Below are 138398 nucleotides of genomic sequence, written 5' to 3'. Positions count from 1 at the left end.
CTGTTTTAAAATATCAAAATGTTGGATGAGTCCTCCCCTCTGAGCTCATCCTGCTGTCTTTGGATGGTCTCCAGGTGGCGTGATGACTTGGAGGTGGGTTTCTTCTCAGGTTGCGCCTGTGACTGGATCCCCACAACACAGGGAGATAGGCACATGGGGGACTGTGTGTCTCCCATGTTTCAAGGAGGTGCTAGAATCCAAGAAATGGACCAGGTTCTTCATCACCATGAGATCCCCCTCCTGGGGCCACGTGGAATTAACATGTATCTTGTCCTCCCTCTTGTGGCCACAGGAAGAAATTCCCTTTGAAGTCAAAGGGAAATTTTTTTCATCTGAGAAATTAATTTTTTTCATTCAATAAGTATTTGCTGATCCTCTACTGTGTGCCGGACAATATTCAAGATTCTTGAGATCCACCAGACCAGCAGGCAAAGATCCCTGCCCTCGGGGAGCTTGTATTTTCGCAGAGGGAGACACACCATGCCCCACGGACAGCAGTAAATTCGTGGTCTGCCAGAAGGTGAGGAGTGATTTGGGAAATGAGAAAGTGGAGGGGAGGTCCAAGGGATCTAGAATGCCTGGGGGAGCAGGGGCAGGCTTTGATGTTATTAAGGAGGCCAGGGAAGGCGTGGGGACATGGTATGGGGGCAACTGTTGGGGCGAGAAGTGAAGCTGGTCAGCTGAGAGAACACAGCTCCAAATGAGCAGAGGGGGTGGCTGGATCGAAGCCTGCAGTGGACACGTGTGGAGCTCGTTCAGAGATGGCCAGAGGAGCAGTGCGGCTCAAGTCAAGGGAGGGGTGGGGAGAGGAAAGCCCAAGGGTTAACTCAGAGAGGAAACAGTGGGTCACTGCAATCCCCCTAAGGGAGGTGGGAGTGACCCTGAAGGCACCAAATGGAGCACACTTGGATCAGCAATTCCTTCCTGCATCTCTATTAGGAAGCTGAGCCCTTCTCCCAGCAGGGAGGTGCCATTCTTCCAGCCTGGAAAGTCTTCAGCAATTTTCTCCCCTCTCTTGCTAGGAGCCAGGTCTCCTCCCTCCCTCCTGCTCTGGACCTGTATCTGGCTGACACCTGAATTCCTGTCTCAGAAGTCTCCCTGCATTCAAAGTTTCCAGGGGGGTGTGTTGAAAATAGAGTTTGTGGGATGGTGACTCCAGAGTTGTGCAGTGCACAGACTACCCAGCTGTACAGGAAGCCTTTATGTCTTCCCTCCACAGTTACACCAAGTTCTGTGCCCCCTATGTCATTTCTCTGGGTGAATCAGTGTCTTAATCTCTCTCCTCCCAATGGCCTGTAAGCTCTTTGAGGACATGATAAAATCAGAATTCCATCTATGTTCCTGGTACCAGAAAAGGGACTGAAATATTGGAGGTCTCAATAGCACTCTATGTAACAAATAAAATGAGCAAATTGGGCAATTACGATTGGATTTCTGCAAAAGGCCAGATATTACGGCAGCTAGGAATTGTCCATAATTATGCAAAGTCACCGAAGGAGACTTTGGAATGAGCGCTGGAATGAGCTAGGAAACCATGGCATAGTCTTAGGAACCAGCTGGGTAATTGCACAAGGAGCTGCCAGAGCCAGCTGGGTAATTGCAGTGGTGTCCCTGGAATCCACTGGATAATTAGCATAGAGTCATGGAATCAGCAGTGATAATAGTTGAGTCCCAGCTACAGACCTCAGGGAAAGTCTGGGGACGTCTTTGATAGTCACAGCTGAGGAGAGAGGCATCTCCTGGCATCTAGCAGGGGGAGGGCAGAGATGCTGCTAATACGGGAAGCATCTGAGATGCTCAGGGCGGCCCCCAGAGCAGAACATCACCCAGTCCGGTCTTGGTTTGGGCTGCTGTCACAAGAAGACCACTAATGAGGTAACTTAAAACCCACATTTACTTCTCACATTTCTAAGGGCTGGGAAGCCTGAGATCAGGGAGCCACGGGGCTGGGCTCTAGGGAGAGGTCTTCACCTGGCTCTTCAGGTGGCTCTTCACCTGGCGCAGAGAGAACAGCCCCTCACCAGACACCTGATTGCTGGCGACTTCGTCTGGGACTTCCAGCCTGTGGAACAGAGGAATACATGTCTGCGGGTCTTTTGTTCTAGCAGCTGCACAGGCTACAGCAGTGGCCGGATTCACAAGGTGAATGAAAATCCTGGGCCCTTGCTCCAGGTTGGTTGGTAAGAGCACCGGCAATGGTAAGTTACTACTCCTATTCCGACTGTACCCACTCCAAGTCCTGGTTTACAAGCAGCAGAAAATGACAGGCTAGTTTCAGCAGAGAAGAAATATATTGCCACAATGTTGGGGGTATTTTATGGAATCTCAGGAAGAACAAGAGAATCGAGCCCCCCAGAATGGGCGGGAAACACAGGGGCAAAACATCCAGGTCTTGGGGCACCTGGGTGGCTCAGTCATTAAACGTCTGCCTTAGGCTCAGGTTGTGATCCCAGGATCCTGGGATAGAGCCCTGCATCGGGCTCCCTGATCAGCGGGAAGCCTGGCTCTCTCCCTCTCTCACTCCCCTTGCTTGTGATCCCTCTCTCGCTGTGTCTCTCTCTCTCAAATAATAAATAAAATCTTAACCAAAAAAAAAAAGCCATCTTGGTCTGAATTCCCCCCAGAGGAATATATCACCGTGTTGAGACTACATGATGGGTTGAGCCCGGAACCGAGCCCACTATCTACCTGTGAGGCTGTGATCTATAATAAGAGATATGTGTTTGGTCTTCACCCCATTCCTGACACAGAGCTCCTAAAACCCTCCGAATTTCCTACAGGAGGCAAACAATAAAAATGTCTTTTGTTGTGTGAATAAGTGACTTTGGGAAAACACCTAATGATGGCTGGAGGTAGAATCAGTCAGGGGCCAATGAGTTCGTTGAGCAGGTCTACGTAATGAAGACTCCATTAAAAGACCCAAAAGGTGTTGGCCCAAAGCTGGAGGTGCAGGGAAAGAGAACCTAAGCCTCACGCCCTTTCCTGGTAACTGCCCCGGGAGCATCTCTCCCAGTTGGCTCTTCCCGAGTTGTATACTTGTATAATAAACCAGTGATCGGGTAAGCGAAACGTCATTCTGAGTTCTGTGAACTGCTCTTGCAAATTAATCAAATCCAAGGAGGGGGGTGTGGGACCCTCTGATCTATAGCAGATGGTCAGAAGCCTGGGTGACAATGAGGACTTGGATTGGCCTCTGGGGGGAGGGGCAGTCCTGCGGGACACTGTCGTTCCTCTTCTGCAGGATCCGGACCCTGCCTCCAGGTAGACGGCATCGGTGTCGGAATTGAGTTGAACTGCAGGATGTCAGCTGGGGTCAGCAAGTCGCTTTGTGGTGTAGAAAAGATGACCATTGGAATGAGCGTCAGAAGCAAGATCTCAGGGGATGGGGACAGCAAGCACCAGGGCTTCCCCCGAGGGAGGCAAAACACATGTCTCACAAGGATGCAGATTGATAGACACTTCCTTCCATGGAGAAAATGGTCCCTGTGCAGACTTACCCCGCAGTGAATTCAGTTTCCCCTTCCTCCACTAAACCAGCTCTGATGCCATCTCTGCTCTGTCCTATGAGTGAGGTTTCCTGCTGGCGCAGGATCCTGCTGCAGTCCCCAGCCCACAAAAGCAGCAAGTGCAAAGCAGGGAGAGCAAAAGAAAAGAAAAAGAGGAGACAGAGAGAACATCCTGGAAAGCTCCCCTTCCTGCGAGCACAGGTGAGGCATACCTGTCCAGTGTCGCTCGGAAAGGATTACAGGAGTTGTGGGTTATGCTGCCTTTTCCTGAACTGGTGGCCTATCCCTGCCCCTCCATGCCTGTCATGCTTTAAAGAAAACGGTTTCATTACAGCACACCTACTAGAGCTCAGCACATTCGCAGTGTCTGCGCCCACAAACCTTTCCTGTCGAACTCCAGTCACAGGCGACTCACTGCTGTATCCAGAGTTACTCAGAACCCCCAACCATGTCTGTCACCTGAAGCTCCAAGCTGCTCTAGACTGCAGACCCTAAAGGAGGCAGTCCTGGCCACACCCCCTGCCAGTGTCCTCTCTCTCTTGCTCACTCCAGCCTCCCCACCCCCACATACAAACTGTTTTTCCCAGTTCCTCCAGCCCTTTTCTCTGCCTCAGGGCCTTTGCACCTGCTGTTACTCTGGCTTGAAACTCCCCACAGCTTCTTGTATCACTTCCTCTAAAATACTTCCTCATTAGCCCCATAAAATGGGGCTCTGGTTATACCTCCTTGGCTGCCCACCTCTTCTCCCATGGCTCTGTTTTATATGTACTACAATTTATACACACGTAGTCATGTACCCTGGGGTCCGCGTCACCACCAGAAAATAACAAAGCATCAGGGAAAAACAGCCTGTGTAACGAGAAGGGCACATCACCTCTCTGGTTTTCTCCCCCACTCCCAAATCCACAATTTCAGTCCACTGGTGAAAATAAATCAGACAAAACCAAACTAAAGGGGAAAAAAGAAAAAGAAGGAAAAAAAAAAAAACTAAGGGAGGCTGGACACAATGTCTCCTCCTCAAAGCTGTCAAGGTCGTGAGAAACAGGGAGAGAACAAGGGTGGTCAAGGACCAGGAGGCACCACACGTCCTGCGGAATCCTGGACTGGAGAAGAGACCTTCGTGGGAGCCGGGACTTTCAAAGGCTCCCGTGCCAGTGTGGGACCCTCAGTTTACCATGACCACGAGCCCTCCTTACAGCAGACATTAACCTCGGGGAACATGGTATGAAGGGTGCCTTGGGAACTCCAACCTGCCTTTGCCACTCTTCTCTGCATCTAAACATTGCTTCACAATAGAAGGTAGAAAACACAAAGCAAACAAACCCAGTGGTTCCAGTCCTGGGCACATATGCAGAGGAATGGAAGGCGAAGTCTCAAGCAGAAGTCTTGCCTCCTGTTCACGCACACAGTAGCCCAGAGGCAGCAGGAGCAGCCGGGGTGGGGGTTGGGGGGGTGGGTGGTGGTTCCAGCAGGTGCGTGGGGAAGCCAGACGTGGTGGATCCACACGACTGAGTATTATTCAGTCTCGAGGAAGGAAATCGTGACATGGGCTGTGACAGAGGGACTTGAGGACATTACGTGGCATGAAATGAGCCAGTCACAAAGGACCGTGTAGGATCCCACTTACCTGAGGCAGCGGGAGTCACATTCACGGAGACAGAAGGTAGGACGGTGGGTGCCAGGGGCTGGGGGCGCGGGAATGGGGAGTCACTTTACGGGGAAAGAATTTCACTGTCGCCAGATGAAAAAGTTCTAGAAATTGGTTGTGTAACATTATGAATGTACTTAATGCCACTGACCTGCCCTCTTAAAAAAATGGTCAAGATGGTAAAGTTTAGGTCATGTGGATTTTACCACCATTAAACTGTTTTTTAATTAAAAAATGTAAAACTGCAAAAAGCAAAACAAAACAAGACCACCTAACCTATACGGAAAGTTCTGGAGAGCTGGGTGGTTGTTTTTCTGGCAGGACGCAAAACCCTTCCCAGAGGAGAGTGTTGGAAAGGGTGAGGCAGGAGGCAGGAGGACAAGGTAGGAGGACAATGGGAAGTCTGGCCATGAGTGTTACCTGGATTGTGGTGACGGTGTCAAGGTGACTGCACGTGTCCACAGTCAGCAAACTGTGTGGGAGACATTTGTGCAGTATCAGTTACACGTCAGTTAAGCTGGTTTTAAGAAAGAGGGAGGGGCTCCTGGGTGGCTCAGTGGGTTAAGCCTCTGCCTTCAGTTCAGGTCATGATCTCAGGGTCCTGGGATGGAGCCCTGCATTGGGCCCCCTGCTTGGCGGAGAGCCTGCTTCCTCCCCACAACTCCTCCACCCTGCTCATGCTATCTCAAATAAATAAATAAAATCCTAAAAAAGTGGGGGGGGGTTTCCCGCTGTCTGTGCTCTTGGGTTGAGGTCTTAATGATGTCCTCAGACTTCCCCAAGAGCCTGTCCCCAGCGCCAACAGTGGCACGTTGGCCTGGTCCCCCATTTTGAGATGAGGGCGGTATTCCTTGATGGGTAGTTTGCAGAGTAGGACGTGCATTCTTGTAGGGTGTGATGGACTGAAAGGTTGCCCCCACCTCCGACTCCCTGTGGAAGCCCTCCCCTGGATGTGGCCCCGTTAGGAAGGGAGGCCTTCTGGGATTGGTTAGCCGAGACCAGGGGGTGGGGTGCCTGGGATGGGATTAGTGCCCTTACAAGGAGAGGAAGGGATGCTAGAGGATGCTGACCCAGTCTCTGTCTCTGTCCCGGAAGGGTGTGGTGAGAAGTCCATTCCCTGGAGCTAGGAAGAGAGCCCCTCCTCTGGGAACTGGTGACTGTAACAAGCCATCTTCCTAGTGCCAGCAACCTGCTCCTGATCTGTGGGTTTTTCTGTATCTGAATAACAGAATGTAGACTGTAAGGCATTGTGCCTGCAGGGGACAGAGCTGGAGCCCGGTGTCCCCAAAACCATGGGGTTCAGGTGAGAAGCTGGCTGGACCGTCCTTGTAGGCACCCTGAGCACACAGCAGAAGCCTCATCTGCCACGGCGAGGAGCTACGGCGAGAAGGGCCCCCCAAAGGGGATCCCCCTGGCCTGTGTCCTTTGGGTGGGAATGGGAGGGTCAGGCAGGACCACAGGGAGGAGCAGGTAAGCCACTTCTCAGGTTTGGCACAAGGGCCAGCTGTCCACATTGTCATGCAGGCTGGGCCTCCCAGGGCCAGCCTGGACCCTGCTGCAGGCGGTGGGCAGGCAGGAGCTCTGGGCCAAGCCTGGCGCTCACACCCATCACCTCTGCCGGTATTCCGGGGCCCAGATCAGTCTGGGCCTGGGAGGGATATGAAGAGGGGAGAGTGGGGACTTGGCTGGCAGGGAATCCGGAGCTCTGGTCTTGTGCTGATGTGCAGCTCTCTGCTTTGCCAGGACGTCTCATGGAATAGCCCCCACTCCCTGACAACATCCAAACCTGGAGCAAAGCCCTCTGTCCCTTTGATGCTGCTGCTCCGGTGACTCCCCTGCATGGGAATCCCAGGAGAGCTCGTTTCCAGCACCCCCCTCCCCCGCCCCCTGTGTTAGTCTGCTGGGATTGCTGTGATGGAGATCCACAGACCAGGGGCTTGGACCACAGACGCGTGTTTTCTCCCGGTGCTGGAGGCTGGAAAGCCAAGATCAAAGCATTGCTCCAGCCGGCATCTCCTTCCCTTGAAGATGGCTGTGGTCATTCTGCAGTTTGTCACCAGGACTATGTATGTGGGCTCCACCCAAGGCCCCTGCTGTCTCCAGAGTGATGAGAGCCAGGAAGGTGTGGGGTTCCTGTAAAGAGGGGACCTCTGTGGACCCAGAGGAACAAACAGGGTTTTGGAGGGGAGGGGATGGGGGATGGGTGAGTCTGATGGGTACTAAGGAGGGCACGGATTGCATGGAGCACTGGGTGTGGTGCATAAACAGTGAATCTTGGAACATTGAAAAAATTAAAAAATTTTTAAAAGAAAGAGGTGACCTCTGGGTGGCTCCTCTGGGCAGAGGGGAGGGAGCTGGAGATGAGTTCCATCCTCAACAGACCCCCATGCACCTCTCCCATCTGGCTGTCCCTCAGGCACATCCTTTAATCATACACTGCTGTAATGTTCCTCTGAGTTGTGTGAGGCACTCCAGCAAATCAGTAGAACCATGGGGGTGGGGGGGTGTGAGGGGGTCAGGAACCCGAGTCTATATCCGGTGGGTAGATTGGAATCTGAGCTGGTCGGCGGGAGGTTAGTGGGGGGTCTGTGGGACCGATGGTGTGATGCTGTCTCCACGTAGATTAGTGTCAGAATTGGCTTGGCTTGGAAGATACCCAGCTGGTTGGTGGTGTGTGTGTGGGAAATACATCAGAATTGCCGTCAGGATCTGAGCCACCGCCTCCCTGTGTCCTCACACGGTCTTCCCTCTGTGCCCGCCTGTGTCTTAGTCTCTTCTTAGAAGGGCATCATCACATTGGATGAGGACCCACCATATGACCCCCGTTAATAGAATTACCTCTTTAAGAGAAGGTCTCCAAACACAGTCACTTCTGAGGCACTGGGAGGTTAGGACTGCAGCACAAAGATGTAGGGGGGACCCAGAGCAGCCTGGCGCTTGGTGTGGGTTCCCTCTCACCGCAGTGAGGAATAAACCCAGCGTGGGCGACTCCAGGTGCCTTCCTGGGGGTCAGTGGGCACCAGCAGTAATTTGGCTAATTTGAATAATGTGAATAATTTCCCCTGTGGAAGGGAAGCAGAAATTCTTAGTGGGTAGAAGGAGAGGGGAGGTGGCTTCCCTAGGACTCAAAGAGGAGATTGGACAAAGTGACGCCGCACCCCCCTCCCCACACTTGTCAGCTCAGACCTCCCCCAGGAGACAGAGAATGACTTTGGATGCCAGATGGTTTTGGTATTGAGTTCGGCTGGACTATTGACCCCCTGAAATTGGGACAGTTGGAAAACCCCAAAATGGCAAGAAAATCTGGAAGATCGGCTCCAGATATAGCCCTGGGGGAGGAAGAGGGGACTCAGACAGATGGTGTATGAAGGCTGGGTGAGAGAGAATAAAGCTGTTTCCTGTTCACACCAGTGAGCTGACTTTTTTTTTTTTTTTACTATCCTATCTTTTTTTTTTAATTTAGATTTTTTTAAGTGAAATTTTTATTTTAGATTAGTTTTAAGTTTATAGAAAATCACAAGGCCAGTACAGAGAGTTCCCATATACCCTTCACCTGGTTTCTCCTGTTGTTAATGTCTTGAATGGCTGTGGTATGTTTGTCACAGCTGATGAACCAATGTCAAGACATTATGATTAACGAACATCCACATTTTATTAGGATCTCCTTTGTTTTGTTTTGTTTTGTTTTTACCAAGTGTCCTTCTGAGCCCATATCCCATTATATTTGTCACCATGTCACTATATGCTCCTCTGGGCTCTAATAGTTTCTCAGACTTTTCTAGAACTTGACCATTTTGAGGAGTGCGGCTGGGTATATTTAGAATGTTCCTCAACTGGGGATTGACAGATGTTTTCCCCATAATTAGACGAGGGTCACAGGGAAGAAAACCACACAGGTAAGCACCACTTTCAACACACCATATGCAGGGCATAATGAACACGACTGAGCATGGCTAAGGTTGGTCTTTGAGGCTTCTTGACGACGTAGTCCCTGCCCCCAATTTTCATGCTGTTCCCTTTAGAAGGAAACCACCACACTCAGCCCAACCTCAATGCGCTCCATCGCCTTAAGGGTAGAATAGCAACACAAATCATTCGGAATTCTTCTCTGTGGCGGATTTATCTATTCTCTCTCATTCATCACATTGATTGCTTTCTCCGATCATTTATTTATGTCATTTGGGGTTTAAAGATATTTATTTCATGTTTGGGTTATAATCCGATGCTAGTTTATCTACTCTGGTGCTCTACTTATAGTCCTGCTCTTTTCTTCTCAATATTTTGTTATGGAAAATTTCAAACATAAAGAATTTGAAAAAGCATTCCAGTGGGAAAAACCCCAAAGAATCCAATTATAAGGTGGGCAAAGATGCTGAGTAGACATTTTTCTAGAGAAGACATACAGACGGCCAATGGGTTCGTGAAAAGGCGCACGACCTCACTCATCACGAGGGAAATGCAAATCAAAACCGCCGTGAGATATCACTGCACACCCTTCAGAATGGGTAGTATCAAAAATCCCCAAGAGACAGCAAATATTGTTTGTGGAGTTGAGGAGAACAGGGAACCCTCCTGCACTGTTCATGGGAATGCTAACTGGTGTAGCCACTGTGGAGAACAGTACGGAGACTCCTCAAAACATTAAACAGAAGTGCCTGTAATCCAGCAAACCCACCTTGGGTACTTATCGGAGGAAAACAAACCCACCAGCTCAGAGAAATCCTGCCATTTGTGACAACATGGGTGGACGTTGAGGGCATGATGCTAGATAAGTCAGAAAAAGGTAAATATTGTATGTTTTTACTCATACGTGGAATACAAACAAACAAACACATAGACACAGAGAACAGACTGGTGGTTGCCCAGCAGGGGAATGGGAGGGAAGGGGTGAAATTTGCTCTTATGAGATGTGTAAGTGCTGGGAATCTAATGGACAGCGTGTGACTATAATGAACTACCGTGATGTAGAGTTGAGAGTTGTTAAGAGAGATTTTGGAAAGTCTCGCCAAACACACACATACAAAATGTGACTGTGTGAGGCCATGGATATGTTAACTAATGCTACTGTAATCATCATTTTGTAATATACACGTATACCAAATTATTACATTGTATACTTTAAACGAATACAGTGTTCTCTATCAATCGTATCGCAGTACAGCTGGACAAAACAAGGACTGCCACAGTGAGAATCCAGATACCTGCTGCCTAGATTCTACCATTAATATTTTGCTTTGTTACATATCTGTCCCTCCCTCGATCCATCTTATTTTCTTTTTTAATCCATTTCAAAGGAAACTGAAGACCCAGTATACCTCCCTTTCCACAATACTTAAGCATGCATAGGGTTAGCTAGAGTTCTTATTTTCTTTGGAGGTAAAATTTGCAGTAAATGTACAAATCTTAGATATAGTACAAATGCAGATCTCCATGAAACCCAAATCCTTATTAAAATACAGAATGATGCTCCCAGTCCATCCCCTCCCAGTCTGTCCTGTCCCCACCTACCCAGAGGTAACCTTTGCTCTGATTACTGTTGGTACCATAGGTTCATTTTGTCTGTTCTAGAACACCGTCCTAATGGACTCATGCAATATATACCCAACCACCTGGTTAACCTGGTGAGTATCCCTGAGTTTGAGTCCTGGGGAATACATGCTGAACTCTTAAGCCAGGGCCTTCTCTGGTCTTCCACCAGGAGAGATAGGTCAGGAGGCCTTCCTGGAGGAGTGGCATTCCTGCCTCTCTCTGGCTTCCTTTCTGCATCTCTGGGCTGCTCCTCCGCAGCCTCTTCATGGGCCCCTTCCTCTGCTTGCTGGTGCTGCTGAGCAGCTGGCTAGACCAGAGCTTATAAATCAGCCAGATCCAACCCACAGACAGGTTTTATTTGGCCCACACAGTATTTTTTTTTGTATTTGAATTAGTTTTAACATTTAAGAGCTGAGGGATTTTGCTTTTAAAAAATATCCAGATTTCTGTCTTCTCCTGGAAATTTGAAACACCTGGCAATGCTGTGTCCCTCTTCCCATATGGCCATCATTGGCTGAAACTAGAGAGGAACCACCCCATTCTCTGAGCCCTCCTCCACTGGGGGGGTTCTCAGGCACCCCAGCCCTGAATTAACAGCTACAGAACTTGAGATGGTGTTGCAGTGGTATTCAGCCAAAAACCCTAGAAATGCTCAGGGCCCACCCTGGGAAAACCATTTATCTTTCCCAGGAGGAACAGACTCAGAGCAAGGGCAAGAAAAGGTCAAAGAGAACAAATTTCTATCAGACAGCATCTCAGCTCTCCCATTGACTGGGATGGATGCCTTTGGCTTAATCAGCAAAGGCCAGAAGCAATGCCCTACAGAATACAGACTTTGTGTGTGTGAGAGAGACAGAGATAGATAAAAGAGAAGGAGCCAGAGGAAGAAAGGGGAATTCAGTCAACAAACCTTTTCCTGAAGGGGAGTGAAAGGGAGTGGTGTGTGCCTGTGTGTGTTTGTCCCTGTCTGTCTGTCTGTTCATGTGTGCACACATGCTGTGAGGAGGAGTGTGGGAGTCAAACACTGAGCCTCCAACCCCACCCCACGAAGCCAATACAATCTACTTCTGCTTGGTAAGAGTTACTCCTCATCTAACACCAACCCAGATTGTTCTCTAAAATTCAAGGTTAGTGTTTCTCAGATTGCAGGTCAAGACCCACTAGCCAGTCATGAAAAATTCAGGTTGTGACCAGATTTTTATTTCTGAAATAGAATAAGCATAGAAGAGGTCTGAAATAATTGTGCTTAGTAGAGGTCAGTTTTGTTCATGAAACTTTTCACTTCGTATTTGTGTGTACACATGTGTGCATACCAGGTCATGTAAAATGTGTTTCTCAGGGTAGTTGAAGTCCCACAGGTTGGAAACCCACCACTTTCAAATATCCATATCAGGAAGGGTGGACATAAAGCCAGAGGTGGAAGACTTGAAAGCAGGACTAAGAGAGTTTGTTTGACCTGAACCCAAGGGCAATAGGGAGCCACTGAGTGTTCTTGAATCACTAATGGCCACCTCACCCCACCTGCAGATACATGAGTCCAGCTACACACATTATGGAATTTGGAATTGTTCTTCCCCTTAGCAAGTCCCACTGGTTCAGCAAACATTGGCTGCAGACACGATGTAGAAGATTATCCAACAAGGGCTTTTAGGACAGGCTAATCTCACCTTTCCCCCCTCATTTTACAGATAGGGAAGAAGACACTCCAAGGAATTCACTTGCCTGGGGTCACTTAACACAGCTCATGGATTCTCATCTCGGGAGCTTTGTCATCTCTAGGCCCCATGCAGCCCATCTAATTGGGGACAGTGGAGTACATGACTCCAGCCATGGAGTGGAGTTGGAATTGGAGGTGGGCTGGAGAAGACCAGGATAGAGATGATGAGAGAGAGAGTGTATGGGTATGTGTGTGGTGAGGGCAGTTATCCTCACTCTTCCCTGTCTCCATCACCACCATCACTACCCTCATTATCACTGTCACCACTATCACTGTCATCATCATCTCCCTCATCATCACCATCACCATCACCATCACCACCATCTCCATCACCATCATCTCCATTACCGTCATCATCACCACCATCATCATGACTATCACGACCATCATCACCATCCCCATCTTCCTCATCATCACCATCACCACCATCTCCATCACCGTCACCATCATCTCCATTACCATCAACATCACCACCATCATCATGATTATCACCACATCATCACCACCACCATCTTCCTCATCTCCATTACCACCATCACCACCATCATCATGACTACCACCTCCATCATCACCACCACCATCTTCCTCATCTCCATTATCACCATCACCACCATCATCATGACTACTACCTCCATCATCACCACCATCATCTTCTTCATCATCACCATCACCACCATCTCCATCACCATCATCACCATCACCACCATCTCCATCACAATCACCATCAGCTCCATTACCATCATCACTACCATCATCTTGTGACTATCACCACCATCATCACCATTACTATCATTATTTTTCTCCTAGCAATGGGATGGGCAACTGCTATCCCCAGCCCTTTCTTACCAGTCTGGGGCACAATATTGGGATGAGAATGGTGGAGTATTAACCTTCTAGGAGAGGCCAGGTGTGGGGATCCCAGGTGGCAAAGTCTAGCCTAGTTCCACAAGGGTGGGAAGGATCCCTGGGTCAGATTCCCAGGAACCTTAGTTTTAGCTTCAACAGTGACTGCCCAGGGGGTGATGTCAAATAGCTGGGTCCCCTCTAAGGGTCTCTACTTTCCCATGAATCAGTGTGGTTCAGTGGGCTCCTGTGAGACTCACTATAGACAGCAGCTGGGAAAAATACTCTGTGAACTGTAAAGTGAATGGCAAGAAGCAGGGAGATCCTTATGTACATTGAAGTAATCCTTAAAGAGTCTGGAGAGGTTCTTAAGCCCATGGCAGGCATTCTTATAAAGATATGAGGGGTCCCTATTCCTAGATAGATGAGCAGGGTTCTTCTTGGGGTGGAAGGGGTCCTTATGCAGGTGTGAGGGGTCCTTAACACCGTTATGCAGGCTTACAACCTGGAGTGGTCTGCACACATAGGAAAGTTTGTGTATAGAAGCTGTCTTCTTATGCAGATTTTAAAAGGTGGGGGTTTTACCCAAATGACAGCCTTTATAGATGAAAGGACGCTTACACACAGAAGTTTTTTTTTAATTGATGTAACTGACCGTTATTTGTAAAGTGCTATGCAAATATTTAGTGACCTTTGCACAGATGTAAAGGTTCTTCCTAGAGATAAGGGAACCTTATGCTGCTCTAGGGTGATTGCATGGTATGAGCGGCCCCATTTGGACAGTGATGTCGCTGGACAGCGTGGTACCTGCGCCGGCCGCAGGTGGGAGCCGTCACCGAGGGGCGGAGCGCTGGGGGCCCGCTGGCAGTCCCCCCGGCAGCCACCAGAGGCAGCACCGTCCCCGTCTGGCCCGCGCCTCCCCCCTCCTCCCCCAATCTCCGCCCCCCACCCTCTTCCTCCCCCTGCTCCTCTCCCCTGAGCCCCGCCAGACCCCGCTCCGCCCGCGCCCCGCTCCAGTGCCGAGGCTCCCGCAGCCCCGGCGTCGGCCCCGCTGCGCCCTCCCCGGGGGCTATGGGGGCGCCCCCAGGCTACCGACCCTCCGCTTGGGTGCATCTGCTTCACCAGCTGCCCCGCGCCGACTTCCAGCTCCGCCCGGTACCCAGCGGTTTCGCGCCCCAAGAGCAAGAATACCAGCAGGTGGGAGCGGGTGCGGGGTCCTGGGGGCGGGAGCAGAGGGGGGAGCCAGAGCTTATGGGTCCCAAGGGAGAAAGGGGCTGGGTGACAGATTCCTGTGTTCTCCGGAGGTGGGGGCCGAGCCCGGACTTTGGGGTACCTGAAAGGAAGAGGAGCATGGGGTTCCCATACCTGGAGGTTCCCCTGGGACAGGCGCTGGGAGTCCAGAGCCCTGACTCCTTAAATAAGGAAGGGCCATGGGTCTGGACCTCTAGTCACAGAGGAGGGATGGGACCGGGGAGCCTTGGAGTCCAGGGTCTCTGAGAGCTGCCTGGGAGGCTAGCCTCTAGGGTCATCAGGGCGATAGGTCCACTCTCCGTGTCCTGAAAGATGCCCCCTCCCCTCATAGGATCCGGGGTGTCCAGTTAAGGTGGGACTCAGCAGAGACAGGAACTGATAATGGTGGAGAGGAAGAGGCTGGGGTGCCCCAGTTCAGGATAGTGTTGAGACCTGAAATGGGGAAGGGGCCAGAGGATGTTAAGGCCAGGGCTGGGAGGACAAGGCAGAGGTGCTGGAAGAGGAAGCTGCAGCCGGTCCCCAGCCCCAGGACAGAAGGGGGGTGGCCAGGGTGCTCGGGTGGGGTCGGTGGAAACGAGGTTCCATCTGGGGACCAGAGGATGACAGAAATGGGTCCAGAGGGTGGGGCCAGGGTGGGAACCTTGCAGAAGCAGGGGTCCCTGGGGAAGGGGGGCCCAGCCTGGGTCAGCTCCAACAGGGGTGAAAGAACTGTCCCCTGACCCAGTTTAATTCAAGTCCTTGACTTTGAGATTAATGAGGAGCAAGGCTTAGCTGAGCCGGGGAAGGGTGGGGGAGTGTGTGCATGTGAGGGTGGGGGGTGCCTGGGAGCCCTGGTGGAGCCCTTGGATGGGTCCTGGGCCCTGCCTATAGGGTCCAGGCCCCTTGGATCTGGTCTAGGAAGCTCCTGGGATAAAGGGCTGGGGATAGGAGAGCTTAGGACGCGTGGGGGGTCCCAGTAAAGCAGAGAGGGGGATGTGTGCTGTATTCTGAGCTATTTGGGTCATGGCTGTACCAGTCGGCAGCAGCTCCTCCCTGCTTTCTCCACGCTGCCCTCTTCCCACCAAACAGGGACGGCCATCCCCTTGCTCAGGGCCTGTGGTGTACACAGTCACGACCTCTAGGGCTGGTCACCCACGCCAGCTCACAGCGGAGACCTGCCCACACAGCCACGCAGGTTGCTGGCCCCAGGCTCTGCCCCAGGAGCTCAGAGAGGCTCACTCGGCCCTCCTTACCGACAGGCAGGGTGACAGCACTGGGACAGGCACGGAGTCACATGTCCCAGAAGGGGACACTGCCCCCCAGGAAGATCACCGCTGGGAAAAGTCAGGCACTGGGTGACACGGGGCTGGAGGACAAACTCACACACTCACTTGTAGACACACACACAGCCACTTATCCATACACATGTTTACACACACACACACACACACACACACAATTCCTGCCCTTACACACACCCACACCCACACACCCCATGTTTACTTGTATACACAGTGACACACATTTACACATGCATACACACTCCTGTCCTCACTCACACACTCACACATACCCCGCATAGTCACATACACATGCCTCACACTTGTGTACAAACTGACACACGTACACATGCACACACATTCCTGTCCTCACACACACACCACACACTCACACATCATTACATATACATACCCTATACTCGCTTGTATACACACACAGTCACTTATCCATATACGCATTTACACATACGCACAATTCCTGCCCTCACTCACACGCATGTCCCATGTTTACTTGTATACACACTGACACATGTTTACATATGCACACTCCTTTCTCACACACTCCCACTCCCACATAGTCACATATACATAACCCACATTCACTTTTAGACACAAACACAGCCACATATCCATACACGTTTACACATTCACACACACAATTCCTGCCCTCACTCACACACTCACACAATCACACACGCCACATTCACTTGTATACACACTGACACACATTTACACATTCACACACAATTCTTGCCCTCACTCACACTTACACACACCCCACATAGTCATATACACACAGCCCACACTCACTTGTGTACACACAGACACATGTTTACACATGCACACACATTCCTGTCCCCCGCACACATAGTCACGTATACATACCCTACACTCACTTTTATACACACACAGTCACACACACACACTGAAATGCTTGCACATTCACACTCACACAATTCCTGCTCTTATTCACACCCCCCACACATACATACAACCCACATTCACTGTGTACACACGAACATTCACACACACACAGACACATGTTTACACATTCACACCCATTCCTGTCTTTACACACTCACACACACTCTCCACATTCACAGTCAGCTATAGTAAACACACACACAATTCCTGTTCTCATTCACTCACACATTCACACACCCCAAGCTCACTTGTATACACTCACACATTTACACATTCTCATCCTCACTCACACACACTCACACACACATACACACTCCTACACACTCACATACCACATTCACTTGTATACACACATACATTCTTATACACAAATTTGCATATACACATACATTCACTCATATATAACACCCACATGTTCACACACACACACACACACACACACACACCACTGAGGACCACTCAGACTCAAAGAATCATGCCCAGAAACACACAAATGCCAACAGATAACTCTCACACCTGTCGACATAGGTGTTTCCACAGGGACACTCATTCGCTCTCTCTCCCTCACACACACACAGGTGTAGTATCTCATGGCAGATAAACACAAAGATAAAACATCCAGTTTCATAGCCATAGGAAAAAATATACCACACAGTTGTGTCATTCGCACACACACACCACACTTGTGTCCTTCACATGTACACACACACACACACACACACACTCCAGCCACACTGCAAAGACAAAGGCAGAGACACACTGTGGTTTACAGGAAACAGCATTAGTGAGTCTGGGGGGGTAACTGTGTTCTGGATGTTGTCCCTGCCTGCTGTTTGGCTCAAGGTAAACCCAGTCCCATTCTGGGCACCTGTGAAGGGCACAGGACCTCACAGCCACTCCTGTAAAGTCTTGCCTTATGGAGAGCCCTGCTGTCCTGCAAGGCTTTTCCAACGACACATACCTGTCCCCCACCCCCCACCCCCACCTCTGCCCTCCCAGCTTTTGGTGTCTCTGTGTCTCCCTTCCCTGCATCTCTGCTTTTCCACTCCTCTCTGTTTCTCTCCCCGACCCCCACTCTGTGTCTCCCTGTCTCCAAGTCTCCATCCCTGAGTCTTGCACACACACTCTGTCATGGAGGCTCTCATGCCCCCCTCCCCGTGAGTCCCTGGGTGACAGACTCACACTGCAGTGGGTGTGCGGAGCTCAGCACAGGGGAGTGAGCGAGCAGTGAGTGGGGAGGACTGGCAAGGAGGAGGGAAGAGGAAGCCTGCCGCCCCTGACTTCACACCCATCTCCAGGAACAGGCACCCCTGTCCGCCCCCTGATCCCACCTATTTCCGGACGCAGGTCTCAGAAGGTTTCTGGGAGCTGCTCTGTTCCAGCTGCCTGGCTGGAACAGAGGACACAGGGGATGCCTGGGATGAAGAGGACACAGTCTCAGAGAGGGGAAGGCTCCTGCTGAAGTTCACACCCAGAGCAGAACTGGACTCCAAGCTTTGGGCCTCTCAGTAGGAAGCTCCCTCCAGTCACCCAGCCCCAAACTGCCGAGCTCCAGCAGCCTGGGAGGGGCTGGGGACCCCATCTTTCCCCACAGACCTGGAAACCAGAGGCTGGGCTTGGCCCCCCTTTCTAGCCAGAGCTGCCTTCCACCTCCGCTGAAGTCCCCGATTCAGGACCTCCCGCCATGCAGGGAGGGAGCAGCGAGCCCCTCTGAGGCCTCACGTCTCCCCCTTCCCTAGGCCCTGTTGCTGGTGGCAGCCTTGGCAGGCCTGGGCTTGGGCCTGAGCCTCATTTTCATTGCTGTCTACCTCATCCGCTTCTGCTGCTGCCGGCCCCCAGAGCCCCCCGGGGCCAAAAGCCCCCCACCTGGGGGAGGCTGTGTCACCTGGAGCTGCATCGCTGCCCTTCTCGTCGGCTGGTAATGGGGCCCCAGGGTGGGTGGGGAGTGGGGACGGGGCTCCCCACAGTCTTCCTGCGAGTGCCCTAGAATCCCACCTCAGCCTTGCCGTGGGAAGAGCTGCTCCCATTTCGTGGATGGACATACTGAATTTCAAGAAGAGGAGGGACTTCCCAAGGGCAATCAGGCTGGCAGGAGGGGGTAGGGGTTAAGAGCTAGGGTTTGGTGGCTTTGTCACTGAAGTGATGCGCAGCTAGGGGAGTGGTGGAGTCTGTTGCTCCAGGACTCAGTTTCCATGTCTCTGAAATGGACATTATAGTAATACCCACCTCCTCTTCTTAGTTACGGTGGGATTAAATGAGAGAAGGTACAGAGCCTGGACCACAGTCCTACTAGGGGAGCAGTAACGCTTGATATCATTCATTAACTCACTCGCTCATTCATTCATTCCACAACTATTTCTTGTGGATCTACTCTGTGCGGGAAGATACTGAACTGGCCAGGCGAGGTTCTTGCCCTCCTGGAGCTGATGTTCCAGTCGAGACAGACAGCAAAGTAGTGTTTGCGGTCCAGGAGCAGAGCTGGGAGTCCAGACCTGAGCTGGTCTAACTCCTTCCCACTAACCCTGGGCAAGTTTTGGGGAGAGGGACAAAGCAATTTTTCAAGGTCCCTTCGCCCAAGTGGCCAGTGGAGATTCAGACCCGCAAGCCCCTCTCAGAGCCCGGGAGGGGGCTGGGGGGTTCTGTGCAGCGGGTGGGCACTGGTGGTTAGAGAGGAGGGAGCACTTGAGGACAGGCCAGCTCACCATTTACCAAGAGCCGGCTCCAAACCCAGCCCTCCCTGTCAGGCCACCCCCAGCAGCGCAGGAGTCCTATTGCACAGATCTGGACGCTGGGATCTGAGAGAGACCCGCCCGGATCCGGGGGAGTGCCGGGCTGGGCTCTACCCCCACTGCCTCTCTGTGGGGAGCAGCACAGTGTGTTTGGGGGTGTCTGTGGTGGTTGGAGAGAGTAGGGCGTCCTAGATCCCAAATGCTTCCTCTTCTGACTCTCCTGACTGGGGCTGGGGGTGGGCGAGGGTGGTGGACAAAGGCCCTGTGGGGGAGAGACACCGCCGGCCCCCAGCGGCCTGGGAACAAGAGCAGCTTTGTCCCGCCGGGAACAATGGGCGGGGGCGCCAGGGCGGGCGTGGGAGCCCAGGGTTAAGTGTGTGTGTAGGGGGGCGGAGGCCGGCGCTGGGAACTGTGAGGGCGTCCGGCTCCCTCCGCCGGGTCGGGCCTGGCCCCTCCGTGGAGGGACACTCTTGCGGGTGGGGGGGATGGGCCCACATTCAGACCCCACAATGGAGCTCTGTGTGCCGGCCGCGGAGGGGCGGGGGCGCAGGCTCCTGGCCCATCGGCCCACATTCCCTTGCTTCGCTCTCAGCTGGCCAGACGCTTGGGTCCTGGGGGCGGGGGAAGGCGGGGAGCTCCAGACCCAGGGGAGCTCCAGACCCAGGGGCCCCCCGGAGATGATGACTGGGGACCAGCGGTCCTAGGAAGCCCCAGGAGGCGGGGAGGGGACAGCGGCATCCTCAAGGGACAGGTGCTGAAGACTTGGGAGGCTTGAGGAAGGGATGGAGGGCTGGGTGTGCGGCCGACAATCCTGGGGCAGGGCTTCTCCTGGGGCTGGGCGTGACAGGGGTTCCGCTCCAGTAAGGTGCGGGTTAAATCCGCACCCCCCCCCCGCCCCGCCCCGCCCCGCCCCTCCACCCACCATTAGCATCACAATGACGTCCCTAGGGCGGGGGAGGGGGGGCTTCCCGTTACCTTGGCAACCGGTGGGGGCCAGGCTGGAGACGTTCCTTTCCCACGACGGGCTGGACCAAGGGGGTGGGGGTGGGAGAGAGGATTGGGTGTGAGGAGGTTGGGGGGACCCGGCCCCAGGGTCCCAGGACGGGTTGTGATTTCCCGTCCCTCCCCCTCTCAGCGCCGGCATTGGCATCGGTTTCTATGGCAACAGCGAGACCAGTGATGGGGTGTCCCAGCTCAGCTCGGCACTGCTGCATGCCAACCATACGCTCAGCGCCATAGACCACCTGGTGAGGGGCCAGGCACCGGCGAGACCCCAGACCCACACCCAGACTCGTTCCACCTCCCAGAGAAATGGGACCCAAACTCAGAGCCGAGACCCCACACCTGAGACATAGGACCCCAGACTCTGACCTCAGACTATATGCCCCACCTCCAACCCTGCCCGCAGCCAGGACCTCACACTTGGCACCCTCAGACCCTCTACCTGGATCTGGAACATGCGGCTCAATTCTAGACCCCAATTCACACTTAGTCTCAGCCCTGGACCCCTGCCCTCAGGTCAGATCCAGGCCCACAGACCCGATCTATGCCCTAAACGAAAGCTCAGGGACCTCAGTGCTGAGACCCACGATTCTGACAAGAGGCCTTGCTCCCATCCCCAGGCCCAGGGTTCCAGATCCAGAGCTGAGAGACCCAGGCTGCCCTCAGACTTCAAATTTCATGTCCAGGGCAGACCCTGGACCATGGAATCCAGACTTACGACCTCAGACCCAGGCAGACAGATGCCAACTTTAGACTCAAATGCTCAGGCGTAATTACAGTTCTGGGGCCTTAGTCTTACCTGGGACCCAAGCCACTGACCCCCAGGGCTCCTGATGGGAGCCACAGAACATCTTCCACAGATGTCCTAGTCCCCAGATCTCAGACACCTGCCACAACTACTCCACCCCAACACCCCCCTCCCCAGGGCATGCCTGCCTCTGACCCCAGACTCCCCCCTGCACGCAGGTGTCAGAGACGGTGGAGAGGCTGGGTGAGGCCGTGAGGACAGAGTTGACCACCCTGGAGGAAGTGCTGGCTCAGCGTACGGAACTGGTGGCTGCCGCCCGCGGGGCTCGGCGGCAGGCAGAGGCAGTGGCCCAGCAGCTCCAGGAGCTGGCCTTCTGGAGGGGAGTGCCCTTGAGCCCCCTGCAAGTGGCTGAAGATGTGTCCTTTGTGGAGGAGTACAGGTGGGTGACTCTGCATCCAGGTGGCCATGGGGCAGTGTCTGGGGACACTTGTCTGGTCATCGCAGCTCGCGAGGGGGCGCTACTCACACCTGGTAGGTGGGGACCAGAGACGCATCCTGCCATGCACAGGATGGCCCCGCAGCAAAGGACGGCCTGTCCGGAGTGTCCCAGTGCCCGGGCTGAGCCACGCCCCGCTCACATCCTTGCATCTGCCCGCTCAGTCGCTCTCCCCTCAGTCATCCATCTGACGCGTGCATCCCCTCAACAGATGTTTATATAGCACCTTCTGGTGAGAGAGAGGGGTGCCCTGGGGTTAGGAACATGAGCTCTGAAGCCAGGTGGCCACTCCGGGGCTGTGGGACTGGTTACCTTTTCTGAGCCTTGATGTCCCGATCTGTAAAGTGGGAGTGATGGGTTGGATTGTTGAGGATCAGAGGAGTCCGTGCCTGTTAAGTGCTTAAAACAGTGACTGGAACGCACCGTACAGATGTGTGTAAGATGTACGTTTTTATAAGACAGGGCAGTGAACAAAACAGACACTAGTTCCAGCTCATCTTCCAGTAAGGGGCCCAGTAATAAATGAACGCCTGTGAGGAGTGGGTGGTAAGAGCTTTGGAGAAAAGTGAAGCAAGGGAGGGGAACGGGCTGGGGACAGAGGCTGGCAGTCTGCCTGTGGCCCTGGCGGGGGTGGGGGAGGGATGTGAGTATGGGGGGGATCTGGGGAGGCTGCGTTGAGAGGTGGTTTGTGAAGGAGGGACACATTATGTGGCTATCTGGGGTGGCTGCCCTTGCCAGCAGCCCATAGGATGAAGTCCTCATTGCTTTGGTTGCTGGGAATGAGGTCTCCTGTTTATCTGACTCTGTCTGGGGGCCCAGCCCAGGTGTGGGGACAGAGGCAAGAGATGGAGTCCTGGCTTCTGTGCTCCAGGGTGGAGGGCCCCCAGGAATGAAGCAGTCCGTGACGAGGACGCCCCCGTGGGGCATCAGACAAGCCTGGGTCCCAGGGAGTCCAGGTTCTGTGCTTTGGCTAGGCCATCCTTGGGCGAGGCCTCAGCCCACCTCCAGGGGCCCCAGGCAGCAGAGAGTTGAGGCAGACCCAAGCCCAACAGGAAAGGTCGCTGGAAGTTCCAGTGTGAGAGCCTGGCCCTGGGAGTCCTCCCTCAGGGAAGGTGGCCCGTTTTCTGCAAGGTTACTGGGGCTCCCAGAGGGAGAGCTTCCTGGCCGAGTTCTCAGAGACCGAGACCAGGCATGCACAGCGGCTTAGGGCAAAAGGGTGGGCTGCCCCTGATGGAAGAAGGGAGAGTGAAGCTGGGGTGCGCGGTGGGGACGCTGGGAGCAAAGGCCTGCAGGTCTCCCTGAGCCACGCGGCCCAGCTCAACCACAGGAAAGCAGGGTCCGCTAGCTGCTTGGGTGTCTCAGATGGGCACAGCTGTGGGGTACCCGGCCGGTGGAGGCCCAGCCGGGGCCCAGCTGGTGCACACCCAGGGGCACTCACCCAGCCTGAGCAGCGATTTCCAGAACGCCTCCGCCGTGCCAGCCCTTCGAACAGAGGGAATCAATCGTTAACACACACTAACTGCTGGAAGCTCCCTGAGTGAGGGTCCAGCTGGAGTTTCAGGCCGTCTGTGTACCCGGCACCCTTCTAAGTTCACGCTCCTTAGCCTCACAACTCCCTCTCAGAGTGGGCGCTACTGTTCTCCCCAACGTTACAGGTGGGGAAACCGAGGCACAGAGGTAAAGCCCCCGAAACAAGGTTGCCCCCAGGTAGGAAGTGGAGAGGCTGGCGCCCAGCCCCAGGGCATGCCACAGGACACTCAGCCCATGCCCAGGAACCGCTCACTTCACTCTGCAGGTGCCGTGGCAGGTGGCTCTGGGGGACACTAGTGGCTCGTGCCTGGTGACAGGGCCTGTGTGTGGTCCAGCTGGGGAGGTGCCTGGCCCCCAGCACCTGAGCTCTGAGGGGCCACAGTGGCTGGCCTCCCAGTGCACCTGCTTCACAAGGAGCCGGCTCTGGCCTGGGGACAAGAGCATGAGTGTGGGGGGCCGTCCCCCTCTGCCGGGCTCCAGTCGGGCAGCCTGGGTCCGGAGGGCCAGATCTGCTGCTCAGTGGCCCTTGTTCCTTCTCCAGGTGGCTGGCCTATGTTCTCCTGCTGCTCCTGGAGCTGCTGGTCTGTCTCTTCACCCTTCTGGGCCTGGCAAAGCAGAGCAAGTGGCTGGTGATCGTGTAAGTCCAGGTGCCCTCCGAGTGGCCTCCGCTTTCCCTCCCACAGAGCTCTGGCAGGAGGGACACTGCCCTCCTTCCCTCATCCCACAAACTTCCAGGGAGGTCCTGGGCTGGGCCAGCACCTGCCAAGACACCAGACCTAGAGAAGGCCGGGTCGGCAGAGCAGGGAGCACAGGCCCCGAGGCAAGCAAAGAGCTCCAAAATCCTACGGAAAACGATATAACGTTTGCGCTGAGGATAGGGCAGTTTCTAACTTCCCCCGATGGCCGTGCACACAGAGCTCCATGAGGGAGGGACCCCTCAGGCACCTGACTTGCAGAGGGGTACTGCAGGCAGAGGGCTTCCACCTCTGAGGCTGCATGGCCCTTACGGGGCTCAGGGAAACTCAAGACCACATCCTTACTTAACGGCTTGTTCCGTGTGACCAGCCCTGTTCTGGAATCCTCGCACTGACCCTTCACCCCATTAACACGGAGAGAGGGGCTCAGAGAGGTTGGGCCACTCGCCCTGGGCCACACAGCCAGGAAGAGCTAGAGCTGGTTTCCGACTCAGTCCGTCCCATGTAGAAGAACCCCTGAATCCTTGCTGCCTCTGGGGGTCCTGTTGGTGCTCCCCCGTCTCCACACTCCCCTGGGTGAGAAGTCCTGCTGTGCCCTGCAGGCTCCCCCTGAGGCTGAGAGGGGGTGAGCACCCTCCAGTGCTGACCCTCACCTCTGGACCTCTCCCCCGAGAAAAACCAGGTTGAAGTTCCAGCTCTGGTGGCAGCCAGGTCTTGGAGGAAAGGTGTGGCTGGCTCAGGAAGCCGACCAGGCCATTCGCAAGCTGGGAGACATGCTGGGACTGCTGGGCTGCTGCGGATGCAAAGCCAGGAAGCAGAGCCCAGAAGTGGGCAGCAGCTCTCCCAGAATCCCAGAGCAAGGCGGGGGCAGAGCTGGGCTGGGATCTGGGCTGCTGGCTTGCCAGTCCAGGGCCCTCTTCTCACTGTCCTCCCCCTCACTCCCGGGGAGAGACCAGATGTTCAGTTTGCTATGAATGATCACAGGTCTACTACCTGCACTCCCGTCCTCCCCCCCGCCCTCCAGTTTCTCTGCCCCTAATTTTGATCCTCGAGGCTCCAGAGGTTGGTAGGGAAGGAGGGGTGGGGCTGTGATGGGATTTGGGGTGGAGGAAGGGAAGAGATGAGGCAGGGAAATTAAGAACCCCAGAACCGCAAGCCTGTCCTTTACCCCTTTATAGGATGACAGTGATGAGTCTCCTGGTTCTTGTCCTGAGTTGGGGCTCCATGGGGCTGGAGGCAGCTACAGCTGTGGTGAGTGCTGGAGGCCAGGCCCCTGGGTCTCAGGGCAGGTCCTGAGGGGAAGGACTTGGAGCCAGGATCACATGTTCTGAGGTTTAGAAGCTGGAGACTTAGACACTTGGGTCCTAAGGGAAGAGGGGGCTGGGGGCCTGGACTCCTGGGTCTGAGGGAGGAGGAGCTGGAGGCCCAGATTCCTGGGTCTGAGGGAGGAGGGGCTGGAGGTCTGGACCCCTGGGTCTGAGATGGGGGGACTGGGGGCCTGGACTTTTGGCTCCCCAGGAATGGTGGGGGCTGGTGTGGTAAGCCAGACACCCCATTCTGTGGGAGTATGGAATTGGAGCAGTGTCTGGTCCGAGCCCCCCCTCTCCCTGCCTCCCTCAGGGCCTCAGTGACTTCTGCTCCAGTCCTGACACCTACATCCTGAACCTGACCCAGGAGGAAACTGGGCTCAGTTCAGGTGACCCCATCAACACCCGCAGACCCTGACTCCTCAGGCCCTCGGGCGGGGTGGGTGCCGGTCTCAGCAGCTCTCAGCACCTCTCCTGCTGGCCTGGGAAAGAGACAGGAATACAGATGCTGGACTTCGGGGAGAGCGGTCAGGAGACAAAGCTGGCTGGGAGGCCCTCCCCAGGAACAGGAGGATTTGGCCAGGAATGCGCACAATTTAGTCAAGGGCAGGACAGCAGAAGCAGGGGTTTGCAGGGAGTGTGGAGACCCTCCAGTTTTGGGCTGTGGTTGGAGCAGAAGTGATGGAACGGTGTAGGTAGCTTGTCCCTGAAGGCCAGGCGGCGGGCACCACAGGAGGCCCCTGGGCTGGGGAGAGGCACCCCGTCCTGAGGGTGGGAAGGCAGGGCCCTGCCCCTTCCCAGCTTCGCAGGGGGCGGGGGGCGGGCGGCTGCGGGTACCCAGGCTCATGGGGGTCTCCTCTTTTCCTCCCACTTCAGACATCCTGAGCTATTACTTCCTCTGCAACCAGGCGGTCTCCAACCCCTTTCAGCAGGTTAGGGGAGCGGGCAAGGGAGCGGGGTGGAGTAGAGTGGGCTGGGGGCGGCCACTACCTGGCCCTCCCCCTGTCTTCACGCAGAGGCTGACTCTGTCGCAGCGAGCTCTGGCCAACATCCACTCCCAGCTGCAGGGCCTCGAGCGGGAAGCTGTCCCCCAGTTCCCTTCTGCGCAGGTGGGCAGCCGGGCTCTCCCTCAACGCCGGACTCGGACCGGAAGTGGTGGGGAGGCTGTGGGCGGGGCCCGAGGCCTGTGGGCGGAGCCCTCTGAGGTGGGCGGAGCCCGGCCCTGCTTGGTCCGGAGGAGCAGGTGGGGTGACCCTCCCGTCCCGCGCAGAAGCCTCTGCTGTCCTTGGAGGAGACGCTGAATGTGACGGAAGGAAACTTCCACCAGCTGGTGGCGCTGCTGCACTGCCGCGGCCTGCACAAGGTGCGCCCCGTCCCCCAAATTCTTCCAGGGAGCCCGAGACATCCCTGCGCTTCTCTCACCTGCCATAGAGCTGATCTCTACCGCCCCGCCACCCCCGTCTGTCCGTCTGTCATCACCTTCGCTCGCTCCGCCAGCCCTCTCTCATATGCTCCTTCCCCGCCCCATCCTGCTGCCACCCACCTCCTTCCCCCTCCCCCCCTCCCCCAATCGTCTCTCTCCTGGAGCCCTGGCAGCTTCGTGAATTCTGGGGCCCGACAGCCTGGGCTCCTCACCTCCGGCTCAGGGGCCACAGTCTGTTAGAGTGACTCACTGAGCCCGGCTTTACTAGATGCGGCACAGGTGGGACACATCTGAGCCCTCGGTTTGTCATGCCCTCTGAAGGAAATGCTGTCATCACGGCACCGCATGCACCATGACGTGCCTGTGAGCCTCCACTGCCAGGCAGTCATCCAGGGTCATCCCTTGGCTTCCTCACCCCAACCCCATTCCCAGGGCCTGCTGCCCCCCAGGCCTAGTCTTCCCCCCAGGGGAGCACCCATGCCTCATCCCCCCTCTAGTCTGTCCTCCCAGTGGCTCTCCAACAGGACTGCCAGATTTAGCAAACAACAAATATCTCTTTCCTGTAGGTAGGTCCCACGCCATAGTGGGGACATGTTTGTACTAAATATTTTTTGTGGTTGGGCATCCTGCCTTTGATCTGGCGACTGCATCAGAGGGATCCATCTGTCCCACAGCACCGACCTGACCTGGCCCTTGCTGGGATCCGCACCCCTTCCACAGCTCCCACTGTCCCCAGAGCGTCTCAGATTGGCACTGCAGCACAGGGGCAGTGGCCGTGAGGGAGGGGCAAGGAATCAACACTCAGAATTGCTGAGTACCTGAGCTGCAGGACTCCAGAAGGCAACCCTGCTCTTTCGTTCAAGGGTAAACTGAGGCCCACAAATTTCTCTCCAGTCCAGGCTGACCCTGGTCTGGATCGCACTTCCCAAGGTTCACTGTGGACAGAGGGAAGGGAGGGAGGGTGGAGAGTGGGTCAGTCTCACCCTACTTGTGCACCGCGTGACTCGGGGCCCCTGTTTCCCCTCTCTGGGCTTCAGCGTTCCCACATAATACATCCAGGATTGAGGGACATCAGGGATAAAGTGGCGGGAAGGTGTCTCTGGAGCCTGACAGATTTGGCTCTAATCCAGCTCTACCCCTTCCAGGTTGTGTGACTCTGGGCAAGTGGCTTGCCCTCTCTGGGCTTCAACTTTCTGCCCACGAAAGGCAGCAATGTGAGGGGGCCCAGATCTCTGTCTTGCAGGGCTAGGAGGAGCATGAAAGGACATGGTCTAGGTGCCTGAAACAGTAAAAAGAGAATGCGTCATTGCTCTGACTTGGGTCCCATGCCCCTGGCTTGGGTTTCACTGGCATAGTACCAGACACAGCTTCCACCCCCCTTCCCCACCCAGGGGCTCAAGATGGAAACCTAGGATCATCCTTTTTGCCGTCTGTCCCCACCTCCCACACCCACTCCCCAGGCAAGCTCTGCCACCTGAAGCCCATCTGGACACGGAGCACGGCTCCCTCCGCCACTGCTGCTACCCTGGTCACCCTCCTCACCTCCTACCCAGGAGCCACAGAGCATTTTCCCTGTCCCCCTGCTTCCCTCCCCCCCCATCTGTCCTCCCCCACAGCCAGCAGCTGGGTGAGCCTCTCTCCCACAATCCGATCAAATTCTTTCTCCACTAAAACCCTCCAGTGACTCCCCTGCTCACGGATTAAAGTCTGGCTCCTGGCCGTCACCTGCAAGCCCCACCCCCAAGACCCTCCCGGGCTGGTCCCAGGCTCAGGCCCTTGCACCACCCTCTCTGCACGGCCCACAGCAGCCCTGAAACCGCTCCAGGGCCTAGAGCCCGTGGTTTCTTCCTGTCAAGGGTGGTCTCTGCTGTTGGGGTCCAGTCCTGCCTTCTGGTCCCCTCTCAGTTTACGGTCACCTGAAATGACCTTCTGGAGCATGGTTACTCAAGTGTCCCTGGGACTGGGAGCCACACCTGGCACGAGCAGCCCTTGGCTACTCTGTGGGGTGAATGATGGCTGGGCATTCAGGAAACAACTCAGCTCCATTCCAGACATGATGAAAGGGGCTGCCAGCATTTCCCGAGAGTGTGTTATGTGCAAGGTGCAATTCTAAGTTGGGGGCGGGGGTTCTTCCAAGCAGTGTTCTAAGCTGGAGATGTTGCTCCTGGGGGGCATATGGCAGTGGTGGTCACAGGCAGAGTAGGGGTGCTCCTGGCAGATAGGGAGCAGGGCCCAGGGAAGCTACTCAACATCCTACCCGTGCGGGACGCCCCACCACGGAGAATCGTGGGGCTCACGATGTCAGAAGCCCCACACTGGACCGAAGCTGAGTTGGCGTGGTGGCTGGCGGTAGGTGGAGAGGGGGCCAAGATTTGGGTTTACGTCTGCAGGTGTAGTAATGACAGTGGTTGGAGCACCGCCTGTGTTCTTGTATGGAGGCACAGCCAGGGGTGGGGGGGCGTACCCGCTGACACCCTCCCCCGCCCACCCCAGGATTACAGCGCTGCCCTGCGGGGCCTGTGTGAAGATGCCCTGGAAGGCCTGCTCTTCCTGCTGCTCTTCTCCCTGCTGTCTGCGGGGGCCCTGGCCACTGCCCTCTGCAGCCTGCCCCGCGCCTGGGCTCTCTTCCCGCCCAGGTCAGGAGGGGAGGGAGGGCATGGTCCTGGGGGAGGCCGTGCAGGGCGGACCCCTGGGCTCCTGCTTGGGGGGGAGCCTCCTGATGGATCCCCCATCCTGCTTCTCTGCCACTCCCCTCGTCCCCCAGTGACGACTATGATGACACAGATGATGACGACCCTTTCAACCCTCAGGTACTGGACTCACTGGCCTGAGGGCAGAGGCTGGGGGCCTGTGCTATGAAGCGAGGTCCCCTCCATGCCCCCTCCCATCTCCCCACAGGAATCCAAGCGCTTCGTGCAGTGGCAGTCATCTATCTGAGCCCCTCTTCCCTGCCAGACTGGAGACTGGGCCCCCACCCCGGTGAGCTCCCAGAGCTACGCCCTGGCTCCCCGCCAGCCAGCCCTGCTCACCTCGCCCTCCTTCTGGGCAGGGGGGTGGCCCTGCCCACCTGCATGTGGCACTATCTGATCTCTTTGCAGTTCCTTCCCTGGCTGCCGGAGGAGACCCCACTAACCCAGCCTGATGGTGCTCTCAGCTCTAACAGCACCTCTGGCCACGGACAGCCACACGGGACTGCCTCCCCGCCCTGCCCCTTCTCCCATACACCCTTGCCCCTGTGAGTCATCGAGGGGGCAGGGTGGGCCATGGGGCTAGCAGGGAGGGGCAGCTAGCCAGCCAGCCCCCCAGGCCTCATCCCTGGCCACCAGGCCCATCCTTGAACGGACGTGAGTGCCCCCGCCCCTGCCACGCCCGGAGGCTTAGGGCCATCATCCCAACTTGCAGCACTAACTTGGGAATGGGTTGATTTGAAATAAAAGGGAAAACTTTATTTTACAAGCAGCTGGGTCCTTATTTGTCTTCTCCCTGCTCTGGCCCCCTGGTTGGGGCCAGGGAGACCCCCTGACTACCCCCCCCCCCACTCCCCTGCAACCTCCAGGCTGCCAGGCATTTCCAAAGACGCTGGTCTTTTGTTTGTTCTGTTGTTAAAATTATAAGACTTTTTTGCCCGATTCTAAAAGCAGGACATATGTCCTGACCCAGGAAGAACTCTCAGTGTGTGTGTGTGTGTGTGTGTGAGAGAGAGAGAGAGAGAGAGAGAGAGACAGAAGACAGATGTCAAGTCAGTGAAAGGCTGTGCAGTTTCAAAGTTTGGCAGACACAGCTGGTCTCTGTCTGGAAGAAAACGTTCTATACACAAGGCAGGTGAAAATCCAGATGTAGACAAGGGAAGGGGTGGGCACATCGCACAGAGGAAGTAGGAGACTCTTGCTACATGCTGTACCTTGGCTAGAAAGGGGGTGTTTTCAGCAAGATACCCCAAAGCCGGCAAAGAAAAGGTAATTCATTTGACAAGTTGTGAAACTAAAAAGCCAGGAGGCAAATCGGTAGTCTTGGGAAAAGCTGATTTGTACGGCAGAAAAATGGGATTTTATTACTACATAAACTATGCAGCTTCTGTAAACCAAGAATAGGACAACTTAACTTGGAAATAAGCAACTGTGATGCCCGTTTGATGAAGTCAGCCCCCAAGGGCTGGTGTCCCAATCCTGACGAGGAAGAATTGCAGCGTGAACTGAGGAGGGACGCTTTTCTTCCACCGCTGCGTTGCGACACCAGAGCAGCGCTGGAACCACCCAGGCCAGCCTGGGCTGTGGCTCCAGATGCTGGGACAAGTCTGCTCACGTGTCACCCCCCCGGCCAGGCCATTCTACACTGGGGATTCATTTCACGGAAATGGAACCTCAGGATGTGTATCAAGGGGTGTGAACTCGGGGCCGAAGGCCACAGAGAGAGGCCGGGTCCCATCCGCGTGGCAGGGTTCTCCGGACCATGATGGCTCTCGGGTTCGGGATTTCCAGGGACAGCCTAGGACAGCCTAGGTGATCTGGGGGTAACAGACGGTGGCAGCACAGTGGACAAATGCAGAGCCATGACCAAGGGCCCTGACTGCCGCTCACCACCAGATGGCTATGGGCAGTGGAAGCTCAGCCTACCCCCACTGGTGGGGGAGGGAGGGGGGTGGCAACATAAGAGGCTCCCCAGGCCCTCCTCTGAGATTCTCCTAGACCACAAGTCTCCCTGAACTCGCTGGGCTGTGGAAACAGATTACGCCCCTGCCTGGTGTGGCGTCTCCCCTCGGGAAACACTGATGGGGTTACTTCGAAGAGTCATCAGCGTAGCATATGGTGTGGGACACAAACCACGCTGCTTCCCGGAACAGAAGCAAGCCAAAGCTCAAACCCGTACACCAGGGTTTCAGGTCAGAACTTGGTAGCCCAGAGTGCCAGACGTCAGGCCCTTGCGGGGCACTTGCCACAGGGCAGCTGGTCTCATTCTTCCTAATCGTCTCTGTCTTGCACACTGCAAGGAGTGCTCAACGAAGCTTTCCGTGTGGAGTAGCCTGAAGGTGGGAGGGAGAAATCGCTCGCAGGTGCCAGTGAGGGGCTCTGGGGGCCGTGTGCGGACTTTCTCCCCTGGACTGCTGCTGGCTGAGCTGCTAGACCCTGGGCTGGCCCACTGCCATTCTGGCCACACTGATCTCATACTCTGCCCTCTAGTGACCCTGAGTCCTTGTCCACAAGCTAAAGCAGATGCGTCGGGATATTCCAAGAGCACCCTAAGATTCAGGCCACCTGACTTCCTGCCAACAGGCCTGGCACTGATCTTTAACCAGGAAGCTTTAACCAAAAAAGAACATTTTGCATGACCTGTACAAAAGGGAAACCGACTTTTATTTAAAAATCATACATATAAGGACTTTTCAATTTCAACCAAGGTGGGAGGAACAGGGACTAGATTTGCTCTCCTTCCTGAAACCACCTAAAGTCCAGACAAAATAGATGAAACAATGGCACTCAAGACTCAGCATCAGGCCAGGGAGGAGAGTGAAACTTGACATGGAAGACCTCAAACTGAGCCCTGGATATGGCCACTGCCCGTGGTCCCAAGTCCGGCTTCAGGGCTGCCGAGTGGAATGGAGGCAGAACACCTCTCAAAGACCCCACCTAAAACTGCTCAAAAAATAAGACTTAAAAAAAAAAAAAAAGTCTCAATCCAGAAGGCAAGAAAGGGGAAAAGGGAAACCAAGATGGGACAGAGAGAAACCCAACAGCAAGAAAATAGATTTACATGTGATCATACCAAAAGTCACATTAAAAGTACAGTTATAAACAGCTCTTTCAAAAGGCAGAGGCTGTTAGCCTGGATGAAAACAAAGATCCCGCTACACGCTATTACACACTACGTACCAGAAACCCACCTTAAATATAATGGTGGAAAGTAAAGATACCAAATGCAGTGGGGTCCTTGGATTGGACTCTGGCACCGTAAAGGACACGTTAGTGGGAAAAGAAATTCAAACAAAGCTGCAGTTCAGTTATGAGTAACGTGCCAGTGTTGGTTTCTTGTTTTTACCAAATGTACCACAGGAATCTGAGATAACAGCATTAGGGAAAGCCAGCTGTAGGGTTTCTGAATTACCTCTGCAACTTCTTGTACACCCCAAATTATCCTGCAAGTTTTTTTTTTTTTAAGTGAAAGGACAGAAAAAGACCAACTGTGCTAGCAAAATGACAATCATCAATACGACAGTTTCTAACAGTACAAAGAGGAAGGAAGCCACTTCTGAAATACTGTTCTACCACCAACCATGTCTACACAGAGCAGTGCCTGAGCTGGACCGGATTTCGTCATCGGACGGAAGCCTGGATGCAAACACATCACAGTGCTACGGGCCAAGTCCACAGTCCCCAGTCTGGCCCCAGTAGGCTTCCAGGGGCTGCCACCTGTGCAGACCCATCTGCTCAGTCTGGGACCTCTGCCCAGACCTATCCGTTCAGCCCGGGACCTCCACCTGTACACAGCTATCCATCCACTCAGCCCGGTCCCTGCCTGCCCACCTGCACACGCCCACCTGTTCAGCCCCGGTCCTGCCAGCCTACCTGTACACACCTATCCGCTCAGCCCCCATCCCTGCCTGCACACACCTATCAGCTCAGCGCGCTCAGCCCGGGACCCCATCTGCCCACCTGCCCACACCTATCCGCTCAGCCCAGGTCCCCCCGCCTGCCCACCTGCACACACCTACCCGCTCAGCCCGGGTCCCCGCCTGCCCACCTGCACACACCTATCTGCTCAGCCCCCGTCCCCGCGTGCCCGCCTTACACACCTATCAGTTCAGCGCGCTCAGCCCGCGACCCCAACTGCCCGCCTGCACACACCTACCCGCTCAGCCTGGTCCCCGCCTGCCCACCTGCACACACCTATCTACTCAGATCCCGTCCCCGCGTGCCCTCCTGCACACACCTACCCGCTCAGCCTGGTCCCCGGCTGCTCACCTGCACACACCTATCGGCTCAGCCCCGCGACTCCACCGGCCCACCTGCACACACCTACCCGCTCAACCTTGTCCCCGCCTGCCCACCGCACACACCTATCCGCTCAGCCCCGGACTCCGCCTCAGCCATCTGCTCCCCAGATGGCCTCCCTGTGGTCCCCAGATCCCCAGGCTCTGCTCGCGGCCCGCCTCCGCGTGTTTGCACGCGCCGCGTCCTCTACGAGGGGCGCCTCTGCAATTTTATGTAGCCGGCTGAGGGCTGTTCTCAACCCCTTTGTCCGACTTCACCATTCTCCGCCCTGGGCTTCCACATCGCTGCGCGGAGGCAATCTTAGAATCCACCTCACGCTAGCTTGTATTTGGGAACAACAATGGCTACCGCTCACGGAGCCAAACTAGGAATGCTGGCGCGGGCACAGTGCCGGCCGACTAGGCCGCCGCGCATGTCCCCTCGGGGCCACCGTCGCCACCCCTGGCTTCCGGCTTGCCTTCAACGCCCACGCGCCCTTGCGTAAGCGGAGGGCGGGCTCAAGGGAAGCCCGCGGCGCCCATTGGTGGCGCAGGGCCGAGGGGGGGTGGGGCGAGGCCTCCGCGTGACGTCAGGACGCCGCGGTCAGAACGTCGAAGCCCAAGGAAGACAAGAACCAGCCGGGTCGCGAGCAGTTCCGTGACCGTGTCGCTGTCGCCTTGGGCTGCCGGTGACGAGTCCAGGGGGTGAACGGCTAAGGTGGGTGGGGGGAGCGGCGGGCGGGCGGGCGAGCGGGCGGGCACGGCGTCTCCTTCCGGCCCGACGCCCAGCGGGTCCCGAGGCCTGGCGGGCCGTCGCACCAACGGACGCCGCGCGCAAGCGACGACAGGGTGTGGCGGGCGCGGGCGGCCACTGCGCTTGCGCGCCCTCGCGCTTGCGCCATCGGCCAGGCTCCCCCAGGGCTCCGGGGGAATTGACAAGGGCAGAGGCCAAGAGGGCGTGCGCGGGAGAAGCGGACGGGGGCGGAGAGAGAAAGAGACAGAAATGGAGAGACCTAAGAGAAAAACACACAGAGAGACAGAGGTGGCGAGAGAGACACACGCAGGGAGATGTAGACACAGAGGGTGAGACAGGTCAGGGAGAGAAGTTGGGAGACCGAAAGGACATGTTAGAGATAGTTCCCGAGAGACAAACCCGAAGCAGGAAGCGAGAAGGACCGTCACATAAACAGAAAGTGGGCGGAGGGGGGAGGGACAAACACCTAGAAACAGAAATCCTTAGGAGCCACGCGGAGGGGAGACTAACAGGCCGGGTGGAGAATTCTGAGCGCCGCCTGCCTGGCCCGGTCTCACCCCTAAACAACCGGGATTCGGAGAACTTTGATCGCCATCGCCCTTCCCCGACTCGCGGGGGGACTCGCGGGCTGGGGGCCGGGGGGTCCCGGATACCCGCGAGGCAGGAAAGGAGCCTCTCTTGCTCACGCAGATAGTGAGCGGCCCTCGGATCGTTTGCTATGGGCTAAGCACTATTCTTTGAAAGTGCTTTACATACGTTAACTCTAGGACGTATTATGCCCATTTTACACACCCGGAAGCCCAGGCACAGAAAGGCCAAGTTACTGTGCTAGTGCCTGTTACTACGAGTTGGCCCTCTGAGAAAACTCAAGATTGCAAAGGGGGAAGTCTTATTGTGGTGGAGGGTTGCCTTGATGGAAAGTCGTTTGGAGGTGGAAGAAATGGGTCATGCCCCCAACTGATGGTGGCATGGGTGTCTTTTAAAGGGGTGAGCCTTGAGAGAACTCTTACCTTGCCGGGGTGGCCCCCCCCCCCACGTTGGCAAGTCTGTTATTGTCAAGGGGGTGCCCTGAGTGACACTCTGTTACAGGGACCTGGGAAGAAAGTTTACTTTTAAGGGGATCTTGGTGAGCTGGCTGCCCTGAGTGAAAACCCGGGGGTAGAAGTCATTGCCACGGAGTGCAGTTAGAAAGGTGGAAAGTTTGTTCTTTGCAAGCTGCGACCGCGGGCTCGTATTGAGGTGGGAAGAGTCCGCCAGGCACACCGAGTTGCCTCGTCGGACAGAACTCGGGGGAATCCCTGGCGCGGCGCTTTCTGGGGCTGAGGGGCCTTCCCGGCCAGTCCCGTGAGCTGGGCGGTTGCGGGCGGGTTTGGCACGGTTGCAGCCTCCCGCTCGCCCGTGACTCATTCGCAAGGGGCGGGGGAGAGGGGGCTTCCTGGAAGCCGTGACGAGGAGACTCGACCCGGACGCCCGGGTTCCTCTCCTGTAACCAGGGCTTGTGTCGCCTGTAAACAACAGCCTCGAGGACAACGAGGAAAAAAGGGAAAAGGGAGGTGCCTGGTACCCGCCTCCCGGCTGGGCTCCAAATCCTTGTGCCGCTAGTAGGTCTGAGGCGGCGGGAAAACCGGAGGTGGGGGGACACCCCGGGGTCTCCAGCGTCTGGCTCGGCTCCGGCTGCTATGCTGGGGGAGTTTCGATTCCCTAGAGACTGGGAGCATTTCCCATCCCTGAGTCAGGCTGACCCCCCACCCCCTGTCCTATCTGCTTAGTCATCGGCCCCAGAGCCAGGACGCTTGGGATTGGGCGACGTTCGAAGAGGTTGGAGAGGGAGCTTTTGCGCGGGGAAGGGCCGACCCTCCACCGAAACGCAGACGGGTGGGACCCCGGGCCCTGGCCCCTTCTTGCTCTCGTATCAACGGGTCCGGGGCTCCAAACCACCTCTCTGCTCAGGTTCAGGAGACCGAACCTCCAGTCCCTCCTACGTCAGACCCCCCAAGTCCGGGCGCCCAGCCCCTTTTCTCTCTAGTCCAAGTACGAGCCCCCAGCCTCTCCTCAGTCCCGTCTAGGAGCCTAGCTCCCATCCCCCTGCCCACCCCGTCCAGGCCCCAGACGCCCGGGAGGAAGTTCAGGGCAGGACTCCTCCCCACTCCCCACGTAGCCAGCGGGAAAATCCGTGGCCCCCGTGGCGGCCGGGAATCCCCTCTGGAATGACGGTGGGAAAGGGGATGGCCGGGGTCCCCGCGGGGTGCGGCGGGGTAGGGGCGGGTAGCTCCTGGGCGGGCCGAGCGAGGAAGAAAGGGGCGGAAACCCGAGCGGCTAAAAATACGGCGGGCACTTCCGGCCTAGGGGGAGGGGAACGGAGAGCAGAGTTTCCAGAAAAACAAGCGGGGACGGGAAACGCGGGGGTGTGAGACTCGGTGCGAGTGGGGGAGCGTGTACTCGCGGCACGTGTGCGCGCCTGGCGTGCCCGGCGTTGTGTGGCGGGTGTGTGTGTGTGGGGCGTGCCCGAGGGTTATGTGGCGCGCGCGCGCGCGTATGTGTGAGTGTGTATACTGTAGGTGCGAACGTGTGTGCCCTGGTGTGGCTGGGTGCAGTTAGGGCAAGTAGGTGCGGGACGCCAGAATGCGTGCCCCGTTTCCGGTGTGAGGACTGTGTCCTTACAGTCCTGCCCGCCATGGCTGTGTGAACACATGTGTGAAACCACCTGCGCCTGTGTGGTTGACTCTACTGTTTACTTTAGCCATCTCCGGGTGTGGGAGCGTGTACTCGACTGCAGCTGTCTTCCGGGTGGCGGTCGCTTGTGACTTACATATCTAGCTGCACATCTGTGGCACTCAGACCCACTATGGGATCTGGAGAGACTGAGAGTAGGGAACTCCTTGAGGAGCCCCCAGTATGGATCTGGCCGGCCGGGGCCTTCTGGCCTGAGGAGAGGCTGTGTGCGAGCATCTATGTGACTGTAGCAAGCTGTGGCTGCGTGCGTGGCCTCTGTGGCTGCGTGTGTAGCAAACAGTGTTTCCAAGTGTCTGTGTCCTTATTTGGGGTGAGGCTGAGAACACCAGAGGCCAGAATCTGGATGCAGTTCCTCGGAGGCCCAATCACAAGGCAGTGAAACTAGTGAACTTCGGTTCCTGACGTCTGCGATGCACATGATGGGGAGGGTGGTGGGTCACTGGTTGCCGCCTCCATAGGCACAGCTGAGGCACACACGCACACACTTGTACCTAAGAAACATTATCTGTCCCCAGCTAAGGCTTTCAGTAATGTTGAGCTGTGGGTTAGGGCTGAGTCAGCCTCTGATGGGCAAAGTCTGCGATGGGGTGAAAGATAGTGGGTTAAGTGGTGATTAGAGAGTTGTTTGTATATTCATGCGGTTGGATTGTTCCTTTTAGAGTCTGTGGGACTGTCTGTCACTGGGCCAGAGAACCTGGGGACACCATGATTGTAGGGTGGTGGGCTATGCTGTTCTCTGCTGAGGAAGGGGAGGCATGTTGCACCTATGTCCCTATGGTCTGTTATGCCCCTTGTGGCTGTGGTTCCCATGTACACCTTTTCCTGGAGCATGTGGTTTGTGCACTAGGCTGTATAATCCCCCTCTGGGTCTAATAGTTTGGTAAAAATCTTGCTAAGGACCTTCATGACATGCATCAATTCTTCTAACCCTGTCCCTGCGATGTGGTCCAGGCCTCCACATTGTCCCATAAACACATCAGCACTTTCCTGCTTCAGGGCCTTTGCACTTGCCATTCTTCTCCCTGGGATGCTCTTTCTCCAAATCCCCGCATGCCTAGTCCCTCTCTTTCTAGTCTACTCAGTACCACCTTCTCAGTGGGGCCTTTGTGACCTCTGTCAAGGACTTTTTTCCCCCCAAAATAAATCTTAACCACCTACTTAACAAGTAATTAGACCATGATAATAATGAATCCCCACAGACCACTACCCAACCTAAGCTCTCAGATTTTTTTTTAAACAAAGTAACATAATTCTCCAACTACATAGCCTGCATTTGTGTCAGATTTATTCGTTTGGACAGCATCTTCAGCTAGTGCCTGAGAGTGGTCTGTTGCCCTTCCTAGGGGCCTGCCCTACATGCCTGGCTCTTTAAGAAAGAAACTTCCTGGGATGTGTACACACACACACAAACACACACACACACAGGGGGCTGGCCATTTCCCAGGACTCCAGTGTGGAGACTTGAGCTCTGGGTGAATCAGAGGTCTCTGTAGTTCCAGGCTTTCCTTGCAGATGTGGGGTCCAGGACAGGATGCCTCTGGGTGGCAAGATGGCAACCAGGGCAGAGAAGGTGTTGGGTGGGGCAGTCCCGCAACCAGGCTGACTCACTAGAGTCTTTCACACCCCAACAGCTGGGTCTGAGCTGGTAGCTCCGCCTTGCACTTGCCCAGGCCTGAAAGCCATGGCTGAGCTCCCGAAGCTTGCTCTCAGAGAAGAGGGGAGACTGGTGGGTCACTACTTCCCTGAAGCCCCCTCCCCAAAGCCTGCTTCCCGGAGCTGGGGCCCAGGCACCTGGGTTCTTCCCCAGGACTGATGATTCACCCCTGCTAGGGCCTTTTCACTTCTCCTTTGGGGCTAAAAATACAGGGACCCAGGCATCCAGCTGGGCTAGGCTTTACCACGGATTGCACAATGCCCCTTGCTGACGCAGACTCTAGGTTCGGGTGGGGGAGTGAGTTGCTCTCAGACCAGGCATGCTGAGGTCAGGGCCTAGAACCCCTTCACTTCCCCTTTCCTGGGCTGAGGACCTGGGGGCTGGGCTGACATGGGAGGTGCTAGGGATCCGTAGACTTGACTGTGGGCCCTGGAAATGAAACTCCTTCCCCTGGCCGCAGGTAACCAAGGGGTCTGGCTCCCAGAATTCAGCTCCCTTCAGAACAGAGGCCCAGTCAGGAACCGGGGGCAGAAGGGAACAAAAGAGGACCAAAACAGAGATGGTCAGAGACAGGACCACAGAGGCAGAGACACAGAGACAAGAAGAGATCAAATGACAGATAACAACTGACCCATGCCTTAGAAACACACTAGATACAGCTAGAAAAAGCAGCAAACACGGAGACCCCACCCCCAACGGACAAAATCAGGAAAGACTGAAGGAGAGAGGCAGGTCTGGGCTCTCTGCCCAAGCCAGGTTGGGGAAGAGCCCTAGTAAGAGGTCATCCACAGACAGTCCAAAGTGCATCCTGGGCTAGGCAGGAGAGCAGGCTGCTTGGAGGTGGTGAGGCCCCGCCCTGCCCGCTCCCTGCTGGCCTCTGCTGCCCCCTGCTGGCTCCAGCCACAGGGCTTAGACGGGAAGAAAAGGCAGAGACTAAGGCTGCTTTCAGGTCACTCTTCATTCCCTCCCTGTCCCCTTTCCCCCCGCGGCCCTCCCCACTCCCAGCCCTGCCAGCTCACAGGGTGCCCCCGGGGCCAGTAGGTGGTGCAGGCGTCTTGCCTGTAACCTTGTTGGCGCAGTCCAGCAGAGCGGTGTGAATGTCCTTGGCACAGGCAATCTGGGCTTTGATGACTGCCAGGTACTGCGGGTAGGGCAGGCTGTCAGGCTGCACTGCATCCGGTTTGGTGGCCGTGGGCACCAGAGTGGGAGAGTGCTTGGCACTGTCGCAACTCTGGGACAGGCACTCGTGGGCCAGGCGCTGTGGACAGGCAGGCAAGGTGCGGCTTCAGTGTCACTCCTGATGCTGCCACCCCCACCCCAAGGGCCAGCCTGGGATAGCCTGCTTGGTCCTCTAGACTCCGGGGGGCTTGGAGTCAGAGCTTGGCCCTGTCGACCACATGCTCGGCGACCCTGAGGCACACGGCTGCTTCTCTCTGAGTCTGTTTCCTCCTTTGCAAAACAAAATGGGTTTAACAACTGCCTTTGCTACCTTGTCAGGTGAGAAAAGGGAGACCGGCGTGTGAGACAGCCACAGTCCCAGCACATCATGCAGCGAATGTCAGCTGTCATTACTGGGACTGTCCTGACTCCAGCCTGGACACTGGCAGTGGCTGCTCTGATGACGCCTGCCCCTGGTTTTCCTCCTCCTTCTCTGGCTGCGCTGTCTAGTTATGGCTTACTCAGCCCAAGCCTTAAGTGGGGCAGTTCCCAGGTCCCAGCTGCTCTAGTTCTCATGCCTCCCACGGCTGTCCCGCCCACATGCACTACTCAGTTGCCACCTCCGAGGTGACACTGCCACACCTGTGTCCCCAGCCTCCCCTGAAATTCCAGAGCTCTCCTACACTTCCCACCAAACTGTTCCTCTTCCTGGGTGCCTGTCTCAGGAAGGCCACCGCCATTCCAGCTTGAGCTCTGGGCCTCATCCTGGAGACAGCTCCTCCCACAGTCCGGGGCAGCCCTATAGCTGTACGCAGAGCCTTTAGAGTAGCTTTCCCATCTGCTCGTCCAGGCTACCTCAGGGTAGTGGTGTAGCCTAGCCCACCTGAGTCCTGTCATGGTTGCCTCCTTGGGCTCCCAGCCTCTACTCTTGGCTCCTCTAACCCATCCTTCACGTGGCAGCCACAGGTATATTCCTAAAAAAGCCAGCAGGGCCACGTTCTTCGTCCATGGCTCCCCAGCACCCTCAGTGCTATATTCAAAGTCCAACAAGCTCTGGGGCACCTGGGGGGCTCAGTCGCTTAAGCGTCTAACTTCTGCTCAGGGGATGATTTCATCAGGTGATGGGATAGAGCCCTACGTCAGACTTCATGCTTAGCAGGGAGCCTGCTTCTCTCTCTCTCCCCCTCTGCCCCTCCCCCCTGCTCCTGCATGCAGTCTCACTCTCAAATAAATAAGAAATCTTTTTTTAAAAAACATTTATTTATTTATTTGACACAGAGAGAGAGTGGAGAGAGAGTGAGCGCGGGCGCTAGAGAGGGAACACAAGCAGGAGGAGTGGGAGAGGGAGAAGCAGGCTCCCCACAGAGCAGAGTCTGATGCAGGACTCCATCCCAGGACCCTGGGATCATGACCTGAGCCAAAGGCAGATGCTTAATCAACTGATCCAACCAAGTGACCATAAGTAAGAAATCTTTAAAAAAAAATTCCAACAAGCCGTAATGCTTATTACACCTCAGCTAAACTGAGTCTGTGACATTCTTAAAGGGAAATTAAAGTAGAAGCTCTTCCTTCTGGTTGGAACCCTTTCTACTACTACCATGTTTCTCAAATTCTGACTTTGGCTTCAAGCACCAGTTTACAATGATGATGATGATGATGATACTACAGGGAATGTTTGCCATGTGCTTAGTACCCTGTTATGCTTTCTACATACATGATCTTGCCATCTTTCCCCAAAATCTATTTCTCAAAGGAAAAATCTGAATCTTGCAGGTAGAGACTGGTGGTCGATGCAGATTCCAGAGGTCTGTGCTCTTAGCCACCCGCCCTCCTCAAAACTCCTGCCCCTCTTCCATTTTTGTTCCAGCCTCAGCTCAGATGCACTCTCTACCAGTAAACTTCCCTGAGTCACCGTCCCCTCCCTGACCCATGCTAGGCAGAGTCAGGTGCCTTTTCTGAGCTTCAACAATCCCCAAGCTTCCCTCATTTTAATCCTGACCCCCCCCACCCCGCGCCTCCTCCATCACAGCCCTGACTTCTGTGGCCTGGGCTTTTCCTATCGCAGCCCTGACCACTCTGAGCTGTCACTATTTGGGGATGTATGTCACCCTCACTGAACCGGAAGCTTAGTGAAGGCAAGGACTGGTGCAACACTGGGTCCCCAACCTCACGTGTGAAGCGCAGGTGTGGCCCCTAGGAGGCGTGCCCAGTGTGTGTCGACTGACTGAATGAAGGTTCCTGAAGACCTGGGGGCAGAGGCAGGGCTGTGGTCACCCACTGTCTAGGAGGCCACTTACCAGGCAGAGCTCCAGCTGGTCACAGAGTGCGTAGAACTCTTCCAGACACTTGTCAAAGCGCTGTATGGGTCCATCACTGCTCTTTCTATAGCCCAGGGGAAGAAGGTGACTGGAGAATGGATTTCCAATCTCTGGAACTTCAGTGGCTACCCAACCAAGTATCCATCAGGAAACCAAGTTTAGGCCCAGAAGCCCCAAGGCAGGGCCTAAGGGACTGTTTTAGAAGAGGCAAAAGAGCAAGGCAGGTCACAAAGGAGTGGGGCTCCGAAATGAAAGGAAGGGGCATAAGTGGGTGGGGATCTGGGTATGAGGTTCTAAGACGAGGGAAAGGGGACTATACTCACTGTCCGTTGTCAATGTTAGTGTTCTGAATCAAGTTCTGCGCTGCAACCTTCATCAAGGTCTATTTTTAAAAAATGCAGGAAATAGAGAAACAGAAGGGGCACTTTTGGTAGATCTACACTCTTCCTTAAGATCTATTCAATTTCTGGACGCCTGGGTGGCTCTGTCAGTTGAGGGTCTGCCTTTGGTTTGGGTCATGATCCCGGGGTCCTGGGATCCCACCTGCGCTGCGCTCCCTGCTCCGTACGGAGTCTGCTTCTCTCTCTGACCCTCCCCCGCTCCCCCTCAAGCTTGCTCTCTCTGAAATAAATATTTTTTAAAAATCTACTCAATTTCAAGCCTCCTCTTCACTTGGCATCTCTCCTGTCAATCCAGATTAGCAGCCCTATTTCCCCAGAAGCCCGCTCTCACCTAGGGTTCTCCGGGTAATCTCTCCCGACAGATTTTACAGTCCTCCCTCACCCACCAATCACAGGCAGAATCTCTGTACAGGCCAGTCCTTTACTCAGGCTTTAACAACCAGGGCCTTGTTTTTCCTTTAAACTCTCTCCCACTCGAGTTGCGGCCATTCCCAGGCCCAACATTCGTGCCGATCCCGTTCACAGGGCAATCCGCAGACCTTCGCTTTGGCCTCATTAAGAGGACCAAATGCCATTCCACTTCCTGCCTAACGCTCTTCTGCTCGCTTCCAGACTGAAAAGCCCCTTTGCCTTCCCGCTTGGAACCAGAGAGCCAAATCCCGCTAGCTTCTCGCAGCTCTCGGCCAATCACCTGTAGACTCTCCTTCAACTGCGGGATGAGCATCTTATAACGCTGCACCGGGTCGAAGTCCTGTTGCTGTTGCTGCAAAAGCCCGCTCTGGGCAGGCCCCACCAGCTGTGCTGGTGGTTGAGGCTGCTGTTGCGGACCCGGGCCGCCAGACGAACCCGGACCGGATACGCCCGCAGTAGACGAAGCAGCTGCAGCCTGCTGCTGGGACGCAGCCATCTTTCTCAGTTTAGCGCACCGGAAGTGCGCCACAAGCGGTTTTCTCCCTGTTTCTTTTCAGCGTTTCGGTCTCCAGGCCTCGCTTGCTAGTTAGCCCCGCCTCCGAAACAACTCAGCCAATGGGAGGAAAGAATGACCGCCTCCCGCACTTGACTCTCAAATAAGACGTCCAGACTGAGACTCCCGATTCGCCAATCACAAGAGGCTCTTTCTCCCTCGCTCCGCCCTGTACCCAGCCTTTTGCCAATCCGGGTGTGGGTGTAATACGGACTCTATGTCCCAGAAGGCCTCGCGGCCTGAGGCGACCTGTCCGGTCCTTAGCGTCTTGGCGGCAGTTGGTGAAGCCGGAGCTGCGAGGCCGTCTTTGGCGCTGCCTGCGCGTTTAGCTGAGTCTCCACTGGAAATCTTCACCAGCCCACCTTATTCCGACCCTGCCCCGGCAGAGAGCGGCGCCAACCCGAGCCCTCCCTCGGATTAGGCGTCCGCCAACGTCGGTATACCCCTCCGCGTCTCCCCGCGGCTCAGCAAGGACCCCGTCTGGGCTTCCTTCGCCAGGTCTCCATGGCGCCCACCATCCAGACCCAGGCCCAGCGAGAGGATGGCCACAGGTAGGCGCCACGCCGCCTGGCTGTATCGTTTTCGTTTAGGTCTGTCCAGGTTTCGGCGAGGCGGGGGGTCGGGCGCGGGTGTCTTCCTACGACGTCATCAGCCCCCCATTGATGTCAGACCTTCGCTGCGAACGCCCTGGCGTCACGGAACGCTCACTTTTGACAGACAGGGGTGGGTTCCTTCAAGGATGGGGTGTTGCCCCCACCTTCCTGCCATGCAATTCAGGATTAAGCTCTTGGGAGACTATCTAGACGGACTGTGCGTTTATTACTCCAGTCAAGCATTTGGAGAATCCCTTTGCTGAAAGCAATTGAGCACGTAGTTCTATTAGAGTACTTGAAGACGTCCCCTCCAAAAGGGATTGAGCAGTTGATTTCATTCATGAAAGCGTTTGGAGACACTTTCTCTAAAAGGAGTTGAATCCAAGGGTTTTTCCGTTAAAGTACTTGGAGCACCCCTCCCACAGGGATTACCATTTTTGTCACTCCCTCCTTCCCTTTTTTAAAAGTTTGGAGAAACCCCCCTCAGTCTTCTTTCAATCGTGTTCTCCATCTTTCCTTCAATATCTCGCTCTCTCTTACCTACCAGGCCCAATTCTCACCGGACTCTGCCTGAGAGGTGAGCCCCATTGGGTTTTCCCAGAAGGGGTGGGCCAGTGGGGGCTGGGAGCAGAGGTGGGGCAGCAGGGGACCGGTTTTGAGGCACTGTATTCCCAGGTCTGGAGTGGTCTGCCGAGTCAAGTACTGCAATAGCCTCCCTGACATCCCCTTCGACCCCAAATTCATCACCTACCCCTTTGACCAGAACAGGTGAGACTGAGATGGAGGGCAAAACAACTCACTTAGATCATGAGTTCCGTAAGGGCAAGGATTGCTTCTCTTGTTGACTGCTCTCTTCTCAGAGCCTAGAACAGTACCTAGCAATATGGTAGTAGGTGCTCCATAAATACTTGTTGATGAATGAAACAAGCAGTGTCCGAGGCTTTTCCCACTGAAGAGCCAGCCTTCTCACTCCAACATGGGGGATACTCCCATTTTTAGTTCCTCCCTGGAAAAGCTTAGGCTCTGGGAAGCAGGAATATGAGGGTAAACCTAGAATCAGGAAACCATAATGGGTATGTTTCCCCACCCAGGTTTGTCCAGTACAAAGCAACTTCCTTGGAAAAACAGCACAAACACGACCTCCTCACTGAGCCAGACCTGGGGGTCACCATTGACCTCATCAACCCGGATACCTACCGCATCGACCCCAATGGTGTGTGGGAAGGCAGGGAGGGCTTGCTCTAGGCCAGCAAAGGCCAGGCCCTCCCTCACAGCCCTTCTGCCCCCTTGTTCTCCTCTAGTACTCCTAGATCCAGCTGACGAGAAGCTTTTGGAAGAGGAGATTCAGGCCCCTACAAGCTCCAAGAGGTGTGTGTGTGTGCTGAGTGAGGACTGGATATGTAGAGGGAATCTATGATGGGAGGAGGGTGGTGGGTCCTAGGTGCCTAACACTCTACCCCCAGATCCCAGCAGCACGCGAAAGTGGTACCATGGATGCGGAAAACTGAGTACATCTCCACTGAGTTCAATCGTTATGGCATCTCGAATGAGAAGCCCGAGGTCAAGTAAGTTGTGGCAGGTAGAGAGGGAAGGTGATTTCAGGTATGTCCAGTGACCCCTAAAGTCTTCTCTCTTTACTCCTAGGATTGGAGTTTCTGTGAAGCAGCAGTTCACAGAGGAAGAAATATACAAAGACAGGGATAGCCAGATCACAGCCATTGAGAAAACTTTTGAGGATGCCCAGAAATCAGTAATTGAGGGATGGGGATGGGGTGGGATAGGTTTGAAGGCGGACCAAGGTGCAGCTCCAGAGCTCCATATCCTCCTCACCCACCCTGTTTTTGCCCCCACCAGATCTCCCAGCATTACAGCAAGCCCCGAGTGACACCGGTGGAGGTCATGCCTGTCTTCCCAGACTTTAAGGTCAGATCCAGGGCAGGAGGCAGTGAGGCAGAGCCTGGCATCTCTGCTTGTCCCAGTCTAATCCCAGTGGTCTTGTCCCTAGATGTGGATCAACCCATGTGCTCAGGTAATTTTTGACTCAGACCCAGCCCCCAAGGACACGAGTGGTGCAGCTGCTTTGGAGATGATGTCTCAGGCCATGATCAGGTAAGTGGCCCCACTGCCCACCTTGGCCTGTTCCTCACTGCCCCTTTGTGCTTACTCTTCACTCCTCCCATCCAGAGGCATGATGGATGAGGAAGGGAACCAGTTTGTGGCCTATTTCCTGCCTGTGGAAGAGACACTGAAGAAGCGAAAGCGGGACCAGGAGGAGGAGATGGACTATGCACCAGATGACGTGTGCGTGGGTCAGAATAGGTTTTGGGAATGGAGGACCGGTCGCTCCCTTTTATCCCTCTTAAGAAAGAAGTGGGGCTGCTGATCTTGTTCCTCTCATCCTCATCAGGTACGACTACAAGATTGCTCGGGAGTACAACTGGAACGTGAAGAACAAAGCCAGCAAGGGCTATGAGGAGAACTACTTCTTCATCTTCCGGGAGGGCGACGGGGTTTACTACAACGAACTGGAGACCAGGTACTTGGTATACTCCTACCTCAGATTAGCCTGGGGCTTTGCTTCAGAATCCTGATCTGGGGTACATGGGAGCTAGCTTGGAGGCCATTTGTACGTATGGATTGGTTTCGTGTTTGAAACAAGTAGCAGAAGATTGCTTGACCATGTGAGCTGGACCTAGTTCTAACACATGAACCCAGAGAAAAAAGCTTGAGATTGAGGTTTTTTGTAGTGTAGATAGCCAGGTTCCCTCTGATGTAGTAAGAGACTTCATGTGAAAGTCAGCATAGGCAAAATACAGAGTAATAACATCAAATTAGCATCAGTATTTTAAATGAAGTCCTGGATACCCACAAACCTTCCCCTAAGAGCTACAAGTTTACTCCTGTGCTAGGGAACTTGGTGTAATGTAAGGGTTGGGAAAGAAGTGTGACCTTGAGTTTGTTTAAAGCAGAGATCACAACCTCTGATCCTATGTAAGAGGTAGCACAGTGCCCTTGTGGGCTCTGGGTGACCTGGAGCTCTTGGCAGCCTCCAAGGGGCACCATGACCTTGCCCAGCAAAGGGTTCCTCCAACCTTTTGTTGCTATGCTTTGGGAAGGTAAAGTCCCAGATTAACACTTTCTAAAAGCCAGTAATCAAGATTCTGTGCTTTTAAGTGTTGCTAATTTACCTTAAAATCTCTTACGTGTACACACACTTTATAAATACAGGGGACGCATGGAGCTATTATCCTTCCCTTTCCCTTATCCAACCTCTGAGTTTAGTCTCCTTCATTCACCCCGCATTTATTCTGGTCTCTTCTGGACTAAGCATTGGTGAGGAAGTAAGAACCAAGTCAGACTGGATCCCCCACTGGGGTCTTTAAATGCATCTTCCACACTCCTCCACCCCACCTACTTGCCCACTACAGGGTCCGCCTGAGTAAACGCCGAGCAAAGGCTGGGGTTCAGTCCGGTACCAATGCCCTGCTGGTGGTCAAACACCGGGACATGAATGAGAAGGAATTAGAAGCCCAGGTAACAAGCATCACTGGCCCAGGGCAGCCATGGAGAGGGTGGTGGTGGGTGAGGAGAGACAGAAGCCTGACAGGACAATCTCCTTCCCCTCAACCCTGCTACTTCTAGGAGGCACGGAAGGCCCAGCTGGAGAACCACGAACCCGAGGAAGAAGAGGAGGAAGAGATGGAGACAGAAGAGAAAGAGGCTGGGGGCTCAGGTAAAGCTGGACTGGCCAAACCCCAGGAGCCCTGGAAGGGTGAGAAACTGGGTCTCACTTCTCCCTGCTCCCTTACAGATGAGGAGCGAGAGAAAGGCAGCAGCAGTGAGAAGGAAGGCAGTGAGGACGAGCGTTCAGGCAGCGAGAGTGAACATGAAGAGGTTGACAGGGATGAGGCGAGTGACAAGAGTGGTAGCGGCGAGGAGGAGAGCAGTGAGGACGAGGCCCGGGCCGCTCGGGACAAAGAGGAGATCTTTGGCAGTGATGCGGACTCGGAAGACGATGCGGATTCTGATGATGAGGACAGAGGCCCGGCCCGTGGCAGTGACAATGATTCAGATAGCGGCAGTGATGGCGGTGGCCAGCGGAGCCGGAGCCGCAGTGCCAGTCCCTTCCCCAGTGGCAGTGAGCACTCTGCCCAGGAGGATGGCAGTGAAGCTGCAGCTTCTGATTCCAGTGAAGCCGACAGTGACAGTGACTGAGTCCCAGGTCCTTCAGGGTTGGTGCAGACATGATTATAATGCGATTATTATGCGCAGGAAGGCACTTTTTGAGTGGTCTGTTTGCAAGCCCTTCGCTTTGTTCGTTTCCCTCCTCTCCTCCAAGCCTTGCTGTTAATAAAGCCGACTTTTTTTCCCCTTTATGCCCCTTCCCAACCCTATGGTCTCATTCTGCTTATACTTCTCCTTCCCCCCCATCCCAGGAGCTCAGTGGCCTCAGCTTAAGGCCTCTAGATTTTCCATGAAGTATAGTATAGCATAACAAAGGTCAGAATCCTTTTTTCGTTTTTTGTTTCTTGTTTTTTTTTTTTTTTTTCCAAAATAAGCCCAGACCATTAAACAAGTGAAACTCCAACAAGTAAGTCTTCTCCAACAGCGAGAAAAACTGTACAGTTACTCAAAGCTGATTCTGCCAGTGGGGCTGGGGATAGGAGGGAGGGTGAAATCATGGTGGTGGGGGAGGGGGCTGAGGAGGGGCTGGGGTAGAAGAGGGTCAGGGTCCTGCCCATCAGAGTGGGGCCGCCTGCGTCCTGCACACTCTGCTGTCAGGTGGGGGGAGGGGGGCAGCTCTTGCCTCCCATTGTGTGTGTGTGTGGGGGGGGTGTCCCTCACCACCTCCCAATGCCAGGCAGAGCCAGCTCACACTGATGGGTAGTGAAGAAGACAGGACTGGCTAGGAGGTGGTGAGGGTCCTGTGAGAGGGACACCCTGCTGATTCCAAACGAGGTGGCCCCTGTCCATCCCACTTCCCGGGGCTAAATGGGAGAGGGGGACTGGAGAAGCCCTGGGAACTTGAGGGGAATGAGCAAAGGCACAGAAACATGGAGGGGCCGGGGTGGGGGACTTGCATAGGTTGATGAGTGTGCAAGAGGTACATAAATAAACCTGACACCCCACCCAGCCCGGCACTGGGAGAGGAGGTGGGGACCTTAGCAGATCCCCAGGGCCACCCCACCCCCTGGCTTCCTCCCCTTCCCTGGGCTCAGAGCTGAGGGAGGTCCAGACCAGGAGGGCAGAGGCAAGAAGTTCCGGGGAATGGGCTGAGAGTGCAGGGAGGGCGGTGGTTTTAAATTTTTTTTTTTTTTTTTTTTGGTTTTTTGTTTTTTCCCAACATTTTGTATCTTTAATAACATACACAATGGTTACCAGCCATATTCATAACAAAAGTTATTCATAAAATGTATCTAAAAATAACATTTTTTTTCCTTTTCGGTGTGAAAAGCTTGAGAATGTCCCAGTAGGGGGTGGGGTGGGTTGAGTGGGAAGAGGGGGTTGGAATAGGGGACCCTGGCTTCCCCACAGCCTGAACCCCCAAGTCCCCTCCCTCCACCTGGGCCCCAGCACAACCCCTCAGCAGGAACAGAGACCAGAGGGTCTGTATGACTCCACGGCTGGGACAAATCTCTGGGTTATGATATAGTGTTCCACTTAAGTGAGGTCATGACAGAATGGGGGGCGGGGAAGGATGAAAGAAAAGAGGGGTGGGGAAAGAAACCAAAAACCAAACAATCCCCTTTCCCTTATTCCTTACCCCAAGTCTTTCAGCTACCAGACCTGGGAGTGGACAAGGGTGTGTGTTGGTTGCGGGAAGGGGATGTTAAGGCAACAGACTTCCTGACCTCACTGGCTGCCCTGGCTCCTGGCCTTCAACCTCGGCATCTGGGGAGCCAGGACTGGAGGGAAGCAGGGGAAGGACTAGGGGGTCTGGAGGAAGGGGCTCTGCCCCCTCCCCTCATAAAACTCAGGCTCCCCCTGCCACTTTCTTGGCTCAGAGAGAGGCCTGGGGATTCTAAAAATGAGAGGGAATGATCAGAGAGAAAAACCGTTAAGAACTATATAAATATGCATCTTAAATAGGCCTAAGAAATTAATTGTAGAGAACCTCTGATAAACAGGGCAAAAGGAGGTGAGTGAAAGGAGGGTGGCTCCTGTCCTTGGGAATGATGGGAATGGGGAAGGAGAAGAAGGTGGCAAGGAGAGAGAGAGGATCCTCTCAACCACCAACTTCTCCTTAGCTCCTCTCAAATAACATCCAGGAGAGCAGGTTATCAACCCTGCTTCTTTCTCCCCAAATATCAGATGGTTCTGAGAAGGCCCCACAAGATAGGGGTAAGCTGCTCCCTTAGGAGGGGCAGGTGGCCGGCAGTCTGGAAGAGGCAGGGGTGGGACGGGGCCAGGTAGGAGATGAGGGAGGGAAGGAGGGGCAGTCAGGCTGGCCAGTCCCTGCCTCCTTTATCCTGGCTGCCCCCTACCTCCCTGAACCTCAGCAGAGATCCCTCGACGGGCCTGGGAGTGAGCAAGGCGCGTGCCAATGTTAAACAAAAGTTAAAAGGGTGAGAAAGTAGAAAAATACTAGAATGTATAGCTGAGCCAGCCCACCCTCTCGCTGTCGCAGAGAAGCCCGTTGGGGGTTGGCCCCCGCCCGCCGCCCAGGGAGCCTATGGGTGCGCTGGGCTGTGGGTCCCGTCAGATGGTGGAGGTTTTGTCTGTCCCATCTGTGGTGAGAAAGGGAGGAAGGGAGGAAGATCAGGAACTGGCGGGAGGCCCAAGAAAAGGTGCTCAGGTAGCCTGTCATCCCAGTCAGGCCCTCCCTGGAGGCTGGCCTCCCCTAGGGACCCCTCAGGATGCTCTGAGTTGCTCAGTTCAGAGGCGGAGACGCTGCTGGGTAGGTGGGAGCTGGGTCAGGGAAAGAGGAAATGCTCACCACCCAAGGCGTGTTCTGTCATGCTCAGACACAGAGACTCCAGAGTGGGATTGATCTCCAGGTCAGGCCCAGGGACCGGGCAGTCTGTGGGGAGAGAGAACAGAGGTGAGGGCTGAACTGACTGCAGAAGGCAAAACCTGGGAGACAAAGGACTGCAGGGGCTGGTATGAGGGAGGGGCGGAGAGGGATAAGAGGAAAAGGAGGGAGGGAGAGAGGGGCAAAAGACAGAAATCGTATGTAAGACGCGGCACACGCTCTGATGGGAAGTATGACCAGGCAGGGATGAAGGACACAGACAGGCCTGGGTGTATCACAGAGCAGGCAGAGGCTTAGCAATGAACAGAAAGGCTGAGCAGCAGGCTGAGGGAGTGACGGGAAGCTGAGGGAGTATCCCGGAGGCCACACACTGCATGTTGCCTTAGGCACAGTCTAGCCATCAGCCCCAGGCACTGGGCAGCCCTGTCCTCCCTGACTGATGACCTGCTCCTGTACTTGGGTGCAGAAGCTTAATTAGAACAATTCCCATCCCCACTTGGACTTGCTCCATTGGGCAGGATGTCATCTGGGTAGGGCGGACAGACGGGGCAAATCAGGACAGCAGCCATGGGGCTTGCCCTCAAACCATCTCTAAAGGGCCTCTTGTTGGAGTGTCTGGGAAACAGCCCACCTCCCTAAGCAGACCTGACCCCACCCCACATTGCTTAAAACCCCCTCCTCGGCTCCTCACTGCTATGGCGAGAAAGCCTGAGCTTTCTACCTGATTTCAGAAGACGCTGCTCCCACCTCCAGCCTCTCCGATCATCACATCCCCAATGAACCCAGAGCTAAGGCCTTGTTGGGACACCTGTCTCTTCTTAGCCAATAATTTTTTTCATTTTGGGCAAGTGACCTAAGTATCACATTCGTGACTGATATGATGGGAATAAACCAGCACCCTCATGTGTGCAGCCGGGAGGATCTGATTTGATGGCATGGAAAGCCGCTGGATCCATAGTCCAGCACGCAGCACGCAGGTTAAAAAGAACTACTCCAATGTTCTGCTCGTGCAGCTCATCCATCCAGTCACCTGCATCTGCAACTGATGTAACGCAGATGCCTACCGCGTTAGGATGAACACAACGGACAGGGTCCTCTGCCTCTCACAGGTTCACATCATCTCATAAATAAAGTAACCCACTGACTGGTATTTATATCACAAAGAGCTTAGAATCACCTGCAAATCTTTTTTTTTTTTTTTTTTTTTAAAGATTTTCTTCATTTATTTGACAGAGATCAGAAACAGGCAGAGAGGCAGGCAGAGACAGAGGGGGAAGCAGGCTCCCCGCCGAGCAGAGAGCCCGATGCGGGGCTTGATCCTAGGACCCTGAGATTATGACCTGAGCTGAAGGCAGAGGCTTTAACCCACTGAGCCACCCAGGTGCCCCTGCAAATCTTTTCAAAAAAAATTTTTTTAAAGTAAAACTCTACCTCCAACATGGGGGTTGAACTCATAAGCCTGAGACAGGAGCTGCATGCTCTACTGATGAGCCAGTCAGGCACCCCATTGCCCCCTTCCTCACCTCTTCCAGACTGGCCTTCTCTGCCTTTGTAGCCTGAGTGGCCAGCAGCAGGCCTAGCCCAGGGCAGGGGACTCCCCCACTCAATAACCAAGGCAGGGCTAGCATTTCTCTAACCTCCCTTTTGCCCCCTTCACCCTCATTCTGATCTCTCACCTCTAGACTGGTCTGTGAGCAGAGGGCAAACAGCCATCTCACCTCACAGACCCTTTAGTGTGGAACCTGATCTACAAACTGAAGTCTGCTGCTTCCTGCCTGAAGGAATCCCAGGGGACAGACAGGCAGGACTCCCCTCCATAGAAACCTCGATGCTCTGACAGTCTCATCCCCTCCACCCCTTCCAAACTGAGTACTTAATGATCCTCTAAGGAGATGGTGATGGAGACCAACAGGGACACTAAGACTGTGAACACAGAGAGGGAGAGGTGTGGAGAGGTAAGGCTGGCAGTAGGGAAGAGAGAAGACAGAGAAAGCAGGTAGGATCTGAGAAAGAAAACTGAAGTGGGGGAGGGGGCACAAGAAAACTCAGGATGCGGGAAGACAGGTGCAGAGTGGTGGGAGGTAGGAGGAGAGGATAGTAGGAATGGGACTGAAAGAAGGGCCACCTAAGGGTATTGCCGAGCCCCAAGGGTGGGGGCAGCTTACCTGGAGGGAACATGAGAATGGCCTGGGGTGATGAATGGACCGGGAGGGAGTGGGTGCGCTGCACAGAGCTACGGCTCTGGCTGGGCATGCTGTTGCTGCCTCCAGGGTTGGCAAACCACAGGTTCTGCACAGGGAATGGGAAAAACAAGTGGTGAGCTGAGTGGGAAGAGGCTGAGGCTGAGATCTAAGTGCAGGCTCGGTAGGGCTGGCAAAGAAGCCTCTTCCCTTTGAGAAAGGCCCAGGTGCAAACACATGGACACGCACAGCCCAGACACAACCACCCCAATCCCCGAAGTGCCAGGCCCTCCGCTTCCCACTGGCTCACCTGTCGGCCCTGGCCCCCAAGGCTGGGGCTAGTGAGAGCATGTCGTGGGGAGATGCCCCCGATGCCTGAAGGGCTCAGAAGGCCCATCCTACCGGGTGGGAGGGCCCGGGGAGGCATGGGGAACTGCCGCTGGGTCCGCCGGGCCACCCCCATCCCCACAGAGCCAGCTATGGGAAGTGAGTTGGAGCCGAATGCCCAGCTGTGAGAGAGCAGAAGGCATGGTGTCAGTTGAGGTGGTCCCCTCTGTCTGTCCCTTCCTCACCTCCCCCACCAGAATCCCCATGGAAAGGACAGAACACAGACCTGCTCTGAACAAGGATTCCCTGCCCAAGTCCTTGCATCACATACTGTTCTCCCACCCCAAGGCAACCCCAGGATGGAGATGGGAGTGGATAAAGGTTTCCTCATATCCACTTATAGCAGTTCTCCTAACTTGAATTCTCAAATGCGGTATTTAGTAGAATAGAGGAGAAACAGGGAGAACAGGGGAGAAAAGGGACATCACAGCACCCTGCACACAGGGGAGAACATGGAGTAGGTGTTGCTTCTGCCAGCTCAGCACCCTGTTCTAGTGCTGAGAACACCGACTTTTTTTCCTGGTAAAGTCTTCACTGGGTGACTTGTGGAAGGTCACCCAGTGACTGAATGAGGACAACAAATTCCCAGCCCAGAATGTAATCAGCCCACTGAGCACCACCTGTCCACCACCAAGGGACTCGGGAAGGAAGGCCCCCACACCCTGGCGGCCCCTCACCCTTTCTGCTGCCGGTAGCTCTGCATCTCTAGAGCGGCTTTGCGAGGGAAGGTCCGGAGGAGCTTCAGCACTTGCTGTTTCCAGGACAGCAGCCGTTTCTTCTGCGTCTCCGTGAACGCCTGGAATTGGAGCATGAAGTGGGGAGGGTGTGTGTTCAGATCTGCCTTCCATTCACCCACTCAAGTTATTTACTGCCTGCCTGCTCTGTGCTAGGGAGTACTGGGAGGCAGAGGTTCAGCGGGGGAGAAGACATGTACAGTACTGAGCTCACGGTTCAGTGGGTCAGAAGACATGCAGGCCATCTGACCCGTGACGAGCACTGCGAAGGAGAAGCCTCATCTACTAGGAGGGGCCAGTGAAGGTGTCCCTGAGGTGTACTCGTTTGAACTAAGTGCTGAGGGACCAGCAGAAGGGAGGGGAATCTCGCTCCCCAGAGAAAGAACATGTAGTAAGGTTCTGAGAAGGAGAGCTCACGGCAGCCACTAGAGCCAACACTGGTGAGATGAGGGCTGGAGATGTTGGGTGGGTGCCAGCCAGGCAGGGCACTGAGGGCCACATCAGGAACACAGATACTGAGAGCGATGGGGGAAGCCTTGCCCTTTTTGGGACCCTAGAGAAGGCCTCACCTCATGAGTCAGGCACTTTTCAATAAGCTGGAGGTAACTGGTGATGTTCTCCTCGTCCGGTCGGGACACCAGCAGCTGGGTGCACACTGAGGGACAACGGAAAGGGAGGGAAGTTAGCCCCAGCATGTCCTCTGCCATGCTCTAGCTCCCTCAGCCCTCCTGGCCAGCACAAGTATTGGAAGAGGACACTCAGGCTGGATGAGTTCTAGCTATGTGCGAAGCATGGTACCTGATTATCATGAACATATATAAACCCACCATAGTAGCTCAGAGAGGTGGAATCACTTGGCCTAGGTCACATAGCTAAAAGGCTATGGATCCAATTGTAAAGTTGGCTACGCCATGCTGCCTTAGGAAAGGCCAAGCCCACTGTGAGTTACACCATCCCCATCCTGTGGACTTTAATACCCCGTGAAAGAACCAATGGATTTGTCTCATACTACACACAATATCTACTGACACATCATTCTGCCTTTTGCTGAGGCTGGAGACACTGTGTGGGTAAGTAAGGGTTGTCTCCTACCACCTACCTAGACACACCCGAGAGTGGGGCCTTGCTACTCTCAGTCTCAGCCACTCTCTGATATAGTCACTAGGGTCCTTTAAAAAGCTCTGCTCCCATCATTTAACTTGGATCCCTGATGACTGGGTTCAATTGGCTCTCTGTCCCAGAGCTTCTTGCTGGGCCTTGTGTGGTCTCACCTTTGCCCATCACCCGTGTAAACTGGCTGGGGATGTCTCCGTCGGCAACGGGAGCCGGGGCTGGCTCACTGCCATCAGTGGGAGCCGGAGCTGGTGGAGGGGGGTAGCTCTCTGCAGCTGGAGGGTCCTTGGCCTCAGTGCCCTTGTCTGTGCCGGGGTGAACCAGGGAAGGCTCAGCACCTGGCAGTGGTGGCTCTCCCCGGCTCCCATCCTTGGCAGTAGGGGTGGCGGCAGCGGCAGCAGCCACAGTGGCCTGGAGGACGCTGTAGGCCTTGATGGGGGTGATGATTATCTGCTGTAGCTCCTGCAGAGCGTTGCGCAGATTCCCGCCTTCCAGCACATCCTGAGTAGGGAGGACACATCCGGGGTCACATGCTGACCCCCAAAGCTACACAGAATGACTACACAAGAGGGGTCAGACAGAGCTGGAGAGTGCTGGTGGAACCCTGAGTCCTAGCACTTAGAGAAAGGAGGTAAGGACAATACAAGCTCACATATATACACAGATATGTACACATTTGTATAATGTAATCCCTCTTCCCCACTTCAAAGTGGAGTTCCAAGGTGGTCTGATGCTGGGCCTCAGGGTCCCACCAAGGATGGAACCAGAAAGCAAGTGGCAGGAAAGGGGAAAAGGAATGCAAATCAAGGCAGATATGGAAGAGGAGTGAGTGAGACATAACCAAATGGAAAGAGATCATGCACACAGGGTGACATTCTGCTCCATCAGGACATTAGTTAGGAATGGAAAAGTGAAAGGAGCAGGGATTGAGTTAACAGAGACAAAGTCTGGAGACACAGACCAGGAAAGAACAAGAGGGGAGCCTCTCAGCCACAGGCCCATGAACCCTGTGATCTGACTTGCTCCTGGCCTCCCTAGGGCTGGGTTCTCTGGAGGTCAGACCTGAGGACTGGGGAAAGCCCCAGGGGAGGCCACCCTGAGCCACCACGCAGTTAGCTGGACTTGGAGATGGGGATACCAGATCCTCACCTTCTCCAGGGACTTGAGGACACTCTGCCTCTCGCGCAGCTTCTGGATGCTCAGTGCTATCTTATGGCGGGCACCTTTGGTCACATTCTGTGGTAGAGGCAGAAGGGGATAGGAAGCTGGAAGTGTGAGGCTAAGGTACCTGGGGTGCCCCCAGGGCCTGAAGAGACACCAGAGGCTTGGGCCGCAAGAGTAACGTCAAAATGGTGCTGCCCCATCACCTCCCCATGGTCTCACTGGCTTCACCTGAGACTCCAGATGCTGCTCAGTCAGTGTCATCATCTCCTCGTAGCTCATCTGTGAGAAGAGGGCCGCATACTTGTGCAAGCGGAGGCTTTTCAGCCATGAGGGCACATCTATGGAAAAGGAGACCAAAAGGTCAGGAATCTGGCCCTTATGACTGGCAGAGGAAGGGCTGTGGGGAGGGAGCAGTTTTCTGCAGTTTTTAATGTTCCAGCCTTCGTGGGACTCTGAGGCCCCAGCATCAACCACCTTCTCCAGAGCCCCATGGAACTCCACCCTGAAGGGGGGTAAGAGGGAATACGCGTACACAACCAGAGGTAACACCAGAAACTGCAGAAAACCAGGAGTAGGGGAAAGCCAAAGGTCCATAAGCCACTTTTTTTTTTTTTTAAGATTTAATTTATTTATTTGACAGAGAGAGAGCACAAGCAGGGGGAGAGGCAGGCAGAGAAGAGGGAGAAGCATGCTCTCTGCTCAGCAGGGAGCCCGGCGTGGGGCTCGATCCCGGGACCCTGGGATCATGACCTGAGCTTAACCAATGGAGCTTAACCAATGGAGCCACCCAGATGGCCCCATAAGCCACTTCCTCTCCTGCCCAGTCACACCGTTCTAGGTGGTCTTCCCTGATATCAGGACATCTGAGCCTTCTGCTCTGCCTGACTGGGTATGTACTAGGATGACCTCATTGGTGTCCCTGAAACATCAGCTAATGCCCTGTCCTGGCTTCCTTGTCAGGCTGGGGTGTCTGAAGGCAGGGGTTTCTGGGCTATCGGACCAGGGCCGAGAGGGATCTCTCTGCTCAATCTTGAGCCCTAAGGGCAGGGACTCACTCCTTCCCTCAGACCTGTCCCTGTCTAGGGTAGGGTAGAGGGTGATGGGACAGGATGTTGGAAGCTACCACGGCTCCCTTCTGTCCTCTAAATTATGCAGAAGCCTCTCTTCAGAGGGTCCTAGTGCTACCCTCCCCTGTCATACCTTTCATGCCACTGCCGTCCTCTTGGAAGGTGTTCCGGCTGGAGCCCTGCTCCTCCGTCTGCTCACTGCCAGAGGAGGCCACGCTGCTCTGGGGTGAGAGGGGTGCGTGGTCGGGCGTGGTGAAAGCAGCCCGGGCCCCAAGCTCCTCCGGACTCGGCCACTCACCAGGGGCCTGGGGGCTCGTGGGGATGAGCGACATGGAGCGCTTCAGCGGGCTGGGGTGAATTTGGCAGGGGAGACCTGGCCAGAGGGGGAGAGGCAAGAGGTCAGGTTTGGAGATCTGACCACAAGAGATCATGCCCCCTGGTTGGTGCCATGGACAACAGCTCAGCCCCAGAATCCAACAACAGGAAGGGACCCTGGGGTTTGAGGGGAACCGCCTATGAGATACTGCTCGTTACCTCATTCCCCATACCTTACCCATCAGCAAACTCTCACCCACATCTCTCAATCTTCCCACTTTCTCTTCCAGCACCCTGGTCTATAACTGATGTCCCTTGTTGGAATTACTGCTATAGCCTCTTCACTGGTTTTCTGCCTTCATTCTTGCCTCCTACAGCACATTAACCTCACAGAAGCCATGGTGATTCTTCTAAAAATGCAAATCTGACCAAGTTAGTCCCTACTTTAAATCTCACCTATGACTTTCCTTCACACGGAGGATAAAATTCAAACTTTTCCACATACCTACAAGGCCCTGTGGGACCTGGGCCCTGCTCACCTCTGACTCTCACCTCCACCAGCTCACTCTTCAGTTCAAGCCTTTTTAGCTTTGGCTTCCCCACCAACCCTCACTTGTTCCTGGAACACTCAAGCTGTCCAACGTCAGGACTTCTGCATTTGCTCTTTCTTCTTGTCTTCCTGATTTTAGCAGCTGGCTCCCAAAAATCTGATCTCTAGCAAGCATCATCTCTTCCAAGGCCTTCCCTGAGTGGCTGCCCTCCAGCAATCTTGGTTACTCTATCGTATGACTCTTACTTGTCCTCCTTACAGCACCTACCGCAACCTGGAATGACTTCACCTAGTTATTTGTTTACATGCTTATTAACTGTACACCCCTGCTACAATATGAGATCTGTGACAGCAGGGACTTGTCCTGTCTTAAAGATCACTGCAGCCTCAGTAATTATAGTGGGGCGTGGGCCAGAGGAGCTGCTTCGTTAGTATTTGTAAAGCAAATAAATGAATGGAATATATAAACAGCTTCTTCAACATCTCTATCATTGGGCCTCACCACCTCCCAAAGATTTTTCCTGTGCTGAGCTAAAATCAGCTACCCAAAAGGCCCAGTAACTCAGGGCGAATCCAGGCTGTCTTCCACAAGGTGTTTCATATTCTCCATCTGTCCCATTCCTGAGGTAAGAAAAGGGTTCCTACTTGATTTTAACCATCCTCAGGAAAGTGCAGGTTCCAAGTTCCAGACCTTTCCATGTAACTACTCCCTTTGCAGAACTCATTGCTCTTCCACCCTTTCCTGCCGGCCACCTTGTCTTCACTCCTCACTCAAGTGTTAGCTCTTCTGTGACTTCTCCCTCTGCACTCTTGAGGGCCCTGTGTTACTGCCTCAAGCCTAGCAGTAGCCTCCACCACCAGCCTGCCTCTTGCACTGGACTCTGGGCTCATGTGTATTAGGGCCACATTCTGGGAGGCCTTGAAGGTAGGGTGAAGCTTTTCTATTGCAAGCAGTTGCAGGAATAACAACCCTGCTCAATCATTTCTGCATCACCAGGATCAGGTGCAGGGCGTGATACACAAGAGCCCTCGGATTCATAAAAGCTTAAAGGAGGGCACCCATGGTCCATCCTAAGGGTGCTAAGGGTGCCTCTGAGCTTGACACATGGAATTCAAAAGTACCCAAAGTCAAATAAAAAGACAAGGACACAAAACCAAAAAGCCTCACCCTGTGTAGGTGAGAACATCAATGCTCAGAGAACAGAAGCACTTTGCCCCAGTTGCCAGAGGGAGTTGGGAGGCAGCTACAGAAAAACCCTAGCCTTGTTCCTGATGGAAAGGCTGGGATTCCTGCCAGTGCTCCACTGAAACTCAACCCAGGAAGAACAACCAGTCTGGTACAGGCCCCAGACCACCTTCCTTCATCTGCGACAGTCTATGCTCGTAGCCAGGAAATCACCTGAAGGACAGGGCAGTGCACTGATCCATACCCTCAGGCCAGCCTCCACCTCTGCCTGTGACCTCTGGGGTCCTCTTTTCATGGCTTCTCCCAAGGGCCTGGATTCCCAGAAATGGCACCTTTTGGGCCCCATGGGACTCGGTATAGGCTATTTTTTCTTTTTGCCTGTCTTGGTGCCCATGGCTTCCTTTTCCTCCCTTCTCAGTGAAGGAGGAGGCAGGAAATTATCCTGATTAGATCATGCAGTTCCTGAGGAGCCCTGCTTGACCAGGGACTGGGGTGGAGGCCGGCCACAGCATGTATAAAAACAGGAATGCCAGCTGGAGATCCAGGACCTCACTCTCTCTCCAAGAAACCCTGGTCTGTCCTTGGCAGCACCCCAAACCCACCGTGCTTGCCCTTACAGGCCAATCCTTGCTCCCCACTCAAAAATATTTTAATGGTTTCCTGTTTCCTGCAACTGCTTGAAATCAAAAAGCTTCATCCTATCCTTCAAGGCCCCCCAGAATGTGGCCCTAATATACTGAGATCTGGGAGTCAAGACAGACCTGCACTAAAATTCTGGCTCTACCACCTATTAATTTTATGATCCTGGGAAAATCACTGCCTCCATTTCCAAGTAATGTCCTTGGCAAAGGAATAGGCACATAGTAAACATGAATGTGACTGTTATTACTCATTTAAACCTTTGCATCTCTCCATCCCAGCCAGACATCTGCACACTCCAATTTGCCACCCCTGTGTCCTTCATGCTATGTCCTCTACCTGGAATGCCCAATTCATTTCTCTCTTCTGGTTCAACCCCTCTATCTGACGTTGCTCCACCTTAGTCCTTTAAGAGCTGCTGTGCCCCACTGGGACATTGTGGGGAGGAAGAAATATATGGATACCCCCTCCCCTCGATGAGGTCTAAGTGTCTATGGGAGGGTCACTTTTACATGGAAGCAATGTAGCATAGTAGTTACAAGTATGAGCTGTGGAGCCAGACTGCCTGGATTTAAATTCTGGCTATACCACCTGGGACAGGTGACTTTTCTATGACTCAGCCCAAGAATTTATTTGTGTAAATTTCTCAGAACACCATTTGAAAAAGACTAAAAGTTCAATAATCTGAGCTAGAATTATCTTTATTAATGTATTTCCCAATTTGGACCCAGAAACTATGATGCTCTGAGACTATAAAACACGGTCTAACACACTTTGTGTTGCCAGAAGTGCCAAAAATGCTTTCCTATCCCTCTACATCCTGCGATCCTTACCAGCACTTGGGAGGGAGACAAGTAGCTAGGACATCCATATGAAACTGGGGGAAGAAAGGAGCTCAGAGCACGAAGGGCGTGTACCAGGTGCCACCAGGAGACCCAGGTTCACTTCACCTACTGGCATGGATGACATTTCACTGCCACTCTCTCTTGGCTTGCTTTAAGCACTACCAGCCAGCCAAAGGGGACCAGCCATGCTGAGGTTAAATCTTAGAAACCTCTCACACCTGGAGTCACGTCATACTACCTCACCACGCCTTGGAAATGCCACATTCCCCTTACCCTGTTCATTTCAACTAGTATTTCAAAAACTCACCAGCTCCTCCTGCTCACCCTAGCCTCTGGAGTGCTTACCAACATAGCCCTTCCAGACCATTTAGCTGGAGGACAGAGTAGTCACCAGGGGCAGACTCTGGTGTCAGACTGCTGGGTCTGAACTTCGGACCATTCTACTACTTGCTCTGTGTATAACCTTGAATATGTGACTTCACTTCTTTGAGTCTCAGTGTCATTTCTAGAATGAGGCTGATGATAAAGTTGTGACAAGGATTAAATGAGATATCATGTCAGTAAAGCGCTTACAACATAGTCAACACTCAACAATGTTACCTGCTATTACTAATATCTTACAGTGTGACTTACATCTTACATAAACAGGCTTACCAGATTTCTCAGAAACAATGCTGTTAGCTGAAGCCATAAACACAAATCCACAATGTCTTTGCTGGAAGGGACCTTAGATTACATCTAGTAACTTTCAGAGGCCTGGCAGGTATCAGACATGCCCAAAAGAAGTCATTAGGGGCACAGGCCAACTGGGGCACATGTACAGGGTCTTAAGGTGAGGGAACACCTTATTGTTCGGCCATCTTATTGTTGCTACAGGATTACAGGACTTGAGTTGCCGGACTTTTTAAAAAATTTTAAGAGAAACTGAAATCTGGATTTTTAGGGGAAAATTACCAATTTCTTATGCCACCAAATTTATTTTAAAACATAAGACAAAAGCAAAGATTCACTGAGTTTGGGCTCAACAAGACATGTCTGTAGGTCAGACATGGCTCCCGGAATGGCAGTTCACAAGCTCTGCACAGCCTCATAAAGCTGAGGTCCAGAGAGATTATGTGACTTGCTCAAGGCCAAAGAACGAGTGAAGAGCCCAGTTTGACTTTTTTCAAGTAGGCCATGGCCTCCTGGGACCCTCACTCCCTCACCTGCATTTGCGTTGCTCCCAATACTGTTGATGGCTGGCGGCACGGAGCTGGATGGGTGGAAGGGCACGTGTCCATTTTCCCGGGGTGGCTTGTCCTGCCAGCCTGGCCCTGCCTCCCCAGGGCCCAGCTCTGCAGGGCTCCCCCACTCATCTGAGCCTTGGCGTGAGTGGTAGGTAGGCTCAGGCCGGGTGCGGAAGCCACTAGCCAGCCGTTCTTCCAGGTGGCTCAGCCAGAGGGCCAGTGCATTGCGGTCCTCCAGTGTGGTGGCCGGGTGGATGAGGGCATAAGAGAGCAGCTGGCGGCTCTCCTCGATGAAGGCATTGCTCTCGATCGAGTAGGCCAGCACCTTCTGCAGCAGCCTCATGTACTCCGACTTGGCCTCCGTGTTGCCTGGCTGAAGTAGGGGCAGGTGGGACAGCAGGAGGGATACCACCTTCTCTTTGGACTCCTGCTGCCACTGGCTGACGATGGCTGCAGAGGGGACAAAAGGGAATGTCAGGGAAGACAGGGTGGGGGACTCTCTATAGATCTAGGAGTGCTACCTACAGTCTGCTCCCTCAGCTCCAATCTCCTCTCCCTTCCCCCTTCAAGACCCCTGAGCTTGTCCTTCATACTGATGAGACCCAAAGCACTTACCCTATTACCAGAGTAATTTTTCCTGGTTCCATCACTCCTACTCTCCAACACCTGCTGTGGCTCCCCATCAGCCAAACTTGCTACTCTGGAATCTGAGCTCCTCCTGCTATCCCCAGGCCTGCCCTTCTTCCTGTATCCCTGTTTGTTATCTTCATGGTCTCTACCCACACTCCCTTTTCCCCAGCAAAAGAGCCTCCTTCTTGAAAGGGGAATGACACTAGAATATGATGGTTAACAGTTTGGGCTCTGGAATCAGACAGTCTAGACTCTCCAACTTACTCTGGGAAAGTCACCTTGAACCTCAGTGAGAAGTCATCTCCTCACTGAAAAGTTTTGAGATAATTACAGTACTCAGTTCACAGTGCTGTTCTGAGATCCACTGAGCTAATAAAGAATGGAAATGGCCAGGCACATAGAAAGAATGTATTTACTAAATGCTTGCTGTTTATTTGTATTTTAAAGATTTATTTATTTATTTGAGAGAGAGAGAGAGAGAGAAAGAGCAGGGAGCCTGACGTGGAGCTCGATCCCAGGACTCTGGGATCATGACCTGAGCAGAAGGCAGATGCTTAACCAACTGAGCCACCCAGGCACCCCGGCTTGCTGTTTTTTTGTTTTTTTTTTTAAACTGGTCTCTCTGCCTCCAGATTTTCCCCTCCAATCGGTACCATTCACCAAGATGGATTTCTCTTCCTAAAAGTACAGCAAGGTGTCATGTTCCTGACCAGGAGCTCACAATGCAGGGCTTGATCCCGGGGCTCCAGGATCATGACATGAGCCGAAGGCAGATACTTAACCAACTGAGCCACCCAGGCGCCCAAATTCTGGATTGCCTAAACCTGCTCTCTTCCAGGAAGCGTGCCTGGCTGCTCCATGCCACAGTGATCTGGTGACATCGTTTTCCCATCCCACAGTGTGACAGCCTAATAAGTCTGTCTGTGGAGATGAGCCAGGTTTCCCCTCTTGACCCAGAAGGGGACTCCCAAGGAATAAGACCACTGCCTGGCCACATAAAGGAGGCCTTGGGAATGAACTGTTTGTTAATAGGTCTGTCCTCTGTGAAGACCTTGTTACCCCTGCCTTAACTTTAACTCTCCAGTGGAGTAGAGGATAGGAGAAAATGCTGCCAGGGCAAAGGAAAGGGACAAAGAATACCAACCAATACTTGAGAAAAGAGATAATGATCAAAGACTAGGGCCAACTATGTCCTCCCTCTTGGGCAACTGAACTCAGATCTGTAGCCACAGTGATGATTTGCAAACACCTAACATGGGCGTTTTGAGAGATGACCTACTGGGCTATTGGTAAGGTCCTGGGAAGGTGTGAAGGAACTGGGTCTAACCTGACCGAGAGAGGACCCTAGAGGGGTGAGTGATGAAAAAGAATAGGCAGAGATATGGCTTATGTCTGTCCTCTCCCAGGTACTGACCATGTTACTCTGGGCAAATGTAGAACTTCACTGAGCTTTACTTTATCTCTTAAGTGGGGGTCAGAATCATTCCTACCTGGCATAGCTACTACTAACTACTATGAATTAAAGTGAGACCATAGCACAAAGTAGAGCATAAAGTAGCTCCTCAGCAAATATTAGCTACCCTATCATCACAGTTATTATATCTTACTGTGGCTCCTTCTTTTCAAATACCCACAGAGATTCTAAAGCCACATGCCCACTCCTGGTCCTGGAAATGGAGAGGCTGGGAATGGGCATATACTATATAAGGAGAGCCTCAGAATTCTAGGCATCTGGATTTCAAGTGAGCCCCGATCTGGATCGCTCTGCATCTGACGGGCTCAACCCAACTTCCTTAAGGCTTAAGATTCCAAGGACCACTGGTCTCTGCAAAGAGAGTCTTGCATAAAAACATAAGAAGCAACCCCTCACACCTCCCTTTTGTCTTAATGACCTGTGTGGAAATCTATGGTTTAGGAATTCACATTTATTTCTAATTCTGGGGGTGTCCCTGGGGGTGTCCAGGTGGCTCAGTCATTAAGTGTCTGCCTTCAGCTCAGGTCATGATTTCAGGGTCCTGGGATGGAGCCCCATGGCAGGTTTCCTGCTCAGTTGGGGGTCTGCTTCTCCCTCTCCCTCTGAGTCTCCCCTCTGCTGGTGCTCTTGCTCTCTCTCAAATAAATAAAAACTTCAGGGAAAAAAAAAAATTTCTAATTCTGCTTAAATCTGTAGCTTTATGAAAATGAAACACACAACTCCCAACTCCTGGCCATATAACTAACTACTCATTCTCTTGGCCTGGGACTCTCTGCTCTAAGCTTCCTAGAGAACCGCAGGGATTCATACATTTAAGCAGAGTTATCAATTCCTACTATGACCATAGTACTGGCCAAAATAGAACAGTAATACTACACAGTAACAGTAATAACAGATAGCACTTACTGAGCATTTACTATATGCCAGACACTATGCTAAGAACCTCACCTCAACCCTCCTTTAACATCCCACCTTATAGATGAGGGACTAGATTTCAGTGACAGAACCATGATCTGAACCCAGGTCTGTCAGCCTCTAGAACTGGGAGGAACTTTTACATATAACATTGTACTAGCTCTCCAATGCCAAGTCTCCTGTTCTCCACCCTGGCTTTCTAGATCTCATGCGTGACTTACCACTCAAAGCTAAGAAAACTCATCTCCTCTGTCTTCTCTTGAACTAGCGCCCCATGACTACAAGGCTGATTCTTAGGTCATCTCTAACATCTAAGGATGTTTCCAAGGTGGGATAGGCCTTCCTGATTTCAGGAAGCCTTCACTTTTCCCACCCTTTTACCTCCTCCATCTGGTACTTGATCACATAGGGACAAATACCCTGGCACCTCATTTCCCTGACTTAATAAGCCTTGAATTTTTTGCTCTTGATGAGAAGGAAGAAGAAATACAATGATGAAGATTAGGGACAGAAAGTCAAAGACTTACATCCCAGCTGTGTTATACAGTTGCCTGGCCAATGTGCCTCCTCCTCTGGAAAGGGGGAATTAACAGGGCCACTGAGAGGATTTAGGGAGACAATGCGTGTAAAGCACCTGACAGGAGTCTACCCACAGTAAGCACTTAGTATGTGACTCAGTGATTGGTGTTTTTCTCCCTTCTCCGGCAGTCAGCCTACCCTTCCAGCCCTACCCTGATGTTCTCAATTGCTGTTGTTTAGGCCTTATAGGCTAGCCAGAGGCATCTGGGACAGAGAGAATCCTTGTCTAGTTCCTCCCCCACCCCTGAATACTGCCAGGACCCCAGGGCTATGGGACACAGCTTCTCCTCTGGTACTGCCAGGGGACATGACAGAACAGCCCCAAGGGTTGGGCTCAATGAAGGACCTTGTTCTACTACGGAGAAAAGAGAGAGGGGTTTTGGATAACTGGAGGCTGACCCTGGGGAAATGTGTGTTCATGTGTCTGTGCAGCGGTGCGGTGGGGAGGGCGGGCCTCCCATGACTGGGAAGCATCAGTGAGCACTGGAATGGATCCAAGGAATTTGCGCAGCCTCAGGCCCCTTGGGGTGAGCCCAGCTGGGGCTGCAGATGACGGGTGGGGATGAAACTTCGTTTCCTGCTCTGATCAGAGAAGTCTGGCTCAGAGCTGAGGCACAGCAGGGGCCTAATGAATACCTGCACAACTGAACCCAGATGGCCTCCTGGAAGGTAGTGGGGTCTATGTGCGGGGCATGTGCCTCTCGAGGACCCCTGACCTCACGTCACCCTGTCTCATGTCCCAGCAAATATACTGAGTAAGAGCACAGGTTCAAATGAGAATCTGCCTGGATTCTAAATCTACCTCTGCTTCTACGACTCAGGTCAACAGAACTGTGGGCCAGTCCTTTAACTTTTCTGAGCCTGGTCTCCTCTTCCGTACAGCAGGGGCAGTAAAAACCCTATGTCACAGGGTTGTTGTAAAGATTCAATGAGACAATCGTGCAAAGCACCTGACGTGTGTTAAGTACTCCATGGATTTTAACTATTATTGTCATTGCTCCTGGTTGAGGATTGAGAGCCCACACTGTTTTGGGACTGTGGGGAACAATTAACATAGGAGAGCACATCTGGGACTCCCCCTTAAGATTCCCGACAGGGGTGGGGAATTTCATACAGTTATTTACCAAAAACAGACATGTCTCTGGCTCCTCTGAGCTAGAGGCACAATAAGCAGTGATGAAATTCTGGAGGTGGGCGGATGGGGGAGGGGGCTGGGGAATGCCATGATGCCAATGACTGCTTCTTCCCAAGTGGCAAACCTGGATTCTGCAGGCATGAAGAGGATCAGAGAGACTGTGCATGAGTACCCTCCTTGACCAGGTGACCAGAGCTAAGTAGGTTATGACCCTGGGTCCTGGCAAACCATAGGAGCCAAATATATCTTGGAGACTGCCATAAAAGCAAATCCATTTTTATGTGCTGGGCTGTTGCAACAATCCTGGCAGCCTCAGGCACTCGTCACAGGGGCTGGGGTTCAGCTGCAAACACGCCCTACTCTACCTCACCCCAGCTCGCACAAACATGGGGGAGGGACAGGGGGCTCACATTTTTGTTTGATGAACTGTGTCAGTAGAGCTTGAAAGGGGAGGGTGGAGGCACGAGAGCTGAGCTCTGGTGACTCATTCAGCCTCGGCCCCCTCCTGACCTCAGTTTCCCCACCCAGATTCAGTGAGCCAGAGAGGGAGGAGTTTAAACCTGCTGGATACAGGGACTCTGACTCACAGAACAGGAGGAGGAAAGAAAATGCAGGAAATGCGGCCCAGGAAGCTGAAGGACCAGGGAGGGAAGGGGATTCCAGTTTCCCTGGCTCTACCCTTTTGGTCCAAGTCAGCATCAGGGTTAAAGAGAGCGCCAGGATTACTGTTACAGCTCCAAACAGGCAGGGAAGACAGCACTGGGAAAAGGAACAGGAATGATAGCAGGGGGAAAGCTGGAGCCTCTCTCCTTTCCTGTTCCAGAGACCCTTAGGGTACTACTTCTTTTCTTTTCCTGGGTATTGTTTCAGATTCTGCTTCCATGAAACCAACAATGGCTGCCTGGGCTGGGCCTCTTCCCTAAACCCTCTCAGTTGCTTGCGAGGAAGGAACAGCCCAGACTAGATCCCCCCTTCCACAGCCCCAACTCCTCACTCCCCGCAGGCTGCATACCCTCACTACCTTCCTGGGCCCACCTGGAATCAGCACCACTATTAAGACAAGAGGTTCTTCACTGGATGCACACAAGAGCCAACTAGGGAGCTTAAAAAAACATCAGACTTGCTGGGGATAGGACCCAGGCCTCAGATTATTATTACTTTTTAAAGATTTTATTTTACAGAGAAGAGAGCGCACACACCAGGGGAACAGAAGGCAGAGGGAGAGGGAGAGGGAGAAGCAGGCTCGCCAAGCAGGGAACCCGATGAGGGGCTCGATCCCAGGACCCTGGGATCATGAACTGAGCCGAAGGGAGATGCTTAGCGACTAAGCCACCCAGGTGCCCTGTCAGATTATTTTTATAAAGTCCTTGAGTGATTCTGACATGAAGCCATGGTACCCACTTGCCTAGATCAAGCCCTCTGCACTCCCTGCCCTTTCTGGTAGCTCTGCCCCAAACCCAAACCTGAACCCACGGCCTCCTTGGGAGAGCTTAAAGAAGGGGCAGGGTTGGGTGGCTGGGACACAGAGTACAAACCCAAAAATGGCAGAGGATCTGCCTCACTGTTCAGCCACCCAGGTCTGAAGGGATCTAAAAAGCTGAAGAGTTTCAGACCCTGTAAGAGGCAGCTCTTCCCTGGGGATTGGTGTACCAAATGAATTCATGACTTGATCTGTGGGGTAAGTGTGCATCTTGGTGGTGGTGGGGGGAGGCAGGGAAGAGAGTCTCTGAAAAGTCTATCTCCTAAAATATTTTTTTTTTAAATTTTATTTATTTATTTGTCAGAGAGAAATCACAAGTAGATGGAGAGGCAGGCAGAGAGAGAGAGAGGGAAGCAGGCTCCCTGCTGAGCAGAGAGCCCGATGTGGGACTCTATCCCAGGACCCTGAGATCATGACCTGAGCCGAAGGCAGCGGCTTAACCCACTGAGCCACCCAGGCGCCCCTCTCCTAAAATATTAAGAACTATTCTTTTAGAAGAATGTGCTGGGCTCCCAAACAAAGAACGTAATATGCTTGGCTGCGGCTTTGGCGAGTTACTTCAGAGCTAACTTCAGAGTAACTTCAGAGCCCAACACTTGGACAGTATCTAGAACAACCTTCTTACGGTTCAGATACAAGTTCCCTGGGCTCAAGAGGGGTGGAGCTGGTCCAACGCACGAGAGTTGTTAGTGGCAGAGATGGAACTAGAACTCCTGGATGTTCTGATTCCTATTCTCAAGTCCCATGACAAATGATTAATCCAACAGGGCATCATTTCTCAAGACTCCTGGTCAGCAGAACCTGGGTATGTGCTCCCAGGCCCATATCCTCAGGATTCTGATTTGGTGGTCTGGGTTGGTGGGAGGAGCTGGATTTTAACAGTCACAACCCTTCACCAGGTGAGATGGATGATGATGCAAGTTTGGGAAACAGAGGGAACGGGAAGGCCATAATGAACACCGGGAGAGAAAAAGGAAGAGGGTGCACAGTTCCTCCCATAAGGCAGGCCTCTGGGCCCAGGAGGTAGCTCCTTCCCTCACAAATACGGCAAGGCTGGTGTTCTACTTGAGGATGGGCCAAGACAGGAGACACAAGCCTCCTTAGTCTTGGAACTACCATGCCTATTAAGAAAGAGGTACACAGGGCGCCTGGGTGGCTCAGTGGGTTAAGCCTCTGCCTTCGGCTCGGGTCATGATCTCGGGGTCTTGGGATAGAGTCCCGCATCGGGCTCTCTGCTCCGCGGGGAGCCTGCTTCCTCTTCTCTCTCTCTCTCTGCATGCCTCTCTGCCTACTTGTGATCTCTGTCAAATAAATAAATAAAGTCTTAAAAAAAAATTAAAAAGAAAAAAAGACAAAAGAAGAGGTACATAAGGGTCTACAGAATTTACCTCTGTGATCAGTTCTCTCTCCCGTCATGCTCTGCTCTAATCCCGCCTGCCAACTCTGATATACACCATAGCCCTCCTTCTCTTTTCTCATTCAAAGTTTTCCCTACCTTTCTATCCAAGTACTAGCTTGTTATACTCTCACCATCTGACATGGGACTGTGGCTGAAGACCTAGATTCCTATTTTCATTCACCAGTGAATTCACTCCTCATCAGTTCTCAACCCATTACCCTGCCAAATCCCAGTGCAAACCATCTGGGAAGGGCCTCGGTTCTTGGTGCAAAGTGTACCAAGTCTTTCAAGGCAATGTGGTAAGAGGGAATATTTAACTTATTTATCAATTTTTCAAAGATTTTATTTATTTATTTATTTATTTATCAGAGAGCCAAGTGAGCATACAAGCAGGGGGAGGAGCAGAGGGGACGGGCAGACTCCGTACTGAGCATGGAGCCTGACCTGGGGTTCAATCCCACGACCCTGAGATCATGACCTGAGTTGAAATCAAGAGTTGAAGGCCTAACCAACTAAGCCATCCAGGTGCCCCTAGGGAATATTTTAAATGCACATTACTTCAAACTAGCAGCTCCACAGAATTCTAGGCATTTATTCTAGAGATGCTTAAAGGGTACTCATTACAACACTGTAAGAGCAAGACCAAACATACCATACGGTAAAGCCTAGAGGTCAAGAGCCAAGAGGTCTAAAGTCATATTTCAGTTCCACCTCTGACGAGTTGTGTGACCCAGGGCAAGTCACTAAACCTCTCCAGACCTTAATCTCCTCATCTATAAAATCAGGGAACAGTAAGACCTACCTTACAGAACTGTTGTGAGGGTTAAATGAGTAATAAAGGTAAAGTATTGCTTGATACCCAGGTAGGGCTCCATAAATTTACCTATTCTATGTATTCTTGCTATTATACAGCCATCAATAATGAAGGATTATATATATACATACATACAACTGGAATATGAGATCTTCAAGTCATACTGTTAAACGAAATTGGTTAATATGCACAGTGTTCCACTCTATTGTGTTAAAATGATCAAAACAGGGGCGCCTGGGTGGCTCAGTGGGTTAAAGCCTCTGCCTTCGGCTCAGGTCATGATTCTGGAATCAAGCCCCGCATCAGGCTCTCTGCTCGGCGGGGAGCCTGCTTCCCTTCCTCTCTCTCTGCCTGCAGCCTATTTGTGATCTCTGTCTGTCAAATAAATAAAAAAAATCTTTAAAAAGAAAAAAAAAAGATCAAAACAGGGTGCCTGGGTGGCTTAGTGGGTTAAAGCCTCTGCCTTCAGATCAGGTCATGATCCTGAGGTCCTGGGATCGAGCCCCACATCAGGCTCTCTGCTCAGCAAGGAGCCTGCCTCCCTCTCTCTCTCTCTCTCTGCCTGCCTCTCTGCCTACTTGTGATCTCAGTCAAATAAATAAATAAAATCTTTAAAAAATAAAATAAAATAAAATGATCAAAACAATGAACAAGCTGAAGGGAGAGTATCTCACAAAACATACACCAACTGGGAATGTGGAAGTATGGAAGGGAGGAGAACCTCACTTTTTACCTTTCATATGGTCTGATTTTACAAGTTTTGAAAACACAGAAATTAAACATACTCTAAAAAGAAAACAGAATAAACACCACTGATGGTTCTGATATACAGACAAGATTGGCACCCAGTGCTCATGCAACTGCCTGGTCAGGATGGGGTGGGAGGGATGTGTGCCAAAGCTGCAAAAGAAAATGGCCTGCCCCAAAGGAGCCCTTCTCTGGGGGCAGAGCCATACTGCAACCAAGAACTCCTGCTACAGAGCAGAGAGGAGCCTTCCCTGATGGGGATGGGGGAGGGGTTGAGCTCTGAGCCTGCTGCAACCTTGCTAGGTTCTTGCTCTCACTCATACTGGATTTAAGCCAGTATGACTCCTGGCCTAGGAGCCCCCTCTAACCACCCTATAACCATGGTGCTTCCGTGAGTTGGTACACAAAAATTCAGAAAAATAAAGGTGACTGTTACCAAGGCAGATGGACCTGGGGAGATGAGGGAAGCCAGGCAACTCTGTGGCTCCCCAGTCCCAATCTTAGCAGTCCACTGTAGATTTCCTCACCTATAAAATGAGGATAATAACAGTACCTATTTCATGGGGTTGTTGTTAGGACTAAATGAGTTACTGACAATAAAAACCATTTACATTTATTAAGCATTTACTACATGCCAGATACTGTTCTCAGAGTTCACAACTACCCTAGAAGGTAAGCACAGTTATGGTCTTGATTTTAAAGATGAAGAAAAAAAGGCTCAGAAAGATTGTTACTTCGTTATATCGCAAATGACAGAACTGGGACTTAAACCCAGACAGTCTGACTCTAGAGCCACCAAAGAAGACTGCTTTCAAAGTTAGTATACAAGGCAGTACTTGGCTTGTTTTAAGGGCTTAACATGAACCATTATCATGGGGAAGAAGGTGGGAACTGACAGAGAGCCCTTAGGTGCCCTCCCCAGTCCCGTTAGCTTTCAGGTAGTACGACTTGCCATTTTCTCTGGCCTCCATCTCTCTCTCACCCATCGCTGAGGTCAACAGCTCTCCAACTAGCCCTGTGGAGGCCCAGAGGCCAGAATGGCTTCAGGAGTGTCCCCTGAGAGGATTCTCTAGCCTGACTCTTGTCTACAACTGGGGGTCTTGGGACAGACAGTTCTATGGCACCTGGCTCAGCCATCCCAATGCCAACCTCATGGGACACAGAGTATCTCTATACTAAGTGCTGAGGGAACTGATAGGGACCATATCTAAACTCAAAACTCTCTTGAAGCTGTTTATCCCTTAAGTCCAACTTACCTTTGGGAGTAAAGAAAAGTTTAAGATGACTAGTAAATTTTGGAAGAATTCTAAAATTCCCTCCTAGCTCTGCATCCTGAAGCTTGAGAAATGAATTATTTGCTCAGCTTCCAAATCCTTTTACAGTAATGACTTTAGTCTCTTCCTCTGTCACCTAGACAAGCCACTATGTAACTCTCCCTCTGCCAAGGGATGTTTCCAGTTTGCACTGTCCTCCCCAGGAAGCCCCACATCTCAGTACATCTGGCAACAACATAGCCCCAAGAGACCTATGATGATGATTTGGGAGGTCAGGAACTCCCTACCCATCAACAAGCTCAGAACCCACATTCCTCAGCACCACTGTGGGGGTGGGCCTCCTCTACCATCTGACATCAGCTCTTGTTCCAGGTCTCCCTTCCACTGTGCTTGTCTCTAGGGGTGGAGACTCACCAGCACTGTTGGCCTCCGACTCCAGCAGGTGGATGTCATTGCAGTCCGCTAGCGAGTGCTCCAGGCAGAGCTGCAGGAAGCGGGCCTGGGTGCGAGTGACCCGCTTCAGAAGTGACAGCAGGGCCACCGTCTGCTCACACTCATTCCAGCCCTTGAACCAACCAGCGAGGATGCCCACCTGGTCTCGGAACATCATGGTGCCGGGCCTGGGGCCAGGGTGGGGGGGACGGCGGTGGCGAGGGCCAGCGCCGTCACATGGTCTCGGCTCGGGGCTCCTGTTACCTCTCCCCTGAGGGCCAGGGCTTGAGGACGTTCCCTGGCGCGGTGGCAACGGGCAGTGGGGGGAGGATGAAACCTGCTCACATCGGGGGAGGTCTTGGTCCAGCCACACCTCTCCAGGCTCCTAGAAAAGGAAGTAAGGGGGTCAGACAGAATGAAAGGGCTGAACTGGTGTGGTTAGTGCTGGCTGAGGGGGTAAGGAGGCTTCATGCCTTCCTCTCTCAGGGTTTCTGTTCTGCTGAGTCCCCGGGGAGAAAGATGGAAGCCAATTACCAGATAAGAAACCAATTTTCCTTCCAATCTACAGATTCAGAGAAAAAGCTTGATTGGGATTCAGAGAGACTAAGGAGAAGATGTTGCCCAGCTAGCCTCACTGTCACAGGACCAAAGGAAGCAGAGTAAGTTGGTAGGATTTTCCAGAGATGGGAAATAGGAGAGGCTGCACACTATAGGGAAAGATCTGAATTAATGGAGACCTGGTCCCAGGTGACACATGACCCCCAGCACATGTCCTGACCTTGCTGGTCTCTGGCCACCTCTTCTGAGAGTGGGAAAGAGTGATGGCTCACCTGGTAAGAGGACTACATGCAGTTTATATTATTTCAATCTAAGCCTCACAAAGCGAAGATGTGAGTGGACAATGTGAGTGGTGATCCCAGTGGAGATCTCGAGTATGCAGATAGCTAACTGATCAGTAACTGCCTCAGTGTCGTGGGTACAGGGACGGACAAAGTCTTTTTCAAAGATTTCCAACAGGCTGGGGGATCTCACCTCCTTCAACCCAGCTCTGCCACTCTGAGAAAGGTGTACCTCTGATCTCTAAGCTCTCACTCATCTCTGCTCTGAGGTGAGTCTCCCCCAGACTTCTTCATTCCCCTGGAGATTACTCCTGACCCAAGTCCTCTGGGTTGGTAAGTCCCCTTGGTTCCCAAAGACTACAGACTGTCATCCAGACTCAGAGCACAGAGGATGCCAACCTGAGAGGGGTTACATCCAAAGTAAAAAAACTCCCAAGAGGGGAGCCTGGGTGGCTCAGTGCATTAAAGCCTCTGCCTTCGGCTCAGGTCATGATCCCAGGGTCCTGGGATAGAGCCCTACGTCAGGTTCTCTGCTCAGCAGGGAGCCTGCTTCCTCCTCTCTCTCTACGTGCTTCTCTGCCTACTTGTGATCTGTCAAATAGATAAATAAAATCTTAAAAAACAAAACAAACAAACAAAAACAACAACTCCCAAGCAAGAAAGTGTGCAAATTCTTCTCTCAGACAGGAACTACACAGGAGCAGTGTTAACTGGGCAGACAACAGGCCTATTCTTCAGTTGACTGATTTCTGGACACTACTCTGAAGCCTTTCTCTAAATGTCTTGAGCTCCAGGTCTCCACTCACATTTCCCTGTCTCTCCTGCAACCAGTGCCTTGGCTCTATCCCCAAACCACATTTGGCTCCATCTCCTTCTGGCTGCCAAAGGACTGAGAACTCCACACAAAGACCCACTGAACCTACTGGGCTCAGATCTCAGAGAGCTACTGCCATCTCCCTGAACTTCCATGCTCCTGCTGAGCAGGACTGTGAGGTCCATCTGAAGATGGCTGTGGTTCACCTGGCAAATCCTCTGTGGGACACCTGAACAGAGCAAACTGGCCCAGATGTCAATCCTTTTGGATATAAGGAAAAGCACAGGGGAAATGAAATGTGCTCCAAGTTAAACAGATCTCCCAGATACCCTTTTATTTATCTCTACACTCAATGTGGGGATTGAACTCATGACCTCAAGATTGAGATTTGTACACTCTTCTGACTGAGCCAGCCAGGTGTCCCCAGAAATCTTTTTTTAAAAGGAAATCAATTGTTGCCTCCTGGCTTAAATCCTCCAATGACTTCCCATTGCACTTAAATGAAACCTAAACTAAACCTGACCATATCTTGCCCTACAGGGCCCTACAAGACTCCTGTGGCCTCTCCAGCCTCATCTTGTACCAAGATTTCTTATTCACTGGAATTCTCTTCCTCCAGACCTACTTATGGCTGACCCCTACTTGTCACTCAGCTTTCAGCTCAATGTTACTTCCTGAGAGAGCTTCCCTGACCATCCAATCTAAGGAGTCTGTCATATTAATACTATTTCTTCTATATAATTTGACACCCTCAGGTATCATCATCTTATTTTTGTTGTTTCTCTTTCCATCAAAAAGCAAGCTATAGGGTCACCCGGTGCCCAGAACAGTGACTGGCACATAGATGGTGCTCAATATGTATTTGTTGAAAGAATGAATAAAGATGGTAAGCATGAAAGTCACACTTGAGATTTCTACAGCCTCGGGGCGAGAAGATGATAGAAGGAATGGCCCACCGGATGGTAAACAGATTTAGAAACCTTGTCCCAAGAGAAAAATTTGAAGGCACTAGGGAAATTTCTCCAGGGGAAGAAAAGACTCAGAAAGAATGGCATAACTGACTTAGAATATCTGAAGGGGAAGCACACAGAAGAGGAATTAGATTTGTTCTTTTACTCCAGAGGAGAACCAGGGAAAATGGCTAGAAGTCAGAGGTGACATGGGAAATGTAGAGTGTCAAGAAAATTCAGTTCTAGTCTTGCCCCAGACACTGATTCACTTTGATCTTTAAACTAGTCTGCTTCCCTTCCCTGCAATGTGTAAGGAACCAGACTGGATCAGACAACAAATGGGTTTTACCTCAGAGGCTAACTCCAAACGACTGGTAGAGGCTGCTTGGAGCACGGTGGTGAGAAGGATCCCAAAGAAATGGAGCAACAGGAACAGCCATCAAAGGGCAATGATTAATAAACTGGGGACACACCTCACATGATGGGATACTGTATGGGATACTGTATGGGATAATAAACTGGGGACACACCTCACATGATGGGATAGCTTTTAAAAACATGCTTGATCCTGATAGCAGAATATAAAAAACACAACAGAACTATATAGTGTTTGATCTTTTAACCACCAGCCCACAGGGATGATAAGCTCCGTAGTAATACATACAATACAACCGCATTTTTATAAAAAGATAAAAAGCCACACAAAAACCCTTATATATCTTACAGTATCTATATAGGAATGTGCATAAAGAATTGTGTACAAGGACACACCCTGGGCTGTTCACATTGGTTACCTTGGAGAGAAGAAGGAATTATTAACTTTCTTCATATAACTTTGTAGCATTTCACTAGTTGCAAGTAAACATATATTACTTTCGTAATTTTCTTTCTTTCTTTTTTTTTTTTTAAAGATTTTATTTATTTATTTGACAGAGAGAAATCACAAGTAGATGGAGAGGCAGGCAGAGAGAGAAGGAGGGAAGCAGTCTCCCCGCTGAGCAGAGAGCCCGATGCGGGACTCGATCCCAGGACCCTGAGATCATGACCTGAGCCGAAGGCAGCGGCTTAACCCACTGAGCCACCCAGGCGCCCCTACTTTCATAATTTTCAAAAAATTTTATTTGAGAAAGTTTTATGATTGCATTCTACTTTCCGGTTCAGTGAGAAAGAACACTGTGATTGATTACCAATGTTTGCCCTGGATGCAGGATGGATGAGTGGTAGTTCACATGCCTGAAATAATCAGTTTCCCTTCCCAGCTCCAGCATTTTGTGGCTTTCGGCCTCAAGGAGACAGCAGCTGCCTCAACATAAGGAAGAATTTTAAAATAATGTATCTGTCCAAGAAAGGAATTGGCTGCCATGTGAGGAGGTAATAAGCTCCTTGGCTGCTGGAAGTGGTCAAGTGGAGGCTAGATGAACATCCCTTGGGAATGGGAGGGATTCCTTCACTGGGTAGCAACTCATAAGATAGAAGGACATGTTACTATTTCAGAGGGAACATTTGTGACGAGACGTTTGATATGCCAACAGCATTTACGGCAAAAAGATGACCAAATCCACGAACGAGACCAAAGATGTGCACTCTCTTTCCCATAAACTTTTACTGGGTTGTTACTTTTCCTAAGCAACATCACTGTGCCCCCCAAATAAACTGCTGATCAGCTTCTTTCCCCAAATAAGTAAAGCTGTGGGAGAGGGCAGGGCCTCAAACATGACACTTAATAGTTAAGGCCAGGTTTTGAATGAAGCACGCTGGTGAGGACTACAGTGAGTTGAAAGCACTTACCCTGTCTAAAGGGAGAAGTCACTCATTTTAGCTCTAATCAAGTGCTGCCATGGGGGAATGTGGGCCCAGTATTGTTAGGTTTAGTAGTTCAGGGTTGTTTTTTGTTTTTGTTTTTTTTTTTTAGTTTTTTGTTTGTTCTTTAAAGAGGAACCAGAAATCAGGATTTTTTAAATAAAATTCAGCTATTTTTAAATATTGGAAACAAATTCATATTAAAACAGCAAAAATGAACCACTATCTAAGAAACAAACAAAGCCTGTGGCCTGTAGTCCTCGGAATAGATGGACACAAACTGGGAAAAGACCAAAAGTCCGCTAACTATCCTTCTCTCTCATGCCACCCAGCTGCTTGGGAACATGACTGGCACAGAGAATCTAATACCCAGCCATGGTTCTGACAATCCTCAGTAAACACTAGAGGGTTTAGAGCAACAGTCACTTTTAGGATAGGAGAAGGATGCTGGGTGTTTGGTGTGGATAGTGACTGGAGAGGACTGTATGGCCTTCTTTCATTGAAGGGCCAGAGGTCCCCAGCTACCTCCTGTCCTGGGTGCTTGGCACGCAATGAGAAGGGAAGGGCTGCGCTGGTATGATGGCCAGGAAAGAGGCATCAGCACTGACTACTGCAAGGCACTTTACTGTGATGGATTCTGGTGGATCTGCTTGCCAGACAGCCATTCCCATCTTCTGGTACCTCTGGAAAATTAACTGTCTTCCTTGGCTCCAGGAGGAGACACAAAAAATCTACTGGCCAAGAATGTCCTCACTGGATTCCTGCTGGAACTACTGGGGAGAATAAGTTCTCCATTAGAGCTGCTCACATTATGCAACATCTCCTGATGTTACTGGCTGCCACTTCTGCTACCTCACAGTGAGAGCCTGTCTCAGAATGAAGCTGACACAGATGAAAGCAGAGTCAAGAGGTAAGGGGACAAAGAGGGAGCCTTGTTCACATCTGAAGCTCTGGATCAAATCCAGCTAGTGTGAAGCCTCCTCACCTCAAACTCTTCAGTTATATGGACCAATAAATTCCTTTTGGGCTAAGGACAGCTGGAGTTGTGTTTCTATCACTTGAAGTTGGAAGAGCCTTGACTGCTCCCATACAAAAACAGAACTCACCATTGCTCTAGTCTTGTATTCATGTGACCAAAAATGACTCTCTCCTTTGAGGAAAGACTCTAGAGGGGGACCCCTATGGCAAAAGCCTCTTGGACAGTCCCAATATTACCGCTGCCATATTTGGTCTTCAACGGACCAAGTAACCTTCTTTGGAAGCATCTATCAACCCTGGAAGGTGGGAAATGAAGCCAAAATTGGCTAAGAGGTTCTAGGAAAAACTGTTCACTAGGCTCCCCTCTTTGGCTTCAAACAGCAAGAGGTGGCCCACAGATAGGAGGTACCTCCGCAGGTCAGCTCTCCTCATTCAGAAGCCAGACTGTGGAGTCAGATATGGCTGAAACCTGGGCTCTCCTGCTGATACTTACTTACTCTGTTGACCTTAATCAAGTAACTCAGTTTCTTCCTCAGTGAATCTTGTTGTAAGAATAAAATGAAACAATGTGTATAAAAATACCTAAATGAATGCTTAGCATATTTCCCTATACCACCTATCGTGTCATATGCTAGACCTTATGCTAACAGCTTTTTGTGGATGAGTTCATTTGATTCTAAAAACAACATATATGCTCTATTTCACATATATACACGAGGTACACATGTATTCCACAGATGTACACACACATTATTATCCTCATTTCACAAAAGGAGAAACAAACACAGAAAAGGTTAAGCCACCTAAGATTATACCCAGCTAAGCAGAGATTTTCAAGGCCAGTCTGTCCAGCTTAAGAGCTCTTGCTTGCTCCTAAGAATGTTACAATCTCCTGTAAGTTCACTTCCACTGCCTAGAAAAGTTGGGCAAAAGGTAAACCCTTTAATGCCAACATCTCTGGATAAATAAGGGGGTCCTGTTAGCCTTCTTACCCATTCTTAGCCCTTCTATAGTACCCACCCAGGCCTCTGAAGAACTCATACTTCATGAATAAGGTACCAGCTAGTTACCTAAGGTTAACTCACTATCCTGACTTGAGAAGAGCAGGAAAATGTCAGATGCCAAGGGAGCTCAACTTCTTTTTTATAAAGATCAACCATTATTTTCAGAAACTCTTGAAATATGTACACAAAATATGTATAATATTGTCTCAGCCAAGAATGAGGCTTTTGTATGAATAGTTCTCGGGAACAGAGGGAGAGGAGGGAAGAAGCCAGGAAGGGCCTCCTGGAAGATAAGGCCAGCCTGGAAAGCTGTGGGAAAACTTGAAGTAGAGAGGAAGCTGGTATCCCGGCCCCTTGCCCCCATGTATTGCTCTCTTTCACTCATCCCATGCTTAAATGTGTTGACCCTTCCCCAATGTAACTCCATCTTTAGCTCTTTCCTTTCTCTATACTAGTATCCTTCACTTGATAATCAACTCCCACAGGTTCAACTATCACCTTTTTGTGGACAACTGAGAATTTCTTAAAGTCATCTTGGACTCCTTTCTCTTCCATAAAATCTATTCATCTGGTCTTGATAATTCTTTTTTTCTTAACATCAACTTAACATGCCCTCCTTTTTCTTTCCCAAAACTCAAGTGGCTCTGGGACTATGCTGTCTGGGTTGGAAACAGAATCCTACCATTTACTACCTATATAACTTTGGGCAAGAGATTTCACCTTGCTGTGACTGTTTTCTCATCTGTAAAATGGGTTTAAAATAGTACCTACTCTTATAGAGCTATTAGCTACTATCATCCTGGATTCCTCTCTTTCTCTAATCCCATTATTTTAATTTTTAACTTTTTATTAACATATAATGTATTATTAGCCCTAGGAGTACAGGTCTGTGAATCGTCAGGCTTACACACTTCATAGCACTCACCATAGCACATACCCTCCACAATGTCCTTAACCCAACCACCCTCTCCCTACCCCTCACCCCCCAGCTGTCTAATTCCATTATTAAGTCCTATTTTCTCTATACTGAAAATACATCTAGCTCTCTCATTTTTTACTGCCACCATCATATTCAAGTTACGATCTTTTTTCATCTGGACAAATGTAATGCCTCCTAATCAACCTCCTGCTTCCATTTTTACCTGTTTTCCTTGCAGAAACCAATGAACATTCTTTTTTTTTTTTTTTTTTAAGATTTTAATTATTTATTTGAGAGAGAGTGAGAGCATGAGAGCTGAGAAGGTTACAGGGAGAAGCGGGCTCCCCATGGAGCTGGGAACCCAATGTGGGGCTCGATCCCAAGATTCTGGGACCATGACTTGAGCCGAAGGCAGTTGCTTAACCAACTGAGCCACCCAGGTGCCCACCAGTGAAAATTCAACAAAAAAAGAAAAAAGGAAGTAACGAAGTCAGACCATGTCACTGTCTTGTTTTAAAAACCCTCTAAAGCTTCCCAAGTCTCTTAAATAAACATATAAACTCCTTACCAAGGCCCACAAGGTCCTATGTGAACTAGACTCTGTCAACCTCTCCAATCCCTTGCCCCTTCTCCCTTACACTGGTTTCCTTGTTGTTCCTTGAACACATCTCAAGGCCTCTGTCACTTTTGTTGACCCCTCTGCCTGAAATGCTCTTCCCAGGATCACCACATGGCTGGTTCCCTCCCATCAATCAGATCTGGGTTCATATGTGCCCCAGTCTTCCTCATCTTCCCAGGAAGGAGTTTTTGGTCTGATATCATCCAAAGGCATTTCTTTGAAGGCTGCAGCTCTTCCAGAAATGCCTAGTCTGTAAGATCCATGAGGGAAGGAAAGACTGTGGCTCTATTATTCGCAGCTATGTTTTCAGTTCCTAGCATAGCACCTGGCACACAGCAAGCACACCCTCAATATATCTGTGAAATATTCCCCCTCCCGCCCCCACAACCCTTACAGCAGTCCTTTCTCCACATAAAACAATGCTTAGACTGGAATGCCCCACTCCAAGATCACCCCACAACTATGCCTTCTCATCTTTCAGGTTATCAGGTTCAATTGTCACCTCCTCAGAGGCCAATTCTGACCATTCTGAATATGGTGGCCACAGCCACCCCCTTTTTCACTCTACTGTTTTAATTTCTTCATAGCACATATCACTGATTTGTTTATGTATCTCTCCACTGCCCCATCAGAATGTAAGCACCTTGAGTTCCAACACCTCGACTGTTTCTTCAGTGCTGTATGTCCAGTACCTAGAAAAGTGCTTCCATAAATTGTTTAACTGCTAGAGCTGAAACTTTTATACTGCAAACACTGTTGTTCTATAACCTGCCCTCAATCAGACTCTATTCAACAAATTTACACTAGAACAAAACAAAACTCTACTCAAAGTAATTTACCTAACTCTTCACAAAGTTCAGAGTCCAAAAAACCCAAAGTTGAAGTACAAAACTAAACACCACTACTCCTGGATTCCGCTGCCCTACTCTGGAGCTACCGTGAAAACTGGGCAGCCATCTCTTCCCTGTCTCTATCAGTAAGATCCCAAAAGAAAGTCTGGTTGGGTCAGGCTAACCATTGACTCTCTGGATCCAAACAATCACAGAGTGGAGAATGACTAGGGCTGAAGAACAAGGGAGGAGGGAGACTGTCACCAGTACTCAGTAAGGTTGTGGTATGGAATCACAGCAACCTCAGCAAGCAAGAGACAATTCCAGGGTATAGAACCCCAAACATGTCCCTAAGGATCTTCTGTTACTTCACACGTATTCAGGGAAGAAACTGTTTTCACACTGGGGCTCTCAGGAAAGAGTTCTCTTTCCACTAAGGCTGTTAAGGAGGTAGGATGTAAGCCTGGAGTTGCTGAAGGCCATCTTAGTCACCACAAGCAGAAACCTGTTGAGGATGGGGCGCCTGGGTGGCTCAGTGGGTTAAGCTGCTGCCTTTGGCTCGGGTCATGATCTCAGGGTCCTGGGATCGAGTCCCGCATCGGGCTCTCTGCTCAGCAGGGAGCCTGCTTCCCTCTCTCTCTCTCTCTGCCTGCCTCTCCATCTACTTGTGATTTCTCTCTGACAAATAAATAAATAAAATCTTTAAAAAAAAAAAAAGAAACCTGTTGAGGATGAAGCTAACTCTTTGGAGAAACGGGCAGAGACTACTGAGAAGACTGTTTGAACTCCTGGATAAAGCTAGGTCTGAAGCCAATCTAGACCTGGACTTTTTAGTAACACAAGCCAATTAATTCTCTTTTTTGATTAAACCAGTTTGAACTAAGGTTCTGTCATTTTCGTCTCTGGAGTACAGGCTCACCTAAGCCATTTATTTATAAGCCATTTATTCTTGATAACACTGAGCAGTTATACACAGGGCATTGTTCTAGATACTTTATATGTATTAACTAGTTCAATCCTTACAATAATTTTATAATATAGAATATCATTATTAGTTTCATTTTTTAGATGTGGAAACTAAGAACCAGAGTAAAATTTAAGTAATTATTCTAGGTCACAAAACTGGTAAGTGACAATGTGGGATGGAAATCCTGTCTGGCTCCAGAATCTGCATACTTAACCATTATGCTACAACGCCTCACTGCACCCAACCCTATCGGAACAGAAAATCCAACTCTATGACTCATGGCACTATCATCTAGGGACTGACAGGGTCCAGAGACCTATTTGTGCCACCTGTCTTCAATTTCACCATTTGTAAAATGAGATTAATTGTAGCTTACCTACCTCATAGGGTTCCTATGAGGAACATGAGATGAGAATACATGTGAAGCGTTTAGACAGTGACTGGCAAATAGTAATTACTCAATAAATAGTAGCCATTAGTATTATCACTCTATGGGTCACAAAAGTGCAGCTGGCAAATACAACAGAGATGGAAGAGATCTGTTTTCTTTCATCTCTGTCCTTTAAGTGAAGAGAAGAGATGCATGGGTGGGAGATGAGGAGGCCTTCTTCTTGTCTTTGGCCCACTGCAAAGCTGTTAACTGCCTAGAAGGCTACTCACTACCATCCCAACTCCTGTGGAACATCACCAAGCCCCAAAACCACCTTTCCATGAAGTCTTTACAAATAAAAGGATCCCTCTTTCACTGCCAAATTTCCACAGCATATATTTGTACCTCATGTTCTGTCCCATGTACCTGCCCAAAACCTCTAATGTACTGTGAGCGCACTGAAGGCAGGCCCCACTGTTTATCCTGTGATCTCTGTTTCCTCTTCTAGACCCTAGAGAGAAACAGAATCCCTCAGAGAAAGCTGAGAGCCCTGTGGAGGCCCCAGACTTACAAAGGTGAGAAGCTAACCAGGATGGGTTGCAGGTCACCGAGAATAGGACCTAAGGCAGCTCAGAATCAGGAATGAGCACACAGAAAAGTCCCTCAAACAGCAGTAGGAGGGGTTAAGACAGCCTCTTCTAGGAGGAGAGACAATGGGAGCTGGGTAGAGAGAGAGGACAAGAGGGGGTGGGGAAGGTGTATAGAACCTGAATGGGGAGTGAGATCTGAAAAACTTAGAGATTTCTTGCCAAATGCAGAAGGAGGAGTTGCCCATTCTCTAATAATTCCCAGTAACTTACAGAGGGCAGATCCCAGTGTGGGATTCAGAGACAAGTAAGACACATCCCAGTACTTTCCAAACTGGCTAGTCCAGTGAGGATGAGTAGATAAGTACATGAAAAACTACAAGGGAGAAGGTGAGTAGTGCTCTAAGAAGTAAAAGAGAGGACTCTCAACAGTAAGACACAGAGAATGAAAAGACCTGAGGGTGTCTTAAAGGGAGAGTGCCTACGTGGAGAGAAACAGATGAAGATTAGAAATGGACATGTGTTCAAGGAGATAGCAATTTAAGCGAAGCCCCAAAGGCTGGGGTATGGTGTGGAAGGGAAGCCAGGTGAAAGTGCTGAGGAAGACCTGTAAATAAACCATTCGAAGGTAGAATATGAAGTAATTGCTCAGAGGGTGGGGTAACCTCTGACAGAAGCCAGAATCCTTTCAAGGAGGCAGACTTTTTGGAGGATGGATATTTCACAAAGGGGACTCTCAGGAAAATGGGGGTGGGCAGGAGTCCAGAGGTACACCCTGAAGCATCTTTCAGGGGGCTTTCTGTGGCAAAAGGGAAATCTTCTTGGGGGACAATGGTTCTCAAACTCAAGCATGCACCAGAATCACCAGGTGGGTCCCTAAAAACAGACTGCTGGATCCTACTCTCAGGTCTTCGGGTTCAATAGGCCTGGGCTGGACCCAAGAATCTGCATTTCTAACCAGTTCCCAGGTGATGTTGATGCTGCTGGCCCAAGGACCGTGCTTTAAGGATCCCTGGTATAGGGGAAGGGATTCTTTAGTGAGGAGGCCCTAAAACGGGAAAAGGAAGGAGAAGGCTGCTGAAAAGAAAATGGGGGAGTCCTCAGGAAGTCTCTAAGGAGGGGGTTGAGGGTCTCTCAATCTCCAAAGGGAGGAGTGGTCTTTGAGGATGAAACCTTAAAAAAAAAAAAAAAGGCCTGTTTCTGAAGGTTGAGATTTCAGGAGGTGAGGCTGTCTCTTGAGGATCTTTTCATTAAAAGGAGACAGTGGAGGCTCTAGAGGGTGAGGGGAACCTGCAAGATGCTGGGGACCTCTGAAGGACAATGTGGGGAAGGAGACTCAGAGCTGAGAAGGATCTCTGAGTTGATTTCAAAGAAAAAAGAGCAGAGGTGGTGAGAGGATATAAACAGTAATCCTAAAAGGGGTAAATCTGATAGGGTACTGAATGGATGCATGAGGCAATGTTCCGAAGAAGTCTCAGAAAGTGCTAAAGATTAGGTTGCCGATGCAGGGCAATTTTGAAGAAAATTCTCGAAAGGGTATCTGCAGGAGGTGTGGTCTCCAGAGAAAGGCTTTGGATGTGCTGGGGCAGGATGGCAGAGATCTTTTCAGGAACTCCTAAGCTTAGATGAGCTTAGATGAGGAGAAACCTCTGAGTAAAGTCTTCGAAAGATAAAGTATGGGAAAAATGGGTCTTCTGAGTAGAATGTGGGAATGTCAGGGTAGAAAGTCTTTCAGAAAGAATTCTGGGACTTTCTAAGAGCAGGACCTCAGTTATTTTAAGGGAAGACTGAATAGGGAGGAGGTTCTAGAGGATGTGAGGGAACCTGTGAGGAAGAGCTCAGGGAGGAAGTCTCTAGGAAAGTGTCTTAGTAAGGCAGGAGCTCTGAACAGTGATTCAGTGGGTTCTGGGGGTGTGTCGGAAGTCTCTAGGAAAGTGTCTTAGTAAGGCAGGAGCTCTGAACAGTGATTCAGTGGGTTCTGGGGGTGTGTCGGAAGGGTCTCTGGGAGGGATTTCAAGGGCTTATCCCAGGAGAGCTCAAGGGGTTGCGGAGGTCTCTGAGAAGATGTGAGGACATCTTAGAAAAACTGCATCTCACAGAGATCATGAAGAGTCTTAAAATTTAACAGGTTTTGAAACTTCAACTAAAGGCCAGTCTAGAAAGGGGGATTTTCAAGGGTCATCTAAAGAGAATTCTAGAGGATATCAGAGACTACAAGGGACCTTTTTGGAATCCTGAAGAAATCTGTGGAACATGTGGTGTAAGTTACAGAGAAAGAGTTGGGATAGGTAACAGGGCTTGTGGAAAAGGCTTTTGGAATATGGGATATGAGTTCTCCAGAGATTTCATTTTGGAGGAGACATTTGGGAGAAGTGAGGGCGGTCTTGAGGGAAGATTCTTGGGGTATGTGAGGGTGATCTCTAAGGCATTTCAGGCTGGTGAGACTTGGGGGACCCAAAATCTTTGGGAGAAATCTTTGGGATCTGTGGAAGGGTCCTAAGGAATGACTTCGCAAAGGGGGAGTGTGTATGGGAGATGCTGGCGCTTGGGTGGAGGAAGGGTCCTCCAGGTGAATTTTGGGGATGTGAGGCCATTTCAGAGAGTCTATGAGGAAGAATTTCAGGGTATATCACGGACATTCCAAAAGACATGGTGGCAGGAAGGGGTTTGGAGATTTGGGGGCCATGTGTGAAACATCTCCCAGGTGATTTCTGGTGTGGGGGTAGGTAGGAGGGAAAATTCTTGGGACCTGAGAAGATTGTGGAGATATGCGAAATAGGTCTCTGGGGAAGATTTCTGGAATGTGCGGGGTCTGGAGGGGATCTCAGGGAGACTGCAGAAGATTTTTAGGGCTTATGAGGGAGGCTCGGGGAGGAGATATGACACACATTGTTGGAATAGATGAGGAGTGGCCTCCGGGGAATATTTCTGGACGGAGGAGGAGGATGGGGGATCTGGGGCCAGAGGAGGGGTTCGCTGGGGAAGATTTCCGAGACCTAAGCCGGCGTCTGGACAAGATTCTGTGGACGTAAGGCGGGGAGGGGGGGCGGGGGTCTTTCGGAAAGATTTCGGGCCGGAGGAGGAGTGCGGGTTTTCAGGGGGCTCTGGGGCGGCTTTGGCGTGGCTGTGGGAACGCCCTCCAAGGAGGTGTCTGAGGCAGACCTGCGGGCGGGGGGGTTCGGGGGTAGGTCCCCCGGCCCCTCGCGGTCCCCAGGGTGTGAGGAGGGTTTTGGAGAAAAGCTTCCCAGGCGGCCTGGGCGGGCGACTCGGGGGTCGAGGGTGGGGGATTCTCTCGAGGGCCGGGACCCCCGAGGCCCGCGCTCGCCGCCGCCCGCGGCTCGGGGTCCCTGAGGGGGCGGGGCCGCCCGCGCGGCCTGGGGCGCCCTGAGGTGAGCCCCGCGCGCCCCGACCCGCCGCCGCCCTGCCGCCGCCCGGCCCTGTCCGCGACTCACCGCCTCGGCCTCCGCCGCCGCCGCCGCCGCTCGGGCCTCCTCAGGCCCCCGCCGCCGCCGTCGCCCCCTCTCCGGCCCGCGAGCTCCCCTCCCTCCTCCCGCACCGACCACCACCACCGCCGCCGCCGCCGCCGCCGCCGCCGCCGCCGCCGCCGTCGCGCTGCGTCACCGCGCCGTGCGTCACCGCCCCTGGCCCCGCCCCGCCGGGGCCGCTGCTCGCCGGCATTAGCTCACGCCGCGGTGACGAACGGCGCGCCCGCCAACGGGCGGCGAGGGCAGCCCGAAGGGCGGGAGGTGTGCGCGGAGAAAGGCGGGGTCCTGGCGGAGAGGGGAACGCTGGGGGTTGAGCGGGGCCCAAGAGGCCCGCCCCCCACGCGCTGGGATTGGTTGACCGCGGGGCTGACGGGCAGTCGGCCCCTCCGGGACCTGGGGGCGGGCGGGCGGGGCGCGCGCGCGGCGTTGCCATGGGCGACGGGCGCGGCGGAGCCGGGGATTGGGCCTCCCCGCCCGCAGGGGGCAGTCTCGCGCGCGTCTACCTCAGCGGCCGTGAGCTAGGTCACAATTCCTGAATCTGGTGTTCAAGGCCTGCCTCTCCTCCCTTGTTGCACCGTCCGCCTAAGGCCTGGGCCCAAGTGGGCCCGAGGGGCCAGGTTACAGTTTGGCGCTCAGGCTTTTGGACGCTCAGCTCTATCACCGCAACTCTGTCTGAACCTGCTGCTTCGTGTCCCAAGTGGGAATAGGATTGAAAGAGACGATGCGTAGAAAGCGCTTGGCACAATGGAGGTCGTCAACAAATGGGAGTTGTTGCTTTGACTATTGTAATCTGTTCATTCCACAAGCTTTCCTGGATCTGGTGACTAAGCGGAGCGGGGGCCCTCACCCAGAAGGTGACCGAGACATGGCGTCTTTGAGGAACTCCAAAGAAAATACAGTCGGGGTGGACGGAGTGTAGAGTTCCGGGCAAGGAGTGGTGGGAAATGAGCTGTGGCCAGATGTTTGGCCACTTGAGGGAGTTTGGGCTTGTCTTGAGGACGCTAGGGAGCCATGGAAAGGCTTCAAGTCAGGGAGAGTCATGGTGAGTTGGGGACTTTGGAAAGATGGCTCCGGCTTTCATATGGAGAGTGGATTGGAGGGAATAAAACTGGGACCTTCAGTAAAGGGAGGCAGTTGGGGTGGAACAGGGGCGTTTGCACCGGGGTGGGACTGTGGGAAAGGGAGGAGGTGTGGGTGGAAGAGACGCCCAGGAGGCCTAGTGAACCTGTCTTGGGACTGGCTGGCTGCAGAGCCGGGAGAGAGGTTGAAATCCTAGACAAGGCCTCTGGATGGGGGGGTTAGGGGTTAGTGGATTCTCCCTCAAAAGGAGACCCAGAGGAGAAGCAAGTTTGGAAGATGCTGAGTCCAGTGTGGGCTACCCAGCAGCGGGGCGGGGGCGGAGGCGGGGGTGGGGGGGGCGGGGGCGGGCAGGAGGCTGCACAGCTATGGGTCTGGAGCTTAAGAGAACTTGGGGCCGGAAACCAAGATTTGAGGTTCATCAAAGATGGTAATTGAAGCTGTGGGTGATCTAGCCTTGGAGGATACGAAGGATGAATGGAGACAAGGACTCAACAGAACCCTAAGAAAGGAGGACAGCTAAGGTTTGAGCAAAGGAATGGGCAACTGTCCAAGATTGAGAAGGGACAGCCAGATAGGAAAATGCAGTGAGGAAAGTTCATTTCAAGCCAGGCTGGCAGAGGGTATCAAATCCCATCCATTACCTCCTCCGTTTAAGCAAAAACCTTCGCGGCATGTAGAGTAGTTCAATAGATACCATTTCATTTATTCACTCAGTGATACTCAAGTACCTAATATGTGTCAGGGGCTTCAAGGTTCACTAGAACCTTGTTTCTAGAAATTCAGCAATGGAATAAAGCTTACATTCATGCCTGAAGCTTACATTCTGGTTGAGGGAACACAATAAATAGATGTTATTTATTTATTTTGATAGAGAAATCACAAGTAGGCAGAGAGGCAGGCAGAGGGAGAGGGGGAAGCAGGCTCCCCACTGAGCAGAGAGCCCATGTGGGGCTCGGTCCCAGGACCCTGAGATCATGACCTGAGCCAAAGACAGAGGCTTAAGCCACTGAGCCACCCAGGCACCTCTAGGGGACATGATAAATAAATAAATAAATATAATGTGACTTGGTGATAAGTACTACAGGGAAAAATAAAGCAAGCTGAGGGGATGGAGTGATGAGGTCAGCACTGTTTTAGCTGGGGGAAAGGTGTGATCAGGTGAGGTTTGAGCAGAGATCTGAAGAAAGGAAGGGGTAAGCCATAAGGGAAAGAAGGTTCCTAAAAGAGGGAACAGCAAGTGCAAAGGCCCAGTGGCAGGCTTATTCACAGAACCACAAAGAGGATAATGTGGCTGCAATGGAGTGACCAAAGAGGGGAGGGTAGGAGAAGACAAGGTCCAGGTGGTAATGGAGGGGGGGGTGGCAGATAAAGGCCACTGTAAGGATTCTAGCTTTTACAACTAGCTTTTACCCAAATAACATGGAAGCCGTAGGAGGATTTGAGAGAACAAGTGTGTCATCTGCCTTGGGTTTTATTAGGATCCCTATGGCAGTCCTGTGAAAAATAGAGTGTGCGTGGGGGGGTGGGCACAAGGGGACAGTGAGGAGGTTGCTGCAAGAGTTCAGGCAGGAGATGAAGATTTGGGGGACCAGGGTATGGGCCGTGCATGGAGGAGGGAGATGGGGAGGTTCTGGTTACATATCCAAGTTCAGAACTGAGAATTCTGATGTACAGTGAGAGGAATGAGACAAGTTAAGGATGACTGAGACATCCATGTGGAGATAATCAGCTTAGCAGCTGGATGTAGGAGTCTATGTAGAGTCCACAGAGAAACCTAGGCTGGAGAAATAATTGGGGTATGCCCTTTGAAAGCCAAAAGACTGGATGAGATCAGGAGAGGACGGTAGGTGAAAAAGAGAAGGAGACGAAGGACTGAGCCCTGGGACACCCCACTGTTAAAAGGAAGAATCAGCAAGAGGCCGAGAAGGAGCACAGCCAGAACACTCAGAGGAAACCCAGGCCAGGGTGTTGTCCTGAAAGCCAGGTGAAGAAAGTGTTAATTCAGGGCACAGAGAGGGATGGATGGTGACACATGCAGCTGCCAGGACACAACAGACAAAGACTGAGAATTGACCAGTAAGTCCAACACCATAGAGATCATTGGTGGCCCAGACAAGGCTACGTCAGGGGATGGGGAGAGGAGTCACAATCTGCTGGGAGAGAGTTGAGAAAATCAGGAGGAGACATTGAAGGCAGCAAGTGTAGATGATTCTTTAGAGAAGTTTTGCTGAAAAGGGAAGGAAATGAATGGGCAATGCTGGACGGGAGGTAGGGTTCTTCGTTTGTAAGAAGGAAGACAACCCAGGGTGCCTGGGTGGCTCAGTTGGTTGAGAGTGACTGCCTTCAGCTCAGGTCATGAGTCCCAGGATCAAGTCCCACATCGGGCTCCCAGCTCCCTGGGGAGTCTGCTTCTCCCTCTGACCTTCTCCCCTCTCATGTCCGCGCTCTCTCTGTCTCTCAAATAAATAAAATCTAAAAAATATTAAAAAAAAAAAAAGGAAGACAACCCCACGTGTAGACTGAGAGGAAAGATCTAGTAGGGATGGGAACATTGATGATGCAGGGAAAGGGAGAATAGCTCTAGTGACCCCTGTCCGTCGGGGGGAGGGGTGGGATCCAGTGCCTGTGGAGGGATTCAGGAAGGTGAGGGTTGGGGGTGGGGGGAAGCTGAGCCAATATGGCGGACCAGCCACTGGGGAGCAGGAACCTGTGAAGAGTCTCTCTCTTTTTTTTTCAAAGATTTTATTTATTTGACAGAGATCACAAGTAGGCAGAGAGGCAGGCAGAGAGAGACGGGGAAGCAGGCTCCCTGCTGAGCAGAGAGCCTGATGGGAGACTTGATCCCATCCTGGGATCATGACCTGAGTCAAGGCAGAGGCTTTAACCCACTGAGCCACCCAGGCGCCCCTAGTGAAGAGTCTCTTGTTGACTTTTATTTTCTCACTGAAATACAGGGAATTTTCTCATAAATTACTTCCCTTTTATTTTTCCTTTGTATGACAAGACACTATTGATTTGGGGGTAGGGGTTTGTGGTATAAGTAGGTTACATTATCTAGGACTTTGATTTCATGGTGGAAAGGGGGCAACACAAAATGCACTTAATAAAAAAGGGGGTACTGGTCTGACACAATTGGACACCATTGTTGTAAGGCCCGTTATTAGGCCCTGAGGCTGAATAAGTGCAGGAAAAAATCCAGCATTACCTGGAATAATGGAGTGGAGTCTCCACGGGATAATGTGGAATCTCGATATTCCCACCAACATGGTGGGTGGCAGTTTGGCTAGCAAACATCCCTAAGCCCCCCTTTTCTACTCTGGAATTAAAATATTCCTCCTCCAGGAAGTTCTCCTGGATCGTCCCCACTCTGGAATTAAAATATTCCAGAGTGGGGACGATCCAGGAGAACTTCCTGGAGGAGGGGAGGAGCTAAAGAGCTATCTCTCTCTCTCTCTCTTTTTAAAAAATTTTTATTTATTTATTTGACAGAGATCACAAGTAAGCAGAGAGGCAGGCAGAGAGAGAGAGAGAGAAGGAAGCAGGCCCCCCGCCGAGCAAAGAGCCCGATGCGGCTGATCCCAGGACCCTGAGAACATGACCCCAGCCAAAGGCAGAGTCCCTAACCCACTGAGCCACAGAGGCGCCCCAGACCTTGCTCTTATGTACAGTGTATTGAGCATGTCCACCATGCCAGGAGGTATGTAAGGCTGTTTTATCCCTACAGGAATCCTGAATCAGAGGGATGACGCTACCTAGCTAGGGTCACACAGCAAGGCAGCATTTGAATCTGGGTCTGGGTGATTGCAAAGCCTGGGAGGTCCTGGCAGATGAGGGGAAGGAAGGAAGGGGAGGAGCTCTCTGAGACAGTTGTCCCAGAATGGGCATAAACAGGATGTGGTGTTGGATGAAACCTTTCCCCTGCCCCACACCCCTTCCCCTGCAGCCCTGGTCCCCAACTCTAGAAGACAGCGGAACTGAGAAAAGAAGAGGCCTGTGGACAGAAAAGTCATGGTTAGGGGGCTGAGGGGCGTCTGGGAAGGGCTGGGGGCTGGGGTGGGGTTGGGGTTGGGAGATTGCCTGGGTGAAGGTCAGCCTGGGGGCTAGTCAGGGGCTGGGAGGGTGACCCCATTGCAGCAAACGGCCTGGCTGGGGGAATAGAGATTCTGGCTCCGGGTTTAGCCCCGAGCAAGCAGATCCTCAATTGTTCCCTGAGGGCACCCGCCTAGAGGGCTGGAGCCCAGCCTCTGCCCTGCTCAGTGCACTGGTAAGGGGTGGCACCCACCTGCAGAAAGCACCTTTTCCCTAATGTACCCGGGGCGTCCTATGGGCCGTCAGGCCCACCTCTTCATTAGTAGTTGGGGAAACTGAGGTTTAGGGAAGTTGATGGGGTGGGGTGGGGGGCTTACGCTCTCTTAAGCTCTTCCTGGGCTTCTCTGGCAGTCGGATTCCCTGGTGGTGTGTGAGGTGGACCCTGAACTAAAGGAAAAGCTGAGAAAATTTCGCTTCAGAAAAGAGACAGACAATGCAGCCATGATCAGTGAGTGTCATGTCCTCCCCTGGAAGGTTGGTGGAGGGGGTGGGGCCAAGAAGGAAGTCTGGCTAGTGTCCCCACTGGATGGAAGGGGCAACTAACCCCCATATGCCATCCCTCCCCAGTGAAGGTGGACAAGGACCGGCAGATGGTCGTGCTTGAGGAAGAATTTCAGGTGAGGGTATGGGATGGAGGGGGCCACCGAGAAGGGCAGGGTGGGACTGGGAGAAAGAACCAGGGGGCTGGAGCTGATGCTACGAGCCTGACTTCGGGGTCTAGACAGGACTGGAGGTCAAATCCCAGCTCAGTTGTGACTTGAGGCAAGAGACTTCACCTATATAGGTCTCTGTTTTCTCATCTGTGAAATGGGGATATCTGTACCTACCTCTTAGGTAGGTCTATGATTTAGTGCTTTAATCCTTGTCATGGGCCTAGAAGTGGGCTTGGCACATAGAATATGCTCAATAAAATGAAGATGGTGATGACAATGATGATGATATTTTATTGGCATGTAAATGAAAGTTTCCAGATAAATCAACAAAAAGCTAGTGGAAATCCTGCATAAAAGGATAGACCTCCCCTTTTCTTGCCTCAATGTCTTTATCAGTCACACAGGAATGCTAATAAGGTTTACTTCATAGTGTTGTGGTAAGGATTTGAGGGGGTAGCCCATGGAGGCTGGGGCTGTTTGACAGGGCGGTGGGGGGGGATCAACTAGGAGCTGGGCCCTCTCAGGTCCTCTAAAAGACAGTATAGCAAAATGGTTACGATTTGAACCCAGATTCAAATCTGAATCCTGCGGCTTGCTCTCCACAACCTTGGACTGGCGTCTTAACCACCCTGGGCCTCAGTTTGCTCACCTGCAAAGTGGGGCTAAGAGGAGAAGCTACTGCACAGAATTGTGGGAGAAATCAGTGAGTTGATCTATGTGTTTCTTAGACCAGTGCCTAGGCACATAGGTCGACCTTACTTAATGATGGTCTTTTCTTTTTCTCCCCCCTCACCCCTAGAACATTTCTCCAGAGGAACTAAAAACAGAGTTGCCAGAGAGACAGCCCAGGTATCCTGGGGGTAGTGAGGGGAGGGTCAGGCCAGGGAGGGGTGAGGGTGATGATGAAGGAACAGACCGAGGGACCCCTTGGATTCCAGTATTAATCAAGGGTTCTGATCTGGGTTCGAGGCCACGAATTCACACCCTAGGATTCTTTGTTTGTATACTAATATTTTATTGCAGAATTTTACACTGGTAGTCATGTGATATTAGAGCTTGCTCTTTTTTTTTCTGTACAAACATTGTCAGGTTTCAGTCTCGTGATTGCACTTCATTAAACAAAAAATGAAATTTTCCTTTTTCAATGCCTGAGAATACTTTGGGAAGTGGGGGAGTTGTTTGACCTTTAATGATTGGGGAGAATCCTGTGTGAAGCCTCCTAAACTAGTACAAAGGAGGTCTTCGACACTCCTGTGAAGCCTAGTCATGTTTAGATTTTATATCTCCACTGGAGTGAATTTGAGGTGCACCAGGATTTTGACCTGCCATCTCAGGCTCTCCATCCCAGCCAGGACCGGCTCCCCAGGTGTCTGACAAGTGTAGTCACGCTGGGCCCCATGCACAGAAGGGAGTCTCAAACACAGACGGGGCTTAGTGCTCTGCGGCTGCCTGCCATCTGGAAATTTTTTATAGTTTTATCTTTGAGTTTGTGTTTTGTGTAAAGTCTGGTGGGACAAGTGGAGCATGTACTGGGGGCTTGGAGCCGCCTTTAGCTCACACATGGTCCCTCCATCAGCCCTGGTTGGTCAGGTTCTCCCCTGGTCGCTGCTACCCTCTGTCCCAGGCAGGGGGTCTGAGTGCAGATAGGGGAGGGTCAGAGTCAGAGACAGGGTTGGCAGACACCCCCTGCATGACAATTTCCAAGGTCTGTCTACAAGCGAGCCAGCGGCTGTACTTGCCCTGTGAGTGTCCCTATGCGCAAGAGAGCCCGACTTGAAGTAGTAAATTTAAAGAGCCAGTGACCAGTCTGGAGAGAGACTGCGGAGCAAAGGGAACAGCTTTTCTCTTGCCTTTTGAACAGCAGGCCCCACATTTCCATTTTGCCTTGGGCTTGGCAAATGATGGGCGCTGGCCTTCTTCCCAAAGGTCTAGAGCTTTGGATGGTCCCACGTAGTGCTTGAGCCTTTACACTCCGGCACGAATTCCCTGGGCTCAAATCTTTCCTGTATCCACAGAAATCCAGTTAAGTGACTCTGGGCCTCGGTTTTCCCATCTGTAGTATGGGAATAACAAGAGCACTTATGTCAGGGGGTTATTGTGAATCAAACAAGCACTTACAATGAGTATTTTTCATCCTTTTGTTTTCACGGCCTGTATCCTGGGGTCTCATTTGTTAGACCTAGGTTCTCAGACTCAGGCAAGATTTCAAGACTGTGGACTCCGGTAATGGGCATTGGGCCCGGGCTTCAGGCGGAAGTACTGAATTTGATTTCCCTTTTGCTGGTGTAGGTTTGTGGTTTACAGCTATAAGTACGTGCACGAGGATGGCCGAGTGTCCTACCCATTGTGCTTCATCTTCTCCAGTCCTGTGGGTGAGGCACGGCTCTCCCTGTCCCCGCAAGAGGGTCTTAGATTCTGTGCTTGGGGTGTGCAAGAGCGTGTCCGTGGGTGCAGGTATGTGTGACTGGTGACTGTGTGAGTGTGCAGCATGTGTGGCGCATGGGTGTTGGAGTGGGGTGCGAGCTCAGATTCCTTAAGAGCCCACCTGTCCTCCTCAGTCCCAAGGTGTATAAGCCAGTTAACCTCTCCCTTTTACTTAGAAACTCCTACGTGGCCTCTAAACCCTCTCCTGGGACCCTCAGCATAACAAGTCCCTTCCCCAAACAGCCCCCAAACCCTGAGTATGGCTTCAAGAGACCACCTTAGAACAGCTCCCAGGACCCTTCAAAAACTTCAGGGCCTGCAGGACATAACTAGGGCCTTAGTGATAAGCGGAGTCCCTTAGTTACTCTCTTTTCTCTTCTTTTGCACGCAGGCTGCAAGCCTGAACAGCAGATGATGTACGCAGGGAGTAAAAACAGACTGGTGCAGACGGCAGAGCTCACAAAGGTCTGGGCCTGGGGCTGGGCTCCCCAAGGCTAGGGAGGTAGAGCCCGAGGGTCTGGGCTCCTGTTCTGAGTGGGGGAAGGGGCCAAAGGGCTCACTACTTCGCTTCCTGAGTGGGTCTTAATGCGGAGAACTCTCCCTGCCTAGGTGTTTGAAATCCGCACCACTGATGACCTCACTGAAGCCTGGCTCCAAGAGAAGTTGTCTTTCTTTCGTTGACCTCTGAGCTGGGGAACTGGATTCCTGATGTCGGAGTCTCTGAAGAAACTGGGGACTGGGACCCCCTAGGACCTGAACGTCTGAGACCCTAAGGAAATTAAAATGCAGGAATTCAAGAGATCTCAGTTCTGTCTCTGTTTCTCCTTGGGAGAGCTAGCAGAGGGTCCCTGCAGTACCGGCGTTGGGCCAGCAGAGGGCAGGCAGACCAAGTAGATGGCCGCTGAGTCCCAGAAGAAAAGGGGCGGGAGGGATACCTGTTTCGTGGCAAGAAAGGAAGAGGCCTGTAGGTTTTTCTGGGGAGGAGTTGGCGGGCTGAGGAATGGTGGGGGAGGGGTTTCCAGGAAGAATTGGAAAATATCTGAAACCAGGAGGGGGCCCTCCTAGGGGAATATGGCCACCTGGGTTCCTGAGAGTTAAGGAGGCAGAGTGCCTGTTCCCCTCCTCCCTACTTCCCACCGCAGCTCTAGGAGCTAGCAGACAGTGAGCCCCCAGGCTGGAAGAATTTAAAGATTCTATTTATTTATTTGACAGACAGGGATCACAAGTAGGCAGAGAGACAGGCAGAGAGAGAGAGAGAAGGAAGCGGACTCCCTGCTTAGCTGAGAGCCCGATGTGGGGCTCTGATCCCAGGACCCTAGGATCCTGTCCTGAGCAAAAGGCAGAGACTTTAACCCACTGAGCCACCCAGGTGCCCCCAGGCTGGAAGAATTTAAAGGCAGAAAAGCTGTTGAAGGATCAGACATAATTGCTTCAGGGAGTTGCTGTGGTGGGTGGTTTGTGGGGTTAGGAAGTCCTGAGGGCCCAAGGCTAGGGAAGGTGAGAGGATCTAGGGCTCTCAGTGAACCCCTGAGGGGTATGAAGTTGAAGGTCAGGGAAAGGACCCCCTACCTGCCCCAGTTGGGAGATTCTTTTTTCTTTCATGTGGCATGTCTGGGCTTTTGAGTCTCTTGGACCCTCTGTCTTTGTCTCTGAGGGACATTTATTGAGCACCCACAGTGTACCAGGCTCTCAGAATTCTGAGATGGGCAGGTCTTCACAGAGATAAATCACTCTTTCTCTCTGCTTCTCCTCCTGGTCTCTGGTCCTTTCCCTGTCCCCAGATGCAGGGACCTGGGAGCTCCCCCCCCCTTTTCAGGTTCCCTGTAGAGAGGTGTTCGTTGCCATGGTAACGATGACACAATGACCTTGGGCCTGGGCTGCCCCTCCCCCAGCCCTGTCATTCCTGGGGTTGGGTCCACAAGCCCAGCTCCAAACCCTCCCCAACCCTTCCAACCAGAACACACCCATCCCCTCACCACCCGGCTCAGCCCATTCCTTTACCCCCTTGTCCCCTGTCTGGACAAGTCCTTTGCATAAAGAAATCGCGAACACATGCCCTCTCCTCCCCCATGCCAGTATCAGGGGGAGGGATTTGAGCTTCTTTCTGACACCTGTCCTGGTGCCCTCCCCAGCCCATCTCTGCCACGAACATCTCTACTTCTCGCTGTGATCACAGCCTCAGTCTCTCATGGCTAGAGATGGAAGAAGAGGAGGGCTGGGGATAGGAAAGGTCGTTCAGTTAAGAGGTCAAGAAAGCAAAAGGACTTGTCCAAGGTCGTGCACTTACATGATCAAATTAATAATAATAGTTAACTCTTTGATTGAGGGCTTCCTATGTGCCACGTACTTCTATAAGCCCTTTACAGATGTTAACTCATTTAATCCCTACAAAATCCCATGAGAATGGTATCATAATTATCCCCAATTTACAGATGAATAAACTGAGGCACAGAAGCCAAAATAGCTGCCTGAAACCCCACTACTAGGGGTTTGCACAGTTAGAACTTTAACTCTATAGAGGCTATTAGGGAGTGGTCAAAAGCCACTCCCTCTCTCCCGCAGGGAATTTAGGGGTTCATCCCTTCCTTTTCCTTCCCCTCCCCTCTCTCTGTCCTCCTTCCCACGTAGTTGAACTTCTGTCAGCCTCCAGACTCATGATTGCAAACAATCCAATCAGGAAGAGGCATGTACGAGGAGTTGTCCAATCAGGAGCAGGGAATTTGGAACGCAAGGACCAATCAGAGAGGGTAACTCTGGAGACTGCCCAATACAGAGGAGGTTTGGCTAGAGGGATTGCGGAGGGACCAATCAGAGAGGCAGAGCGGAATACACCATCCAATGGAGAGTCAGCACAATGGGGCGTGGCTCCAGTTTGGGGGCCACTCCTTCAAGGGTCCTCCCAGAACAAACGAGGGACTACCTCCTCTCTTTTCCACTTGCTTTCACCTAGGCTTCACAGATCCAGGCTCCCTAATTTTTGAATCCAGGCTCTAGGGTTTCCCTGGGGAGCTTCTCCCTGCTAACCTTAAAGGAAAGTAGGGCTTACGTTAGAGAGGAAGAAACGGGATTTAGGGCGGAACTGAGAATGGGGGATCTAAATTAGGCAAGTGGTGCCTGGACTGAAAGATGCTTTTGGGGTGGAGTTTAAGGTGCGGGGGGCAGTGTTGGGGCTAAGAGGGTAGGACCTGGGCCCGAGGGCAACCTGATGTCAGAAAGGGTGAGGGGGGGCGGTTTGTTTTGGGCAGAGCCTTGGAGGGGGGTGGGACTGGGATTGGGGGTGTGAGGGTGTGTGTGTGTAACTAGGCTTGGGGGCGGGGCCTAATTGTGGAAGTGTGAGAATGGTTGCCGGTCTCTATTAAAATGTCTGGGGCAGGAATTGAGGCTGGAGGAAACGTCCACCTGTTGCCCCCTTTCAGGCCAACTCACAGCCTCCAATCGCTGGGCATTTCCCTCTTCCCTTCTAGTGACCCCAGGCTGGGACATTATGTTTATTGCTGAGTGTGTCTCCTGCGGTGAGTCTGGGGTGGGCCTAGCTCCTTGACCCTCTCTTGAGAGCTATCAAGAACACGTGTTTGCTGAGCACTCACTGGGTGTCCTTTGTCGTTCTGGACACTGGAGAGAATTGGTGCCCATGCCTCTCCTCTCAGGAGGCTTATATTTCAATGACTAGACAACAAGCAAGAAACAAACAAATAAGTGAACAATAAAGAGACATTATTAACAAGCATGATAAATGCTAGGTAGGGGATAAAATGAGATGATGGGATAGAAATAGTGGGACCTTTTGTTGCCTCTTTAGTCTCTAGAAGACTCCCCCTGCTCACCAGTATTAGGTGACTATGTATTAGGAAATATATATTAGAAAATATTTCCAACATGCAGCAAAGTTGAAATAATTTTACAGGGAACCCTCATAGACCCACCACCTAGATTCTACCATTAACGTTTTATTGTACTTGCTTTCTCCCCTCCCCGTCCGTCAACCCATCCATCAACCCATCTTCTTTTTTATGGATTTCAGAGTAAGTGGCAGACATCTGGACAATTGGTGGAGGGTGAGGGGGAAACTGGGGAGGGGGAAGGAAGGACTCTCTGAAGAGATCACATTTGAATTAAGACTTGAATGAAAAGGAAGGGGAAAGAGTGCAAAGACCCCAGGGGCTGGACTGAGTGGGTGTGTTGGAGGAGTAGGAAGCCATTGGGGGGAGCTAGGAAATGAGAGTGGTAAAGGATGAGGTCAACAGGTGGATAGGGCCAGAGATACTTGGGCTCAAGCTCTTTGTTTCTCCATCTCCGTGGATCTCCCTTTTCCATCCCAGGCCAGCCATGGCCTTCTTTTCCTTTCACTTCCTGCCATTTGTTACCTGTGTGACTTGAGGCGAATTAACTAACCTCTCTGTGGTTAAATTTTCCTCATCTGTAAAATAGGGGTGTGATGGCACCTCCTCATCTGGCGCCTGGGAGGAGTCAATGGAGTCATGTAGGAAGCTGTGCCATCCCTGGCACACAGTAGCACTGGACGCTTGTCCACTTTTGTGGTTGTTAACTATTCTCTCTCTCCATCTTCCCAGCCCAGGACCTCCACACCCCATCAGGGAGCATCAGGAACCAGGGTGGTGGTGGTGGTGCCTGGCTGGAGGTGGTAATAACGGTGGTGATGTTGGAATCTGGAGATTGGTGGGGAGGATCGTGGGTGTCCCCAGGGGGCATCTAATGTTGGTGAGTGGGGTCAAGATTCACTAAAGGGGAGGTTTTGCAGATCTGGGAAACAGGGCAGGCTACAAGTGATGATGATGTGACTAGGAAGAATTTAGGGAAGGGGTTTGACAGAGGACCTTGATACAGTGGGATCCAAAAATGGGAAGGGTTTGAGCTGCCAGGGAGCTGAAGGTCTGCAATAAGATGGATTTGGAGGGAGGCCTTGTTGGTTTCTGAGTATCTCAGAAAAAGGTGGAGAGTGGCCTGAGATACTCAATGGGATTTGGGGGAGGGACTGGGGGGGGGGTCAGCTATTGGGTAGGAGTTTTGCAAGAAAGGAGTCTAACCAAGAAAGGAGCAAAGAATCCTGGGATCCATGGAAGTCACAGGGAGGGGGAAGGGTCTGCAGGATCCAAAAAAAAGAGTAGGAACAGGAAGGAAAGAATCTGGCACAAATCAGGGGTTCTGGAAACCAAGGGGGGCTTTAGAGGGAAGGATGATCTGGGGTCTGATGGGAGGTAGTGAGGAAAGGTGGGGGGGGGAGAGACATCTTGGGGTCCCCCTAGAAATTAGACATGGTCTGGAGTCCCTCCTGGGGGGTCAGGGAATGGTTCGTGGTTCTAGAGGGTGGAAGGACATGGCTGGGGGGCCCCCAAGATGCAGAAGGACATGGTTTGGGTCCCCAAAGGAAGTAAGACATGATCTGGTTATCTCCCTGGATGTTGAAATATGGTTTGGGTCCTCTCTGGAAGCTGGGGCATGGTCTGGGGTCTACCTGAATGTTATAGTGTGATTTAGGGTCCCTGCAGGGGGTTGCTCTGGATCCCCCTTGGGTGCTGGGATATGGCCTGGGGCTCCCACTGGAGTATGGGACAGAGTCTGAGGTCACCAAGGAGAGTAGGACATGGTTTGTGGGTTCCTGGGTGGCTGTAGAACATGGTTTGGATCCTCAGAAGAGGTAAGGCATGGTCTGAGGTTCCCCTGGGTATTGGGACATGATCCCAGGTCTCAGCTGCGAGATCCGAGTCCCCACGCCAGTTGGGGCGTGGTCTGGGGGGGGTCTCGGGGGAAGCCGGCAGGACTGGAGGTGGGGCTGGGGAGGGGTCGGGGGCGGGCTGGTGGCTCCGCAGTGGAGAGGGGTCTGCGGCGCGTCCCCGGGCGGGGGTCTGGGCGGTGCGGCTGCCCCGCCCGCCCCTCCGGTCGGCGCCCCCTCCCCCCTTGCGGCGGTGGTGGCGGCGGGGCTCTGGCGGCGGGCGGCGCGGAGGGCGGAGCTCGGCGGCGGCTCGGGAGGGAGGGCGGGAGGCGGGAGGGAGGCGGCCCCGCGGCACCGCGCCCCCTCCCCCGGCCCTCCCCCCACCATGGCGCGGAGCGAGGCGGCGGCAGCGGGGCCGGGCCCTGGGCCCCCCCGGGCTGGGTGAGCGCGGCCCGCAGCGGCCCGGGAGGCGGCGGGCGGGGGCGCCGGTGGGAGCGCGGGTGTGAGCGTGCGAGCGTGAGTGTGTGTCCGCGGCGCTGCGGCGGGCCCGGCGTGCGCTCGCGCGGCCCTGTGTGTGCCCGGCGCCGGCGTGTGCGGCGCCCTGCTTGTGTGGCCATCCGGGTGTGTGCGGGGTGTCGAGCCGAGGTGCTGTGTCCGGCCGCGCGCGTGTCCCCCTGAGTGGCTGCCCCTCCGGCTGTGTGTCTGGGGGGCTGTCGCGCGCCCATCGGAGGGGCTGTGTGCAGGTGTGTGTGCGTGGGCTGTGTGCCCAGGTGTGGGTGCCCCCCGCCACCCCCCCCCCGCGAGTGTGCGCGGGGCTGGCTGCGTTGGGTGTTTGGGTCCAGGTTGGATGTCCATCCTAGGGTTTGTGTAGCCGGGTGTGCCCGTTTGGGTGTCCATTTGTGTTGTGTGTGTGTGTGTATGTGTGTCTGCGGGTTGCATGTCTCTGAGGGTGTGTGTCTGTGCGTCCACCTCAGGTTCCCGGCTAGGGGCTGGGGCTCGTTCCTTGTGGGTCCAGGCCTCTGTGTGGGTTGGGGGAGGGGAGTTTGCCGCTTCCTTGGTCCATGTCAACTGGGGGGTCCTCAGCGGTCCTTGGGGGAGACGGCCATGTCTTCCCCTTCCCGGTGCCTGGGAGGTGGGGGGGGGGATGGGCGGCCGGTAGGTGGACAGATGGAGGGATGAGAGGCCGAGGGATGGACAGATGGGCCGGAGGGGAGGGGCACAGACCCGGCACTTCCCCACCCACCCCACCCCAATCCCCCCACCCGCCAGATCTCCGCAGATAGGGCCTGCCTGAGTTGCCGGCATACAGATGGCCAGGCGGGGGGATCTTTGGGCGGCTGGAGGGAGGATTGCCTTGCAGCGGGGCTCTGGGACTCAGCCCCCCAACCCTTTGAGACTCCACCTGCTGAACTCTGACCTCAGGCCCTGGCAGGTGCCTTGGTTGGGGGTGGGGGAGGATGTGCTGGGAGGGAAGGATGTTAGGATTTCTTTGAGCTGGGATGTAGGTGGGGCGGGGGTACCTCAGGGCTGGGAGGGATGCGTGTTCATGACTGTGTGTGTGAATGTATGCCTATCTGTTGACTATGCCACTGTGGTTCAATATTTTATGTGTATTTTAGAAGTGTGTAATATCCCTCCCAGGGCTGTTGTGTGAGCATGTGTCTTTCATGAGTGAACATCTCAGAATGTGTGTGCAAGGTGGATCTTTTTGTGCCTGTGGGCTTGTTTGAGTATCAGTTTTTGTGTTGCCTGTGTGTGCTTGTAGTTCTGTGTATGTGTGAGGTGTGTATCTGCTGGTGTGTGCATTTGTGCATCTGGCGGTGTGGGGATGGAGCAGTTTTGTGACCATGCACCTTGAGGATATGTGAAGTTGTGTGAGTGTGTAGGAGTGTATCTGGGCATTTAAGAGCCTGCACCTGTGTGTCACCTGTATGTGCAAGTGAGTATATGTTGTATGTATGGGCCCCTGTGTGTTGGTGAGCGTGCACATGTGTGTCTGTTATAGAGGCATGAATCTGGTTGTCTGCAAGGGGGCACACAGGTTTCTCTGCTGTGTGTGTCTGTGGGTATGTATGAATGTGCAAAGGAAAGTCAGTGCTGTACATGCGTGCTTGTGTGCGGGTGTGTCCACCTTGAAGGTGTGTGTCTGTGCTGTGAGTCCATTTATGTGTCAGTGTTGGTCTTTGGGGATTGGGGTTGTATCTGTTCATACGTGCAGGGCAATCTGTATGCACGTGCTTGTCTCCCTGGCACGGGGCTGACCTCACTTCTTGGCCCAGTGAGACTGGAGCCTGTGTGGCCTGACCTGTGGTATGCTGGGGTCCCTCCTGGAGGGGGGTGTCCAAGGACACAAGGGTGTCCGCATGCCGGGCCAAGAGCCCATGGAGAGTGGGGGCACACATCTGGCTGGTGTGTTCCTGGAAATCCAGATGCAGAGACTTGGACTGTGGGTCCATGTGGGTTTTGGTGTGTCCGCACATGTTGGTATGGCAATGGTATGATGGCGAGGATGGGGGCCTCTGGTTCTTTCCTACAAAGCTGGGGGACTGGGATGTGAACTCTGTAACACGCTGGGAGCCTGAAATCCTGGATCTACAAGAGAAGGTGACTGGGAGGCCAGTTCCTGGATCTTGAGGAAGGAAGAAACCTAGACTCTGGAGTTTAAAGAAGGAAGAGACAGGGGTTGCAGACGCCAGGTCTTGAGGGAGGAGGGGGCTGGGTTCTCTGGCCTGGTGAGCCCATAGAGGACAAAGGGTTAAAATCCTGGACTCCTGGGTTTGGAGGGTGAACAGTCCTGAGGCCCAGACTCCCTGGATTCCAGAAACGACTCGCTGGGTCCGTCTGAGATCGTGTAGAGTCTGCAGCAGGAGGGCGGAGAGAATGATCACCCCAGAGACTTCCTTGGCCAGGATGGTCTCTGAGGCAGGTCTTCAGAGAGGAGCCCAAAGGATGCTAATAGGATCATTTTCTTCCTTTGCAGGTACCGGCCCAGGCCCTGACTCCCTGCAGAGAGGTGAGTGGGGTCCTCCAGGCTGGGGAGAGAGATGTGGAGTGATTGGGCCTGCTCTGAGCCAGCTGGAGGCCTGAAGCCCTGCCTGGTATGGATTTCAGGGCAGGGTATGGCAGTGTCCAAGGGGTGGGGGTGAGGGTGATAACAAGGTCAGGAGCATCGTGTTTGGGTCAGGGCTCATGGTAGAGCCTGGACAGGGGTGGTAGGTGGGGATTTTAGGCCTGGAGGCATCCCCTCTCTGGATGGGTAAGGTAGTGGGGACAGGGAAGTCTCCTGGTGATATGGGAAAAGGGCACAGAGAGTTTCACAACATGAAGTGATCCCCTGCATTTGGAGAGCGGCAGAGACATGGTTTACCATTTGTGTGTGTGCGTGTGTGCATGTGGGAAGATCTCCTGGTCACCTGACCTGCTGGTGGCTGAGAGAGAGCCAGAGAAAAATGATATGTTAATAATTATTAGTGGTAATAGTAATAATATTTAGTAATAATAGTAAAAATGTTTAGTAAAAATTACTAATAGTAATAATAATAATAATAATAATATGATGATGATGATGATGATGGCTGCTAATATTTATACAGGGTTTACTCTGTCAGGAACTGTCCTAAACATGTTACACTGTATTATCTCTGAATACTTAAAATAACCCCATGAGGTAGCTGCTCCCATTATCCCCATTTTATAGATGAGCACACTGAGGCACAAAGAGAAGCAGTCACTCAATTAAAGTCACGCTGCTGGGGCCTGGGGTATGAGCCACAGCAGTCAGGTCCTGGTTCTTCCTTGCGATGCCACACTGCCTTTCAATAACCGTTAGCTATTTCCATTGCTGTTATTATTCCTTTCACTTGAGTCCCACCCCAGCTGTGGGAGGCAAAACTGTGTACTTGTGCTTCACAGACTGGGGTTCTGAGCCTTAGAGACCCCGCAGCCGAGCAGGTGCAGAGCCGGGCCTCCGAACTCGGGAGCTCTGCCTGGCAGGCCAGGGTTTTCTATCTGAGACCGATCAGTCTCCCGGGCACAGAGCGCAAGACCAATTAATGGGGGGCACTCAGAGACTCGGTGGGATGCCCCAACTCTGCCCCTCATCCTCTGTGTATCCCAGGCATTGGCTTTCCGTCTCTATCTCTTTCTGCCTCCCTCTTGGTCTCTCATGATAGTGTCTTCAGATCGCCTCCTGCCTCTTCTGGCTCGCTCTCCCCTCTTCATCTTTTGATCTCAGTGCCCTTCTCTGTGTCTTCTTCTCTGTTCTTCAGTCTCTCTTGGCTTCAGGCTGGCTCCTTGCCTCTGTACCTTTCTTTCAGATTCTTTCTTGTTTCCTTTTCTTTTATTTATTTATTTATTTACTTACTTGCTTATTTACTTATTTATCTATGTGAGCTCCTGGCACAATGTGGGGCTCGAACTAACCACGCTAAGATCTAGAGTCATATGCTCTGCCCGCCAGGCACGCCTCAAGTTCTCTTTTTGCCCCTTTCTCTCTCTCTCTCTGTTCTTGCCAGTCCACCCCCCCCACCAACTTGTCTCCCTGTCTCTTCACCTCTCTCTCTCTGACTATCTTGGTCCCCTCACTACAGCCTGGAAGACCTAGGGCCACAGCAGGCTGCAGCCCCAAACTGCAGATTCCTAGGAGGTGGGCTGGCAGGGACTGGGTGCAGGGTGGGGTGAAAGCAGTTTCAGGGACGCCCCCTTCCCATCCTTTCCTCTTCACCCCCCACCCACCCCTTGTTGTGATGGGAGTTGACACGTCGTGGGCTGCAGGCACCGCAGGGAAATCCCTGCCGGAAGGTTTTGCCTGGAGCAGAGGCATAGCGTGAGTGTGTGAGAGTGTGGGCACGTATGGGGCCTTGTAAGTGCCCGCTTATGTGAGCATGAAAGCCTGCCTGCTGCCTGAGAGCTCACCAGGGCCCAGGATGAAACCTGGCTCAGAGAAGGATTTCCCAAGGTTGAGCCAGAAGACCTGTGTTTTTCTCAGCCCCTCCTACCTTCAGATTCCCTCTGCCACTCCCAAGGGGGGATATGTTTTGAGGGGGGCTTACCCTTAACATTCACTGAATATTTACTATGTGACAGACCCTGTGCTCAGTGGCTCCCACTGAATGAGCTCACAGAACCATTCCAACAACCCAGGGAAGATGGTACGAACATCATCCCATTTTGCAAATCAGGAAATTAGGGCCTAGGTTAGGGGAAACATTCATTTGGGATCACCAAGCGAGCAAGTGGGGGAGCCAGGACGTGAAGTCTGGTCTGTATGATTTCAGAGCGCTTACTTTTAATGATGGTGCACACTTCTACCCCCGGCACTCCGTGGTCATGGTGATCATAATCACCAACATGAGTTGAACAGATTTCATGGGCCAGGCGTGGTTCTAAGTACATAATGCTCATTAACCCATTTAATCCTCACAGAGGTAAGGCCTGTTCTTATCTCCATTTTACAGATGAAGAAACCGAGATTCAGAGAGGTTCAGACACTTGCCCGAGGTCACACAGCTAGTAAGTGTCAGAGCTGGAATTTGAACCCAGGGGCTGTGGCTTTGAAATTCATGACCTTAAACCCTAGTCAGCCATGAGTTTTCCGAATATTAAGTGGGTACTGGAAGGCCCAGGCTTAGTCAGGTGTCACCCCGCTGGTTGGGAAATCATGAGAAGTCTGGGCCTTCTGGAGGAGAGTCAGAGTTGGGATTGGGCCACTCAGGGGTGGGGTAGTGAAGTTTATCAACAAGCGTGGAAATATTGTCCATTAACGATGAAACGCATGGCCGCTGATGAGCAGTCCTGCCACTGTTCTGCCGCGGGTATCGGGAAGGGAGGGACACAGTGGTCGGCCAGGCTGGTGGTCAAGCCCTGCGCCTGCGTAACCCCGTCTCCTTCCCTCGCAGGTCTCAGGCCCCACTGCTCCCGCCTTCCCCCTGCACCATGGCTCCGGGCCCCTTCACCTCGGGGCTCCTATCGCCGCCGCCTGCCGCCCTGCCCTTTCTGCTGCTGCTCTGGGCTGGGGCATCCCGTGGTCAGCCCTGCCCCGGCCGCTGCATCTGCCAGAACGTGGCGCCCACGCTGACCATGCTGTGCGCCAAGACTGGCCTGCTCTTCGTGCCGCCGGCCATCGACCGGCGCGTGGTGGAGCTGCGGCTCACCGACAACTTCATTGCGGCTGTCCGCCGCAGGGACTTCGCCAACATGACCAGCCTGGTGCACCTCACCCTGTCCCGCAACACCATCGGCCAAGTGGCCGCTGGCGCCTTCGCCGACCTCCGTGCCCTCCGCGCCCTGCACCTGGACAGCAACCGCCTGGCCGAGGTGCGCGGGGACCAGCTCCGCGGCCTGGGCAACCTCCGCCACCTGATCCTTGGCAACAACCAGATCCGCCGGGTGGAGTCCGCCGCCTTTGATGCCTTCCTCTCCACCGTGGAGGACCTGGATCTGTCCTACAACAACCTCGAGGCCCTGCCGTGGGAGGCTGTGGGCCAGATGGTGAACCTGAACACCCTCACGCTGGACCACAATCTCATCGACCACATCGCTGAAGGGACCTTCGTGCAGCTGCACAAACTGGTTCGCCTGGACATGACCTCCAACCGCCTCCATAAACTGCCCCCCGATGGCCTCTTCCTGCGGTCCCAGGGTCCGGGGCCGAAGCCACCCACGCCGCTCACGGTCAGCTTTGGCGGCAACCCACTGCACTGCAACTGCGAGCTGCTCTGGCTGCGGCGGCTAACCCGGGAAGACGACCTGGAGACATGCGCCACCCCTGAGCACCTCACCGACCGCTACTTCTGGTCCATCCCAGAGGAGGAGTTCCTGTGCGAACCGCCGCTCATCACGCGGCAGGCGGGGGGCCGGGCCCTGGTAGTGGAGGGCCAGGCGGTCAGCCTGCGGTGCCGCGCTGTGGGGGACCCCGAACCTGTGGTGCACTGGGTCGCCCCCGACGGTCGGCTGCTGGGGAACTCAAGCCGGACCCGGGTGCGGGGGGACGGGACGCTGGATGTAACCATCACCACCTTACGGGACAGTGGCACCTTCACCTGCATCGCCTCCAATGCCGCCGGGGAAGCCACGGCACCTGTGGAGGTGTGCGTGGTGCCCCTGCCTCTGATGGCGCCCCCGCCGGCCGCCCCGCCACCTCTCACTGAGCCTGGCTCCTCCGACATAGCGACACCCGGCCGCCCTGGTGCCAATGAGTCAGCTGCTGAGCGCCGGCTGGTGGCGGCTGAGCTGACCTCGAACTCGGTGCTCATCCGCTGGCCCGCCCAGAGGCCTGTACCCGGAATCCGCATGTACCAGGTCCAGTACAACAGCTCTGTGGATGACTCCCTCGTCTACAGGTGGGTGCTGCAGTCCCAGGACGCCCCGCCCACCGACTCCCGGGGCCCTCCCCTTCATCTGTGCACCCCCTTGGCCTTCTTGCTCAGCCTCCGTTCTCTAGATGGCTGTGCAGAGTTGTCCTGGGCTCTCATTTGCCCTGTCCCCTCCTCTTTCTACTTCTGTCTCACGATCTCTTTCTGCTTTTCAGGCATTTAGTAAATCTTCGTTGAGACCCCACACAAGCCAGACGTTAATATGCCCAGCACAATTCCTACTCTCTGGGGTTCCTGGTCTACATCACAGCTGGCCAAAGGTGTCTGGCCATTTACCTTGTCAGTTAAACATTTTGGAACATGAACTATATTCGCACACTTACATATGTATAGTTACATTTATATTTACAGATTACATACCAGTGTTACTGTATCAACCCACTGGGTACATTACAGAACAGAAAAGGAAAAGTATGAGAAAAATAAATGATCCTTTGATCTTACCCACTTTGTTGCGAAGTGGTGATGATGCCCCCTCCCATTTTATAAACACCCATGTTATTTCCACCATCCACTAGGTTAGAAGCCCTTGCTCTGGTGTAGACAGATCTGTTCGGTATAGACAGACATTAAAAGGTTACTTTCTCCTATCATCTCTGTTATTCTCTTGCTTTTGCCTCTGTCTGCCTGTACCCTCTCTCCCTCCGGCTCTTTTAAGGCACTGAGCCCTTGCTGTGCACTAGGCCCTGTGCCACCTCATTCAATCTTCCCAGCTCTGCTGTGAAGCAGTGATGATCCCCCCTCCCATTTTATAGATAGGGAAACTGAGACTCAGTGGGAGGAAATCACTTGATCAAGGTCACAGAGGAAAGTGGCAGAGCCAGGATTCCAGGCCTTACCCTTCTAACTGCTAATCTTGCCCTTTTGACATTGAACAGACATTTAGTGAGCACCTGCTGTTTGCCGGGCAGGGATTAGGGGAGAAGGAGAATACATTTCTGTAAATGACTCTTGGTTTCTGTGACTCTCCACCTCTCTTTTTCTCTCTTTCATTATTTAACCCTTGGCCACTGTGTGGTGGGGGTGGGGAGTATCCTCAGACACTGCATGTACACAGATGTTGGTGGCTCTCTGTCCCCAGCAGGGCAACAAACCCCTGGTCTCTTCCTTTCCCCTTAAGGCCACAGTTCCAGTCCCCTGTCCCCCATTGCAGATCCCTGCGCTCCGGTGCTGTAGGGGTTAACCTCCTCACTGCTGCCATGGGCGGAGGTGACGACCAACCAGAAACCTGATCTGCTGCCTGCTCAGGTCTTGCAGCCAATTAGAGATACACCAGCTGAGGCTTTCTTAAGGAGCCAGCCTCTGTCCTTGAATGAAAAGTGGGGAGCCCCTAGCAACTGGCTACTTTGGGGGAAGGAGCAAGAGGTATCCAAGCCTCTTGGGAAGGGGAGAGGAGAAGATGAGGAAGACATACAGCTAGGGGTCCAAGGTTGGATGGGGTGGGGGCAGTGTGTGAAATGGCAGGAAGGGGGGTCCACCGGAAATGTGGGTAGGCCTTTTGGTGGGGGGCTTATTTGAAATCTTCTGGTTGAAGGGTGGCCCTTGGTGGTAACAGAGCTAAGGTGGGCTTCAGGACCAGAGCTGGCTTGGTCAGAGGGAATGTGAAGTTTCCCAGAGAGAAGAGGCCCATGGAGATGGGGGTGTGGCCTCTCTCAGGAGACAGGACTCCTGCAGCATGTCCCAGGCGGAGGAGGCCCCAGTCCTTGTCTCTAGGGACCCACTAAGAGTTTTGGAGGTGGGGAAGGCTTGTGAGATTGAGTCCTGGGCATGCAAATTCATGTGGACATGGCAGTCCTGGCTTAGCCAACAGCCCAGAAGGGGCGTGCCAAATAGCAGAGGGTCAAGGCCTAGTGGGAACGGTCTTAGAGATGGGGAAGAGTGCAGTTGGCAATAAAGTGTGAGCCACAGCAAGGGTTACTGGCCAACACAGGGTGGGATGTGAGCTAATCATGATGAAATTATTGGGTGCCAGGAGTTAGTTGTGTTAACTTATTCACATATCACACTATCTTTATGATGATCTTAATATCTCCATTCTGGGGAAGCAAGGCACAGAGGGTTTAAGAAACTTGCCTAAGGTCACAGAGCTAGCAAGTGGCAGAGAGTCTCAAACACGGGCTCCAAGACTTAGTCAGCATAATGTCTCCTTTACAATGATCCTCATTGGAGGGCAGGGGCCGATAGCAAGAATGGGGCATGTTGCTTGGTTACATTTGACCCAATTACAGATGAAATTTATCTGGGCGGGGGGCATGATTTCATGACCTCTGGTGGTATGGGGCAGAGTGTGCACACAGAGTGACTGATTGAAGGACATGCAGAGTGGGCATGGCCCTAGGCACAGTAGGGAAACCATCCCTAGGAGGCCTTGGGAGTGTGGCCTTGGAAGCCACTGCTCAATCAAAAGGGGAGTGGCTTATAGATGGCCTCTTAGTGGATGGGAATAGGTACTTGAGGGGTTTGGTAGTTGTCCCAGAAGACAGACACAGCTTGATGTATCTACCCAGAAGTGGGACATGCAGGTGAGGGCCGTGGCCTCTGAGTTTCCCCAGAAAGGATGGGAATACATAGAAAAGAGAAACTGGAAGAGCATCCATTGTCCCAACTGAAATAAGACCGAGTGGGTGAGCTGACCTCAGCATCCGCTTGAGTGAGGATGGGACATACAGGAAACGAGATGAGGCCTGTTGTATGGGGGCCCTTAAAGGGTGGAAATATGTAGACCTTAAATGGCGGTTGTTCCAATGAAAGTGAGACACTGTCAGGAGGCGCGTTCCTTGAGGGCAGGCCTTAAAAGCTGTAGCACCTCCTCCCTTGCCGGGGGCGGGGGTGGTGGTGGTGGTAGTGGTGTGTGTGTCAGGATATGCAGATGAGGGAACAGGAACGGCAGATATTACCTAATAGGTGACAAGACACCACAAGGAGTGGGTCTGAGGGCAGGGCACGCAGAGGAGGGCCATGGCCCGCAGCAGAGGTCCTGACAGGATGGGAATTTGTCACTTGAATGGCTGCTACTATCCCATAGAGGGTGAAATACCAGTAGGGACACATGGTTTGGTCCCCCCTGGTCACCATGGGTGGGGCATGAAAACGAAGTGATGCTAACCCAGTGCTGATGCCCTCCTGTCCTGCAGGATGATCCCATCCACCAGCCAGACCTTCCTGGTGAATGATCTGGCAGCGGGTCGCGCCTATGACCTGTGCGTGCTGGCTGTCTACGACGATGGGGCCACAGCACTGCCGGCCACTAGAGTGGTGGGCTGCGTGCAGTTTACCACCGCTGGGGATCCTGCACCCTGCCGCCCACTGAGGGCCCATTTCTTGGGCGGTACCATGATCATCGCCATCGGGGGCGTCATCGTCGCATCGGTCCTCGTCTTCATCGTTCTGCTCATGATCCGCTATAAGGTCTATGGCGACGGGGACGGCCGCCGTGTCAAGGGTACCTCCAGGTCGCCGCCGCGGGTCAGCCACGTTTGCTCGCAGACCAATGGCGCAGGTGCATCGCAGGCCGCGCCCCCGCCGGCGCAAGACCGTTATGAGGCGCTGCGCGAGGTGGCGTCCCCAGCTGCTGCCGCAGTGGCGGTCGAGGCCAAGGCCACCGCAGCTGAGACGGCTACCGCGGAGCCAGAGACCGTCCTTGGACGCTCCCTGGGCGGCTCGGCCACCTCGCTGTGCCTACTGCCGTCTGAGGAAACCTCTGGGGAGGAGTCTCGGGCAGCGGCGGGCCCTCGGAGGAGCCGTTCCGGGGCCCTGGGGCCGCCGGTTTCGGCGCCTCCCACTCTAGCTCTGGTTCCTGGGGGTGCCCTGGCTCGGCCGAGGCCGCAGCAGCGCTATTCGTTCGACGGGGACTACGGGGCGCTCTTCCAGAGCCACAGTTACCCGCGCCGCGCCCGGCGGACAAAGCGCCACCGGTCCACGCCACACCTGGACGGGGCCGGAGGGGGCGCGGCCGGGGAGGACGGAGACCTGGGGCTGGGCTCCGCCAGGGCACGCCTGGCCTTTACCAGCACTGAGTGGATGCTGGAGAGTACCGTGTGAGCGACGGGCGGGCGCCGGGACGCCTGGGTGCCGCGGACTAACGCCCAGCCGCACGGACGCTGGGGCAGGACTCGGGGAGAAAGCACGGCGCCTAGTCTGCGGACTAGAGGCGGAGACTTGCCCTTCTTGTCCCCGGAGTTGGGGGGGGCGGGGCTCCCTCGTCTGCGGCTCTTGGTCATGCCCCCGGGACCGGGACCGAGGGGGTTAGGGGGCGGGCAGCCGGGCCCCCCTCCTCCACGGACTCCTCGCCCCCCTCCTGCCCCTCCCCCCGCGCGCTCGCGGACCTCGCTGGAGCCGGTGCCTTACACAGCGAAGCGCGGGGAGGGGCAGGGCCCCCCCGACACTGCAGCACTGAGACACGAGCCCCCTCCCCCCGCCCGGGACCCGGGGCAGGGGCGAGGGGCCCATTTCTTGTATCTGGCTGGACTAGATCCTATTCTGTCCCGCGGCGGCCTCCAAAGCCCCCACCCTCACCCCATTCACTTCCCTGGTCCCGTCGGGTCTGGCTTGGGGTCCCCCTTTCTCTGTTCCCTTCGTCTCTGTCCTGCCCCCTGTCGTCTTTGTCTTACGTGTCTGCCCTTCCCTATTTGTGTCCCCTTTCTTTGTCCCGTCGTCTCTTCTCCCTCCACCCTCCCATTTCTTGTCCAGTTGTTTCCCTATCTCTCCCGATTACCTCTTCCCCTGCACATTCTCCCGGGCAGGTCCCACTGGAAGGACCAGACTCTCCCCTATTCCTTCTTCTTTTCCCAAATAAATCCCCACATGAACAAAGTCCAAAACCAAATTCCCCTCCCTGCCGGAGCCGGGACCCTCCGCCGCAGCAGAATTAAACTTTTTTCTGTGTCTGAGGCCGCTCTGCTGACCTCTGTGTGTGTCTGTGTGTCTTGGTGTGTGTATGTGTGTGTGTGTGTGTGTGTGTGTGTGTGTGACCTGGATTACAGCACGAGGACTCAAGTGAGACTGAAGAAGGGATGGCTAGTTGGGACCCGGGAGACTCGGGATAGTCTCCTGTCCCCTGAGAGACTTAGAGGTGGGGAATAATAAAAATAATACTAGCTAACATTTAGTGAATGCCTACTATGTGCCAAGCCCTCATTTAACCCTCTAAACCCTAGATATCAGTGCTATTATCCCGTTTTGCAGATGAGGAAATTGAGACCCAGGAAAGTTAAGACTCTTGCCCGAGGTCACCGAACCAGCACAGAAAGTAGCAAAACTGGGATTTAAAAAGGCAGACAGCCTGACTTCTGATTCTGTATTCTTAAGCACAGAATTGTGCTGAATAGCTGTTGGATGTCCATTCCACATTGCGCTTAGCACAGCTCCTCTGAGGTGGGTCAGCTAATTGAAGTAGGTATGTTTGGTCCCATTTAACAGTCAGGAATCTGAACCAAGGAGAAATGAAAGTCACTTGCCTAAGGCCCCCAAATGAAGAAATAGGGGAGCTGGCAGGTTCCCCTCTTTCTGTCCCTCACTGCTGCACTGTATTGCCTCTGGTGTCTGTCTGGAAGCTAAGGAATGGCCCCAAAGACCTTAGCTGAGCATAGATATCCAAAGTCAGCCTTGGGGAGGGGATGAGGGAAAATGATCATTGGCCGGGGTCTGGAATCTGAGGGATCCTGTGTGCAGGAATCTGCTGGGAACACAAAGGATGGTGTGGGGAGAAGAGTTTCTCAGGTGAGGCTGAGGGCTGTGGCTGGGGAAGGAACATAGGTTGATGGTCTGGTGGGATGCCCCAGCCCTTGGGGAGGGGGAGGCCCGCAGTGGAAACTGCTTCCCAATCCTGGAGAAGGAGGAGGAAGGCTTCTTGCCAGCCAGGGGCCCCCTGAGGCCTGGGGAGGAGGAGAGGAAGACAGAAATAGAAACAGAGCAGGAGGGAGGGGGATGGATCTGGGCAGACAGGGTGGGAGGCAGCAAGGACAGAAGCACCAGCGACTCACAGGCCATGAGGCTCCCTCACCCAGTGGCCCAGCCACACATCCATCTCCATCATCACGACTCCTGGATACTGAGGGCTTCCCACACGCCAGGCACTGTGCTCACGAACCCTCCCTGATGCAAGTAGAGAGTATGCAACCCAGAGCCCAGCAAAATGGAGTTACTCAGTAAACGTGATTGCATTTATACACTGCAGCAGATCTGTGTAGCTTGTGCAATCACTTTTCTAGAGCAGGAATCTGAAGTTGAGAGGTTAAGGAGTTTGCCCAAGATCATACAGCCACAAAATGGCAGAGCTACGATTGGAAATTTTATTGTCTCCAAATCCTGCACACCCAACCATCTGACTATATTGTCTCTGATTCGCCCAATAAAGCTTTATTGAGCCTGTACTGTGTACTGGGCCCTGTGCAGGGGATACAACAGTGAAAAAAATAATCAAATAAAACAAACCCCTCCCCCATGGAGCCTATATTCTAGGCATGGGGATGAGAGTAAACAAGCACATAAATGATGTGTCTGGGGGTAAATAAATGCCATGGAAAGAATGAGAATGGGAAGGGACGGGGACTGACCAGGAGGCCTACTTTAGATTGGGGGCTCAAGGAGTATGATGCTGGAGCTGAAGAATCCCTTGTAGGAAGAGCCAGGATAAAGCATTCCAGGCAAAGTGAATAGCACATGCAAAGGCCCTGAGGAAAGAGTGTCCTTAGTGTTTTAGAGGTAGGATGTCTGGACTGGAGCGAGTGAGAGAGCAGGAGGGGAGGAGGTGGAGAGGCAAGCAGGGAACAGATTCTGCAGAGCCTTGTGGGCTGGGGTCAAGAGTCCAGATTTTATTCCCCGAGCTATGAGAAGCCAATGGAGGGTTTTCTGTAGAAGTGATATATGATGTCTGATTTTCATGGAGACCCCAGCTGTGGGGTGGGATGTATGTGTCTTCAAAACAAAACCAGAAACTGCCATCCACTCGACAAGTTTGGGACCCACATGGTCCCCAGTTCAGTTCTTTGGGTAACACTCCACCCTCCTTCCTTCACCTGTAACCCCTTCATTTGGTAGAGAGTTATCAGTCAATGCCAAAGCCATGCTGTTTTTCAAAATTGAGAGATCTAAACCCAAGAAACAGGTACACTAGGTGAGAGAGGGCATAGTATCATCCAAGGGAAATGTCTGAGTAGATCTTCTGTGCCTGGCCCTGGGCTGGGCACTGAATACCCGGGAGTGACCAAGACAGACTTGGTCCCTGCCCTCCAGAGCTGAGGGTGATCACAGCCTTACTGCTGTAGGAAGAACAGGAGCCTGGGAGCCCAACAGAGCTCTCTGACTCTGCCCCAAGGTTCGGGGACATGTATTAGTCAGTCTTTAGGTAGCAAATGACAAGAATGCAGCTTCCCTGGAGAACCCTAAAAAGTGGGCATTGTTATCTCATAAATCTGGGGAGCAGACTGTCAAGGGTAAAGCTACAAAGAACTCGGCCTTAGAGACTGAAACTCAGACTCAATTTCACCCAGACACTTTATTCACTCATTTCTCTTTGTTTCTCTCAACTCAGATTCATCCTTTTCAACAACATGTGGGGGATATGGCCATTTATTTACAGACACAGATTTGATGCTTCTAGCACCATAGCCCCAAAGGTAAAATGGCAAAATCTCCTCCAATCCTAAAGGAGGTGGGGGTGGGTGGGAAACAAGGGCAGGGCTCTGATTGGCCTGACTGGGGTCACATGACATTCTTGCTCTGACTGTAGTATCCAATGTAATGCTTTGATTGGCCAGGTGGGGGTCAGGTGTCTGGGTTGTGTGTTCTGGGGGAGGGGAGGTTACTAAAATAATATGAGGTTGAACCAAATGAAATCGCCAGTTTTGTAGGTTAGAAATGGCAGAACATTGGCAATTTCATATGATTGACCCTAGATAGTCACCAGAAAAGTAGGATGGGAAAGTTTTTAGACATATGAAAGCAGTAAGAACCCCAGTACACCATGCAGAAGGTGCATGGTTTTGAAGGAGAAGGTGGTATTAGCTAAGACATAAGGGATGAATGGGAACAGACCAGGTGAAGACTTCATGGTGGCAGGAGAGTGATAGGACATGTCTCAGGCACAGAGAACAGTGGATACAGAGGCTGTCATGCGTGGGGACAAGGGAGGGCTTGCCACCGCGCTCTGGAGATGGAGTGCTCTGACTGATCTAACCTGAGTCACGTGTTCAACTAAATGAAAGAATAGGAAAATGGGAGTTAGTCCCCAAAGGAAAATTGAAGAGCTTTACCAGGAGAAATGAATGCTGACCAGGCCAAACCAAAATATATCCAGTTCAAAATTTTTTGTTAGGCCTTGGCATCTCCAAGAAGGGATTTGTGACTGTAATTCTGGCATGCCTATTGAAAAGGGTCAAATGCCAGAATTCAGATATGTCCTATATGATTCAAATGTTTATTAGCAAATATATATATTTGATAACATAAGCTCTACGCCCAACATGGGGCTTGAACTCAAGACCCTGAGATCAAGAGTTGCATGCATGCTGTACCAACTGAGCCAGCCAAGCTCCCCATATTAGCAAATATTAATTGACTACCTTCTCTAGGCTTTATGCTGGGTGTACAAAGATCAATTTGTGAGGATACCTCTGGCTGCAATTAACATGACTTAAGACATTTATCTCATTTATTTTTTTTAAGATTTTATTTATTTATTTGACAGATAGAAAGCACAAGTAGGCAGAGAGGCAGGCAGAGACAGAGAGAGGAGAAAGCAGGCTCCCCACCTAGCGAGAGCCCGATGCGGGGCTCAATCCCAGGACCCCGGGATCACAACCTGAGCAGAAAGCAGAGGCCTTAACCCACTGTGCTACCCAGGAGCCCTGTTTATCTCATTTAATAAGAAGCCTGGAGTTAGGAGTTTTGGGGTTTTGGTGCAATGCCTCACTGATGTCACCAAGGACCCAATTTCCTACTCTTTAGTTCTACTTTCCTTAGAAGAATAGCTTCATACCCTTGGCTCATTGCCTCCTGGTCACAAAATGGCCACCACAGCTCCAGAGCTCACATCCTCATACTAGTGAAGTATGCAGGAACTAAGGGAACACATGGAAGAGTTTTCTTTGCATCAAGGAAAAAAATTCTAAAATAAGAGTAACAGCAATAAATACATATGTGGGGCTTAACCTGTGCCAAGAACTGTTTTAAATTCCTTACATATGTTAATGAATTTAAGAAGCCCTTCAGTTGGATGGCCATCCCAAACTGCAAGGCAATCCCGAAAGCAGGTGTCAGGCAAAGGAAAAGAAATCCCTGCCATGGGCTGAGCAACTTATATCTTCCTTGCCACTGATTGCTTTAGGCTTAAGCATGTGACTAAATTCTGGCCAATGAGACAAGCATGCACATCCAATAGGGAGTTTCTCTGGAAGATTTTCTTTAATTTTTTTAAAAATTTTTAAAAATACTTTATTTATTGGGGCACCTGGGTGTCTCAGTTGGTTAAGCATCTGCCTCCTGCTCAGGTCATGATCTCAGGGTCCTGGGATTGAGTCTCACGTTGCGGGGGGCGGGGATGCTCAGCAGGGAGTCTGCTGTTCCCTCTCCCTTTGTCCCTCCCCCCCACCCATGAACTCTCTCAAAAAAATACACTTGATCTTAGCCAAAAGGCCGAGAAGCGATATCTCTCAAATAAATAAATTAAACCTTTTATTTATTTATTTGAGGTGCCACAGGTTTCCTCGCTTTTAAGGACTGTGGAAGAGGGGCGCCTTGGTGGATCAGTCAGTTAAGTGTCCGACTCTTTTTTTTTTTTAAGATTTTATTTATTTATTTGACAGAAAGATCACAAGTAGGCAGAAGGGCAGGCATAGAGAGAGGGGGAAGCAGGCTCCCTGCTGAGCAGAAAGCCTAATGTGGGGCTCGATACCAGGACCCTGAGATCATGATCTGAACTGAAGGCAGATGCTTAACGACTGAGCCACCCAGGCGTCCCAGGTGTCTGACTCAGGTTCAGCTCACGTTGTGATCTTGGGGGTTGTTGGAGTGAGCTCCACATCAGGTTCCCCGCTCAGCCGGGAGTCTGCTTCTCTCCTCTCTCTGCCCCTCCCCCCACTCATGATCTCTCCCTCCCCCCTTCCAAAATAAATAAATAAATAACCCTTAAAAAACAAAAACAAAAACCTATGAAAGGCGAGTTAGGGCCCCAGACATCGTGGAGCAGAGGCAAGCTATCCACATTGAGCCTTGTCCAAATTTACGACCCACAGAATCTATGAGTAGGATCAAATGGTTGTGATTTTACTCCATTAAGTTTGAGGTGGTTGGTTGTGATAGCCAGAGCTGTGGCTGCCACCTTGAGACCATGAGGTAGCCAGAGTAAGAATCAGCCAACAGATGGGGCACCTGGGTGGCTCAGTGGGTTAAAGCCTCTGCCTTTGGCTCAGGTCATGATCTCAGGGTCCTGGGATCAAGCTCCACATCAGGCTTTCCACTCAGTGGGGAGCCTGCTTCCCCCTCTCTCTCTGCCTGCCTCTCTGCCTACTTGTGGTCTCTGTCTGTTAAATAAATAAATAAATAATCTGAAAAAAAAAAAAAAAAAGAATCAGCCAACAGAAACGGAAAGAATTTAGTTCTCAAAGACATTGCTAAATAATGAATTAACCCATCCTAGACCAGCCCTATGAGCTGACTTTTTGTTATGTGTGCTAATAAACTCACTTTTGCTTTTCCCACTTGAGTTGGGTTTCTGATACTCATTACAGGATAAACCGTCTTTTTTTTTTTTTTAAGATTTTATTTTTTATTTATTTGACAGAGAGAGATCACAAGTAGGCAGAGAGGCAGGCAGAGAGAGAGAGAGAGGAGGAAGCAGGCTCCCTGCTGGCAGAGAGCCTGATGCGGGACTCGATCCCAGGACTCTGAGATCATGACCTGAGCCGAAGGCAGCGGCTTAACCCACTGAGCCACCCAGGCGCCCCAGGATAAACCGTCTTGATTAGACCTCTCTGTGTCCTATGTACCCATGGAACAGAGAGATACCCAGTTCACAGACGGGACAGACAGAGAGACATATAAACATGTGTTACATGTTCACAGAACGGCGTACATGTGGGTGTGAACTTGCTATTAGGCACCTACAGTCAGACCCAGGTTCAGGCAGACACTCACTTAAATGCATACATGCACATGGTCACGAAAATCAGGCACACACAAATATACACAGCCGGTTACACATTTTACCTCCACCTCCCAGACACCCACACTCAGTCGCAGACTCACAATTCTACACGTACCCAAGGACTCACTTATCACAGAAGGTTCCAATTCCTTCCTGTTTACTTGTGCATATTGTATAAAAGTAGAAAAACAAGCATTTCTTTTGGGTCAGCACTCCAGCTTCATAAATAAGGGGGGAGAGGAAATAACTTAAGGCAGGGCTGGGGCTTAGTGTATCACTTAAGGTCTGGGGTCCCAGATGGGCTGGGGATGGGTCCAGGTCCTCAGACACACAGGTCTCCACTGGCGACACATTCCAGGTCCTTTTTGAGGAGGCGGAAGAGGTTGAACAGGACAGAGGCCTCGAGACAGCCTTGTGACTCCTGAGAAAGGGAGACATATTTGTCATTTCCCAGGTGTCCGCCTCCTCCCTCACTCGGGGCCCGGGCATCCATCCCCCTCTTGAGTCACTCACCTTCTTTGAGGCCTCATGAAGCCGGTGCAGCCAGTGGTGGAGGCGGCCCTGGGGATGGGGGCCTACTGTGGACTGAGCCTTGACCTGTGGGCAGAGGAGGGTGGTGTATGAGGTGGGGCCTGGGGCAGAGGGGTGATGTCCCCTATGCCCAGACTCCACAGAGAAGACCCAGGTGCCCCAAGCACTCACACAGGCCTGGAGCTCAGAGTGGATGTGGCGCAGAGTGTGAAGGGGCTGGTCCAGGATGCCCCCCTGGGACCTATCAGCCATGGTCTCCAGGACCTTTAGGGTCAAGGTCAGCTCAGCCTCCAAGGCCACGGGGCGCTCCCACACCTGAGGAGAGGTGAGAAAGAACAGACAAGGTGGAAAGGTGAGGAAGCAGAGGCAAGAAGACCCAGTTACGTGGGGGCAGGTGGGGAGTGCAGGGAAAGAGGGCAGGTGATAGGTGACAGAGGATGGGGATAGGAGATGGGTCAGGTAAGAAGGAGGCAGGAGAAGGGAACACATGCGGAAGGATGCAGATGAAGGATAGAGGTGAGGCAGAAACCTAAGGGAAGATACAGGATAAAGACTGAGGTGGGACAAGTGAAATGTGGCTCATGGGGGTCACAGAAGTTCGGAGAGATGGGAAGGAGATGGGTGAACAGAGATAGGTTAGGGAAGCAAGGAGAGGGGGTGCTGCTGGCTGCACAGGTGACCAAGGTGAAGGAAGGAGGCGCAGACTCTGGGAAAAGGCAGCGGAAGAAAGATGATGGGGGACACAAGGGAGAATCAGTGGTGGGGAGGACAGGTGAGAGGGGCAGAGGGAATCGGCATTGAGACTAAACAGTGAAAAGCTGGCCAGGGCAAGGGGCTTGGGTGGGAGTTAGAACCCGGAGAGAGAAGGGAGAAATGAGAAGGAATTAGGTAAGAGTGATGGGGACAGGTGAAAGAGATAGGGATGTGGGGAGAGCCTCTTTGGTGATAGAAAGGGACCTAAGAGTCTACGGCCATACCACCCTGAACACACCCGACCTTGTCTGATCTCGGAAGCTAAGCAGGGTGGGGCCTGGTTAGTACTTGGATGGGAAAGGGACCCAAGGGAGGGATAGGGTCAAGGTAGCAGTTGAGGAAGGACAGGGGGTGGGGGTGGGGCAGGGCTGTGTGGTGGGGGTGGCACAGGACAGGGGAGGGGAGACCAGACAGAGGGGAGGACAGGTGAGATAAAGGAGGCAAGGGGCCACTTAAAGAATGAGGGAGAGGGGCCCCGTGAGGGCAAGTATGGCCTCACTTCCAACTCACCTGCAGCTGTCTCAGGTCCCGGTTTCTAGGGAAGAGGCGGGAGCTGCAACTCCAGTTTTTTAGTGAATTTTCCTAGAGAGTAAGAGCAGAGGTTTAGCCCACAGTAGGAAGGCTGGAGGCTAGCTCATAGCAGCAAGGATGGAGGCTGACCTCGAAGGAGGGCTTGAGTTTAATGCACAGCAGAAAGGACAGAGGCTAGCCCATTGCAGGAGGATATAGAGGTTAGCCCATTGTAGCCAGGTGGCACCTGGGCCAAAGCAAGAGGAGAAGAGGTTAATCCATAATCATAGGGACTCACCAAGGCATCCTTGGCCATCTTGAAGGCCTCCAGCTCCCGTGGTGACAGAGATTTGAACCTGCCAATGTCACAGCCCTTCCAGGTTGTGGTGGGCTTAGAAGTGGGGACGGGGCCGGCTGTGGCCATGCTCAGCCCTGCAGTTACCAGCAGCAGGACCCACACCATGGCCATGGTCATATCGCAACTGCTTCCCTGACTGCATGGCTCCGTTTTTTAGGCAGGTTAAGCAAGCAGTCCTGGCTGATGTGTGTAAAGCGAAAAGGCAAATGGAAATTGTGATTTTCACAATGACTTGAAAGGCGGGAGTGGGTGCGGCCAGGTACGGAGTCAGGTGTGCCGCTTTCTGACAGCTCATGGGAGAATGAGGCACAAAAAAGTCAGCTGCAGGAGAAAGGGAGCAGGGGGTGACAGTCTTTTTTCTGGAAGCCGCAAGGTGAGCTCACAGGTTTGGGTGGGGCCAGATGAGCCCAGAAAGGAAGGAAAGAGAAACTGAAATTCAATCCCAGTTCCTGACCTAATTTAGGAGTTCCTGGAATTTTGGGAATTCACCGATTGAGGCCAAGGCAGGTAGAAGGACAGGAAGCGGTCACAGCAGGGCAGGGACTGGGGCAGAGCATGAGTGGTGAGGCTGCAGGGACGCAAGAGAGGGAGCTTCCCCCATCGGTTTGAGCTAGTTCTGGGAACTCATTTTATGCTCTGAACATTCCTGTGAGTTGTTACTTTTATGCTTGTTCCCATTTCACCAGCTAGAAAATGGAGGCACAGGAAGGAAAAATGACTTGCCTAAGGTCCCACAGCTGGCTAATGGCAGAGCTGGGGTTTGAATGGAGTCTCGTGCGCTTACCCCCTGCTCTATGTACACCCAGAGAAGAAGGTGAGAACCTGTGGGAGTCATAGCCAGCCAGTTCCCCTGTCTCTCCCTCTGGGTAGCAGGAAAGGGTAGAGAGCTCCTCATTCGCTGGGAGCAAGAGAACTTGCTGGGGAATGGAGGGGCTGCTTGGGGAGAAGGCAGTGAGGAGGGCTTCCAGAAGGCAGATGGAGTCTGGTTGCTTTGTTATCATCACCCCCCACGGTAATAATAATTGTGTAGCAGGTAGGGAATTGCTTTGATGTGTGGGCACTTTATGTTTTTCATTCCCTTGTGTTTTTTTTTTTCTTGGCCCTTAGGTGCAGAGAGTTATTAGTCATACTCTTCAGATCATAACACAGAATTGCAATTGGCCCATGAAAGACTCTCTAGGGTTTTCCCCCTACTTCCTGTACCCGATCCCCACTCCCAACCCCCCTACCCGCAGGCACCCACTTTAAGGCACTTGATATATAGCTGGGAAGATGTGTCTTTATCATTTGTGATTTTGTGTGTGTATATGTACTTCCCAATCTGCATAAATGGGATTGTGCTATAAATTTCATTCTATCTCTTCCCATTTTTTTTTTTTTAAACTTATGTTCTGGAGATCTCTCCATATAGTGGCATACACCAGGTTCTCCTAACTGCTGCATTGTAGCCCATGGTGTGCCCACAGCACATTCACTTATCTACTCCCCCAGTGATGGGCGCTTAGGTAGTCTTCTGGCTCCCCATCACCCGAAGGCTTATACACATCCCCTCCATGGGAGGTCTTCTAGGACATGCCATAGCACCCGCCACCATATCCCCTCAGCTCATTTTTTTCACTCACTTGTAGCTCTGGTGGGCAGTTCATGAACACCCTGACACCTTCCCACATCATATGCCTGTATCTTTCTTCTCCATCTGAGGTCTTTCTCCCGTCTGCCTGCAGAACAGACTGGAAGCGCCTGGATTACTTCGCCAGGGGCAATCTTTCACCCAGAGAGGGGTGGGAGCCAGCAAATAAATACTTTTGCTTCTCTTTTCCTCAGTGGGTTGATTCAAAGCCGTGTTCTGCATGACTCCTCGAGTCCTTAGAGGGTCCCTGCCTGGTGGGCATGAGCCCTAGTGGCTCACAGCAGTTGCCCTTCAGGGGCTGGGACGAGGGGGGGGAAGAAAAGTGGCGGGGGTGTAAACTTCAAGGAGGCACTCCCTCTCAGGTTCAGGCAGGTGCCCTGGTGCCTCACTTGCCTCAGTGAGGTCTAGACTCTGTGCAATTTTTGGATTTTTTTTCTCCTCTGGTCCCAATTTCTCTGCTCACCTGTGTTTCTTGGGGATACCTCCCAAATAAACCACCTGTCCCTTGGCTCAGGGCACGCTTTTGGGAAACCCAGATTAAGATATATATTCAGGGTGGATTTCTGGGGCACAGAGTAAACCTGAACTGCTATTGTCTAGTTAGCACTATACTGTAGAACTTTCTGCAAGGTTGGAAGGGTTCTATGTCCATGCTGTCCAGTACAGTAACCACTAGCCACATGGAGCTATCGAGTGCTTAAAATTTAGCTAGTGCAATGGAGAAATTAAATTTTCAGGTTTTCCCATTTTTGTTTAATTAATTAATTAAAGGGTTTATTTATTTATTTGTTTATTTATTTGAGAGAGTGTGTGCATGTGAGCACGGGTAGGGGCAGGCGGAGAGGGAGAAAGAATCTCAAGCCAACTGGAGGACGGAGCCCAAGACAGGGCTCCATCCCACAACCTGGAGGTGTTGTCCCCAGCCCAAATCAATAGTCTGATGCCCAACTGATTGAGACCAGGTACTCCTCTTTTTTCTTTAATTTAAATTTAATTGGTGTATGTGGCTGATGGCTACCATAACAGGCAGTGCAGTCCTAAATAATTCATCCACTGGTTTCCCAAATAGTTGCAACCACTTCCCTCGCTCCGGAAGCGCTCCAAAGTTCTAGTTTTCCGGCAATCATGGCACCTCTGCAACACCTGGCTCTGATGTAGATGGCGAGGCTTGTGGACCTTGACTATGAGTCTGCTGCAAAATAGATGAGAATTCTGAGGTTGTAGGAAGAGCAAATTCTGCGTGTGGAAAGAATGCAAATACATTGTAGCTGGAAGGAAGGTTGTGATAGCTTTAAAACATGTCTTCAAAGACTTTGAAGTGATTCTGTGCCCTTCCCTTGGATCTGGGCTGGCCTTAGTAGCTTGTGTGTAACCAGAGGTGCTGTATGACCTCTGAGGCTAAGTCAGAAAAGGGCAGCTTAGTTGGTTCTCTTGAGACTCTCACTCAGGGGGAAGGGTAGCTGCCATGTGAGAAGGATGACCACCATGCTCCCATCCTCACTAGCCATCAACTGTCAGCCACGTGAATGAGCCATCTCAGACATCCAGCCCAGCTCTCCATTCCCCCAAACTGTGGTTGGGGTCCTGTCATCATTAATCCCCACCCCACCAAGAGCCTCACATCCATTTTACTCCATTGCTCACATACCTCTAGGACCCAGAGCATAAAATAATTATATATGCACACATATATTCATACATAGACAATCTCCCCTTCTATATACAAGTGGATCTCTCTGTCTCTGTATCTTTCTCTCTCTTCTTACAATAACTGTACAACAAATTATCCAAAACTCCAAAAATTGTGATTCAGCCACTGTGCAAGGTGACTGGTACTGGGGATGTGCAAACAGAGCTCTGATTATTGCCTTGGCAGTAACACTTTTAAAATGGAATTATAGTCTCATAATATCCTAAACATCCAGGGTATAATAGAAAATAATTCATTATACTCAATATTTCAAGAATCAAGAAAATCTTTTTTTTAAAAGATTTTATTTATTTTATTTGACAGAAAGAGAGAACACAAGCAGGCAGAGAGGCAGGCAGAGAGAGAGAGAGGAAAGCAGGCTCCCTGCTGAGCAGAGAGCCCGATGCGGGGCTCGATCCCAGGACCCTGAGATCATGACCTGAGCCAAAGGCAGTGGCTTAATCCACTGAGCCACCCAGGTGCCCTAAGAATCAAGAAAATCTTAAATAGAATGGGAAAAGCCAATAAGTTGATGCCAACACCAAGATGACACAGATACTGGAATTATCTGACAAGAATTTTAAAGGAACTTGTAAAAATGCTTCAAGGAGCACTCATGAACCCTCTTGAAACAAATTAAAACATATAGAGTATCAGGGGCACCTGGGTGGCTCATTTGGTTAAGCATCCAACTCTTGATTTTGGCTCAGGTCATGATCTCAGGGTTGTGAGATCAAGCCCCTTGTCAGGCTCCATGCTGAGCTGAGCATGGAGCCAGCTTAAGAGTTTCTCTCTCACTCTTTCTCCCTCTGCCCCTCCCCCCTCAAAAATATATATCATCTCAGAAAGAATTAGAAAACAAAGAGAACCAGATGAAGAACTTAGAACTGAAAATACAGTAAATGAAATACAATTCACTGGAATAAACTCATTCTTCTCCATGGAAGAATGGAGATGAGAGAGGAAAGAGTTGGTGATCTTGATAATAGGCCAATAGAAATTATCCACTCTGGGGAGCCTGCGTGGCTCAGCTGGTTAAGTGGCTGCCTTTAGCTCAGGTCATGATTTCAGGGTTGTGAGATCCAGCCCTGAGTAAGGCTGCCTGCTCAGTGGGGAGTCTGCTTGAGACTCTCTCTTCCTCTGCCTCTCTCCCACTCGTGCTCTTTCTCTCTCACTCTCAAATAAATAAATATCTTAAAAAAGAAAAGAAAACAAATTATCCAGTCTGAATATCAGAGAGTAAACAGACTGAAGTCTACACGAAGAAAAGTAGATTTTTTTTTTTTTTTGGTCTCTATTGAGAGGAAAGGAGCTTCAGGGACTTTGAGGACAATGACAAAAGATGTAATATTCATATTACTGAAGTTCCAGGAGAAAGGCAGAAAGAAACTTTGATATGAAAAAAATATTTGAAGAAATAATGGCTGAAATACTGGATACCTGGTAAATTACCCTTAGGTAGTCTACAGATTCAAGAAGCTGAGTAAATCCCAAATAGGATAAAGTGAAGAAAGCCATATCCAGGCACATTGTAATCAAGCTTCTGAAACCTAAGGACAAAGAATCTTAACAGTAACTGGCGTTCTGCCGCAGGAGCCAGAGAGGAGCAGCAGCCCCAACTTTGCGCGCTGCCCTACGGCAGGGGCTGCAACAACGGTCGCAAGGTGAGTAAGAACATGAGCAAGCCGAGGCGCGGCCATCGCTGCGGGCGCACCACAAAGCACACCATGTTCGAGCAGGACGTGATTGGAGAGATGAGCGGCTTTGCCCTTTATGCCTGACGTGCCATAGAGCTGTGCAAGGTCTCCAAGGACAAGCCTGTCTTAAGTCCATCAAGAAAAGGGTGGAGACACACATCTATGCCAAGAGAAAGAGAAGAGCTGAACAATGTCCCAGGAGTCACAAGGAAAGCAATAGTCAAGAAGGACTGAACCCCTCCCCTCTGTATATAATAAAGCCTTCTTGGAATTTGAGAAAGAGGGGAGGAAAGAAGGAAGGAAGGAAGAAGGAAGGAAAGAAAAAGAAAAAAGAAAGAAAGAGAAAAGGAAGAAAAGAAAGACAAGAAGAGAATAAGAAAGAAAGAGAAAGAAAAAAGAAAGAGAAAGAAAGAAGAAAAAAGGAAGAGAAGAAAGAGAGGAAGGAAGGAAGAACAGAAAGAGAAAGAAAGAAAAGAGAAAGAAAGAAGAGAAAAAGAAAAAAGGAAAAAGAAGAAGTAAGGAAGGAAAAAAAGAAAAGAGAAAGAAAAAGAAAAAAGGGAGAGAAGAAGGAAGGAAAGAAAGAAAGAAAGAAAGAAAAAAGGAAGAAAAGGAAGAGAGGAAGGAAGGAAGGAAAGAAAGAAAGAAGAAGAAGGAAGGAAGGAAGAAAGAAAGAAAGAAAAAAGAAAGAAAGAGAAAAAGGGATGCCTGGGTGGCTCAATTGTTAAGCATCTGCCTTTGGCTCAGATCATGATTCCAGCGTCCTGGGATTGAGCCCCATAATGAGCCCCATATTGGGCTCTTTGCTCAGTGGTGAGCCTGCTTCTCCCTCTCCAGCTCCCCCATGCTTGTGTTCCCTCTCTTGCTATCTCTCTCTGTCATAAATAAATAAAATCTTATAAAAAGGAAGAAAGAAATCAAAGAGAAATGACAAATTACATTTTATAGGGGAACAATAATTTGACTGACAGCAGATTTCTCTTGAGAATCCATGGAGGCCAGAAGAAAGTGGCACATTTTTCAAATCCTGAAAGAAAAGAACTGTCAACCCAGAATTCTTTATCCAGTGAAAATACTCTTCAGGAAAGAAGGTGAAATAAAGACATTTTTAAGTGAAGAAAACTTGTTATCAGCAGACCTGTATTAAAAGAATTACAGACATTCTTTAAACAGAAAGATAAAACCAAAGGAAACCTAGAATATCAGAAACGAAGACAGGCATATAGAATGGGTAAGTATGTAGGTAAATATAATAGACTGTCTTCCTTGGAAGTTTTAAAAATAAGTTGGATGTTTGAAAGCGAAGTATACTACTGTCTGATATTATTCTCCATGCATTTAAAAAGATAGTTAAGATACTTATGTATTTATAAAGCAGAGAGGGTAAAGGGACCTAAATAGTAATATTTCTGCACTTCATTTGAAGGGTAAAATGTCAATAGTAAAATGCCATGATAAGCTATATTTATATGTATAGTGAAATCCTAGAGCAACGGCTAAAAAAAAAAAAAACCTACACAAAGAAGTATATACAAAATCACTCTTGATAAAGCAAAATGAAACACTAAAAAATGTTCAGGTGATTCACAGGAAGGCAGGAGAAAGCAAAAGAAAAGGAAATAAAATTAAAAAGAAGAGAAAAATGCAATGGCAGACTTCAGTCCTACCGTATTAACAATTACATTAAATGTAGGGGGTGCCTGCGTGGCTCAGTTTGTTAAGTGTCTGACTCTTGATTTCAGCTCAGGTCATAATCTCAGGGTCATGAGATCAAGCTCTCTGTCAGGATCTTTGCTGAGGGTGGAGCCTGTTTGAGTTTCTCTCATACTCTTTCCCTCTGTCCCTCCCCCACCTGCTCATACACACTCTCTCTCAATAAATAAATAAAATCGTTTAAAAATTACATTAAATGTAAATGGTCTATATGTAGGTTAGACAGAATGTTTAGACTTGACAATCAAAGCATAAACCTTCAAAACAATCCTTTAATCTTTGGGCACCTGGGTGGCTCAGTTGGTTAAGCGACTGCCTTCAGCTCGGGTCATGATCCCAGAGTCCTGGGATCGAGTCCTGCATCAGGCTCCCTGCTCCATGGGGAGTCTGCTTCTCCTTCCGACCTTCTTACCTCTTGTGCTCGCTCTCACTGTCTCTCTCTCAAATAAATAAATAAAATCTTTTAAAAATCCTTTAATTTTTTAAAAAACAAAAAGGATCAATTGGACTTTATAAAAATTAAAGACTTGCTCTGTGAAAAACTCTGTTAACAGCACAGGAAAATAAGTAACTGACTGGAAGGAGGTATTAGCAAACCATATATCTGACAAGGACTGATATCTAGAAGAATTTTAAAAACTCTCAAGGGAGGGCACCTGGGTGGCTCAGTGGGTTAAGCCTCTGCCTTCAGCTCAGGTCATGATCTCAGGGTCCTGGGATCAAGCCCCACATCGGGCTCTGTGCTCAGCAGGGAGCCTGCTCCCCCCTCTCTCTGCCCTCCTCTCTGCCTACTTGTGATCTCTGTCTGTCAAATAAATAAATAAAATCTTAAAAACAAACAAACAAACTCTCAAGGGGACACCTAGATGATGCAGCTGGTTAAGCAACTGACTCTTGGTTTCAGCTTAGGTGGTGATCTCAGGGCTGTGGGATTGAGCCCCATCTAGGGCTACATACTCAATGTAGAGTCTGCTTGAGATTCTCTCCCTTTTGCTTATGCTCACTCTCTCTCAAAATCAATCAATCATAAAAAAACTCTCAAACTCATCAATTAAAAAATCCAAAAATCCAATTAGAAAATTGGCAAAGGATGACATTTCACTAAAAAGAATATTCAGATGGGATATAAATACAAGAAAAGATGTCAGTATTGCTTACCACTAGGGAAACGCAGATTAAATGATGAACCACCACTATACACCTATTAGTATAGCTAATTAGAATAATACCGATTAGACCAAGTGCTGGTGAGGATTCAAAGAAACGAACTCTCCTATGTTGCTGGTGGGAGTGCAAAATGGTGCAGCTGCTCTAGAAAAAATTGGCAGTTTCTTAAAAAGTTAAACATACACTTAAACTGCATGACTCCTTAATCATACTCAGGGACATTTTACCCTGGAGGAATAAAAATGTGTTGACACAAAAATCTGATACAAATATTCATGACACTTTTTAAAAAGTAGGCTCCATGCCCAATACGGGGCTTGAAATTATCACTCTGAGATCAAGAGTTGCATTGTCTTTTGATTAAGCCAACCAGGTGTTCCTTATGATACTTTTAATAGCCCATTACATTATTGGTACTAGCTAAACTATTTAATATTAGTAATTGTAGTAACCTCAAGCTAGGAATGATCCACATGTCCTTCAACAGGTGAATAGTTAAATATCCCATTATTGGCACTCTGTACAATGGAATAGTACTCAGCAATAAAAAGGAAGGAACTAGTGAGACAGACAAGTTGGATGGCTCTTTTTTTTTTTTAACTTTTAGTTGGATGGCTTTTAAGGACATTGTGCTAAGTGAAAAAAGCCAGTCTCAAAAGGTTACATGATATATGATTCCATTTATATCACATTCTTGCAATGACAAAATTATAGAGTTGAAGAACAGGTCAGGAGGGTAACAGCATAGGGATGGTGTGACTGTAAAGGCATGGCCCTTGGGTGTTTCTTTGGGGTGAGGAGACAATTCTGTATTTTGATTGTGGTGTTTATACATGTGTTGAAATGTCACTGAATCATACACAAAGACAGACAAAAAGAAATGAACGTATTTGAAAGCTGAAGTCCCAGTAAGGTGTGTAATCTAGTTAATTGTATTGTGACAATGTCAGTTTCCTAGTTTGAAAGTGTGCTATCGTTATGTAAGGATGGATATGGGGAACTCCTCTGCAGTATTTTTACAACTTCTTGTAAGTTTTTAGTATTTTAAAATAAAAAAATTTAAATTGATAAAGAAATGTACTAAAAGAAAAAAATTGATCCCAGGAGTATTTTTCCATTCAGCTTAAATGATTCCTCTTTCTTTCTTACATCCCTCTCCACCCCTCCCTTTACCACTTGAACCCCCAAAGATAAGCATTGTTAACTCACAGCTTTCCCTATACTAATAGCACATGCAAGTTTGTCGCACATATTCTTGTTACTTTTACAAAAGCGGTGACAATCATATGGAATACATTTTTCTGCAATTTGCCTTTCTTGCTTTGCAGTGGTCCTGAAAATGGCCAAACTTGTCCTGGGTGGTCTGGGTAGGGTTGGGTGATGGAATAAAGGGCATGGGTTCCTGGTGGGGGTGGGAAGAGCTGCATCAGGGGACCTTGAGTGGGGTCTCAGCCCCACTTCCACCATCACCTTGGGTTCTCTGATGTGTCTTTCAGGACCCCTACTGCAGCATCAGGGTGGGGGGGACCATGGGAGAAAACAGGGGTGCATCCTCAAGGGAAGAAGGTGGGACATGGGCAGAAAGGGGCACTTAGAGTCACCTAAGGGTAGAGGAGGTGGACTGGCTCCACCAGCCTTTGACTTTTGCTGCAGAACCTCAGATTCCAAGCCCAGATCCCAATCCCAGGGGACCTCCATCTCCTCCTCAGCCTTTTCTATATCCTCCTCCCCACCTCTTGCCTCTCTCTTCTGTGCAGGTCTGAAACATCCTGATGCCTCTTAAGTCCCTTCCCTGCTCTGAGGTCCACAGTCCAGACCTCACCCGAGGGCTCTCAGAAGCCCTGAAGACAACTGAGGGGTCCTGGGTGGGCTCTGCACTCAGTGCAGTCTGCTTCAGATACTCTCTCCCTCTCACTCTCACTCACCCATTGTCCTAAATATATATATATATATATATTATTTTTATATATGTATATATATAATACATATTATACATAATACATTAATACATACAATATAATACAAACAATACATAATAAATATATATGTGTTTACATATGTATATAAATAATATATAATACATATATAAATTATATATTTATATAAATTATAAATATATATGTATATTAATATATGTATATAAATATACATATATGTGTGTATTTATATACATATGTATGTATTTATATATGTATATATACATATATAAATATATTTAGGACAATGGGTGAGTGAGAGTGATATTATATTTTTATATATACATATAAATATATATATTTATATATGTATTTGGGACAATGGGTGAGAGTGATATTATATTTATATATATGTATACATATATATTTTAAAAATGTATATATATTTTATTGTATATTAAATATATTATATATTTAAATAATATTAAATTTTAATATTTAAATATTATTTTATATAATATTAATATTTTATTAATATATAAATATTAATAATAAAATTAAAATATTAAATATATTATATTTAATATTTTATATTAAATATATGTGTATATATTTAAATGTGTATTATAAAAATGTGTATATATATTTTTAAAATGTGTCCCGGGGCACCTGGGTGGCTCAGTGGGTTAAAACCTCTGCCTTTGGCTCAGATCATGATCCCAAGGTCCTGGGATTGAGCCCCACATTGGGCTCTCTGCTCAGCAGGGAGCCTGCTTCCTCCTCTCTCTCTCTGCCTGCTTCTCTGCCTACTTGTGATCTCTGTCTGTCAAATAAATAATAAAATCTTTTTTTAAAAAAGTGTCCCGCTTTCCTGATGAGGAAACTGAGGCACAGAGAAGTAAAGTCATCTGTTTCAAGCCATGAAACTGGTAGGTGGTGGAGTCCTATTTAACGTCTGGTCTGCCTGATTTCAGAGCTTGCCTTCTCAACCCCCATGTGGGAGATTTGCAAAGGTGGTGGCACATTCTCTTGGATGCCTGGTGATGAGATCCTCACAATATTACAGCATCTCCCCAGGTTTCTGGGCTCTTGAGGGTGTCACCAGGATCAGGACTGGACCTGTGGTCCTACCTGTTGGATGGATGGACTGAAGAGATAGGACATGGCAGGGAGAGGGGAGGCAAGACGGGCCATGGATTGGGACAGATGGTGGATGGATGGGTGGATGGATATGTGGATGGATGGGTGGATAGATGGATGTATAGATGGATAGTTGATCAGGGAGGGAAGTCAACCTCACCTAGCTTTGCCTCTAATTTCTGGCTATGGAAATAGTTGCTACTTCTTTTCTGTGTGTGTGATTCTCTTGAAGTCTCAGTCTCCCCCATTGGGTTCAGCTTTTGATTTCTTGGGTTGCAGTCTGTAGTGCTTTGCTGCTGTTTTTGGGCTCTGATCCCTAGCTTTTTGTCTGTATCTCCATTTCAGTCTGTTTTCACACTTTTATCTACATCTATATGGTTCCTGGGGCCCCACGGGGCAAGTTTTAGGTTTATTCGGTGTTTCTCATCTTTGGCTGCATATTAGAAACACTTAGGGAGCTGGCAAGAGATGACAATAATAATAACAAAGACAGCAAACATTTATTTGGTGCATATCCTATGCCAAACACTGTTTATAATTGCATTATATACTTACACAAGCATTGTTAGACTAACTTATTTAATGCTTATTATGATCTTAAAAGGTAGCGACTATTATTACCACCATTTTATAGATGAGGAAACTGAGACTTCCAGAAGACACTTCCAAATCTCACAGTTGATAACAGGCAGAACTGGTATTGAACTCAATGCTTTTTAAACTTATAACATGCATACAAATCGCCTGAGGATTTTGTTAAAATGCATATTTCTGATTCATAGGTCAGGGACAGGGCCTGAGATTCTGCATTTCTAATGCTGTCCCAAGGTGATGTCAATGTCTGTAGGTCACACTCTCAGGAGCAAGAGCTTTAACCACCTCTTGGTGTAGAGCAGTCGTTCTCAAAGCATGGTCTTTGGACTGGAAGCATCAGCTTCACCTTGGAACTTGTCAGAAATGCCCATTGTCTGAACTACCGAATCAGCAATTCTGGGGGTAGAATCCAGCAATTTATGTGTTAGCAAGACTTCCAGCTGAATCCAATGGCCATTAAAGTTTGAGAACTCCTGATAGAGTGTAATCATTAAGACCAGGGAAATCTTGGGGACTGCAGCTCAGACACTGGTATCTCGAGAGTTCCCCAGGAAATTGTAAAGCAAGCAAAACCCACGAATCACTGGATTGGCTGGAGGGAAAATCTCAGTTTATATAAGTGAAGCAACTGCACCATCTGAATTTAGAATTTGCAGGCAGGGTTTGAGCAGGACTGGGGAGGCCAGGTGGGCAGTGGCCAGGAGGCGACAGATGGGAGATTGAATGTGAGAGAGAAACAGAAAGGAGGCTAGAGCAGGGAGCCTGGAAGACTTTTCGAAAGAGACTCCTGGACTGCTAAGTCCTCAGAGCCTGTGGAGTTGGTGGTGTGTGCATGGGGGAGTTTCCCTGAGTCCAGGCCCTATTTTCCTTGTAAGGGGCACCAAATAAAGGGGCAGATGTTTTTGAAGAAATTGGAGCATGATGGAGGCCTTTCTTGGAATCTTGGGGGACACATGGAGGGTTTGGGGGGTTCCAGGATAAAGATGATGGGTTTGCATGAATTGTCCCCAAACACACCATAGTAAATAGGGATGACAGTGGTACATGAATTGTGCAAAATAGTTTATACCTGTGATTATAGAGACTGTTCATGATGACCTTCTCCAGTATTGTTCTCCTTTTTCTTTGATGAATTGAGGTTTCATTGCAACCATCAAGTCACCCTTGACCTCTTTCTCTTTCCCTCTTTTTCTCCCTTTCTTTGTCTCTGTTGCTCTGTCTGTCTCTCTCCCATACATTCATCAGCAAATCCCACTGGCTGTACTTTCAAAGTGTTTCCAAATTCACCCACTTCTGATCCTCTTCTCACCCCCATACTGGCCTGTCTATGGTCACCTCCTGCCTAGACAATCACAGCACCCCCATCCCTGATCCCTACCATCCTGTCTGTGACTGTCTACATGCAACCATAGATTATGTACCCTCTGTTTAAATCACCTGTTAAGCCTAACAAAGCCTTCTAACCTCATCTCCCTGTTCACTCCCCTTCTCTACCAGATGGTCTCATTGCTGTCTCTTGAATAAGCCCCTTTCTCCCTGTATGTGCCAAGGCTCTTAGTTGCAAACAACAGGATCCACACTGGTTAGTTTTAGCAAGATAAGAATATTGAGAGGCTCATGGATTCTTGGAGAGGGCAGGGAGGCAGATTATGAAGCTAATAACCTAGAATAATCCCTAGCTGCTCCATGAGGGCCTCTCAGGGAAGAAAAGTCCCATCCTTGCTGCTTAGAACCTCTGATAGTCATGACCAGACTCTAGAAGCATCCTTCACAACCTCCCCCAAAGGACTAGAGGCTTCTTTTGCAGGGGCCACCAGGTGACTCCACTTTTGTGGCCACCTCCTCTTGTGGCTCACTTTTTTTTTTTTTTTTAAGAACAAAACCCAGATTTGAGGAGGAGCAAGATGGTGGAGGGGTAGAAGACCTAATATCATTGGGTCTCAGGAGTTCAGCTAGATAGTTATCAAACCCATTCTGAACACCTACATATTCAACAGGAGATCAAAGAGAAGAAGAGCAGCAATTCTTTTTAAAATTTTTACTTTTTATTTATAATTTCTATTCAGTGTTCCAGAATTCATTGTTTATGCACCACACCCAGTGCTCCATGCAATACATGCCCTCCATAATACCCACCACCAGGCTCCCCTAACCTCCCATCCCCACCCCTCCAAAACCCTCAGATTGTTTTTCAGAGTCCACAGTCTCTTGTGGATCATCTCCCTCTCCAATTTCCCCCAACTCCCTTCTCCTCTCTGTCTCCCCATGTCCTCCATGTTATTTCTTATGCTCCACAAATAAGTGAAACCATATGATAATTGACTCTCTCTGCTTGACTTATTTTACTCAGCATAATCTTTTCCAGTCCTGTCCATGTTGCTACAAAAGTTGGGTAATCATCCTTTCTGATGGAGGCATAATACGCCATAGTATATATGGACCACATCTTCCTTATCCATTTGCCTGTTGAAAGGCATCTTGGTTCTTTTCACAGTTTGGTGACTATGGCCATTGCTGCTATGAACATGGGGGTACTGATGGTCCTTCTTTTCACTACATCTGTATCTTTGGGGTATATACCAGTAGTGCAATGAGCAGCAATTCTAGGAACAGAAAATCAAACACTTTCCAGAAGGTAGGATGTGCAGAGAAGGGAATCTGAGGCAACATAGGGGAAGATAGACCACTGGGGGAGTGGCAGGCTCCCTGCAAGTGGTGGAGCAGTGAAGCACAAAATCAGAACTTTTACAAGTCTGCTTCACTGAGGGATGTTGCTTCAGAGGCTAAGCAGTGGGTGGAGCCCTCATGGGGACAGTGTTGTATCAGGACCCACAGGGTCACAGAAGGATCCAGGGTGTCTGAGGGTGGCAGAGCTCCCAGGTATCAGAGCCAGGAAGCCTGCTGCAGAGACAGAGCTGAGGAGTGAGCTCTCCGCTTGGGTTTACCTTAAACTGTGATCTGAGGTACAGTTGGGCCACTGCTCTTCGAGCAGGGACCCCAAAGTTGGCAGATCCTGGAAACTCACCTTGATCCTCTGGGAGGAGCAGTGGTGGCAGGAATCTTCTGGGTTTGGAGACTCCAAACGGGGTGGTGTGCCAGAGACATAAATGCTCGGTCACAGGCCAGGTGAGTTTGGAGCATGGCGGGAGACCAGGGAGATGGGAGGAATTGATAGCTTTTCTCTGAGGGCGCACTGAGGAGTGGGGCTGAGCTCTTGGCTCCTATGGAGACAGCAAGGCTGCCATTTTCATTCCCGTACTCCAGAGCTCTATGGAAAGCCTTCAGGGAACAAAAGCTTCTGAAAGCTAACCTGAGCAGATTACTTAGTATGGCCCCTGGCAAAGGGTGGTGCAATTCCGCCTTGGGCAAAGACATTTGAGAATCACTGCAGCAGGCCCCTTCTTCAGAATATCAGCAAGAACATCCAGCCAAGACCAAGTTCACCAATCAATGAGAACTGCAAAATGTCAGAAATATGGGAATACAGCATATGGAATTCATAGCTTTTCCCCCCATGATTACTTAGTCTTTCAAAGTTAATTTTTTTTTTATTATTGATTTGACAGAGAGAGATCACAAGTAGGCAGAGAGGCAGGCAGAGAGAGAGAGAGAGAGAGGAGGAAGCAGGCTCCCCGCTGAGCAGAGAGCCCGATGCGGGACTCGATCCCAGGACCCTGAGATCATGACCTGAGCCGAAGGCAGCAGCTTAACCCACTGAGCCACCCAGGTGCCCCCAAAGTTAAATTTTTAAAATTTTATTTTTTTATTCTATTTAAAAATTTTTTCCTCTTTCCTATTTTGACATTTTAAACTATTTATCTTATCAATATCTTTTTTTTCAATTTATTTATTTTCAGAAAGACAGTATTCATTATTTTTTCACCACACCCAGTGCTCCATGCAATCCGTGCCCTCTATAATACCCACCACCTGGTACCCCAACCTCCCACCCCCCGCCACTTCAAACCCCTCAGATTGTTTTTCAGAGTCCGTAGTCTCTCATGGTTCGCCTCCCCTTCCAATTTACCCAAATTCCCTTCTCCTCTCTAATGCCCCTTGTCCTCCATGCTATTTGTTATGCTCCACAAATAAGTGAAACCATATGATAATTGACTCTCTCTGCTTGACTTATTTCACTCAGCATAATCTCTTCCAGTCCCGTCCATGTTGCTACAAAAGTTGGGTATTCATCCTTTCTGATGGAGGCATAATACTCCATAGTGTATATGGACCACATCTTCCTTATCCATTCATCCGTTGAAGTATCTTTTTAAAAATCTTTTAAATTTTTCATTGTTATATTCTATCCCTTCATTGTATTTAGCCTTGTTTTTTGTATACATATAGGTTTTTCTTTCTTTAAAATTTTGGGATACAGTTTCTTCTTCTAACAAGTAAAAAATACACCCTAAATCAAGTGCATGGCTTTGTTCTAGTCTCCAGCATGATCACATTCTTTCCTTTTTTTTTTCTTTTTTCAACCAACTTCTTATCAATTCCTTTTTTAGAATCTTTTAAAATTTTCATCTTTATACTCATATTCCATCCCTTCATAGTGTTTACCCTTATTTGTGTGTGTATATATAAGTTTTTCTTTCTTTCTTTCTTTCAAAGATTTTATTTATTTATTTGACAGACAGATATCACAAGTAGGCAGAGAGGCAGGGGCTGGGGAGCAGGCTCCCTGCTGAGCAGAGAGCCCA

At 51.5% G+C, this 138398-nt stretch overlaps 7 protein-coding genes across 16 annotated transcripts; 4 read left to right on the top strand and 3 right to left on the bottom strand.

The window, feature by feature from the left end:
* Positions 1 to 14314: 14314 nt before the first annotated feature.
* On the top strand, positions 14315 to 30063 carry TTYH1 (tweety family member 1). Of its 3 annotated transcripts, XM_044256611.1 has the most exons (14): positions 14315 to 14440; positions 18417 to 18595; positions 20542 to 20653; positions 21375 to 21595; positions 23724 to 23819; positions 25056 to 25128; positions 25498 to 25573; positions 26061 to 26116; positions 26201 to 26293; positions 26455 to 26547; positions 29101 to 29243; positions 29372 to 29417; positions 29506 to 29586; positions 29706 to 30063. In XM_044256611.1, the coding sequence occupies exons 1-13, from the start codon at positions 14315 to 14317 to the stop codon at positions 29542 to 29544; spliced, it is 1353 nt and encodes a 450-aa protein (XP_044112546.1). In that variant the 3' UTR covers positions 29545 to 29586; positions 29706 to 30063. The 3 variants fall into 3 exon arrangements, with proteins under 3 accessions (XP_044112546.1, XP_044112547.1, XP_044112545.1); XM_044256612.1 differs by lacking the exon at positions 29372 to 29417; XM_044256610.1 differs by lacking the exons at positions 29101 to 29243; positions 29372 to 29417; positions 29506 to 29586; positions 29706 to 30063 and having other exon boundaries at positions 26455 to 28391.
* Positions 30064 to 39652: 9589 nt separating this feature from the next.
* On the bottom strand, positions 39653 to 43593 carry MED29 (mediator complex subunit 29). Its single transcript, XM_044256605.1, has 4 exons — positions 43281 to 43593; positions 42512 to 42570; positions 42168 to 42252; positions 39653 to 39970 (listed from the first exon to the last, which is right to left on the bottom strand). The coding sequence occupies exons 1-4, from the start codon at positions 43494 to 43496 to the stop codon at positions 39728 to 39730; spliced, it is 603 nt and encodes a 200-aa protein (XP_044112540.1). The 5' UTR covers positions 43497 to 43593; the 3' UTR covers positions 39653 to 39727.
* Positions 43594 to 43773: 180 nt separating this feature from the next.
* On the top strand, positions 43774 to 48522 carry PAF1 (PAF1 homolog, Paf1/RNA polymerase II complex component). Its single transcript, XM_044256604.1, has 14 exons — positions 43774 to 44104; positions 44694 to 44723; positions 44822 to 44914; positions 45238 to 45359; positions 45448 to 45514; positions 45610 to 45711; positions 45791 to 45896; positions 46001 to 46069; positions 46152 to 46255; positions 46331 to 46447; positions 46554 to 46682; positions 47575 to 47680; positions 47789 to 47879; positions 47958 to 48522. Exons 1-14 carry the CDS (start codon positions 44058 to 44060, stop codon positions 48359 to 48361), a joined length of 1587 nt encoding a protein of 528 aa, XP_044112539.1. The 5' UTR covers positions 43774 to 44057; the 3' UTR covers positions 48362 to 48522.
* Positions 48523 to 48723: 201 nt separating this feature from the next.
* SAMD4B (sterile alpha motif domain containing 4B) lies at positions 48724 to 87558 on the bottom strand. Of its 2 annotated transcripts, XM_044256602.1 has the most exons (13): positions 87534 to 87558; positions 73387 to 73789; positions 62505 to 62975; positions 57898 to 58137; positions 56926 to 57035; positions 56683 to 56769; positions 55692 to 56034; positions 54990 to 55075; positions 54364 to 54482; positions 53610 to 53808; positions 53285 to 53408; positions 51084 to 51167; positions 48724 to 50874 (listed from the first exon to the last, which is right to left on the bottom strand). In XM_044256602.1, exons 2-13 carry the CDS (start codon positions 73580 to 73582, stop codon positions 50846 to 50848), a joined length of 2088 nt encoding a protein of 695 aa, XP_044112537.1. In that variant the 5' UTR covers positions 73583 to 73789; positions 87534 to 87558; the 3' UTR covers positions 48724 to 50845. The 2 variants fall into 2 exon arrangements, with proteins under 2 accessions (XP_044112537.1, XP_044112538.1); XM_044256603.1 differs by lacking the exons at positions 73387 to 73789; positions 87534 to 87558 and adding an exon at positions 72135 to 72187.
* Positions 87559 to 88520: 962 nt separating this feature from the next.
* LRFN1 (leucine rich repeat and fibronectin type III domain containing 1) lies at positions 88521 to 113748 on the top strand. Of its 5 annotated transcripts, none has more exons than XM_044256596.1 (4): positions 88521 to 88608; positions 104464 to 104496; positions 107381 to 108823; positions 111991 to 113748. In XM_044256596.1, exons 3-4 carry the CDS (start codon positions 107418 to 107420, stop codon positions 112895 to 112897), a joined length of 2313 nt encoding a protein of 770 aa, XP_044112531.1. In that variant the 5' UTR covers positions 88521 to 88608; positions 104464 to 104496; positions 107381 to 107417; the 3' UTR covers positions 112898 to 113748. The 5 variants fall into 5 exon arrangements, with proteins under 5 accessions (XP_044112531.1, XP_044112536.1, XP_044112533.1 ...); XM_044256601.1 differs by lacking the exon at positions 111991 to 113748 and adding an exon at positions 109012 to 109165; XM_044256598.1 differs by lacking the exon at positions 88521 to 88608 and adding an exon at positions 101875 to 101924.
* Positions 88546 to 96613, top strand: GMFG (glia maturation factor gamma). 3 transcript variants are annotated; one of them, XM_044256607.1, is made up of 8 exons: positions 88546 to 88608; positions 92590 to 92657; positions 93087 to 93183; positions 93303 to 93352; positions 94188 to 94237; positions 95678 to 95760; positions 96204 to 96277; positions 96422 to 96613. In XM_044256607.1, the coding sequence occupies exons 2-8, from the start codon at positions 92655 to 92657 to the stop codon at positions 96491 to 96493; spliced, it is 429 nt and encodes a 142-aa protein (XP_044112542.1). In that variant the 5' UTR covers positions 88546 to 88608; positions 92590 to 92654; the 3' UTR covers positions 96494 to 96613. The 3 variants fall into 3 exon arrangements, with proteins under 3 accessions (XP_044112542.1, XP_044112543.1, XP_044112541.1); XM_044256608.1 differs by lacking the exon at positions 88546 to 88608 and adding an exon at positions 92270 to 92343; XM_044256606.1 differs by lacking the exon at positions 88546 to 88608 and having other exon boundaries at positions 92522 to 92657.
* A 6573-nt stretch (positions 113749 to 120321) lies between the features above and the next one.
* On the bottom strand, positions 120322 to 122268 carry LOC122913839 (interferon lambda-1-like). The gene is made up of 5 exons (XM_044260474.1): positions 122092 to 122268; positions 121794 to 121865; positions 120702 to 120845; positions 120513 to 120596; positions 120322 to 120420 (listed from the first exon to the last, which is right to left on the bottom strand). The coding sequence occupies exons 1-5, from the start codon at positions 122266 to 122268 to the stop codon at positions 120322 to 120324; spliced, it is 576 nt and encodes a 191-aa protein (XP_044116409.1).
* Between the last annotated feature and the right edge of the window lie 16130 nt (positions 122269 to 138398).

The sequence above is a fragment of the Neovison vison genome, chromosome 7 (assembly GCF_020171115.1).
Source record: "Neovison vison isolate M4711 chromosome 7, ASM_NN_V1, whole genome shotgun sequence".
Classification (NCBI taxonomy): domain Eukaryota; kingdom Metazoa; phylum Chordata; class Mammalia; order Carnivora; family Mustelidae; genus Neogale; species Neogale vison.
This window is presented reverse-complemented; position numbering and strand designations above follow the sequence as displayed.

Bases quoted from the DNA above. Each gene is read 5' to 3' on its own strand.
- MED29 (XM_044256605.1), bottom strand. From the start codon at position 43,496: ATGGCTGCGTCCCAGCAGCAGGCTGCAGCTGCTTCGTCTACTGCGGGC. The intron at 42,253-42,511 runs GTGAGTATAGTC...CCTGGGCTATAG, and splicing joins ACTAACATTGACAACGGACA to AAAGAGCAGTGATGGACCCA. The intron at 39,971-42,167 runs GTAAGTGGCCTC...GCCTGTCCACAG, and splicing joins ACCAGCTGGAGCTCTGCCTG to CGCCTGGCCCACGAGTGCCT.
- LRFN1 (XM_044256596.1), top strand. From the start codon at position 107,418: ATGGCTCCGGGCCCCTTCACCTCGGGGCTCCTATCGCCGCCGCCTGCC. The intron at 108,824-111,990 runs GTGGGTGCTGCA...CCTGTCCTGCAG, and splicing joins GATGACTCCCTCGTCTACAG to GATGATCCCATCCACCAGCC.
- LOC122913839 (XM_044260474.1), bottom strand. From the start codon at position 122,268: ATGACCATGGCCATGGTGTGGGTCCTGCTGCTGGTAACTGCAGGGCTG. The intron at 120,846-121,793 runs GTGAGTTGGAAG...ACCTCTCCTCAG, and splicing joins GGGACCTGAGACAGCTGCAG to GTGTGGGAGCGCCCCGTGGC. The intron at 120,421-120,512 runs GTGAGTGACTCA...TCCCTTTCTCAG, and splicing joins TTCATGAGGCCTCAAAGAAG to GAGTCACAAGGCTGTCTCGA.
- SAMD4B (XM_044256602.1), bottom strand. From the start codon at position 73,582: ATGATGTTCCGAGACCAGGTGGGCATCCTCGCTGGTTGGTTCAAGGGC. The intron at 54,483-54,989 runs GTGAGGCCTTCT...CTCCAATTCCAG, and splicing joins AAAAGTGCCTGACTCATGAG to GCGTTCACGGAGACGCAGAA. The intron at 53,809-54,363 runs GTGAGGGGCCGC...GCTCTCTCACAG, and splicing joins AGCTACCGGCAGCAGAAAGG to CTGGGCATTCGGCTCCAACT.
- TTYH1 (XM_044256610.1), top strand. From the start codon at position 14,315: ATGGGGGCGCCCCCAGGCTACCGACCCTCCGCTTGGGTGCATCTGCTT. The intron at 21,596-23,723 runs GTGGGTGACTCT...TTCCTTCTCCAG, and splicing joins TCCTTTGTGGAGGAGTACAG to GTGGCTGGCCTATGTTCTCC. The intron at 25,129-25,497 runs GTGAGTGCTGGA...TGCCTCCCTCAG, and splicing joins TGGAGGCAGCTACAGCTGTG to GGCCTCAGTGACTTCTGCTC.
- GMFG (XM_044256607.1), top strand. The intron at 93,353-94,187 runs GTGAGGGTATGG...CCTCACCCCTAG, and splicing joins TGCTTGAGGAAGAATTTCAG to AACATTTCTCCAGAGGAACT. The intron at 94,238-95,677 runs GTATCCTGGGGG...TTGCTGGTGTAG, and splicing joins TTGCCAGAGAGACAGCCCAG to GTTTGTGGTTTACAGCTATA.
- PAF1 (XM_044256604.1), top strand. From the start codon at position 44,058: ATGGCGCCCACCATCCAGACCCAGGCCCAGCGAGAGGATGGCCACAG. The intron at 46,070-46,151 runs GTCAGATCCAGG...TCTTGTCCCTAG, and splicing joins CTGTCTTCCCAGACTTTAAG to ATGTGGATCAACCCATGTGC. The intron at 46,448-46,553 runs GTGCGTGGGTCA...CATCCTCATCAG, and splicing joins GACTATGCACCAGATGACGT to GTACGACTACAAGATTGCTC.